The sequence below is a fragment of the Rhipicephalus microplus genome, chromosome 6 (genome assembly GCF_043290135.1).
Source record: "Rhipicephalus microplus isolate Deutch F79 chromosome 6, USDA_Rmic, whole genome shotgun sequence".
NCBI lineage: Eukaryota > Metazoa > Arthropoda > Arachnida > Ixodida > Ixodidae > Rhipicephalus > Rhipicephalus microplus.
In genome coordinates, this window is record NC_134705.1 from 138,053,573 (window position 1) to 138,197,751 (window position 144,179).

The following is a 144,179-nucleotide window of genomic DNA, read 5'->3' on the forward strand; positions in this document are numbered from 1 at the left end:
GCATGGAGCGGGCAGTTATGAAATTTCGCCCATACTTGTGCGGCCGCCAAATCTAGGTTATCTGTGACCACCATTCGCCGTGTTGGTTAACAAGTCCGAAATATTCTTCCATGAAATTGGCACGCTGGAGCCTCAGACTACAGGAATTTGATATAACGATGGTGTACAAGTCAGGTAAACGAAACACGGAAGCCAACTTCCTGTTTCGGTTGCCGATAAAATCGGCTGCTTCTCTTGATGAAGAGAGAGCCTTCCTCGGAACCCTCACGCGTCAACCATCGCAGATCACCAGCATGACGATCCTGAGCTACTTGCCTTGAATAATTATTTAGAAGCACGAAGCCAGAACGCGCCCAAAGCCTTTGGAAGAAGATTTTTGTCATTTTGTCTGCAAAACAATGTCCTTTACAAAATAAACTTGTCAGACATCCAACTAAATGCTTATCGTCTCTACCACTCTTCTTTCTGAGGTATTTAAAGCGTGCCACAACAAGGTCACATCTGGATATTTAGGCTACACGCTCACACTGGGAAGAGTTCGGGAGGGGCACTACTGGCCTAGGCTCATCACTGCTGTGAAACATCATGTTCAGACCTGCCTCGATTGCCAGCGGCACCAGTTATCTCTGACAAACCAGCCGGTTCGTTACACCCAATCCAGATCCCGCTAAAGCCATTTGACCAGATCGGAACAAGCTTTCTGAGTCTACTTCCTACCTCTAGTACTGGTAACCACTGGGTTATAGTGGCAACCAACTGACTACCTCACTTGCTACGCCAAGACAAAAGCCATTCAGAGAGGCACCGCAGCAGAGGTGGCCAGATTCATCATAGAGAACATTATGCTGAGACACGGTGTGCCATCTACCGTTATATCAGATCATGGAACTATATTCACGGCCTCGCTTTTAGATCATATGTTGGTGCTTAGCGGTACTACTCACCGTAAGTCGACAGCCTACCATCCACAAACCAACGGCTTGACTGAGCGGCTCAACAAAACTCTGGAAGACATGCTTTCACTGTGTGTGAACATCGAGCACAAAAATTGGGATGAGATTTTACCTTACATAACGTTTGCTTATAATGCTGCTAAACAAGAAACCACATGGATGACCCCATTCAGCCTTGTTCACGGACGAGAAGTAAGAACGATGTTATACGCAATGCTGCCTCACGAATGCAATGAGAACGAAACGAGTGTCGACCCGTTCACTCAAGGCGCAGAGGAAGCCGGGCAGCTCAAACGTCTGCGAATGTACCAGCAGCAAGAGTATGACACAGTCAGTCAGTCAGTCAGTCAGTGAACTTTATTTACAAATTGTCCTGAGGAGCCGATTCCCCTCAAGAGGGAGGGTCGGCTGCGGGTCGCACCCACGTGGGGACAGGAAGAGCGAGCCCCTCCGCCAAATTGCGGGCCCTCTGGGCAGCCTGGATTGGGACCTTTCGGTCCGAGCTGGTAATTGCCGTCCTCCAGGCAGCTTCTGTGCTGAGAGGCTCGCCATCGCGCAGCGCCGCGCATTGCCAGAGCATGTGGGGTAACGTGCAACGTCTCTCTTCGCAATGAGGGCATTGCGGCTTTATGCTGTCGATAAACTTGCTGTACACTAAAGGCGACGGGTAAGTACCCGTTTGCAGCATTCTTAAAGTGACTGACTGGGCCCTAGAGAGTTGCGGGTGCGGGAGCGGAAAGCTACGCCTGGCCAATTGATAATTTTTGCAAATTTCGTTAAAGGTGAGGAGCGAATCAAGCTGCCGGATGCCATCCCCAAAATTAGATGCCGATTGCCCGTCACGGTGGGACAGTTCGCGTGCTCGGGCATGGGCAAGCTCATTGGCATTGGGGATAACAGGGTGGACATCCTTGTCCATGTGGGTAGGAAACCAGGTGATGTGGCCGTCGATTTCCGTGCAATGTGGTCTTTTGGTAAGAAGATGGGCCGCCTGCTCACAGACTGACCCGGTCATGAACGCTCGTGCAGCAGCTCGAGAATCAGTGAAATGCGCGTGCGCATGGGAATCGCCACGGCCATTGCTATAGCAGCCTGCTCTGCCCTAGCCGGCGTGGTATCTCGAAGAGATGCTGCTGTGAGGATTTTACCGTGAAGGTCAGTGACCACAGCCACGAAATTGGATGTGCCGGGATACTGTGCTGCGTCAACGGACGCCACAAGTTCAGGGGTGGCAGCGGCGGAACTGAGGAGCGACCTAGCCCTAGCGGCCCGGCGGCCGACATTGTAGAGAGGGTGAACATTTCTAGGAATTTGTGAGACCGTAATCTGCTCCCTCAATTTGGGTGGAAGCTGTATCTTTTTGTCTGCTACCATAGTTGGTTCGCAGCCCAGAAACTCCAGGATGCGTCTCCCAGCTTTGGAAGAGGACAGTCGTGCAGCTTGTGCTGTTTGTTGCGCTTCTGCAATCTCACTAAATATATTATGCATACCAAGAGCCTTGAGCTTTTCCTCATTTGTGTTGTTTGGAAGGCCTAAGACCCTCTTAATGAACTTTAGAATAATCGCATCCAGTTTCCCTTGTTCTTTCCTTTCCCACCTATGCGCTGCGGCAATGTAATTATTGTGACTCATAAGAAAGGCATGCAAAAGCCTCATGAGGTTGGCCTCACAAAGCCCTCCACGCCTGTTAGACACCCGAAGTATAAGCTTGACCATGCCCTCCGCCTTTGCCGCAATACGAGTCAGAGTATGAGAGTTACTTCCGTGCTCCTCCAGGAACATGCCTATTATCCCAATTTTATCGACACGGGGGATGGCCTGCCCCGACCGTGTGTGAATTTTGATCCTGATCTCTTCCGGCGGAAATGGAATAGTGGTGAACTTGCGTTTCTCCGGCTGTGTGTACAGGAGGAGCTCCGACTTGGCAGTCGACAAGTGCAGCCCCGTGCTATCCAAAAACTCCTCCGTGCACCTGAGGGCCTGCTGGAGGGACTCCTCAACGTCTCCGTCCCTACCCCCAGTGCACCATATAGTAATATCGTCCGCATACAGCGCATGTCCGATGCGGTCGATAAGAGAGAGTTCGAGCGAGAGTTTCCTCATCTCGATATTAAAAATTAGCGGCGAAATGACCGATCCTTGAGGGGTTCCCCTAGGTCCAAGGTGAAATTCCTTGGAGCAGAGGTCCCCGAGCCGAATGGTGGCAACGCGATCCCTGAGAAAAGAGCGGACGAACCCGTAAAAGCGGGCCCCCAATCCCAACTCAGAGATCCAATCCAGTATGTGAGGATGTGAGATATTATCGAAAGCTTTCTCCAGATCGAGTGCAAGAATCCCTCGGACATCTCTGGTGTCTATGTCGAGAATTTGATGTTTAATCATTTTCATAACGTCCTGCGTAGAGAGCGCGGGACGAAAGCCAATGAGATTGAAAGGGAAGATCTCGTTTTGTTCAATGTGATGGGAGATTCGGTTAAGGATTGCATGTTCCGCGACCTTACACACGCAAGACGTGAGCGAGATCGGTCGGAGCGTGCCGAGCCCGAGAGGTTTACCAGGCTTGGGAATGAGGACGACAGAGGCCGTTCGCCACTCCTTCGGCACCTGCCCCGACTCCCAAACCCGGTTGACATCGTCAGTTAGTAGCTCAATGGATCTATCGTCCAGATTTTTAAGTAGCCTGTCAGTGATACCATCCGGCCCGGGAGCCGATTTTTCATTGAGATCAAAAAGGACCGCCCTGATCTCTGCCGTGTTGAAAGGGGAGTCCAGCTCCGCATCCTCCAGACCAGAGAAATCCGGGTAGTCTGCATCCGTGGTAGCCCCCAGGGGGAGGTACCTATCCGCCAGCTGTTGTAAGATTTGATCATTGGAGAGCCCAGCAGACCTCTCCTTGTGAATAAGCTGATCAACAGTGTGTTGTGTTTCTGATTAGCTTTAGTTTGCTTATCTCCCAGGAGGTGCTTGAGAATGTTCCATTTCGCCCCTGACCGCATCTGCCCATCGACAGCGTTACAGACTTCATCCCATTGTTGTATGGCCAGGGTTTGGCTGTACGATTCAATCTCCTGTTTGAGCAGAGCAATTTTCTTTCTGAGCCGCCTGTTGAGTCGCTGCGTACGCCATCTGTTAAGTAAGGAGTTTTTGGCTTCAAGGAGCCTCGCTAGGTGGCTGTCCATGCGTTCCGTTTTAAGATCCGTCTCCACCACCTTAGTGGCAGCTTTAACATCTGCCTTAAGACGCTCAAGTAGCTGGCCAAGGTCATCGTACTCTTTTTCATCGCTTTGTCTGAGTTCCCGAAAGGCATCCCAATCAACAATTTTGAAAACCCGCGGTGGCGGTGCTTTAACATCGAGGGAGATAGACGCGATGAAATGGTCGCTCCCCAAGTTCTCATGCAAGTTCTGCCAGAAAGGGCACTCGACGTTCCTGAGAAAAGCCAGGTTCGGCGTGGTGTCCCTTGCTACAGAATTGCCGAGACGTGTGGGAAAGTTGTGATCAGTAACTAGTAACATATTAAGATTGGTAGTATGCTGCAGAAGCGCCCGCCCCTTAGCCGTATTATTGATATAGCCCCATGTCTGATGTTGCGCATTGAAGTCGCCAGCAACTGTCAACGGAGCCGAGCCCGCGATTTTGGAGGCTTTGCAGAGAAGCGCATTAAAAGTCTCCCGAGTATCAGATGGTGAGCTATAAACGTTGAGAATGAATAGGTGCTCCTTAAGCCGAGAGTTTGGGATTAACTCAATGAGTATGTGTTCCACCTTTAGGTCTGGACGTACATCGCGAACCTCAAAGGAGAACTCTTTGGATATGAGGGTGGCGACCCCGCGTTTTCCTTCCCCCCAGCAGGCCACGGAGCGATAACCCCGGAGGGCCACCTCTCCATTAAGGGCCTCCTGGAGGAGTATTACGGCTGGCTTATTCTCCTGTGAGCTGACGAACTGCTGCAAGACTGCCTTCTTCCTGTGGAAGCTCGCGCAATTCCATTGCCAAATGACAAATGTTTTATTTAGCTTCGCCATGATTGCTACTTAGGTTTTGCTTCACCACCACCACCCTTGCAGAAAGGGACTGGATGGCAGAGCTGACACCAGCGATGGCCTCCTTAATTTCATGGACCACCCCCATAATTTCCTGTTTAAAGTCACTGAACTCCTTCTCTATATCTACCGGAGGGTCAGCGGCTTTTCGCTTACAGCCTCTAGGTTGTGCCTCGGCCTGCTGCACTTTCACCGCCCCTTCCGGCGTGCGTTCGCGCTGCCTATGCTCCTGAACTAATGCTTTAATCTCCTGAAGCTCACTCCTCAGTGTTGCATTCTCACGCTCTAGCTGCTGTATTCTAGCCGTAGCTTGTTCTGGCAACTGGCGCTGCACGATAGTGCGAGACTCACGTTTTGGGCCCACTCGTTCAGCCCAGGTAGGTTCCTGCTGAATCCGGGCACAGGAGGCAGACCTATCCCTCGAGCGAGAGCGGTGACCCGCACCCCGCCCAGGGTTATCAAGGCCACCCCCCTGGTTGAACCCAAGCCCGGGAGCTTGCTGTGGCACGAACTCCGCGCGCTGCTTGTTTGCTTTTCTCCGTCGTCGCCTTCTACGCCGAACGATGTAGGGAACCTGGTACCTGCTTTCGCAGGCCCGATCCGCCGTCGGATGCGCTCCTCCACAGATGGAGCACTTCGGCTGGCACGTATGATTCTCAAGGGGTGATGAGACCCCACAGTCCGGGCAGGTGATGACTGTAGGAGTGGGACAAACGTCCGAGCGATGTCCCAGCTTTCCGCAGGTTCGACAGGCGTCTATTTGTCGTCGGTAGAGCGTGCACCGGATCAGGTTCGTCCCACACATGACGTAGTTTGGAACTTTCATACCGTCAAAAAGGACGATCACCGTGGGCGTTTTCTTGATGCGCCGTACTCCAAGAACCTTCGGATTTCTTGCGTGCACGAAGAGCTCACCAAGCCGGTCATCAGAGAGCTCAGGGTCGATACCGCGAACAACTCCTCTGCACGTATCCCCGGGTGGCGTCACGCAAGTAGAGACTTCATGAAGCGTTTCTCCCACTCGAATTTGCTTCACTTTAGCGTAGGCTTCTGCGTTCCTAGCGTGTGGCGTGCTGATCACAAAAATGTTCTGCATTTCATTGGCACAAACAATATCTTCCTCAGCCTGCGGCGGGCCGAGACAAGCAGCCATCACCAAAGCATGGGTAACCTTGATTTCACTGACCTTGCGCACATCCATGCCTCCCTTGGGACGTACGACAACCCGGTAGTGATCCTTAGGCAATCGCGGCAGGCGCGACGCGGCGATGAGCTTGTTTATTGGCCCCTTCGGGTGCGCTGGACGGGCGGCACGATGACCGGCACTGGGGCCAGGGCTGTCGCCGGGCGTAAAATCCTGACGCTGCTTCTTCCGAGAGTGGGCAACAATCCATCCGGAGGCTTCATCCTCCTGCCTGGAGATTTCTTCGCCGAAGACCATCTCCTCGAGCGGCATCCTCGAAGCGTCTCGCTCGGCAGGCCGAGCTCAGTATGACACAGGGCGCTCTAATCTACGTCCTACACCTGTAACGTACGAAACTGGGGACAAGGTATGGGTGTGGACGGCTGTACGAAGACAGGGACTATCCGAAAAGGTGCTCAGGCGATACTTCGAACCTTATCGAGTGCTGCGACAACTAATCGACGTTACCTACGAGGTTGTCTTGGATAGGTCAGCCTGTGCAAGACGTCGCCAGCACCAACCTGAACTTGTGCACATAGTCCGCATTAAACCGTACGTCAGTGAATGACTCTATGAAGGACCATCGCTTGCACAAAATGGCTTTAGGCGTGAAACACTGGCTCGGGTATAGCATCTGGGCGATGCTATTTTAAGGGGAGGCAAATGCCACGCTCGAAATGGGAAGACAAAGACAAAGAAGACGATGTATGCGCCAACAGTCTCGTGAAAAGGGACACCGACCGAGGAAGACGACGTGTCTGCGTTTATGTTGTTGCTCTAGTCTGCTGCATAAAACAGGCCGTCAGTTCTTAGACTAAACGTCTCGGTGGTCTGCTTACGCTGAACCATGACAATATTTATCAAAGCCAGTCTTCATCGCCAACGAAAATGGCCATGTTACAATGGCACTTTATTTTGATTCTGCCTCGGGTTATATTTTTTGGTGAAAATAAAGCATGGTCTATTTTATAGTACACGCCAATCACTCCTACAATGATCCAGACATAATTTAACCGCTACCATCACATTCGATCACTGTCGAATGGCACTGATCAAGCAAAATCGCATTCCAAGGTGGCCGCGTAGCAGCGCTTGGTCTAAATGCAGGCTTTCTCGATTTTGATTTTTGATTACATCCAGTGTGACAGACTTGGTAGCACTGAATGGTTCCTAATGCGCACATAGAAGTCAACGTACCCCTAGCACCTAAAGCCTTCAAGTCACCAGCGTTCTTGTTTAGAAGCTCGGCTTGTACAACAATGTTCTGCTGCTTACAATCTATACTGTGCTTATTGGGGCTCATCATGGCAGTAGTGCTGAGATCTATTTAAGAAGACGTGCTACATATTAGTATATTGAAATAAAGGCATTTGTATTTTTATCACACTACACAGAAAAATAATGGAAATGAGGGACTGCAAAATACTATCTCAGCATAAATTTTCAGGCACTTCTTGTTACGTATGTATCCTCCTCTTTCCCCATTTAAACGCTGTGCGTACATGAGCACCTATGGCAAACACACGTGTAGATAGATATTAGTACACCGCAACGAAATCTGAGCAGTGAAATCCACGAACAGCTTATGTTTCGTCACAAAGCGAGCGCGTGGCGTGGACCGTGCCAATGCACGGCTAAAAGCGAGCGTATATGCTGCTGTTCCTTATTGGATTTATTATCTATGGTTGAACATATCCTCTGCATCAATTTGCTACAGTGAAATTAAGCACCCGCATGCATCTCATACGTACCATTGATTAATTCATTGATATGTAGGGTTTAACGTCCCAAATTCACCACGTGATTATGAGAGACGCCGTAGGCGAGGGCTCCGGGAATTTCGACCACCTGGGGCCCTTTACGTGCACCCAAATCTGAGCACACGGGCCTACAACATTTCCGCCTCCATAGGAAATGCAGCCGCCGCAGCCGGGATTCAAACCCGCGACCTGCGAGACAGCAGCCGAGTACCTTAGCCACCAGACCACCGCAGCAGGGGCTCATACGTACCAGTCTATGTTTCCGACGCAGGGGAAGGTGACTGGCTGAGACTCACCTTCCTGTACCGCTTCATCGGTGCTGCTATTGTCATCGGTTATCAGTCTTGCTGTGGCGACAGGCTAGAACATGCACAGATTCACAGCAAACTTGTTGCGACTTCCACAATTCGTCATACTAACAGCATCTATACCCGATTTCAACAGATAAACATGACATCGACTGCCGGCGAGTGCAGTCAGCTGAATTCACCGTTTCGGTCGTAATGCCATGGAGCGGCGACTAATCACAGGCGGCGGCGAGACTCGCGATGCCGGCTGAGGTGCCTGTTGCTAGTTTGTGGCAAAATGAAGTTATCTGCGTTGGGTTATGCAAATGTTTTATTATATATTACATATCATGACACCTTAACCTCGTTTATAGTTGAATAAGTGCTTTGGTGTCCCATCGAGGGACTCGTGCCAGTGTTGAACGTTGTCCTTCGTTGTATACGTCCAGTCAACCACAAGAAGTTTATGGACCACGCGAGTGCGCACAAAAGCCTCTTCGCGACACTTTCATTACGTGAGCGGTGATGGACAGCGCTGAAGCGGCTGTATCAGAGGCGAAAGCAACCAAACGGAAGACGTTTATTCAGGTAATGCTCGCGCATATAAAGGGGCAAATGGCTGATACGCATGCGCAGTTGCAGTTGCACATGACACGCTCGATACACCTTCATTTCTTTAGGGCAAGTTGTACTGCATAGAAACTGAAGACACTTGCTGAAAATTATCGTCGTAGTACAGCTGACGCGGCTGACGTCAATTGATTGATTGATTCGTGGGGTGTAACGTCCCAAAACCACCATACGATTATGAGAGACGCCGTAGTGGAGGGCTCCGGAAATTTCGACCACCTGGGGTTCTTTAACGTGCGCCCAAATCTGAGCACACGGGCCTACAACATTTCCGCTTCCATCGGAAATGCAGCCGCCGCAGCCGGGATTTGAACCCGCGACCGGCGGGTCAGCAGCCGAGTACCTTAGCCACTAGACCACCGCGGCGGGGCGACGCGGCTGACGTCTTGGACGTGCTGATCGCCTAGGAGCCAGCGCCGCCACTGTCGTGCTGGACGTGCCGCTTGTCTCCGGTGGCAGTGTATGAGCCGGACCGGCTGAGCACTGTGGCGAAAGCTCATTTTTCTCGGCTGCATCCTCGTTGTCCAAGTCATTACTTTCAGTAGTGCCAAGCAGGAAAGGCTCACGCGTCCTGAGCAGATGCTGCCTATTGCGCCGCAGCAGCTGGTTGTCTTTTGTGACTACTTAGTAGGGCCGCGGTGCTAGCTTGCCAACAACCTGGGCCCTTCGGGTTCACTGTTTGCCTCTAACCCGCACTACCTCTCCTTTCTTTAGTGGCGGCAAAGTTCTCTTCCGCGCGTCGGATGGGTTGCGCTTGAATACTGGGCAGCAGGGTTCTTGCGCGGTGTCTAGGAGGGGAGTGCGAAGTCTTCTTCCCTGCAGGAGTTCTTCTGGAGACCGATCATCTTCAAGAGGAGTGGTACGATAGGCCAGAAGACCCAACCAGAGGTGGTCTCGGGTTTCCGACATCTTTTTCACAATTCTTTTCACAATTTGCACCCCTTTCTTGGCAAGTCGATTGGAGCGGGGAAATCCGGGACTCGATGTTATATGGTTGAAATCGTACCAGGATGCGTAAAGAAAGAAGTCAGGAGAAGAAAACTGTGGCCCATTGTCAGTGCACACCTCTACTGGTATCCCATATCTCGCGAATATAGCGCTCAGTTTGGAAATGACTGTCCTTGCCGTGGTGTCACTCAACTTTTACACTTCTGAAAAATTCATCAGGGCATCAAACACGCTCAAATAAGAATTTCCCCCGTACTAGAAAAGGCCCAAGCCTACTCGGTACCACGCGTGAAGTGGCGTTGGTCTCTAAATGATTGGTTCACTCGGTTGCGCGTACGCGTGCTTCCGGCATGCGCTGAAGCTTCGTAACATATTGTCAATGTCTGTCACAGACTGCCATTTTTGCGACCCGGCGTCACGGCAATTAACGGGCGCCATACTACCCCGCTGACTGTGGGAACGGCGGGCGCATGAAAGAAAGCCGGGAAGAGCAGAACGGGGGGGGGGGGGTTCTTCTTCGAACGTCACCGCCGACGTTTGATCCTTTGTACCTACGACGGCGTCTGCAGGGTCGTGGAAGGCCGCGATGTACCCCGAACAAGGTTCAGACTAAGGGACGCACCGGCTGAGAGCCAAACAGTCTGACCGTTCCGACGGGAAAAACCCAACAGGTTGTCACTCTCGCTAAGGGCCCTCTCCTAATTAAAAAGGGGTGGGGTCAGTATATTTTTGGGGCGGAGTTTCCAACCATGAAACGCGCATGATTGGACTCATGTAGAGGTTTCTTGTGCCCAAGGAAGAGAGCGAGGGGACATGAGGGGAATTGAAGCGCAGGATTTTCCCTGCTAGGCAGACTAGTCGCTGACCATCATGGTTTAGAAACAGATCAACAAGTATCTCTTCTAGAAGTTTTTAGTGTGGCTCTGTATCGGTTGGCCACCTAAACTTAGCTATTCGTCTAGTGGTGACGCAATATTAACGCCTGCAACGTAGACATCGGGACTTCGCCTCGAGTTAGCTCAACCTGCCCGAGGTCACCTGCAAGCACTAGCCTCCCGGAGCCACCAGCGTTGCAACACCGCCGACAACAGAGTCGTGCCAGAACTCTCTTCGACTTCTCGCATCCGATCGTCGGGGACGCAACGCTGCCGGTCATCACATGTATGCCTTCACCTGTTTATATCTTCGAATTTTCTCCTCCGTGGTTCTATTGTTGTTAGTTTGTGAAGTTTGTAATAGCTCTCTCTCGTGAGCCGATTTATTGTTTTATATGTATTTTTGTTGTATCAAGTGTTGAGGTATTTTGTTAGTTGTATTGAAGTGTTGTACTAAATACGGTGTGCTGCAATATCAATAGAGTAAAGTTTGTTTGGTTTTCTCACGCCTCTGACCTCTTCATTGTCTCTGCTTGCGTACGGAACGAACTAACCTGCTGTCATTCCTGTCGCCGACTTCGCGCTGGTGACTCTAGAATGGCAGCTTTTAACAATGTCATAACTAAGTCCCGGCCAAAACACTAAGCTGCGTGCCCTTGCTTTGCTCTTGTTCAGGCCTAATTGCCCTTCATTAATGCGTTTAAGCAATTCTGGCCGCATGGATCTCGGCATTACTACTTTACATCCCTTCAGTATCACTCCCTGCACTTTAGACAATTCTGCATCCAACGGTTTCATCGGGCCTTCAAGGCTATTGCCTCCTTGTCCTCCGACGTAACGACTAACGGCTTGCAGTTCTTGATCTTTTGCAGACTCTACCACGAAGCGGTTGAGGGTTTTAGTGCTCACCAAATCCATCATAACAGCAACTGCGTGTACTTCAACGTCTTTTGTCGAGCCTGCGTATTCCTCGTTGCTTGGTCGTAACGATCTGGACAGCATGTCGGCAAGGACCAGCTGCTTCCCTGGAATGAATCGGAGTTCAAAGTCTATGTCAGCAAACGAAAGAAGAAGCGTCGAAATCGCGGTGGCATATCCCCGATACCCTTGAATGCGATGGCTAGAAGAGGCCGGTGATCTGCTTCCATAATTTTGCGGTCATACACAAAGTGACGAAATTTTTCGCATGCAAAGGTGATGGCCAGGGTTTCTTTTTTTTATTTGTGAATACATTTGTTCGGCGTGTGTCATGTTCGTAGGGAACGGCATTTTACTTAGGGACGCGCTCAGCGCCGCGTTCGGCCGGAAGCCGTCGCACGTGAGGACAACACCGACAAAGTCAATTTTGTTCTGCCGAAACTTGCACTTTGCAGCGTTAAACGTCAGGCCGGCCTCGCAGGCCCGTTGAAAAACATTCTGGAGGCGGGCATCATGCTCTTATGCTGTTGCTCCCCAGATTAGAATGTCGTCGATGTATACAGCTGTACCTGGGATACTGTCAAATAGCTCGCTCAGTGTTTTTGGAATACTTCTGGCGCGGACGCAATTGCGAACGAAAGCCTCAAAAATCTGTACCGGCCAAATGGTGTTCCGAACGTGCAGATCTTGGATGTGGCCTCATCAAGTGGAATCTGGTGAAAGCCCGAGTTCGCATGGAGGCGTGAAAAATACCTGGCACAGACTAGATCTGCTTCGATATCTTCAGGCCTAGGCATCTGGTAATGCTCGCTCTTTAAGCACTTGTTTATTACCCTAGGGCCCATGCACACACGCAGCCTTCCATCCTTTTTCCGAAGGAGAACATGGTGGCTTACCCAGTCTGTTGGTTTCTGGACTTTTTGTATGATTCCCGCTTGTTGTCATGCGCCGCAACTCTTCTCGCAGAGGCTCTCTTAGTGCCAGGGGTACTCGCCGCGCCGTTTGAACCACTGACGTGGCCCCTTCTTCCAACTGGATTTTGTACTTGCGAGCAACGCACCCAGTGCCGCGGAACAGCTACGGGAACTCTTTGAAAATATCGTCCACACCAGTGGTATCCACGACATCAACTGACCTGGACACTAGTCCAAGCGCCTCACCTGCTAGTAGTCCCAGTATGGCAGGGTTTCCTTTTTTGACAATGAAGAATTCAATGTTTCTTGATCGGTCACTTATGACAACCCGCAAATTAGCCACTCCGATGTGCTTGATAACGTGCGCGCTATAGGCGCGAAAGATCGAGGTGCTTGGGCTCAAGCTTGCTTTTTCTTTGCATCTTTGATAGATTGAAAAAGGCAACAAGTTCGCCTGAGAGCCTGTGTCCACTTTAAACAGAACAGCTTGACTGCCTACATGTGCCTCTATTAGCCATTCTGCCTTGCTCCTCATAGTATCGACACTCACGTCCAAGATACTCAAATCGTCTTCATATTCGCGCACATCGTGCACCTGAGGGCTTCGCTTGCAACACACCGCAAAATGGTTTGTTGTCTTACACAAAAAACACAGCTTTCCAAATGCTGGGCATTTCCCACGTTCGTACGCCCTGTTTCATCTGCTGCATTTGGACCCAGTTGAATAAGGCTGTCGTTTCATTGTCACAACTTGGCTTTCTGGCTGTGCCCATGCCTCATTTCGAAGGGCTGTAACTTCCGCGGCTTTACAAAGCTGTTCTGCCTTAAGCACTGTCAAATCCTTCTCACCAATATTTTTCTCTCGCATTTGGAGTTGTTGGTGCCAAAAACAATCTGGTCACGGATCATTGAGTCAACCTGTAGCCCAAAGTTGCATTTGCGGGCTTGCTTCCGCGAATCTCGCAAGAATAGCTCGAAGGGCTCTCCTTCACATCGAGTCCTTGACCGAAACAGGTATCGTTCATGCACCTCAATGTGCTGCTCTTGGCAGTACTCGTGGAATTTCTTGACAACTGTGGCATAGTCATCTCTGTCTTTGCTCTCCAGAAATGTAAAATTATTAAATACCTCTAGTGCGTCATTACTAGCAGCACTCAGCAGCAGAGCTGTCTTTGCGGCTTCTGACCTCGCTTCCTTTCGAGATTCTGTTGCCGTAAGAAACAAGTCAAACTTCTGTTTGAAACGGTCTCAGTTTTTTGAGATGTTGCCGGCTAGGAGCATGGGATCCGGAGGCTTCAGTAATTCCATCTCGTGGGCCCGTGTTGTGCAGACAAGTCAAGTTCCGCCCCCCACGAAGCGAGCCACTTCTGACACCATGTATCAGAGGCGAAGGCAACAAACGAAAGACGTTTATTCAGGTAATGCTCGCGCATATAAAGGGGCATCATGGCTGATACGCATGCGCAGTTGCAGTTGCACACGACACGCTCGATACAGCGGCCAAGCAGCATCCCTTCCAAATATTTGGCCTGTCTTGTTTGCTAACTAGGTACCATTAGGTTTTACAGCTCACTTTTTAACGCGATGCATTTCCGGCATCTTCGTTCGAGGCACGGCCGTGAATGTTTTTACCCTGCTATGAAAATATAAATATGACGGTCGTAATGCAGATAAAGCACTCGGCAGGAAAACTGTGAACTAACAATGCGCTAAGCGTCAGCTGAAAATTGAAATTCTAGCGAAAAACGAAACTAACAATAAAAGTCGTTTTCAGCCAATCACTGCTGTCTACGGTAGATGGCGCAGACAGGCAGTTTGGCACACACTTGCGTGGTCGGCAAATTTTTGTGGTTGACTGTACATCGCTTCAACTAAATGAACGAGTACAGCGGAGTGTTCCCACACTAACGCACCTAAGGCCATGAAGCGTTCTTTTTTTTTTCAAAGCCGGCTCGATGCACCTGAAAACAAAATTAAATAGACATCGAATAATCAAGAATAGAGAAAAATTAAAAGTGAACTAAATAGCGATTAATATTACAAATATGCAGAAAAGCGTTATGTCTAACCGATGTTCAGGTCACACAGCTAGAAAACAAAAACACACCCATTACCAAAGATTTTTTCATTGATTGATTGATTGATTGATTGATGGATGGATTGATTTATATGTGAGATTTACCACCCGAAAACCACCATATAATTATGAGAGACGCTATAGTGGAGGGCTCCGGAAATTGTGACCACCTGGGGTTCTTTAGTGTGCACCCAAAAACTTTTCAAACCTGTCCAGGATAAAAGACGTAATTCGAATTCAAAAAGTGTCAAATTGTCACTACTAGAGAACATCTGTTTTTTGCAGTACACTATAGCTTTCAGATACTGTGACAAGGAAAGAGACTGGTGGCGATGAGTCATTCACAGTGGAGGTCTTTCACATAAGGTACGGGGCGTCAAAAAAGCCTATGATACGGCGGTAAGGCTGAACCTAACTCTTAAACGTGGGAGCCACCTACGCGAAATTAAAAGTTGATCTTTATGACGTGAATAAAGTTGAGCATACCTTAATATAAAATATAAAAGAAATATAGCATATGAACAGTATAAATTCAAATGAATATTTTGCCAAAAAAACAATTCAAACACGTGCAGGCGTTACACGTATTTTGCATTAGTAACAGTCATAAACTTTGCTCGTTTTTTAACCGCGTTGAAACATGCACTTGCGTATTTACATAGTTCAATGCACATCATCATCACCGCCATTTTAAGAAAATTTTTATATACAGTGCAGAGCAGTGACCTCCTGTAGTGATCTCTAATTAGCACAGCAAATTTTATAGCACAGTGCTATTCCATCTTCTCTCTGTGAAGCTCCTAATTCCATCGCTTGATGTAACTATCAGTAGTGCAAGCTTTCTTTATGGAGGCAACGTTAGCGAGGTCATTTCATAGACGTTTCTTTGTTGGTGTGGGCGTCCTTGGTTGCGAGCAAATTGGCAGCTTTGTCTATTAGACAAATTTTAAAATAGGTGCAGATATAAAATACTTCGGATAAAGTGGAAATTGAAGCCAAGGTTTTTCCCGTGGCAAGAATATGTTGTACTACAAGGGCACGCCATATTTTTAGTAGCTTAGTTGGCAAGCTTCTAAAGCCTGCGCTTTGTCCGGTGCGATGTAGACAGCTGGCGTGTACGCCAGTGTTGCCGGTGTACACCTTTTAGTCACAGCTCAAGGCGGTCATTCCAAGAATGCTCACTAGATCACACGCCGCCAAATGGGGCTTTAGGGAGCTACGGCGCGCAGTGATGTTCCGTGCAAGGCATTTTCTCTTTATTGGGAAATTTTCGCCTCCCTTGTTGAGCCAAAGAGAAAAAGGGAATGCTCGTGATATTGCAGGGAATTTCAGGAATAGGTAAATTTTCCTGTAACGACTGATAAATAGTGGTCACAGTGCGCCTTAATCTGCTGTAATTGGTTCTGACGCATGCACCACGCAAGCATAGCCCTTGAAATTTGTTTCTGATATTTACGCGGAGCGATTCTAGTTCACTATTGGTGTGAAACTTGAAGCCCAATGTGCAGTGAACTGACAGTATATGAAGTAATAAAGCCATGCTTTTGTTGTGTGGCAGTGGAAAGCTATTCATGATCGAATATCTTGCTCGCCGCCACCGGGATTCGATTCCAAACGCAGCCGGGATCAAATCCCGGTGGCGGTGGCTGCACTTCCGATGGAGGCGGAAATGTTGTAGGCCCGTGTGCTCAAATTTGGGCGCACTTTAAAGAACCCCAGGTGGTAGAAATTTCCGGAGCTCTCGACTACGGTGTCTCTTATAATCATATGGTGGTTTTGGGACGTTTAACCCCACATATCAATCAATAGTGTTTTCAGTGCTGCTTAGCTAATTTTATAAACATTACGTGTGTACTTTATCAATACAGCCATAACGCCCGGTTAACGTCAATTGTAGTTAGTTGCCATGTGCTGAAACTGATTTAAGCAGCAGTGCCTTGGGCCAGCATGTTCGCGAGCATCAGAGCTTCATATCAACTTTTCACGTTTCTGAAACACATGTTCCAGTTGGCAACGTTTCGCAAGTGCAAACAAGTGGTTATATAAACATCTGCAACTCTTCAACTTATGTGTGTGCGTGCAACATTTGTACGTATATTTAGCGTCAATTCTTGACGTGTCGCTCAATAAAAAAATCTCAACACAGTGACCTTCCCTCCGCGTGCTTCGCATAACGTCGATTCCCAGGTACGTGAGATCTGCCGAATTTCAACTCCAGATAAAACACCATTACCATCTCCTGTGCTTATACTAAATGCAGTAACAAATACGTGCAAAGGCGATTCTTTATTGTGCAGCCACCTTATTTTAAACCTTTAGGCGCACTATAAATCACGCCTTGGCACTTTAGGCAGTTTAAAACTGCACACACCCTTCACTCGCGAATATGAATATTTTGAGAAAAGAATGTTACATGGGCATGGTCAAGGTGATCGGGCAAAAAAAGCGTACTCATTATTTCAACTTTGAGGAACATTGCATGAATCAGGCTTAGGAAGTGTTAAACTTCAGGTACCGTTATTCTGTAAATATATTGAGCAAATAAAGCGACGTGATAGTGACGGTGAAAAAGGTGGTACTCAGAATATTGAAACCATAACTTTTTTTAAGCGAACTTGTGGCCGCGAAACGAGATCTCAAATGAATACACGGTGTCATTGATAGCGGCGAAAAAAACGTCGGTAGTCTTAGGCTGTCGGTAATCAGTCCTGTGGCAACTAATGGCAGCATTGATTATTGACTTCAATCATTCGAGCCTCATCACTCGAGACTACGTTCGTTTCAGAATGAACACAACTGTTCGTATTTGCACACTAAAGCTTTTCAGAAGACTCCAAAATAATATTGAAGGTTCTTAGACAGCCAGGTGCGGCATGCCCAAGGCAGTGGTTATACGTGTATGGACCAGAAGAAGCGTGCGTGGCAGTAATTTGTGCCTTCACTAACAAATATATGTGATTCAATGTTTCATTCCCTGGGTCTTCGCACACCGATACATTCGTTAATAGCTGCACTAACTGCAGAAGAATTACGTACTATTCTTCCGACAATTTTGTGAAACATACGTGTATTGTCTTCTTTAGGAAAACGGATTGCCAAAACACCAGGGCACAGGAGGGCTCCTATATTATTTCATTTACCACTTATAGCTCCTTGCAATGACTACGTGCCTCTGATAGGGTTTTCGGTGCTATTGCATGTCGGAAAGTAGTCGTACCACCAAGCGAATTTTCGTAGCCATTTTGCTGTACTATACGAATGCAGAAAGTCTCACTTTAAAGCATGAAAGCTTCCCTATGCTAATTTTTTACAGTTACTGTATCGATTACACCAGAACTTATAAGCAGGGAAAATGCTCCGAAAAAATATACTCTTAGCAAACGCCACTGAGTCCGACATTAACGTATTGCTCAGCGTATGGTGAGTCACTGCAACATGATACGTCGATGTATGTCAAACTGGCTGAGCCCCTGCTCACCAAATGGAAACACTTCAATATTCGGAACGCTGCTATGGCGCCATAGTTGTGGCGTGCTTCTGCTGCCTCCGAAATGTGCCTCAGTGACATCTCCACTTGAGGAGACTGTGACATTCCTGAAGACTACAATAGTTTCACTGCAATGAGTGCAAAATTCAGTTCCAGACCATCTTTCGCCCAACCGGAGAAAGTAGCGCTGAACGATATTTTGGTAGCCGCTAGTTGAAAGAAAAGCGCCCACGCTTCATGGCTGAAAGCGGACTAAAGAGAACCACAATCTCCAGCTGGAAGCAGCATCATGTAAAAAAAAACAATATGAGTGAACTTTCGTAATATAAGCAACTTGCAGTTGTTTGCCCCAGACAAGTAAGACAAGTAGGGTTGCCTTGTTATTTTACCTCGGGGGTTGCTTCGGGAAAATTCAATGACTGCACTTCAGAAGAATTTCGTCAGTATTAACCAAAAAGCACGCAGAGTTTGGGATAATGCTCTCGCCTTCCTCTTGAACTGCAGTCTTGAAAAGCTCGCTCATACAAAAAAAACTCTCTAACAATTGTATCTTCAGCTCTTTTTTCAAACTAAAACACATAAGCCAGATGCTCCGTTTATGTTTATTGTTCCAGAAAAATATTTATGGCATTTCAACGCTTCTAGATTTTTCAAAACCAACTTATTATGTTGAAGGTACTGGATCGTGTCTGTGTACCAAGCTCCAATAATTTCGTCACCTTCTCACCAACTCCGAACTATAGTAATAGCATTATTTTATCATTGATGTACAGGACTGGTGTTATAGTATTGGGCATTGTGTCCACTGTGAACAATAGAACAGTGAATTACTAAGGAAAGCGACCAAATATAATTTATCAATAAATGTGGTCTATGAGGAGTAATGATCCCATGTTCCTACTTATGTAGGAGCGTAGGAACGTTCTTATATATGAACATGGAAACTGTGATACTTTGCAATCACATTGATCAGTTAACCAGGGAAATGATCAAAGCTTCGAAAAAGTCATTGCATTGTATCGGTACCTCTGAGCAATCGCGAAGTGTCTTTTTTGGTAGACCACCGGAAAGTCAATACTTTAAAGTCATTGCCACACGTCTTACCTATATGTATCCTTATTAAGCATGTTTTTCTTCTTAACTATCCTAGTTTCGAATGCAATGGTTCACCTGCCATCTCATTTCTTTTCTGCCTTGTATTTGTGCGTTGCTTCATACGCAAACACACACAGTCCACATCCCTCATAGGTGAATATTGAAATATGAAAACTAGTATTCCTGTCAACTTGAGTAGAGTTTCGGACCTTATTAAATATGACGTCATTTTTCAGATAATATTTTTATCTCCAAGGCGGAATCGCTCTATATGGCAAGAAAAGATGGCTGCGCCGTAATCATGGTTACACAAGCATAACCCGGTGAGTGACACATACTAATCTACGGAAAACATCTGCAAATGTTTGTTTTTTTCGCGAACACGATGGCACGAACTATTCTCACGAATCAAGCGTGAAGTGCCTCTGGAGAGCACTTGTTTTGTGGAAGGGTATTACGAAGTACAATGCGCCGCACCATTCTGGCGTTCTTTATGAAAAGTAGCTTACGTCCCTATGGCCGAACGAAGTCACGTGACTTATGCAAGTACGCTTCATTAAGCATCTGTACCTCACACAATATAAGCATATGAATCCCAGTTTTAAGTTGCAGTCTTTGATTTAGCCTCTTGAATAGTTTCACGATATCAATGGTGATCAGCATTCTCGTATCTTTGCAGGTCGAGAGCCGTATCATGAGATGCGTGTTTAAGAATCATTTTTGAAGCAACGCCCTAATTCGAAATGTGTAAGACAGTTTCAGAAGCATACACATAGGGGAAAAATTACATATGGACCGTTTTGCGACCACATCCTTCTCTATAAGTGAATTGCACAATACGCATCATTAAGCTGAGAGCTACCCCTCAAGTAAGTGCAATATCCTTTGTGGGGAAAAAAAGTGACACAGTACGATTTTTGTTCTTTCTCACATAGCAAGTGATGTACTCTAAAAAATGGAAGCTGTATTGCGTTTATTGCAGATATGCTTTCGCTCTTTGAAAATAAAATTGTACTTATCAACAAAACAAATCAAAAGCCATTATGTTGGCTTGAACACGTTTTCATGTACCGCGTTTTGTTTTTCTCTACATAAACACTCACATACGGTGGCATAAATTCTTACAAAGCTTCAAAACAACAATAAAAGCCTTGGAAGAAATAAATCGACAACTGAACAAGCGACAAATGAACGTCGTTTCATTGAATGCTTTGCTTTGTTACTGGAACACCGCATACAGGAATAACGTCACCTACAGGCTTGACGTTATTCACTCTACTTTCATCTACAATTTTCCTATTGACGTGAAAGTAAGCACGCCGCCCATTTCACAGCCATTGAAGATTCATTTAACCACGCATGGTCTTCACCCAGGAAGTATCAAGCAGAACAGCACCTTTTAAAACTCCTGATTTAGCTTAGTTTGGTTTTGTAACATCAGAAGTTAATACCCTTGATAGGCAGAGAGCAGGGAAAGCAGAGATTCGTTTCGAAATAGCGCAAAATATTGTCACGTGCATCCCGCGAGAAAGACGAAGGCGACCGTGCATACGCGCATTTACACGCTTTTATGCAGAACGCAACAACGAGAAAGACGAGGAACCTTCTGGCGCGCGGTAAATAAAGAGACCAAGCCTCGGATATGTCCTGGATAACATTCGGCCGATTTCGCTTACTTCAAACCTAGTTAAAATAATTGAAAGAATTCTTCATAGAAGGCTCAGTGAGTTCATCGCTAGTCAGGACATACTTTCACCAAGGCAAGTAGGATATAGACAGGGGTGCTCTATATGGTCGGCTCATGTTGATTTGGAAAGCCGAATTCGCCTTGCAAAAGTATCTGGTGAGCTTTCTGCATTAGTCACGTTATATATCGCAAAAGCCTACGATAGTGTAGAATACAGTACATTAATTTCAAGATTAGTGGACAGTGAGGTTCCCAAGTACATTATATCTTGGGTTCAGGAGTTTCTATTTGAGAGAAAATTCTTTTGTTGCCACGAGGGAATTACTTCTGCCTCATATAAGCAAACAAGAGGTGTTCCGCAAGGATCAGTCCTGTCAGCTCTTTTATTTAATATATTATTATCATCCATTTCCATTCATAAAAATGTTCCTCTTTGCGTCTACGCCGATGACATTGCTTTATTCTCGTCATCCCGAGATATCAATAGTTTGTATCAAACCTTACAGTCATATTTGAGTGAGCTTGAGGTATGGCTTGGCGAGCTGTCTTTTTCACTTAATGTTAGCAAATGTGCTCTGCTTGTATTCCCTCTATCCGTTCCCGTATTTCTTTCACTGCATTATCGAAATGATCCGATGCAACAAGTAACAGCGCTAAAATATCTTGTTATTGTTTACGTGTACAATAAAATTGGCAGCAACAAATAGAATCAAACACCCGTAAAGCAGAAAGCGCCGTAGGATTTCTCCGCCGGTTTTGCAATAAGAATTCTGGGATGCGCAGGGATACGTTACTTATGATATACAAACTTTACGTACGCCCAATTCTGGAGTTTGGCTGCGTTCTATTTTCTGGAAGTGCTGAGTGCAAATTAAGACCTCTTATATTGCTAGAAAGGCAAGCTCTGCGGCTGTCTCTCGGGCTACCTAGGTGTGTCGCGAATTGCGTGCTTTATTTGGAAGCTAGAATCATTCCACTTGATGCTAGATTTCGACAGCTTACTGTGCAAACATTTTTAAAACTTTACGATACGCCCATCTTCTGTTCACAGGCAGTTTTCATCAAACATCCAGTTTCTTTCTTTCAGCGCCCGTGGTTTCGTTATCAAAGACCCCAAGTCATTTTCGTCGAGTCTCTGTTATCAAATCTTCACGTTTCCCTCCGGCATTTAACTACCCGAACCCAATGCTTGGTGCCAGTTGACTTAATTTTCGATGATATTTTTCCAAAAAATGCCAAGTTACTTCCAAAGCATGTTCTGGAGGGCCTCCTTTAAGACCATCTCAGTCATTTTCCTAAATACGTAGTAATTTCGACGGACGCAACGCCAAATCTTCAGAAGGCTGGAATAGGTATTTTTTCTCATCAGCTTAATAGGTCTTTTGCGCTCCGATTGCCTGACTTCACACCAATGGATCTCGCAGAATACCTGGCTATTACATTGGCTCTTCGAAAACTAAAGTACCAGCAATCAAAGATATTATTATTTCGGATGCTTTGTCCGTATGTACACATCTAACGTCCACAAAGAAGTCTCCTCTTCTCAGGATATTTTCGTCTCTCGTACCGCATAGCCTATCAGAAGTTCGGTTTATTTGGGTCCCCGGGCATGCTGGAATTGAACTAAATGAAATTGCTGATTCGCTCGCTTCGGCATCTTTAAATTTCCCGGTGGTGCTAGTAGCTCCACAGTTTCCTTTTATTACTGCCGAACGATTCAAACGCCTGTTAATCTTAAAAATCAACGAAACGTCGCTTCTACAATCTGAAGAATTTCGGCACTTGCAATTCACATGGAACACCTCAAAATGCCTTTCCCGTCAATGTGAGGTGACCCTCACAAGCTTTCGGTGTAGAGTTCCTTTGTTAAATGTTTATCTCAACAAATCAGAATTTACATTAACTAACCTATGTGTAGTTTGCAATGAACCGGAAACAATTGAACACTTTCTTCTCACATGCCACCGCTTCGCCTCACTGCGCCGAATACCGTAGCTGTGGCATTGCACGTACGCGTCCGCTTCAGCTACGGGAGGTGCGGGGTTCGATCCCCAGTGCCGGCCGGCCACCCACCGGTAGCTAAACAGGGTACAGGCGGGCTTCGAGGGGCTGTGACGCGTCGCCCCAGTGGTGAAGCTTACTCTGCCTGGATACCCCCAACACGCTGCGTGGGGACCCTGGTACCATCACTGCGCCGAATAATTCTTGAAAGACCGATTGGTATGCTCGGATTGCCAGTCAATACATCCACCCTATTATCGTTTGGAGCCAGTCAGTTGGGTGGGGACCGCAGTGCTATTCTGTCAGCGCTACATAAATTCATTCAGGCAACCGGAAGGATACGCTGCTAGTGGTACTGCCAGGTATATCCGATGTTTTCTCCCCCTTCCTCATTCTTGTTAATTTGTTTTATATATTCTGGTTTATCACATTCTTCTGCAATTTCTTCACGTTTTTTCAAACGAACATAATTATTGTTCCTATCTAATTTCTCTTTATTTTTTAGCAAGCGTTGTAAAAAATGATCTCTTATGAGGTACAGTGTGGGCAATCCCCCATGTGGGTATGAGCCAAGATCTCCTAGGAGACAAGACAAGACAAGACCCGCTGCTGCTTTCTCAGCGTCTTCAAACACGACCTCTGTCCTCACGTCGCGACACTGGTGGATGAGCTGGGGCCTGCAACCTGATGCAGGAAAGCGTTGTTCGGGACCGTACACCCAGTCAGGAGCCTCATCATCTTGTTACGACTCCAGTACACCGATTCAGCCGACGCCTACTAGGCCTAAGTCCAGAACTCTTGACTGCATCTCCTCTTACCAACATGGCAGCCTCTTCAACGTATGCGAATCTTCCTCCAGCCCAGACGACTCATCCTTACCAGGTAACTTTTGAGACTCCTCGTGTTCCCGAAGTTTTCCATGGAGAACCGTATGAAGATGTCGAGGACTGACTCGACCAGTTCGAGCGAACCACTGTGATGAATCGTTGGAGCGTGCAATAGAAAGTTGGCCATGCTAACTTCGCAATGGAAAACAGCGCTCGCGCATGGTACGATAAAAGGGAGCCTACTTTCCAAACCTGGGACGATTTCCGCCAAAAGCTTCTCGAGACGTTCCTGGGTGTGGACCAACGGGATCTTGCACAACAGATGATTGAAGCTTGCATGCAAAAGCCGAACGAAAGCGTCTATATGTTCGCTGAGGATATGGCCGGTCTATTTCATCGTGCTTACCATGACATGTCTGAGGCGAGGAAAGTTCGTCACCTGATGCGGGGAGTTAATGAACCGCTTTTCGCCGGCCTTGTACGAAATCCGCCAACAGTAGATAAATTTATCAAAGAGGCAACAGTCATTGAGCGGGTACTCCGGCAACGATGCCGCCACTTTGACCGCCTGCCCGACCAAACGCCTGTTGGTGCCGCCGCTCTAAACGCTGCTGTTTCCGAAAGCTCTTTACGGCAAATGATTAGGGGAATTCTTTGGGAAGAGCTGCAGGCCCTCGTTCTTCCGTCTACTGAGCCTCCAGTTGCTTCTGTTGTGAAAATCGTGCGCCATAAACTACGGCGAACTTGTCCATCATCGGCGGCACCACCTGAACCACGTTCATTGACCTATGCTGATGCCGTTCGCCGTCATCCGCTTGCCCCACAAGAAACACCCTTTCAGCTACGGCCCGTTACCTTGCCTTGGTGGCAGCGGGAACCTGTGCGGTGATCACCAGTACGCCGGACCGACTTGTGGTGCACTGCCGACCGTCAACCTCTTTGTTCCGGCTGCGGCGAACCAGGCCACATCTCGTGCTACTTCCGTCATCGAAAAGTCCAGTTTGGAAATTTTTCTCGTCCTGCTTTGTTTTATTTTCAAGACCCTCATGACCATGGTGCTGATCACCTGCCGACCAACCAAGCGTCTTCACCAAGTCGTCGCTGGTGGTCTCCCTCACCTTCAAAACGTCACACTTCCCCTAATCGCCAAAGCTACGCTGACGCCGTCAGAAAGCGCTCGCCAAGCCTGTGCCAAGAAAACTAACTGCCGCGACCTCCGGGGGCAAGGTTGACAATTGCAGAGATGCCGAAAAGACCCCCTTGCCTCTACACAAAGACAACGTGACGACGGTGATGACGAAGACGACGACAATTACGAGTACTAATGCCGATGAATTTGTGCATGCCGACCTTAGCGTTATTATAGACGGACACTACGTAACAGCGCTGGTTGACACTGGTGCTGAGTTCTCTATTATGAGACAAGAGCTCGCCGACCGTCTTAAGAAGGTCAAAACGCCGTGGAGTGGGCCGAGCATAAGGAGTGCTGGTGGACAGCTAATGACGCCAACCAGTAAATTCACAGCTCGGCTCGTAATCGGTGAATCGAGCTTCGTCGCCACTTTTGTCATTTTACCGAACTGTTGTAAAGAGCTGATTTCAGGTATGGATTTTCTGCGAGAGTACGGTGCTGTCATCAACATTCCAGAACGCATCGTCACCTTTTCCGCCCATCCTTACGTCGACGCCACCACTGAAGACCAAACGCAACGTTCATGTGTAGCCGATGATGTGATGCTACTGCCGAGATCTTGCTGCCTTGTGTCGGTGTTATGTGAACGGCCGTGCCGTAATGAGGTGATAGCGGAGTCAATAGATACGCTATTGCTTACGCAAGGTGTTTCAATAGCGAGAGGCGTTCTGGCATTAACTGATGGGTGGGCAGAAGAGCTCCTCATTAACTTCAACAACGAGCATCGTCACATCCAGAAGGGCACCGCAATTGCCTACTATGACGACGTGGACCAAGCCGGAGATTGCTTCGCTTTGCAGCCGGACGACGCGACCGTCCCACCCTTGACATTTTTGTCAACATTTGCTCTACCCTGTCACCCTCGGATAAACAGCGCCTACTAGAGCTGATACACCAGTTCGAAAATTGTTTTTCACGCACGTCGAAAGTCAAGCAAACACCACTGACCCGGCACCGAATCATCGTTGAAGAAAATACAAGACTGATCCGACAAAACCCATACCATGTGGCTCCGAAATAACGCGGAAAGATCCAAAAGCAAGTTCAGAAGATGCTCCAAGATGACGTATTACAACCTTCCAAAAGTCCCTGGTCAGCCTTCATGGTATTAATTAAAAAAGAAAGACGGCAGCTTGCGTTTCCGTATAGATTAGCGCAAGTTAAACCAAGTCAAGAAGAAAGACGTCTACCCACTGCCACGCATAGATCTTGATCGGCTGCGGCATGCACGCTATTTCTCATCGATGGACCTGCGAAGTGGCTATTGGCAAATAGAGGTCGACGAGAGAGACCGTGAGAAAACTGCCTTCGTGACGCCCGACGGTCTTTATGAATTTATAGTGCTTCCATGCGGGTTATGCTCAGCGCCAGCTACTTTTCAGAGTTTAATAGACACTATGCTATCAGGACTAAAGTGGCAGACATACTTGATTTATCTAGACGACGTTACTGTCTTAGCTACATTTGAGGAAGACCTAAGTTGATTATTCGCAGTTCTGCAAGCTATACGTTCGGCTGGCCTGACTTTTAAACCAGAAAAGTGTCATTTCGGTTTTAGGAAACTTTGCTTCTTAAGCCACGTGGTCAGCCGCGAAGGTGTTCGACCTGACCCGGGCAAAATCGACGCTGTCGCAAAGTTTCCCGCACCGCATGACGAAAGAGCAGTGAGACGCTTCTTAGGCCTCTGCGCTTATTATCGACGATTCATCGCCAACTTTTCGTCTATCGCGGCGCCTTTGACGCGGCTCACACGAGAGGATTTCCCCTTTCTTTAGGGCGAAAAGGAACAAACTGCATTCAACGAATTACACCAAAGCCCCCAAACACCTCCGGTTCTTGCGCGTTTTGACCAGGAAGCGCAAACAGCACTTCACACTGACGCAAGCAATGTAGGCCTGGGCGCCGTACTGATACAATGGCAAGATAACTCCGAGAAAGTGATAGCCTATGCCAGCAGAGCTCTCTCTCGCACGAAAGAGAACTACTCGACTACCGAGAAAGACTACCTCGCCGTGGTCTGGGCGGTTCTCAAATTTCGACTGTATGTGTACGGCCGCTCATTCAAGGTCGTCAGCGACCACCACTCGCTTTGCTGGCTCACTAACTTGAATGACCCATCCGGCCGTTTAGCGCGCTGGAGCCTTCGGCTTCAAGAGTTTGATATGACCATAATTTATAAATCAGCGAAGAAGCACACCGACGCAGACTGTCTCTCGCGGTCCCCCGTCAAGCCTGCCGCTATTAATGACGAGTCTATGGACGCCGCATTCTTGGGAGTCATCAACGCGGCCACTATTTCACGAGAACAGCACAGTGACCCTGACCTGCTTCCGCTTATCGACTTCTAAGAAGGACGACGTGAAGACGTGCCGCGAGTTTTTGCGAGAAGAGTGTCATCTTTTTGTTTAAGGAACGACGTCCTATACAAGAAAAACTTTTCTCCCACTGGCAGCCCATACTTGCTCGTCGTACCTGCATCACTGCGAAAAAAATTCTGGAAGCCTGCCATGATGAAGTCACCTCCGGTCATCTCGGCTACACTCGAACATTGTCCCGTCTGCAAAACAGTTACTACTGGCCGAACCTACCTGCTGCTGTAAAACATCACGTCCTAACCTGTGCCGACTTTCAAAGATGCAAACCACCCCCCGACAGGCCGTCAGGCTTATTACATTCCATCCAAGTACCAGCAAAGCAGTTCGCCCGAATCGGAATGGATTTCCTGGGCTCATTCCCAACTTCTACCACAGGGAACAGATGGATAATTGTCGCCACCGATTACTTATCTCACTACGCAGAAACTTAAGCCATGCCGAGGACCACAGCAGCATAAGTGGCTCATTTCTTCATAGAAAACGTCGTCCTTTGGCACGGTGCTCCAACAGTTCTCATCACGGATAGAGGAACTGAGTTCATGGCACAACTTTTCGAGTCGGTTCTCGGGCTCAGTGGTACAGCTGACCGGAGAACAATAGCGTACCATTCACAAACGAACGGATTAACAGGTCGGCTTAATAAGGCCCTCGCAGACACGCTCTGCATGTATGTCGACACAGAACACAAGAACTGAGATGAAATCATGCCTTATGTGACCTTCGCCTATCATACCGCCCGACAGAAAACGACCGAAATGACGCCTTTTAGCTTAATACACGGGCGCGAAGTCACTACAACGTTGGACGCTATGCTGCCGCACGAGTGTGATGACACTCATGTTGACGCCGAAGAATTTGGTCAGCGCGTCGAAGAAGCCCGACAGCTAGCCCACGTGCGTATTTGTCACCAGCAACACAGAGATGCAAAACGGTCCGACCTACGACATAAATTGATAACCTACACACCAGGCGACAAGGTATCGGTCTGGATCCCAATACGTCGACGCGGACTTTCAGAAAAGCTATTACGACGATACTTCGGCCCATATCGAGTCACCCAACGATAGAACGATATCAACTACGAAGTTATTCCCGACGGCGATTGCAGTTCCAGCCACCGAAACCGCTCACCCAAGATCGTGCATGTAATCCGGATGAAACCCTACTTGTCCAGCTAACTCTCGTTTGTCCTGTAGGTGCCGGTACATATGTGCGTGTTTTTTAAATAGAGCGTTTTGGCTGCGCAATGAGACGATGTCATTTTTGGAGGGAGGCAAATGTCACGTGGGTCCCACGAGAAAGACGAAGACGACAGTGGATACGCGTATTTGCGCGCTTTTATGCAGAACGCAACAACAAGAAAGACGAGGAACTCTCTGGCGCGTGGTAAATAAAAAGAACGACCAGCTGTTGCTTTCTCAGCGTCTTCAAACACGACCTCTGTCTTCAATTTGTGACAATATAAAAGACACGGAAAGCATAACGAGACAAACACTGTTGTTTTTATTATTCTTATTACTATTTCACATGCCTGACGCAACCTTTTTACGGCATAGGCAAACGGCGATGAGTGAGATCTGAATTGCCAGATTAGTTAAGTCGAGATTACCACGCATAAGAGAGACTGCTCGAAAAGTAACGAAGTGTAGAAAAAGGGCCATTCTGGCTTCTTTTGTGCCCTTCGTTTTCGCGTCCCTTGAAAATGAACCCACAAGAACTTTTCAGAATGAACCCACAGGAACATTCCATGCGCGTAGTCGCACGGAGAGCATGAACAGCATAGATGATAGGCCCTATGCATCTGACCTGCAAAACACAATGTACCATTGTTCAACTGCAAGCCTTTTACCAAAACTGTATGGGTGTAACGCATCCTATTTTAGTATGCCATACTATATATTTTTAAGAGGTGCCTGCCAGTGGCTGCTGTGTTTTTATGTGCTCAAATACACATGGCTGAAAAGCGGTTTTGTTCAGGCTTTATCACTTTAGTATTGCTGACATTGGAGACTGGTTTACTTCAATGTGGAATGGGTAACTGTAGAAAACTGAATATCAAACAGGTAAACGTTTTATATATTCTTCTTTTTTGTGTGTGTAATCTGTTGTACGTGTACTTTATTATTTAGCTATATTTTGTTTTCAGCGAAATAGTTCTCGATACATCTAAAACGTTATTTCGAAAGGGGTTGCACAAACTTCTTTCTAAGTGATGAAAATGCATATTTCACACCGCGTTTGTTGGGAATACACTGCTGATGCGAATAATTTATTATATACAATACCTCTCCCAACGAGCGACCTTGTGCGAATTTGCGTTGTCAACGTCAATGTACTTTTAGCAGCCATTTCGTGCCAATAGTCGCATAAATGCTTCAGTCTATCTTTCAATTATCACTAGGCAGTTATATAACGAACAAGATGCTTCCAAAAACAAAACACCATTTTTGTAAATTGTTAGGCCCCACTACTTTGAATTAGTTCTTTCACTAACGAGCTTATTATCTACAGCTCAAGCATTCGAAATGGAATGTTTAAGGAGAAGGAGGAGGAAAAAACTTTAATGACGCCAAAAATGGGTGAGATAAGGGAAGGGGAGGGGGTCAAGGAAAAAGAAGACGATGAGCCCTCAGACCATTCTAGGTGGCCGAAAGTCCATGTGCTTCGGTGACACCTATGACCCAGCGTACGATCGGGAGTTTGTCATCCGGTCGTGAGCTGCGCAGAGCAGCCTCCCATTGCTCCTGTCGCTCTGCCCCAGCAAAGGGGGGATTCGGCTTGGTTGGGCAAGTTCTATATGTATAATGAAAGTCGGCTCGGGAAACATATAGACTGCTTTTTACTTCTCTGGAGGGGCCCAAAACATCATCCGCAATGCTTTCATCATGTAAAGTATGATATCCAGCTTATCAATAAAGGAAAACATTCACCATGGAGGAATGTTTTATTGCATGCGGGTTAAATTTCAATGAAGATGACACCAGGATAATGAGTGACGTTTTACTGCGTCAACGAGAGTTACGTTTTCGTATGAGTGGCATTTCCGGTTTGTGCACACCAATGGCAATATTCGTAAGATTTTGTTATCAGCGCTGAAGCTCTTGTTGGCATTATACAGTGAGCTCTCTATAGTGCAAACGTCCATCTAACCAATATTTCAGAATAACAAACATTTATGGATAATTCCCGGAGATTTTCTCATGTATACCATGCACAACTCTTTGAGTTAAAATAAATTCCTATTAAGGTATATTTCAGTTGAACAAACTTAAGCTGCCAACACTGGCCTATATTTTAGGCCAGATCAATGAAGTTTAGCGCTCCTCATCCCTAGTGTAGTTCATGTGTGCGGAGACTAAGTCAGCCGTTCATCGGCGGCGGTGCAACATCACTTGTGCAGCAGTGCCACTGTAGCAAAGTGGCCATGCGGGAGACGAAAACGAACCACCGAGTCAGTACTTGCGCTGAGTTCTCGTTTTTAGAAATTCTTTGCAATGTAGAAAGAAAAAAAAGCCACAGGTTTGCCGCAAAGGCAAAGCAATAAACGCCATAGCAACAAATTTTAAGGTCACCTGCTGAATGGCAAGCAGATAAAAACATGCCCCACGATTCTCCCGCACAAATGACGCACGAAACGTGCTACCAGGTACAGATGAATGCGAATAAGTGTTTCAGTTGTTACTTCACTGTGTCTGAAAAGCTCGCCCTTTCCGCAAGTGGACACTGTGCAACGATTGAAGTGATTTTTTTGCACCCGGTAACTACAACAGAATCGTCCCAACGAAAGCCCAACGCCTGCCAAAACGTTCGATCCTTCCCGCCACGAGATAAGCATGTGCGAGTGAGCGCCGCCCCCCTCCTCTGCATGGTTCATAGTACGCGTGGCAGATGAGAGTGCATGCCAACCCGTCATGATTAGACGTGTTGATGTGACGACGCGCGCTCATTGCGCCATTTTGGTAGAAATGCATCAAACCCCATAATTCCCCCCTCCCAATATGCCCGTCAACAGTGGTAAGTGGTAGATATAAATAGCTTGCTGTTCGAACGTTGAAGAAGGTGCTCCTCGCTGGCTCATAGAGTAGCGCCTCGTATCTCCGACTTAGAGGTCCCACGTTCGGTTCCGCGTGCTCGAGTCTTTTTTTTCGAATATTTTTTAGGGGCGAAGCTCCTCAAGGCGTGGGCTGTGCGTCCCGTCGTAATCGTATGTAGCCATGCACCTCTTGTTAGTTCTTGAACAGGCTGTTCGTCTGTCCTTGCATCCATCCGTTGATCCGTCCATGCTCCCACATCTGCGACCATCCATCCATCCATGCGTGCATCCATTCGTCTGTGCGTAATACATCCGTGCGTCCGTCCGCACTTTCTTCTGTCCAAGCGTCCGTCCGTGCGTCCATCTATGCGTTCGTGTATACATCCGTCCGTTCATGCGTCTGTCCTTCCGTCTGTCCATGTAGCCATTCGTCAGCTTCGCCCAACTCGTCATCATTTACCTCGTGTATATGCTGTGATTTTTCTTTCTTGCATTTTCATATATAGAGATACGTATACAAGCGGTGAGTGACAGCGACGCCGACGCTGACGGCAACATCGAGCCGCGAGCGTCCATATATTTGAATAAAAGCGAGGGTGTCAAAATTATAATATAAAGATGTATCGGTTTCTACAAGGCAGCCTTGTTCACTAAGCTGGACGGCCGAAGCCTCCATCTTAAATTCGCCATACTAATCACTTGAGGCATTTCGAATATGTAAGAGGTTTATTGCCGACGTTGTGGTTGAACGTGTTTTTGTTGTTGTTGTTAAACTTCTCACCCCGAAAATTTCAGACAACACACACAAGAGAGTAGGACGAACGCACATTTTCAACTAATTTATTACTACTAAAACGCATATATATACACGTTACAAAAAAGAAGATAAGATCACTTCCTTAAGCGAAAAACAGAAACAAACACATAAAACCAAAAAGCCACGAGGGACTGCAAGAAACCACGTGCTCACCTTGCACCCCCTACTGCCAATTTTAAACACGACAATTCTTTTTAAGATAAAGTATAGATGGTTTGCTGATGCAGCTGCCTCGAGTGATTGCTGCATCTTCGAATATAAGTCTTCCGCATTCTTTAAAGTGGGACGCGAGAACCCTTGCCTTTTTTGAACAATGGCTGGCACCCACACTCGAAACAAGTAGCGGCCAAAAAAGCGTCCCGTCCTGCACTTCTTACTTTCTGTAAATGTTCTTTAAGTCAAGCATTAAGGCACCTGTCTGACTGACTTACCTACTCTAGTCCACAAGGCAGAGGTAAACCATACACAATCCCTGTTGCACGCTCAACAATCATTTTGCGGTGCTTATTCGTTCACTCGCTCGCAGTGCTTTTGCGGGACTAGTGCGGACACATAACTGAGACAATTTATTCGGCGTGAAAAAAACCACCGACACACCCGCTATTTCGCCTATCTCGAGTTTATGTGAGATACATTGTAGATACGGTATCACCGCCACCTTTTCAGGAGTTGTTTCTGTTAAAGCGTCCCCATTGTTACCTGCCCTTGACTGTCTCCGGAGCTTCTCACAAATAGAAAATAGCTACAGACTGGGATAGCTCGCTGTCTCAAGGCGAAGAATATGCTTCTTGAAACTTCCCTGTATTAAGTGGAAGCAAGATTTCATTAAAGTGCTATGTACACATGCTTTTACAATTCCACGCTTTGCCAGTTTGCTTTGAAAAGACGTGTACAGCAAAGGGAGTTTCTTCCTCCGTGGATAGTTTGGATATATTGTCTGGAGAGTCAAAGATTTCAGGTAGTGATGTTTAATGTAGTTCTCTTCCCTAGCGACACCTGTAGCTTGATCCCAGTGGAGGCCGTGGTGTGTTTTTTTTGCGTGTGCTAGGGCACTGGAATTGAAATTTACTATTATTCACGTCATTTACGTGCTTTTTAGACGTCGCTCGAAATTTCCTCTTTCACTCACGTAGACGTAAGTGCCTTTAACGCAAAGAATTTTATATACAATGCCAGGAAACTTTTCTCTTTTGTTTTAGTTTCCTATTGACACACACAAGCTCGTGACATGGCTTGTGGCTGAGAATATGGACAACTTGCACATTATACTCACGCGGCACACGCGACAATGCTTCGCTGATGCCAGGAACGTATGGAATTCAGGCGCGACGCTGATCGAGGTAATCAGGTGGCTAATCCTAGCGCAGGGCTCGTTATTCGGATGAAGCAATAAAACTTCTGGGTTACCTGCACGCGCCGAGTTCCCATCGGATGCACGCTAAGTCGGAATCCAAGTCTGGCTTGCTGCAAATTCTTTGGGCCAGTTTTTTTAAAATGACACAAACCCTTTGTGCCTTACAGGGTTAACCGACATGAAATGAAGATAACTACTACTATGTATGTCCTTGTTATGAACTTTTAACGACAGCTGCTGTCGATGCCGCTGTACCACTACGTCAAGAAAAGGTAGACGTCCAGAACTCTTCCACGGTGAATCGGACAGCTTCCTCAATGCTATTCAAGTGGTTGGTGAATGTTGACAAGACGTTTATTTTATATTGTAGCGCCCTCGTTCGGGCGGCGCGCATACCGGAGAGCGCGTGATGGCGACAGAAGAAAATTAAGAAGGGGCTAGGCCGTGGCACGTGAAGCCACGGCTCACGTTCCTGGCTGGCATCGGTTATCGTTCAGGCGTGTCTTTCTTTCGCTCTTGTGGTATGAGCCTACAAGTGGTGACCTCGGACGAAGACAATGACTGACTCGAATGCACCCTCAACCGAACAAGCCTCACGTCCGCAGGACGTCTCGGCCGTGCAACTGCGTCTCCCATCTTTCTGGCCACAGGACCCGCAAGTTTGGTTTCATCAGGTCGAGGCGCAATTCTCCCTGTACCGCATCGCCTCAAAAACGACACGCTACTACCACGTAGCCTCCGTCCTTCCTCCTGATGTTGCCAGCGAGCTCTCCGACGTCCTCTACAACCCCTCGGATACTACGCCATATTAGCACCTTAAAGCCAAGGTGCTGGAACGATTCATGCCTTCGGAACGCGTCCGCCTACAGCAGCTCCTTGCAGAGGGGGACCTTGGCGACAGGTGCCCTTCCCAACTACTGCGCCGAATGCGACAGCTTCTTGGGAAACACGACGTCTCTGCCCACTCAGCGTTGCTTCGCGAGCTCTTCCTCCAACGCCTTTCTCAGCCAATCCGCCTCGTCCTCGCGGCGGCCGGCGACGTCAATCTCGACCGCCTGGCGGAGCTCGCCAATCAGGTTCATGAAGCGACCTCCCCATCTGTCAACGCTCTCTTACCACCAGCAGACACAGCGATTTCGCGCCTTGAGGCCCGCATCGACGAACTCGCCGCCTCCATTGCCGCACTGCGGAGCCCCCTGCAGAAGACTCGTTCGCCTCGTTCCGGTCGTCGAGCTCTTCCACGCACACGAGATGCTCGGAGTCCCAGCCCTCAACCCCTCTGCTGGTACCACCGGCGTTTCCGACACCGAGCCACGAAGTGTACACCCCCATGTTCGTGGCAGGGAAACGCCTGCCGGGATCACTGACGGCGGCGTCTGATCTCCCTTCTCGTCCCAGCCGCCTTTTCATGGTCACGGACCAGCTATCGGGCGCCAGGTTCCTTATAGATACGGGCGCGGAAATTAGCGTTGTGCCCCCGACTAAGGCTGATCGTTCAAAGTCACAGGGGCAAGTGCTTCGTGCTGCCAACGCCTCGTCTATAGCAACGTATGTGCTCCGATCTCTCACCCTCGACTTCGGCCTTCGCTGCATTTTCCGGTGGGTTTTCGTCATCGCAGACTTGGTTCAACCGATCATTGGCTCGGACTTCCTCTCATACTTCGATTTGGACGTCAGCGTGCGGTGGCGCCGCCTCATAGATAGTAAGACTCGTCTCTCCATCTCGGGAGTCCTGTCCGACATCGTTTCAATGGCCATCCGCATGCTGATATCTTCCTCACCGTTCGAAAAAATCTTGGCGAGTTTCCCGGAGTTAACTAAACCGTGCAACCTCACTCAGCCGCCTGAACATACGGTGACACACCACATCGTCACCCGGGGTCCACCGGCAGCCGCTCGACCACGCCGCCTGTTCGGAGACCGCCTAGCTATTGCTAAATGGGAGTTTGACCACATGCTGCAGCTCGGCATTATCCATCCGTCGTCAAGCGCTTGGGCTTCCCCGCTGCATTTGGTGTCAAAGCGTGATCCTGGTGACTGGCGTCCTTGTGGGGACTATCGAGCGTTGAACGCCAAGACTGTCCACGACAGCTATCCTCTACCTCACATCCAGGATTTTACATCTCGCCTCGACAGCTGCACAATTTTCAGCAAAGTGGACCTTGTTAAGGCGTACCACCAGATTCCTGTTGAGCCCGCCGACATACCTAAGACCACCATCACGACGCCCTTTGGGCTGTTTGAATACGTGCGGATGCCTTCTGGACTCCGCGATTCGGCTCAAACTTTCGAGCGGTTAATTTCTGAGGTCACACGGGGTCTTCCTACTGTGTTTGCGTACCTTGACGATGTCCTCATCGCCAGCCGCAGATCTGAAGATTATGAGCACCATCTACGCGCTCTGTTCCAACGTCTTCAGCAGTACGGCCTCGTTGTGAACGCCTCTAAGTGTACTTTCGGCGCATCTGAGCTCGAGTTCTTGGGCCATCACATATCATACAAAGGAATACGCCCTCTCTGGTCCCACGTTAAAGCAATTCAGGATTATCCTCAGCCTACAACACTGCGCCAATACGCCAATTCCTGGGGCTTGTGAATTTTTCCAGGCGCTTCATACCACACTGTGCCGAACTGCTACGACCGCTCACCGACCTCCTTCGGTCGACCGCCGGCCCATCCTCCGCCATTCCTTGGTCGTCAGAGGCCCAGGCCGCCTTTGCTGCTGCTAAGCAAGCGGTCGCTAACGCCGTGCTTCTCATTCATCCACGCAGCAACGCCCCTACTCGGTTGATGGTGGACGCATCCAGCGTGGCTGTCGGAGCCGTCTTACAGCAGTGCATTAACTCCGAGTGGAGACCCTTGTCGTTTTACTCTTGGAAGCTACTTCCTGCTGAGACCCGCTGCAGCGTCTTTGGCCGGGAATTACTAGCCATCTACGCTGCAATACAGCGCTTTCGGGATTTCCTGGAAGGATGCTCGTTTTACGTGCTGACTGACCATAAGCCACTGGCGTATGTTTTCCGCACTAACTCATCCAAGTACGTGCCCCGTGAACTCCGCCATCTGGCTTATATATCGGAGTTCACAACTGACATCCGCCACGTGAAAGGAGCTGACAACACCGCCGCAGATGCCCTTTCTCGTATAGCCGCGGTTGACTCTCCACCGCCAACCATCGACTGGGCCTCATTCTCCTCGGCACAGCAGGATGATAGAGAGCTTGCCGCTTTTCGGGTGAACCCCCGTTCTCTCCGACTACGCCTAATGCCTCATCCATTATCATCTGAGCGCTTGTGGTGCGATGTCTCAGCTGACCTTCCCCGCCCTTTCGTTCCCGCTTCATTACGACGCACCGTTTTCCACTCCTTACACGACATCTGTCACCCTGGCATTCGGGCTACTCAGCGTCTTCTCACCCAGCGCTATGTCTGGCCCGGAATCAACGGTGATGTGCGCGCTTGGACGCGCATGTGCCTGCCCTGCCAGATGACAAAGGTCTCCCGTCATACTAAGACGCCGCCCCAACCTTTCCTTCCACCCGGCCGTCGTTTCGACCATGTTCATCTAGACATTGTGGGCCCTCTACCAGTGTCTCAGGGGTACCGTTATATATTGACCATGGTCGATCGCTTCACACGCTGGCCAGAGGCTGTTCCAATTCAAGATAACACAGCCGAGACAGTTGCCCGCGTTTTCATTTCTACGTGGATATCCCGTTTTGGCTGTCCTGGCACCGTGACAACAGACCGTGGACGTCAGTTTGAGTTCTCGCTGTTTACTTGCCTTAATCACATCCTCGGAGCCAGACATTGCCGTACCACGGCTTATCAGCCCTGCGCCAACGGCATGGTGGAACGCCTTCACCGACAACTGAAGACCGCCTTGACTACCCGCCTCAATAGAGCCACCTGGGTTGATGCCTTGCCACTGGTGCTCTTGGGTTTACGAGCTGTCATCCGGGCAGACCTGCAGTGCTCAACAGCAGAGCTGGTGTATGGCACTTCTCTACGGCTTCCGGGAGACTTCTTCACGTCAACGAAGCTACCAGACCAGCCACAGCAATTCCTACAACGCCTCCTCGACTGCGTTCAAAACCTCCGGCCCACTCCACCCAGACCTTCCGAACACAAGACCATATTCATCCACCCTGATCTGGCCACTGCAACACATGTTTTCGTGCGCCACGACGCGGTCAGACCACCTTTGACACCAGCCTATGACGGACCATTCCGCGTCCTTCACCGCACCCCCAAAACGGCCACTCTACTTCAGAACGGCCGTGAAGAGACAGTCAGCTTGGACCGACTCAAGCCGGCGTACCTGGAGACCGCCCTAGAAAGCCTCTCATCTACGACTGATCTTCCGTTGGAATACCACAAATGGCATGTCACATTCCGACTTCCAGTCTACACGGGGGGCCCTGTAGCGCCCTCGTTCGGGCGGCGCGCAAACCGGAGAGCGCGCGATGGCGACAGAAGAAAATAAAAAAGGGGCTAGGCCGTGGCACGTGAAGCCACGACTCACGTTCCTGGCTGGCATCGGTTATCGTTCAGGCGTGTCTTTCTTTCGCTCCTGTGGTATAAGCCTACAATATGATTGAAAAGCAGTCATCATCGTATCGGAAGAATACTTTCCTAGGGTGGTCGAAGAATGCTAGAGCCCGGCTTTCTATTGACTCCATGCCAGGTTTGCCGCCTTTATGGATAACGAAGCGCACATAGGAGATTCATGCAGCTGTAGAGTGCTACAGGCACATAAGTAAAAAGGAAAACGACGTCTAATGGCACCATGATTTCATCGTCATCCACAGTGAAGTGGCGCATCTTGGTAATGAAGTCCTTCGAGGTGCAGATGAACGTGCTTCTTTGCAATGTTTGTCCGAAACCATAAGAAGAGTGCGAAGATGATGTAATGGCTGATGCAGGTTCAAATTTTGTATCACGAACCATGTCTTTAGGATATAATAAAGGTGTTGCCGAGTTGGTCGTACCACAGCAATGATCTGTGCCTGTATCTGTGCATACAAACATAGACTCTCTGGAAACTTGCAATTTTTGAACTTCTAGGCGCCAATTGAAATTAAAATTGAATTTAACACTTTTAACTTGCTATTTACTAAGTCCAATGCAATTCCATATTTAGTGAACTTTTAGTCAAGTGAACTGTGCTTTTTATGTCATTGGAAGTGGACTCACGTAAGAGTTGAGTGAATTTGTTTACAAAGGCGAAAGATTTATACGCCTAATCAACCGCAAAAATTTACAAACGTCCCACTGCAGCGTCGCCAGTTAGCAGCGTATACACTGTAGGTGCAAAAGAGCTATATTATGCACTTTCAGTTGACCATAATGCACATCTCTCATACCGTGTTCGCTTCTCTCACGACGTACAACTCAGTCGAGCCCCCTGAACTATCGCACTTGCGATATACGTTAGTGCGCTCGACTTAGTTGCACATAAACTGCATATGGGGTAGGCTAGTGGGCTCAATTCATGAGAGGACCAAACTATTGTATGATCAAATGAAATCAGTAAAAGGCTAAGAATATTACTCGCCATAAAACTTCTAGATATTTGAATGATTATATGATCAGTTTGCAGTGTCAATCACAAGTGTTTTATTAACTGGTGATGCATGTCTTCGCAACTTTTTAAGAATGCCTCTGTCTGATTAGGCCGACTTATGAGATGCCGAAGGAGGCCAGCATCCACTTCCTAGATCTACTGATTTTATTATCGCATGCTGTGGATCACTCATGCTGGCGTTACAAGCCCCTTTCACTGTTGGTTTATCCTTCTGACCCAGTGGGCCCTTAGCAACTTATTGAGAAGAGATGTGGCAAAGTCGTCTTTGTCGCACAATTTAAAGTCACACTACCTACACGTTTCGGAAGGTGGTCTCCTGATACACTCGAAATGCCTAAAAAGAGAAATGTACCCGCACCTTTTGCTCAGTTCGGTGGCTGAGGCAATGCACCGAAAATGTCAACGTAGGGGCAATGACGGCGACGATACAAGATCGATTGCTCATAAAGCGAGACAAAATAGTGGTCATACCATATATTCTCTCTGTATCCCGTTGCCTCAAGAAAATAGGACAATGTAATGTGCCTGAGAGTTTATTGGCGACGCCAGGTAGTAGGCAGGCAGCCGGTACGGATAGAAATACTCGAGCAGTCCAGCGTTCACAGCTCGTGCACACACTCGCGCTTCGCACTCAGAGATGGTCCCACTAGTTAGTGCCTTGCGATTTCTCTACTACAATACCCCGGTGACGAAGACGAGCCATCCTGGCGACTCAAGGTTACGAGAGAACAGGTAGGTCGAAGCAGGGCTTGAGGCGACTGACGTAGACCGTCTCATGACCAAGGCGGCACTTGTCCGTGGACAACTTGAGCCGTTCAATCACATAGGTGACAGAAGGGTACTGGTCCCACTAGTCAGTGCCTTGCGAATTTGCCACTACGAATGGATCAACAAGACAACGGTAAGAGAAGCCGACGAAAAAGAGGAGCGCATTCACCACAATAAATGGAAGCCATCTTAACCCCGCAGTGTCTTTGTTTTCTACATCACACGTGTAATGTCAAGTTGTCGAATTTGGCGAACAAAAGCTGTCCCGTAAAAAGACGAGGAAAACAAATTGTGTTGAAACACAGAACAATGTTGGTTGACCATGCGCGAAGTGCGGTGTTTCTACAGCCTTCCTTGGCTCGCGGGGAGAACTAGGTAGGCAAGATGGGCAGATGCCCAAACGACCACTTACACGAACGCTCCAATAACGTTCATAATGACAATGCTTGCCTCCCCATTGCACGTGTGGGTGCCCTCTACAGTTTGAAAGGACCACAGCTGTGGGTAAGATAAAAGGTGAGCAAGCGCGCATATTCAGTAAGGCTGTTCTGATGGCATGAGATAGAAGTGAATGTGTAAGCAAACTATTCGCGGTAGTATCTGACAGGAAGCTCTGCTTCTGAAGAAAAAGATGCCAGATCCCACGTACAGTGAGAGTCGATGACACATGTTGATATGTCACTTTAAAATGAGCACAACGTTGCGAGGTGGAGGTAAATGATGTTGTACATGACCTCCGTGTCATGATTATCACGCTTGGATGTGTCGTTTACCTTCGTCATCAATTCGCCGAACGTCATACCACATTTAGTGTATGTGAAGCGAGCGAAATGGCCGCGAGCACACTATGAGCGTGGTATGTTGTCATGTTCTTACATGACACGCGTGTAAAGACTATCATCTTCGCGCCAGTCATATATTTCGTCGTCCATTCACGTCACGCAACACGAAATTTGGTATATGTGGAGCTAGCAAAACGGCTGTGAGCGCATCATGGAAGGCCTAATATACTTCAATGTAGCGTTGCCACATGCGCACGCTGGGCACAGCGACGCTACGTTAGCAAAACGCGAGCACTCTAGAGTCCGACTCCAAACGCGACCAGCGTCCGTCGGCGCAACCCGACGGCAACCGGTGCGAATTGCGACATGCTGCATTTCGTACCGATGCGTTACGCAGGCAACACTGCGTCTCCCTCTTTTCATGACGGAGGGAAGTCGGACGCGCTGAAACACGCATGCGTCAAAGCAACGCAGCGCGGCTAGTGCCTGAGAGTATATGGCAGGACCAGCGCCTACCGTAGCAACGCCGGCATGACGCGTGGAAATGAACGCTGGTGAGCACGTGCACCACGTCATGTCGAAATCTATCGGTGCTTTGACTGTGGCATGAAGTCATGTTCTGAATTACACGCTTTGTATGATTATTATGTTTGCATCGGTCACATACCTTCGCAATCTATTGTCGTCACGTAATACCATGCGAAGCTAGCAAAACGGCCGCAAGCGCATCATGCGTGCGGCATGAACACGACACGCATGTTGTGATTGTTACATGACACGCATGTCGTGATTATCATGTTTGGATGTGTCATTTACCAATGTAGTCCGTTGGCGTTGCGTAATACCGACTTTGGTACATGTGAACCTAGTGAAATGGCTGCGAGCGCATCATGAGCGTAGCTTGAAGTCATGTTGTTACAAGACAAGTATCTTATGTTTATCATGATTGCACCAGTATAACCTTCATCCTCCATTCACGTCCCGTAATACCAAATTTCGTATAACTAAAGCTAGCGAAACAGCCGCCAGTGCATCATGAGCGTGGCATGTAGTCATGTTGTTACATGACACGCATCTCATGTGGTGGTCTAGTGGGTAAGGTACTCGGCTGCTGACCCGCAGGTCGCGGGTTTGAATCCCGGCTGCTGCGGCTGCATTTCCGATGGAGGCGGAAATGTTGTAGGCCCGTGTGCTCAGATTTGGGTGCACGTTAAAGAACCCCAGGTGGTCGAAATTTCCGGAGCGCTCCACTACGGCGTCTCTCATATACATATGGTTGTTTTGGGACGTTAAACCCCACATATCAATCAATCATAATTATCCTCTTTGCCTCAGTCACGTACGTTCGTAATCTATTCACGTACCGTATTACCAAGTTTCGTATATATAACGCTAGTGAAACGGCCGCAAGTGCATCATGAGCATGAAATGTAGTGATGTGGTTACATGACACGCATGTCATGATTATCATGTTTGGTTGTGTCATTTACCTTTGTCGCCCGTTCGCGTCGCGTAATACCGAGTTTGGTACATCATGAAGCTACCGAAACGGCCGTGAGCGCAACATGAAAGCAGAATGTAGTCATGTTACATGACACGCATCTCGTTTATCGCGTTTGCACCCATATCATACCTTCGTCATCCATTCATGTACTGTAATTCTAAATTTGGTATATGTGACTCTAGCGAAGTGGCCGCAAGCGCATCAAGAGCGCAGCATGTAGTGATGTTGTTACATCACACGTATGTCATGATTTTCATGTTAGGGTCTGTCGCTTGTGTTCTTCATGCAATCATGTCATACCGTACCAGTTTTGCAATATGTCGTGCGAACAAAATCACCGCAAGAGCGGCCAACCATAAAATGTAAATCATGACATTCATGACATACATGTCATTATTTACATGTTATGACTAGACAAATATGTTCTTCATACAGTCAAGTTGTGACATACCAAGTTTGATATCAATACCATTACCGGAACGGCTAGAAGAGCTAAACGTCGTAGGTGGCCAGATAGATAGATAGATAGATAGATAGATAGATAGATAGATAGATAGATAGATAGATAGATAGATAGATAGATAGATAGATAGATAGATAGATAGATAGATAGATAGATAGATAGATAGGTAGATAGATAGATAGATAGATAGATAGATAGATAGATAGATAGATAGATAGATAGATAGATAGATAGATAGATAGATAGATAGATAGATAGATAGATAGATAGATAGATAGATAGATAGATAGATAGATAGATAGATAGATAGATAGATAGATAGATAGATAGATATGCTCACGGTCACTGAAGTTCGCTAAGAAATGCTTCGCATTTATTACGGGATTTTTGCGAGGCTGACCACTATGGTTACTGCATTTTTTCGGGGGTTTCCTACCATTGCCTCACTTCTCTGTTGCATTTTTCCTGTCCTGCTTTCTTAATTATTCTCGCAAGTACGTGTAAGTTGTAAGTTGTCAACAAAAACTCATTTGGAAGTCAGTTTCCCTTTCGTGGCCGTGTTTCATCTATCTTAAGCAAGCACAAGCAAGTCAGCCAGTCAACTACTTTATTTTTTTACAACCATTTTTCACAATCGTGCAGCTGGTCTCAGCTTTCTATACAAGTGCTAATACCTGCTCATTAAATGACCCTTAACAACTCCACGATTGAACACGAGAGAAAAGGCTTCGTTGTCATCTTCAAGATTCTTCCTACAAACGATATGTCCTACTGGCGTCTTTTTATTCATAAAGCACGCACACAATCTCAAGACTGAGCGTTTGCTGCGTGAAGATTTCTCGCGTGCAGAGAGCTTTAGTGCCGGTACGTAAGCGCTTGGAGCCCCGCAGACTTGGGGGCACATGGCGCTGCGTACGCAACCAGAATGGCTTATAGCAGCGCGTACGCAAACGCGAGCCGCACGAAGGTCACACGCGCTCACAGCTTCGTAGCGTGTTATCATATATGAGTTGTTTCTTTTAATTTTAAAATTCGAGATATTGAACGAGGCATAGATAGCGACATGAGGTGACTTACTCTCAATAGAAGATTCTTGATTATTATGACTAAGTTATCAACCAGAGACAAATAAAATGTTTTTGTCGTATGGCCCGCTGTTGTGAGTGAAGTTGTGCCGCTGATGCATAGCAATTGAGACAGGCAGTAGTAGTCTGACAACGAAGCAACTATAATGTAACTCTGCGTAAATGACGTGCACAAATTGAACTTCTTAACTCAGCTGCGCGAAAAAAGTCAGTATCAAAAGTAAGACACGTGGACACAGCGCACAGTAATAGTTGAAAGTTTTTTGGAGAAAACAGACGCATATATATATATATATATATATATATATATATATATATATATATATATATATATATATATATATATATATATATATATATACATATATATATATATATAAATATATATATATATATATATATATATATATATATATATATATATATATATATATATATATATATATATAGCTTCACTGTAGTGAAGCCTTACACCACGCTGCTTTCGCAAAGGTGGCACATGGAGGCCGACCCAGCCATGATTATCGAGATTAGCGTCTTTGGGTTCGGAAGTCGAGTGGAGGACTCTGGACAGTCTCGGCTTGGCTCGTCGTGAACGTGGGTGCCGCCGCGGGTAACATGACCAACTGGGTCAACTATCTCCGCTAGAAGGTCAGTGATGGCACCCATGTTTACTGCCGTGCGAACGCACATCCACAGTGACTTGGCGACGCATATGTACTTAGGGCTTTGCGCATGCGCAGTGCCGCCGCCCCAACACCCTCGGTACGCGAGCCGCTTGTGTACCCAGCAATAAAACTCTCTGGTATGTCGATTTCCCCATAGCAATACCACAAAACGAAGTCAGACCAGTTGATCGGGCACAACAGTCATGCCAGGAAAAAGAAAATAGATGAGCAAATGCATGGAAAAGACGGTTGCATACAATTCCCAAGAGGTATTTTTCGCACGTAATCCAGTGCAGTGTAGGTCCACTATTCAGGTTACGTGAATGCCGTAATTTCATTTGTTGAGCCGATCTGGCATTACAAACTGCTACAAAAGCAAGAAAATGCAAAAAATATAGTAACACGCTTCTTTTTGTATTATAACATGCGGTCTAAGGCTACTTCAAGGACATAGCTTTTGAATGTTACGCAAATATTTGCTATTTAACTACACATTAAATTCATCCGTCCTGCCAGCTTATTGCTAATATTTCTATGAATTTGCTAATTAGAAATATTATACCTTCAATGTAATTTGCTTTGTTCTTGCAGTTTGTATTTACAACGCAGCGTATATGGACATACAACACGAGTACAAGCGACTACATTCTATGTAAGGTGGACCAAGCGAAATATTTTACTGACACGTCTATTTTCTTCACACGGACTTATTTTTATGATGAGCAACAGTAAGATATCTATATTACTCCCTGAAAACTCGCATTTAATTTATTACCATACATTTACAGTCATTGGATAGCGAAGAACCTCGAGGCATTATTTTCGAAGCAGCAGAAAGATGTCATGCGTGTGCGCAACAAAGGTAGGTTTAAAAATTCCTACTTTAGTAACGTAATCACAATGGCGACAATGAAACGGTGGAGAAGCCGCACACCTAAAACAACTAATTCGCTACAGTTTTTAAGCTCTACCATTTTTGTTTTTTGTGTGCATTTGAGGGTATGAGCAAAACTGTCACTAGCGCTTCACTAATGCTCTGAGCGGAAAATTTTCCACACCGACAGCCAGGCACTGGGACAGTGTTGCCAGGCTTTGACCATGATGCGCTAAATTATCTACATATTTGCGTCGGTGGAGACAGAAAAACATGATCAGGCAACTTTGTCATCCCTTTGACATGAAGCCACTTAACATCACATCGAGACATCACAGCCACTGTCGTTCGAGTATGCCGTGTCCAAACACTGTGAATATATACATTTGCAACTGCCGAGTTTCAACCCGGTCCTTGTAAAAAGAAATTGCAAAGTGTGGACGAAGAAGAGGCACTGAGCACGGCGCTAAGTAAACACTAAAATTACTCTGAGATGTTTGTCAGTGGCGGGGTTTGCGCCCTGTCTTCATTCTGTCATCTTGGCGCTGTTGTTCACTTGAAACCATGAACCAACCATCCCGATATTATACCTGACTTCTGAAATTTACACGGGCATTACACAAGAAACAGTTTGCATACGCCGCTGAGCTGTAGCGAAAGAGGGAAGAAAGAACCATGCTTGGCCTTCTGAGTATATTGGAGCAATGCAAGTAACCTGCTAGTGTTGGCCCCTGTGGCTGTTACTGGGTCGCAACACCCTTTCATTCTCTTCATTTTATAGCACAGTCTCACGGCCATTACCATATGATGCGCTACTTGCCTGGCCAAGGTAAACTTTCTGAGCAAGGTAATTAGTTATGGGGTCAGAAGCTTTAGTATCTGGCAGCACGAACATGTGATGTCACGACCGTGAGGCATTTTCGTCACGTGATCTACTTACCATAGCATTGGCGTGTGAGTCAGCGTGCACCAGATCTACGTCGGCGGCTACAAATTGTGGTTATGTTTCGGGTACCGTTTTGGTAGTAGAATGCTAAAGCTACAAGTACTCTTTGCGCAAGCGCTTCCACTGACATACTAGCGCTGGTCGATGTAGCACTCTAAGTAGCACATCTGCATCTGTTTATTTAGGTATCGCAGCTGCAAAATCTTGCAGCAAGCACATTACGCGTTGGCGAAGACATAAGTGGGCTTGAGCTACTGCGGTCGGCAGTTAATTAGGTCAACGTTGCTGTGGAAGGATGAAGAATGAACAACTACGACTTAGTGTGTTTGGTGATGGCAATGATTCGTTGCCACCACGATGATATTCTACAATGAACGACAAAACGCTGCAAAATTATGACTAAACTGCATGTGTTTATGTGTGATTGTATCAGATATTAAGAGTACTCGTTAATATGTGCGAGAAATTGGCAATATGGGCTTTTGAGTGAAGGCGACCATGAAAGTTGCTGCCAGTAATGCTGAAGTTTGGAGATGTAGTGGTGTGTTTTGCACGAGAAAATGTTTGCTCTCGCAATTTCCTTCATGAGACTTCACAGTGTCACTGTTTGCCGTTCTTAGATTCATGAGAAACACTCTTTATTTGAACGCGTTGATTGCCATATTGACGTAAGTTATCGCCACATTTGCGTAGGTTAGTCACCGTATTGACGGAGAAAGCCTGCCATATCTCCCACCCTGTACGCAGTTAGAAACCATGCTACGCGCAGAAAGGATTAATGTTAAGATATCCGTAGGTTCAGGGCGTCAGCTTCAATACGTCTGCTGAGAAGAAAACGATGACTTTCACTCTGGAGTCATTTCAGAAGAATGTGTAAGGGACCTTGAGAGTTATTGATTTCTCTTAGTCTTTGTATATTTAGTATATTCTTTATGATCAGCTTATTATTCCTAATGCACATCTCGTACTCACTGGAAGATAACTGGACCTTAGCGTCAAGGAAACATAAGTGTTGTATGAAGTATGAAGTAGTTCTGGTTACAAAGTGCTTTCATTAAGGCCGAACGCTGGCGTTGAGAATTCTGGACATAATTGTAGATTCCGTGATTGCCTAAGTAGTAGGTATAAGTGATTCAGAACATAGGCTATCGCCTCAATGACCATTCGAAATTACAAAGATATCATAAAAATACCTAAGCTTGAACTATATGTCTAATGTAGACAAATGCCTGTGTTACATATGTATTGAGGCAATCACTATTTAAGCTGGTTTCACCTGAATCAAACACTAGATTTGGTCGGATGTCGTTTTCCAGAAGGCACGTTTATTTCCAAGGAGAAGATGGTATATATGAACAAGCACTCCCTCTGCGCCGTAATACAGGTTTCGCAAGAACGATTCGGTGAGTAATAGGTATAGCGAAAACAACCAACTAATTATCCTCGCAAGCATGATTGCATGGACTATACGCCGGCGTATAAAATGTTTTCAAAAATATGTGCGTATTCCTACAGAGCATCTAGCGAAATTCGTCTGCTAATTGCAATGTGTAGTTTAGAAAATATCCGTTGTCATTAAAACACGTGACAGAAAGAAAAATCTGTTTGCTAGCATAAAATAAAATCACATCGGACACGATAAATAATAAATGCACATTTATATACAAAAACTAATCTCAGATTCATAAGTAACTTTATGGAGAGGGCCAAAGTACTTATGTACTGTGGGCGTTCAATAAATACAACCTCGCTCTTACTAAATGTTAATCTTCATGTGCTTTCTCTTCATCATCAATTTTGAGAACTCAACTGAATAGTGATCTCCCCCACAAGTGTGCTCGCAGCGCTATGTCATTGGTGTTTTAAAATGTTGCGCAATCTTTCGCGTCACAATACAAACAATTTGTTGCGCCTTTGCAGGTTGGCAACCCTACTTCGACTTGCGGCTTTGGGATGCGCTGGTGAAGCAAGGACCTCACCCTAAATGCGTGGAACAGTTCGCGAAGTATGCCCCTAGAGGAAAAGTTATATATGGGCCGCTGTGTAACAACATCCTGCATATTAAGTGATATATGCACTTTAGCTGTGGTCGAGTCATGAGGATAAGAAACATCGGCAAAAACAAGGTTCAGCATAGTAAAATTCAATTCAGCTGTGATATATCAGGCGTTTCTTTTTCTAAAAGAGCTAAATCCAGAAACGGAAACTAGGCTAAACTTCACTGGAACGTAAAGCATGCCTAAGTATTTTTGATTTCTGGAACAGTTACAATCGAAATAGGGCAATTTCTTATTGTAACAACAGCTCAAAAAGGCCGTTTTTAATCCAAAATGACCCAAGTACTGCAACTGTTTCAATCAAAGTGAGTCGCATTCATTAAACCAGCACTGCGCTAACAAACATAATCAGAACAACCAACAAAGTCCAACACAAAATGTTTCATTTGTGTATAAGTTGCTTTGTCATCACGTTAGCGTTCCACAATTAGGTTTTCCAGCCCTATTTGGCATTTAATGAAGAACAGAATGTTTAATGAAAAAACTCGATGGTAAAGAGTAAGAGGCTGACTTGCCTACTTCTTTTTGCATCTCAGTGATTTTTTTTTTCGACTTTAACGCAATATTATCTTGCCCTCGGTTCACTCCAACATAGTATACTTGTAATAAAATAGGAATAATATGAAGATGTTGGGTGCCGATCTTTTCCATAATAAAGAAGAAGTGGCCGGAAATGGCATGACATAAAACTAAGTGGAACCCTTTTCAAGGCCTTTAATAGATGCCAGGAACTAGAAAACACTACTGAAGGTCCAGAATGGTGCGCCTTTCGCCAGGAAGGACCACTCGCTCTTCAAGTCAAGTAATCGTCATTACGTGTCGAAGCACGGAAGCGGCGGCAACACAAGTATGATGTCCATTCTATCGCTAAATATTGCTATACCATGCATTCAAACCGTTTTGCACGTATTTTATAAGCTAATTGATGTCCAAATAAAATTTCTCAATATATATGAGCTAAATACAAAATTTACTCTACAATTTTGAGGGTATTTGGCTATGTATATTTTAGCCACATTTTAGATTTGTGGTACTTAATGGAGGGAACACACTGGCAAAACGTTGTTTGAGGAGGCCCACCCATGTTGTCACTAGAAAACAAGTGTGTTTTTCTCTGTTTTATCTAGAGTGCGTTTGGCTCTTTTAGAAAAAAAAGAACGCTTCGTATATAAAAATGCACGCTTGGTAATCACTCTAAACTTTCAGTAGGAAGGCACACTTTCTTTTTCTGAAAAAACTTATACTGGCTGCTTAATCATATAAAATTATAAAATTATGCACTAGCACGTTATTCATTTCTTTCCTCTTTCTCTCTTTTGGTCTGCGGAACGAATCCATAGCGTGTTCTTACCCAGTTTTATGAGTGTAGAATAAACGTGCGCACGGAATCTGAGTTGACCGAATGGTTCGTCCCAGCCCAGACCGTATAGGCTTGGCTAGAGTATGCCAAAGCTTTCTCATCTCGCGCCCTGGTCGCACTCGGGCTACTTACTTTTTTTCTCCGCCAGAATGGCAAGGTGCGAAGCGCAGAACAGACCCGAAATATCGAATTGGTGTGGGAATTCTTTTTCACCACGTAAAGCCTTCTCCGCGACTGTCACGCGTGATTTGCTTATGTTTTACTTTGATGTGTTGAAATAAAATTCAGTATAATGTAAAACAATATCTTAACTGGGTACGCAGAAAGCTGTCATAATGTCGGGCCAAACCGGGCAGGGCCCGAGTCTTTGTCCTTGTTGCTTCGGCCGGGCAGGGCGGGCTCAAAGCGCTTTCATGTCGGGTTCGGGCTGGTCTTAGACACCGTAAGTGGGTGCGGGCCGGGATCGGGCATGGAAATGAGGCCCGTGCACAGCGCTATCGTAAATCTCGCGATTTTCAGGAGTCTCGTTCACGCAAAAGTACTCATGTGGAGTTTGAAATGCCAGTGTGTTTGCCAGCCTCTATCAATATGCAGAAAAACATACCCCGAGGTAAATTGAGAGCACTACATAGTTCTGGAATCATAGCTATAGTATGTCAGTTACTTTTGTCAGAAATTCCCGTTTAAATAATTCGACACGAGCGCGAATTCTCTACGTTGTTCGCGCCTAATGTTTGGTATAAAAGAGAACAAATAAAAAATGACTCGCATCTTGCAAACTTTTTACTGAATTAGCTAATTTACAGATTATAAAATAAATAAAGCTTGCTTACCCTGATGGGTAAGCTCCATGAAAGGTCAAAAAAGGTTATAGGTCTTTGTAACCAATGGTACTGATGAAGCCTGTACAGGCTTTCCTCGGCGAAACCTTTTTACTCGTCTCTTTTTTCGACGCAATAAGAAAACACATAATATCAAATTAAAACGAAATGCGCGTGAATTTTTTATTACTGTTTGTTTCCATGAAAGCTGATCCGACAGCCGAGAGGTGCTTTATTGCGAAGACCAAAGAATGGAACACGCTTCAGCTTTACCTCCAGAAGTAGATCACGATAGCGTAATCGAGCCTTGTGCGCAAAGCCTTCTGAACTGCTAGCCTGTTATATTTCTCTGAGTATGCCTTCGTACAGAAGCGTGTTAATGTGCGCGTAACATTTGCCATTTCAAAGTGTCATTGAACGCATATCAAGCACAGTTGTGAAATGCCCGCAACGTTGTATACATTTCCTGTGGGAATCAGCGTAGGGCTCAATATGCGTTTGCACAACAACCGAACTTACGCAGCTGTTTACTGGTTCCACTGCTGATGATGATTAAGTATGTTTGAACAATCTCTATTGTGTGGGTCTCTAAAACACCTACTCGCTGCTGAAATCACACATGGTTTGGTGCCTGAAGCGATTCAACGCTTCTGCTGCGCAATATACGATGCGTCAAATACGATGCGTCAAATACGATATACGATGCGCAATATACGATGCGCAATATACGATGCGTCTTTGACCAAATGACAGTCATATAGCTTTTTTTTCTCCATGGTGTTGCAACGATTTTCATGGCTATGTGGCATGGCATCTGCTTGCCACGCATACGGCCTGGGTTCAATGCTTACTCAGACGCGGATCTTTCTCCGTTTTTTGGTTACGGAAAACTTGATTACTTTTCGCTCACATCAAATGATACCAACACCACCATTTCTGCAAAACGACCGCTTTGAATCACGCTCAACTTAAGCGAGGCAGCTAGCTCTAGTGATGCGAACACTGAACACCATACTGAGTAACATTACTCTCTTTCTCCTCCGCTTCACCCATCCTGTTTAGCCTTCATACTCCATTTGTCAGCCCTTGCTATACTATACTTTAGAAGGCTCCATGCTTTACCCTCTCCCTTCGACCTCACCGCCACCAACTTCGCCTACCACTCGCTATGCTATAATTCACATTGTTATGCTTGCACGCTCTTTTTACTGCTTTGTTAGCGTCCGCTTCGTCCCATTTATTTTTCTGTCGATAGTTGCTAACATCATGCTTAAAATTAATTCATTTTCAGAACGTTCGTGGATTATCGGTTAACACGGATATAAAATGTGTTGCATTAGGTGCTAGAATAGTTCACTTTCGTCTGTTTTAGAACAGTTACAGAGACAAGTTACAGGACCGTTACATTTGCTACTTTATAATTATTTCCCTGAATGCTTGAGGACGAATTGGGCCCAACATGACAAATCTGCATTTTTATTACAAAATCTTCTTAGATGGTTAGAGCACTGTTGCGAGTCAGAATAGCACGAAATATTAGCAGTGGAATTCACCTGTTTATTACAGCACAAATATCATGAAGGAAAAAGTTCAACGTCAGACATTACGCTTCTCTTCAAAGGCAACTCGGAAAATTGTCGAATAAATAATCATCTTCTAATTGATTGCATTATATTGGCTCTCATATATTTTCTAATACGCTTTTTCACCATTACTTTTTTCTTAGTGGCAATAGAAAAACCAAACCATTTACCGTTAGTTAAGCAGATTATCTCTTATTCCAGGTAAGTAAGACAAATCAGAAGCAAGATCAGATTCTATGGTAAAGATTAGGTTCAGCGTATTGGCCTTCTCATTTCCTACGCGGGTATTCTGAAGGACAACTCGCGGGGAAAAAAACAAAGAACAGAAGTTAGGCGATTCTTAACTTTGTGCGGAACATTATGGCAGGAATATCAAGAGTGAATGATACATTAGCATAAATAAAGTCATCCAGTATCGCTGACGAAGGATGATTAGTTCTAATTCAACTGAATAAATTGTCCAGGTTTATTTTGAGATACACAGCAAACACCTAAGATTTTTGTCCAGGTTTATTTTGAGATAGACAGCAAACACCTAAGATTTTCTTTGCTGTTGCACGAATACGATGAATACCAAGAGAGATTTTACGTTTGTCTCGACATAAATTTGCAATGACTTAAAATTTTTAGATATGGCTAGAAAACATTTCTCGTGACAGTAAAATCGAGCAAGGAGGTAAATCACAGAACGACACGAGTCATGAAACATGTCATCGTTTCGCGCACCATGTGCTCAGCCAAGTTTGTCGGCTCGATTATATCAGCGGCAGCAGCATCTAATAAAGAATGTAATCAATCACACTTGTTCATTATGCTCCTCAGTTATTGAGACCAAGGCCAACGCACTGGATGAAGTGACAATGCATCATGCCCACTAACCAAGCCCTATAATAAAGCGCGATTTCAAGCTCCAGCAAGGCTTAATAATAATTTAGCAGCTGGTGCTATACGTAAGCGACCACCATTGGCCGGGTGGGTGAAAACTTTCATGCAGTTGATATCGGCGTCGAACACATGGCCTGCCTTGTCTACAAGCATTTTATATATCTGAGTCCGAAATGGGGAGAAGGAAGCAGACTTCTAGCAAGTTCTCGTAGTTTTAACGCGGTCGCGTTAGAGAGTTTGTTTCGCAGAAATTCCGGCGTCGGCATCGTTGTTTGTTAGCGAAAAATCATCATCTGTGCATTAACAAAAAATCAAGAACGGTGCAAATAAAATAAATAATGATAAGAAATTCTCGAGGAGAGTGAGGACCGAACCAGGGTTGCTTATGTCCGAGTGGGGATCGAACCCGTGAAGTTTGCGTGGCACGCGGATTTTCTACCACACGGCCACGCCTCCGATTTTTTTTCTTTACACATGGAAGTATAGTGCAAACAAAGGTTGTCAGATATATGTATTCATTGACTGATTGATATGTGGGGTTTAACGTTCTGAAACCACCATATCAATATGAGAGACGCCGTATTCGAGGGCTCCGGAAGTTTCGACCAACTAGGGTTCTTTAACGTGCTCCCAAATCTGAGCACATGGGCCTACATTTTGGCCTCCATCTGAAATGCAGCTGCCGCAGCCGGGATTTGATCCCGCGACCTGTGGGTCAGCAGCGGAGTACCTTAGCCACTAGACCACCGTGGTGGGGCAGATATATGTCTACAATTAAACCGTTTAAAATTATACTCGCACGCACACGTGCGAAAGGCACAATTTCACGCAGTCCGAGAAACCTTGATTTGAACTGTGGGGTTTAACGTCCCAAAACCACGATATGATTATGAGAGACACCGTAGTGGAGGGCTCCGGAAATTTAGACAACCTGGTGCTCTTTGACGTGCACCCAAATCTGATCACACGGGCCTACAGCATTTTCGCCTGCATCGAAAATGCAGTCGCCGTAGTGGAGGGCTCCAGAAATTTCGACCACCTGAGGTTCTTTACCGTGCCCCGAAATTTGAGCACACGGGCCTACAACATTGCCGCCTCCATCATAAATGCAGCCGCCGCAGCCGGGATTCAAACCCGTGACCCGCGGGTCAGCAGCCGAGTACGTTAGCCACTAGATTACCGCGGCGGGTCTATTGTAAGAACGCTAGCAGAGCATGAAAGCAAGTGTAATTATTACTACAGATGCATAACAGCATGACGAAAATTTAACTGTTTGTATATTCAGCCCGAACTTTAATTCGTCCTATTCGCTCCGACAACCTGATTTCATACCTATTTTTGTGGCCGAATTTTTGGCAGTGCTAACCGCTTTACGCAAATTAAACGCGAAAATTTTATCGGCTATTATATTTACACAATCTATGCCTCTTTGTGATGCACTTTCTGTTGGTACTGAATCGCACATAATAAAAGCGTTTCGTGCATTATAGACCCCCCCCTCCCCATTTCATAAACGTTATATTAGTTTGGGTGCCGGGTTTTAAAGGGATGCTTTTAAATGAAAGGACGAATTCTTTAGCGAAATCATCAATAAGTAGGCCAATATGAAAATGTTTCCTGTCATCCGCTTATGTAACAGTTGCCTGATTTTGCAGGCGTACCATTATACAAAGCTCCACAGGTACATCACTGAATAATTCGACAGAATATCAGGACTTATTATATCTATGGTGCCGATCCTCTTGTGACACACGTAAACTAGAAGTCACAATTACGCGGCTACACTGTTGGGTTCTGAAACTAAATTTCTACCAACACAGGTCTGGTCGGGATTTTTCTCCAATGGGCCCTCTCTGTGGCGAGCCAGAAACTAGGGATAATAATTTTTTGACATGTAGGGGATTTAGTACAGCTCGTAGATCCAAGTTAGAATACGTTTTACATGCTATTGAAATGAATTTATCCATGCCCATGATTCTGTCCTTGCGAGCCTCTACTTCTGTGTTTGCCAGTACGAAAGTTAGCGAGGCCATACGGAATTATCTGAACGAAACCAAAAGACTAACAAACAAATCTTATTATTCTTCTGTGACGACATATGCGTAACTTCTCTGTTTTAAAATTAGGTTTTAATCTAGCTTACTATCTATTACTAATACAAAAACTTTATAACAGGTACAGATCAGTGTTCATCCGAATTTCGTTCTAAAGTTTGTAACGTTCTCATTTTTAGGTTCCTTTACTTTAAAATCAAATAATACTTTATAAGACCACTCAATGATTGGCTGATCCCCCACAGTGGGTATGAGCCAATAGTAAGGTCAACAAGAACTACAAGTACTTTTGGGTAACTCAATTCGACAGCCAGCTAAAACGGCTTCAATGTTTCTAAAAGTACTACGGAACGACTGCCTCGACATTTCCCACAGAATTTCTTCTCAAGAATATGTTATCCTGAACAATCGGCAATAACAATGTGAGGACGCTGAGCATTTTTTGAAGGATTCTGTGAACTGTTCTCCGCATTGAGATTTTCCCGGTGTTCGCTTTTTTTGTTTACAAATGGCATATTGTTATCTTCAGAACACCTGCTTAAGTTTTAGCACCAGTGTACGTAGAAAAAGAATGGTTCAGTCAGCAGCATGCGAGGGAAGCAGTTTTGTGCAGCGTTTCTGGTCACTGTCTACATCACAGCATTCGAATGTAAACTCGAAATTTTTGGACTCAAAAAATACAACATGGCAAAGGTAACGCATTTTTCGTCAAAACTTGTGGACTTTAGTTACAGGAGACGTTCATTAAATGCGCGCTTTTTATTGTGTATGCACAAAACAAGACGCACGCAATATAAACTAAGCGAATAAAATGTGAGCATTTCACTCATGTGAAGCGCAGCATTAGTTTCTGCTCCTACATCACACCAAGCAGTTTTGGATGAAACCGTTGCGAATGGTCTTTCTCCGGCGTTTTTGCTAGTTACCTTCATTTTTACTATTCTTGCCATAGGCAGCATCAGCAGCCCATGAGATTCACTCAGAGTCAGACACGTCAACGTTGCCCAAATTTATTGTGTGCCGTACTGCATCGCACAATATTAAACATAGCACATTTCATTCGGAGTTATTAAGCCACGCACGCCCCTGCTGGTTGGGCTCCGTAAACTTGATGCCTTATAATTTATTCAAGATCGCAAAGGCTCCAGTCTTTCTTAGTTAATGGGCACCTGGCTTTATTCTTCACTGACTGAGTATTGTTAGCGTATACAGCAATCGTAGCTGCACCACCTCCAAGGAGCATTTAGCATTCCATGGCACTGACGATGACATGCTGTCAGACTTCCTAGGCAAAAGTTTTATTGGCGTGTACAAAGTCAGGTATAGTTTGTATAATGTCAAGCACTATATTCTAATGACCAGTAATAAAATAAATACACGCCCTGGTTGTTGTTACTTATGGCCTTTTTGCTGTTCATGGTAGCCTCGTGCAGTAATGCGGCCAACGTTGCGAAACACCCATCAACTGAACAATACTGCTGCCCCTTTTTCATCGAGGAGAGGGAAATATAGTATGCGGAAAGGCAGGAAGTTTAACCGAAATTTCGGTTTGCTAGGCCTTCACTGGGCAAGAGGAAAAGGAGACAGCGAAGTAAGGAAGAGAGGATGAGCGAGAGATGGGGAAGCGGAAACGCACACACACTAGAATGTTACAATCGTTCGACGATGTGGGTCGCTCGCAGAAACGTCTAGAACGCCTTTGTCGCCTTTAAGCGTGAAGCTCGACCTTTGCGTCATGCTGTTGCGGTAATGAGAAGTTGATGAAGACTAATTTGGCACCCCTAAGTGTTCTGCTCATACTGTATACCCTCCTGTACACTGTGTGTATATATAACCACAGCTAATAGCTCCAGGCGTGTGTTTTTCTGTTAATGTCAATATCATTAACTGCAGTCTGCTGAAATACAGCCCTACACTCACTATGTGAGTGTGTTGCTGAAGCTTATGGACAGATGACTACAATGCACAGTTCACTATATAACAAAGTACATTCACTCATAGTGTTGGCGAACGGGGCCCGAAATAACCAGACATAGTCATAAGGCCAACGCCTGTCGGAATACCGCCTCCAACCGGTAACTCTGCCTCTAGCTTTCGATCACACGACTCTTATGTTTCCATTCACAAAACACCAAAATTTATGTATGAAGAATAAACGCTGTGGCATTAGCAGTTCTTGTTTAGATAAAGAGCTAACAGGAAGAATGAAGAAGAAAAATAGGAAAAGCGAAAGTAAACTTGGCAACAGAACTGTGCAAATATTTTTGGTCTATCGAAAAAAAAATGGACAAATCATTATCGTTATCTTGATGTGTATGAATACAAGCACTTAAACATTTCACCCATATATATTTTTATGGTGTATATCCTGATATTGAACATTTTAGGCTTATACCTCGTTCGTATATTCAGCACACCCTGATTGAATACCAGACGCCACACGTGCAAAATAAATATAGTAGGACGTTCGAGCTCATGACAAGTAAAACGAAAAAAAAGTTAACTTAGGTCTTCATTGATTTAGCGAAATTGTCTGAGCGTCCTTATTTTGCTCTCTGCAGTTGTCCTTGACTTACGTCCATTTTCACATGTCCTGCCTCTCTCTAGTTCACAATGAACCTAAAGTGTTCGACGATAGTCTCTTTCAGACACCACGCACTTCCCTCAGCGTTATGGCCTTGTTGAAAGCATTCTAAAAACGCTCCTCTCAGAACGTAGTTCAGTTGTCGTTACAGCCATAGTGTCCTCTCTTGTCTCAAATTGCGTTCTCCAAAATCACGTCTTGGTTTTCGGAAACAGCAAAAAGTTGCATGGCCCATATCAGGAGAGTAACGAGCTTGTTGAGCAATAGCAGCTTGGTTTTTTTCCCTCCCCCAAAAAAATGTCTATATATCAAGAACGAATATACAGAATGTACAAGAGCATTCTTGTAAAAGATGCGCCGATTTCTTGTTGACCCCAGCTCCGCTCTTTTGTGCTGCACAGCAACCACAACTCCATTTTTTTGCGCCGCAAAGCATCATGCAAGTGATAGAGGACATCCCTATAGTACTTTTCGCGAGTGTTTGATGCTGCGGAGCGTACTCCAAGTGTACCCCTCTGCGGGAATCAAAGAAATCAGCGAGCGTAACTTTGACGTTTCTGCGCGCTTTGCGGGCCTTTTTTGGTCTTGTTAACGTGAATGCTGCCTTTACAACGACTGCGATTTGGTTTCCTGCTTGTACACGTGTTCCCGAGACTCGTCACTAGTAATCATGAAGGCGGGGTTTCTCTTCGCGGAATCCAGCATATCCTGCAAAACATCAACACGAAGTTGCTTTTAGGCGAACGTGAGCAGCTTCAACCCAAGTTTTCCCACAACTGTAGTCATGACTAAATCTTGTGTTATAATAATATCCGCAGAAAAAGTGCTAATGCCCACCCATTCCGCAGTTACTCTGATATTCTCACGGTGATCTTTCATTCATGACCACCGCGTTCACATCCCCAATAATCTGGTTATCTAGGCATGTTGGTGACCGGCCAGAGTGTGCCTCGCTCTCCGGCGATGTGCGGCTGTCTTTAAAGCAGTCGTACCACTCCTTAATTTGTGTGCCGATCTTACCTTCGTCAAAGAAAGCAGTCTGAAGCTTCTGAATTGTTTCCACCTGGCTGTCACCCACTTTCTGGCAAACCTTTATGCATTGGCGCTGCTCCAGTTGCCCCAATATTTTCCTCGAAATAAACAAAAATGACAAGAGCACTGCTAATATATCTCACTAAAACGACACGTCTTAGCTGCTGACGATAGCATCGGGTGAGCAAAATTCTCACATGCACACGAAGGTTCAAGATCACTTGATGCAAGCGCGCTTCTGTCATATCCGTTAGGTGTTCGGAAGGACAGATGATGAGGTGGCATACTTTGTAAGTTAACATGCTTCGTAAGCAGTTACTACCACAACAGTGGGACGTAGGTTTCATGGTGATACATACTACTGCAAGGCACTCGTTCCCCGTAATAAATTAGTTATATTAGCTAGAACGAGGGTATGAATGGCAAAGGTGATCACTCGCTCCGTGCATTCCTGATGTTGGACAATGACGGCTCAAAAACCTGTGGTATTGTCTTCAGTGTGAACCTCAGTCGCGGCGCTAACTTCAGTGAATGCGGTATCCCAAAGTAACTTATTCATTCGTTTGCCCTGCATGACAGCTCGCGCTAGCCACAGCTCACGAACTGGTGGCAATGTACTCGGCTTCCGTTCTAATAAGCAGATAATTATATCGCAATTAGATTAGTAATATTTGTAAACTCGCTTTCAGAAGAAGCGAACAGTTTACCTTTGTTGCTTGTTTTTTTTTTTGCTTCCCAGCTAAATCTGTATGTTATGGTGTAATGTGGGCCCAGGATCCGGAATAAATCAACCGGAAGTCAGGTGACTCTGTACACACAACACAGACTTTAACACAACCGATAACTCTTACAATTCACACACAACACACTATAGCGTTCCTTATTTACATGCCAAACGTCCTACGCGTCTCGGCACACGAACTGTCCTACTCACCGTTATGACTGTTGCCGCGGCGGCGAGGTCGGTCGTAACCGGTGTTCCTTGTGCAGTCACGCTGCCTTGACCGTGGTGAGGTGGTGGTGGTGGTGATGGTGGTGCTGCAGGCCGGTAGATCACCATGCCACTGCAGTGCAGGTTAATGGCCCATCGCCAACATGAGCCGCAGCCACCTCGTGCCACCACTCGGGTCCCAGGACCTCAGGCCACGAACAGACTATGCTGCCGGTCCCCGTGTCAGCGCCGGCCACAGGGCGGGAAGCCAGCTCACCAGGTCCGCAAGGCTGCCGGACACCTGGTTGAGTGACGCAGCCCGAAGCAGGAAGCCAGCTCACCAGGTCCGCAAGGGTGCCGGACGCCTGGTCAAGCGATGTCGCGACCCGAACCGCCGACCAGCAGCTGCCGTTCCAACTGTGTCACGCTCCAACTGCCCGAGCCGCACGCCCCGCTCGCGCTTCCTTTTCCTCGTCTTCGCCTCCAAGCCGTACCGCAGAGCAGAACTGCCGTTCCCTCTTCGCCCCGTCACGGGCCACACAATCCACATCTTCACACTGTGTTTACTTACAGTTTTTACATGTTTGTGTTACAATGAACACAAGCCTAATATATCTAAACCCTTTCCATGTTTCACAGTCATGCAAGTACGACTATGAGAAAATTACCTTGTGATAATATACATCGGTAATACACAGTAATATTCATCTTCCAGTTCGCGTGGGCCGCGTCCATTAGTGTAAAATATACGCTTGCTTTCATGTCTTGCTAGCTCATACATGACAACTCGTTGCTTCTGCAATTTATTGATTTAACATGCATATCATACAGTGACTATTATAGACCGGATTATAGGCAAAGGGTTATTTTATTCCTTGCGTTCCTATTGTGTGGTTTGATTTAAGAGCATGAATTTGAGGTTAAGAAAGGCTTTCGTAGCATTTCTGTTCTGCCTATAAATACTTAAAGAAAGATACGTAGGAGCTTGTTTATTCGATGGTAGGCAATTAACTCACCATACCGAATATTAGAACAAGGCACCGTGTCCCACACACCCTGCGGGAAAAAAAGTATGGCTATGTTGAATCATTGGCCTCTTCGTACCATATAAACTAAAACAGTTATTCTTGCTTTTTGAGATGTAGACAAAGGTCCGGCGCGTATTTCTTCGAGAATTTCAATTTTGGTTAAAATTTATTGTGCCCTTATTTGCGATTTTGGGAGCCTTAAACTCTATATTTCCTGCCTACTTTTGGTGCCTCAAAGCCAATTTTAGTGCCTATAAATCTGGCCTCAAGTGGCTATATGCAGTGTTATTTTTTTTCAGTTTTTACAGACCAAGCTTCCAATATGGACGTTCTACACAACCAGTGGCGGCAACGCTGAATGTGAGGTGGAAGTCGTACAAACAATTACCCAGAAATCAGCTGCCTTGATGCGATATTTCTACGACGGTTCAAAAAAGTAACACAATGTTCAAGTTTTAGTGGGCATAAAAAAAAGTTTTAAAATGATCTTTTTTTTTACTACAGGGTGGCAAGCCCTCAGCTGGGCACGTTCGATCAACGTCATAAAGACTACATGACCGTTCGAACACCAGGTACATAAATGCACGCAATGGTTTCTTTGAGGTCTTCATAAACAAATAAACTCAGAGACATAGGCGGGTGCACGGGAGGGGGGGGCTGAGAGAGGGTGCAAAGCCACCCTTACACTCATACACTAACATAAGGGGGAGAGTGGCGGTGCAGCAATCTTTCATCCCCCTCCCCCAATGTAGGCGAAACATGCGCACACCTATGCTTAGCGGTATCTCTGATTAGTAATAACAAATCGGGTCTCATAAAATATATTTTTGCTTAGCAGCTAAACAGGAAGTAGGCGATTACTGCCACAATTTATTTTTTGTGATGTTCCTCATTATTTATGCAGCACCATCCATGAGAAAAGATAGTAAAATTTTCATTGTGTAGACATTTTTGAAATATTTCACGGGTGGTGTGAAAGCGAGCACTCACTTTTAAGAATTACGCAGATAAAATCTAACATTACGAGTATTTCTCACTGTCGTTTTTGCGTAAGTCTTCACAAAACTCTGCCGATGTTTCAGCAGTTTACTATACCTTTTTTCCTGTCGGTTCCTGGCGTTTGGTGTCGCAATTGCTTTGACACTGAGATGCCTGCCAAACTCTTGAGCATCTTGCAGTGCTCTGTCCCGCATCTGCTACGCCGCAGGCTTTGCTGATTAAGGAATATAAATTCCTAGGACTTACACGCACGACCCTAGACGACTACCTCTCTCCGAGTGGTTGTGCTTCCCGACGCGACAGGTCCACCGATCTATCCTTCTATTTATGAACAAAACAAACCCGGCCACCCATCTATAAATGCTTTTTTTTATATTTTCATTCATTTTTTTTACTTATACTTGTCTAAGTCTTCGTCATTTTTTTTTACTTCTCTTTATTTTTTCCTCTTTCTTTCTTCTTATCTTTGTTTCCTCTACTTCTTCCCTCCTCCTAAAAAAATTACCAGGCGTTGTGCCCTTCCAGGTGACAGTTTTCAGCTTGCTCTCTCCCTCTTTCTTTTCTTTACTTGTGTATCGGTGTGTGCAAATTAAATAAATAAAGAAAGAAAGAAATTTCATTTTATTTTGAGTAGCAATGTACGTGACACATTGCTGCGCCCTACCTTTTTTGTTTAATGACGAGCTAGCAGTAAATATGGATGGTGGTGCATAGATTGTAGAATATTTGCCTTTTTTGTACTTCTTTGCTTGTATACTCAACACCGGGTAAGGTGCGCGTAATAACATTTTTTTTATCCCGATTAGCGGGCTCCGATTTCCCCCGCGGAAATAAACTACCGGGACGCGCTCGGCTACCGCGTTTCACGTAAGCTTCAATATTCTCTCTACAAGGTCACGAAGGCGGAGTCACTATTGTTGGAGATATTATATTGTGTCGATTGTCAAAAAACTAACAAACAAATAGTGTTGGATTTTTTATATAACCCAGTGCTTAAACTACGAATGAAATTTCAGCGGCTAGAAAAGATATTTTTCAGTTTCATGGTATGCTAGAGGGCCGCGTAATTGTCACTTACATGGCCTTGGCAAACCCAGGGACAACGATCAATAAAACAATTGAATCTTTGATGGTTGCGCATGGTTTCTTTGCAAGTATTTGTCTGCGCTGCATCAAGGGGGCAATGGCTTCAAACTTTTTTTTCTCTCTCGATAGATCTTCGAAATGTACAAGCTAAAGCGCATAGTTTAACAGCCTATGGATAGAAGGTACAAAAAGCACAATTATTCAAATATTTTCTGAGTCTTTGAGTACAAAGCGAAATAATCAAAGATTTCCTATTTTAGTTAGGTAATATCACATCCTGTGTGATAGGTTTCTTTGAGACACGGGAGCTACAAGCTTTAAATTACGTCCTTAAACTTTATTATAGTGTCTTGAGTGACAGCTGGCATGACACTCGTCCCAACATTGCATGTTTTTTTCAAGAAAGAGCTAACGCGGTATTTATAGTAGCACAAATTATGACAGACGCAATCTATACCACCAGGGAAAGCAGGATCTTATTTGAAAGAACAGAATTTTTAACTGAGCTTTTCTGGCACCTTAGGTGGTTATTATTTGCAAGAAAGGATTGTCTACGCCAAGCACGATTACTCCTGTGCAGTTATTGAAGTCACGATGAAGTTATGCGGTGAGTTCCAAAGCAATGCTGCTTTCTGTATTTATTAAAATGTTTGCAGGGCATTGGTTTCTCATGAAGATTTCTCCTGAATTAAGCAGGTTTCAGCAAATAACCAGGGGTTCATTTAATTAGCGAATATATCACTGCTGTGAAGGTTAAAAAATCCCAGCATATCCACGGAGTGAATGATGATGAGTGGGGTGAAGCATCCGTCATTTCATTCACGCTTTCGTCCGTTCGTTCGTTCTTGCTTCCGTCCGTCCATCCGAGCATCCGTTCGTGCATTCATCCGTCCACCCGTACGTCCGTCTGTGCGTCCGTCTCTGCGTTCGCCTGTTTGTCTTCGCCCATCCCTCCGTGCGTTTATCTATGTATACATCCGTCCACCCGTACATCCGTCTGTGAGTCCGTCTCTGCGTTCGTCTATCTGTCTGTTCGTCCATCCGTCTGTGCGTCAGTTCGTCTATCCGTCCATGCGTCCGTCTATGCGTTCGTCCGTCCATTCGTGCGTCAAACAGACAGATGATGCACGGACACAGCCAGTGGATGATTCACGGTTTGCCGATAATACCCTCCGAAGCTTCGCCCCACTCATCATCAGTCATTCCGTGGATATGCTGTGAGGTGATTACTACACACATGCACACATACAGGAGACGACCAACCCACTCCTTAGGGAGCTTCACTCATAATATACCAACAACTTCTATAAGCAGATCACTGTTATAGCTGGGGCACAGCTGCCGCGCACCTTTTCATTTGCTGTTTACTCTTTCCAACCAGAGTCCGAAAGTTTAGTCTGATTGTGTTACTGTGCACATGGTATCATTACTTGAGGGTATCGGAACTTACCTACAAGACGTGGTTCTTGTTGCAGAAAGGAAAGCAGAAAGCAAGTGTGAGGGGGCAGTCAGTCCCCAATGACATGTCCAGTTAGTTACCCTGAGTGGGAGAAAGAGAAAAGCTGTGTGAAAGAATGACAGACAGAGGATGAACAGGAAGTAGGAAATACAGTGAGTAGATGCGTATATGTCGGTGGCGCTCAACAAAAGCCACAGAACGTGCACGTAGGCAACTGGTTTTTTAAATACACAGTAGCGCTCCAATTGCCGTCTGAGCCAACAAGCCAAAGCGCTAGTGCTCAAGCAACTTTTGCATGAAGCACAGCTCACCACCCAATAGTCGTAACACATCAGAATCTTTTTTTCTTTTTCGGAGCAAAGAGCGGGGTAGCCGCATATAAAGAATAACCGAAGTTGCAAACCTAACGCGCTTAAGGAACATGACAATCTACGCATCATGCAATTGTGCAAGCTACGCCGCTGAGTTAACTCTTGATGTCAAACGCTTGCCACAATGGAGCGCCCAACAAGCTCCATGGTGGCCAGTACAAGGTCATTGTAATAATTGCCGGAGCGCATTCACTAGGGCGAACGCCCAACTTCGGCGGCAGTTTCTGCAGCGGCACGATGGCTTCAGCTGTGAAGTCGTTGACCCCCTGTGGTTTGAGAACAGCCACAGTGATTAACGAATTGTGAATTTCATTTAGCCGCTCATTACGCTCATGCAAGACTGTGGTCATGAAAGGCACAATGTGCGGCATGTGAAATTAACACTGATGTAAACCCGAACCAAACTTGTGTCAAACATTAATACACATATAACCAATATTTGTGAAAAGCTTCAGTGCAGCGTCGGACTGAGCTCACTGCTAAACATCGTTAACGACCGGTTAACCTGTGCTTTGGCGGTGATTTCCTTGATAACCGACATCTGACTACCAGCCCAAGCAGCTTTGCAGTTATACATGCTAGAGGTGTATAGTGAAAAAGTCTACAGGTGGCACAGCATGGAATAGCGCCAGCCCACAGCGCACAAAAAGATCGCGCACAATGTCGCGTAGTTTAGCCGAGGCACGAAATGGCATGAGCGAAAAAAGAAAACATGAGCATGACAAGACATCTGCACGTTTCCATGGGCAACAGCAAGGAGCCCCAGTCGTCGTGGAGAAAAATTGGTGGAGAATGTAGAGAACGTGAAAGGTCCAAGGAGCAGGAGAGGAAGTGGCAGGGCCGTGGCGAGAACGATTAGTAGGAGTACCACATCCAGATCAAAAGGTTTTTACGAGCTAGCAGACTGTCTTTGGAAAGCCCGGTGCTTGTCACAATGATACCGTTGTTGTGCGAAGGAACGTTTTTTTTTTTTAAATGCAAGAGTGATGAACTTTCTGGATGCAAATGTTAACATACTTTTTATGGGGGGAATAGTGCAAGCTGTTTGCGAGCCTTCTACAAAAATTTGGCAGATGCCACGTATTATTGTATTCCATATTATGCGAATCGTGTGGAGCGACAACGTATACATGCGTTGAATAGTATCCTTGCTTTATATAACCTGTTGAATACGGTTGCACTTTGGCACTAACAGCAACAGGGTACTACCAACATGGGAAGCGGTAAGCTGACAAAACGTGCTTCTGCTTGCTACCATGGTATCCCTATAAAATACTATGTACACCATCCTCAGTCTAAGACGCTTAGATACAATTGACTTTAACCTCTCGTGACACCTGTAACACAGTGGCACACGGGTAATGTTCCTGTAAATAGAGGGTCAGCCCTGCAACCGTAATTCCCGTTTCACATACATTACGCCTGTATAGGGCCTTTTTGAAAAGCAGTTTCGAGACCTGGCGTTTCTTTGTGATAGAATACTTCCATGGCGTATGCGATGAAATTTTCACGTTATTAATGTCATGACCAGTCAAACAAGTGTGTCAGACCCTCTTATCCTCCCATACCAGTTTTGTTCTGCTCCTAGTTAAGGAGATGATCACCAAAGTACCAAGACGTAAGCGGCTAGAAAGACTGGGGGATACGTAGGTAGAAATGCTTGATTGATATGTGGGGTTTCACGTCCCAAAACCACTATACACAGTAAATATTTTACACCCAAAAAGGTTTAAAAAGGGTGCTTTTACGAGAAAGCACCCATTGCAACACTCTTCAACATTCATAAATGGTCGATTGAAAAAAAAGCACCCATTTGTTTGGGTGCTTGCCTCGATAGCACCCTAAAATAGGCTCTAAGGGCGCTTTTGTGCCTGAGAAGGATGTAGGTGACGATTCATCAGATGGAATATGCAGCATAAGAACACTTAATTATAATATTGGGGATTTTACGTCTCAAGAACCTCAATATGATTATGAGGGTCGTCGTAGTGGAAAGCTCTAGAGATTTTGATCATTTGGTGTTCTTTAAAGGGCACTGATATCGCACAGTGCACAGGCTTCTACCTTTCCACCTCCATCTGAATTCGACTGCCACGGCCGGCATCGAACCCGCGACCTTCGGATTGGCGGCCGAGCAGCGTAGCTACTGCACAAATATGCGGACCTTGCGTTAAATGACGGCCTAGACTTAGAATGTGTGAAGGTGCTCTCCGAATACAGCAGAATGCCAGCTGAAGCAAATCGCGTTTCATCTATAAGGCAATTCACTGCAATCCACGTTACGAAAGCTCACCTTAGCGTTGGTTATAAGCTACATGTTTGCTGTGGATTATATACAGCAACATAATGTTCGCCCGAGTTGGGTGTGTGTGCGTGAGCCTGCGCATGTGCGCCTGTGAATGCGCCTGTGAATAAGTATGCGTGTGTATCAGCCCGTGCACCCTCGAATTTCGTGTGTGTGTGCGGGGGGGGGGGGGGGGGCACTGCTTCTTAGTGTTTAAAGTCCCACACCTGTTCAGACTGGGAGTCTATATGGGAGGTGGCTTAAGAAATGGCGGTGGTCAACGCACTGTACACGGACTATTCAGTAAATGGAAAACAGCTGCACATTTTCCTACCTCATCATTGCTTACGAACTTGCTGTGGTAGCTGATTAGGTCCGCTGAGCCGCTCCTACGCTCGAAAACGTGGGTTATGACAAATTCACATGGAAAGCTGTCCCTGCACTTATGCACAAGCATCGTTTATATTAACAACGTTTAACAAGAACGTGCCCTGCCTTTGCTACAGGTGCTTAGCTAGCTCATTGGGCAACCATATGGAATTATGTGCTGATCATGTGGTCAGCAAAAAGTTTATTATAACAACCTCGGCACGTTTCGTGTTGTGTAACAAGCCTTCTAAACATCCGCGACTGTGGATTAATTTGTTCCAGCTTCGACTACGCATTCAGTGTTTGCAGCACCATACGCGGAATTGCCAGACACACACAATGCGAAAAAAATTCCTCTGGAAAAAGGTGTAGCGATGCTCTCCCGCTAATGCCACCGAGGACGAAATAATTATTGTTTCTGGCCATTCCATGGTGCACTTTATTTTCCGCAAGTTTTGCTTCACTATTTTGCGCCCACTGCAATAGCACTCTGTCAAAATACTCAAAGAACCCGAGGCTGGTAAATAACCTGCCTCGCTGTGCGACTGGCTGGAAGGAGAGTTGCCATTTACAAGGAGTCATTCCGCGTCGAACGGCCGTCCACCGTATGCGCCATAGTGTTTGCCTTTCGGCGCCGTCTTGGCGGGTTTCCCGCTCCTACCCCCCCCCCCCCGCTCACCCCAGCCAGCGTTGCCTCCCCCCTACCGGCGGTGTAGATAAGCGAATAGTTGCGTCACCGAACACCTGCGTCGACAGCCGCGACGCCGCCGCCAGTGCCTCCTCCTGCTCTCTCTCAACGTTGCTCTCTCCGTCTCTCTGTCTCATCGTCTTTCAAATGCATTGCGTTGGTCTGGGGTCTTGGTCGCTGTGTGAGTTCGAGCGAACAGGCGCATCTTCAATGGTGGTCACGCATGACACCGTGTTCGAAGTGACGCTCGGATTAAGGAATGTTCATGGAGTGGCAGACGCGGACAACGTGGGCCTGTTAACGGTGAGTGTACTGTTTTCGTAGGTAGTAATCATACAGCAATCAAAAAAAAAATCCGCGTGTTGATGGAACTGCATTAGGAGGCCTGGGGTGCGGCCTCACCGGCAAACACCGCCGAGAACGCACTCCCTCACCAGAGAAGGATTGGCCACCCTGGTGCAGTATCTGGCCACTACCTCCCACATGCTTACGTCAAATAACTCACGGCCCTCAGTCCCCAGCAGCTGCGAAGCAACTGACCACGGTGGCGGTCAGATCTGCAACGCAGCAGAGGGTGCTAAGAATCTCTGGATCCGGACAGGCCGCCATTGGAACCTGAACTTGGCAACGTTTAACGCTAGAACCTTATCTAGTGAGGGAAGTCTAGCTGTACTATTCGAGGAGCTAGAGGGTGTTAAATGGGATATAATAGGGCTCAGTGAGGTTAGGAGGACAGATGAGGCCTATACGGTGCTACAGAATGGGCACGTCCTTTGCTACAGGGGCTTGGCAAACAGAAGAGAACTGGAAGTGGGGTTCCTAATTCACAGAAACATAGCTGGCAACATAGAGGAATACTATAGCATTAATGAAAGGGTGGCAGGTATCGTAATTAAACTGAATAAAAGATACAAAATGAAGGTAGTACAGGCTTACGCGCCTACATCCAGCCATGATGACGCTTCAGTTGAAAGCTTCTATGAAGACGTGGAATCGGCAATGAGTAAGGTAAAAACACAGTATACTATGGTGATGGACGACTTTAATGCAAAGGTAGGGAAGAAGCAGGCTGGAGACCAGGCAGTAGGAGATTATGGCATCGGTACTAGAAACGCCAGAGGAGAGCTACTAGTAGAATTCGCAGAACGCAATAATTTACGGATTTTGAATACCTTCTACCGAAAACGAGAAAACCGCAAGTGGACATGGAGGAGCCCTAATGGCGAAAATAAGAACGAAATAGACTTTATAATGAGTGCACACCCTGGAATCGTTAAGGATGTGGAAGTGATTGGCAACGTGCGATGCAGTGACCATAGAATGGTACGGTCTCGAATTCGCCTAGACTTGAAGAAGGAACGACAGAAACTGATACGCAAGAAGCCAATCAATCAGCTAGCACTGAGAGGGAAAGTACAGGAATTCAGAGTGTCGCTGCAGAACAGGTATTCGGCTCTTAGTGAGGAAACCAACCTTAGCGTAGATACAATGAATGATAATCTGACGAGTATCATTACGGAGTGTGCAGTGGAAGTTGGAGGCCGGGTAGTTAGACAGGACACTGGCGAGCTTTCCCAAGAAACGAAGAACCTAATTAAGAAGCGTCAAATCATGAAAGTGTCAAGTACAACAGACAAAATAGAACTGGCAGAGCTTTCGAAGTTGATTAATAGACGTAAGGTATGCGATGTAAGAAGGTATAACATGGAGAGAATTGAACACGCTCTGAAAAACGGAGGAAGTGTCAAAGCATTGAAGAGGAAACTTGGGATAGGCAAAAGTCGGATGTATGCACTAAGGGACAAAGAAGGCAAAATAACTACCAATATGGATAGGATAGTTAAAATAGCGGAGGAGTTTTACAGAGATCTGTACAGTAGCCGAGACAACCACGACCTTAATACTATAAGAACTAGCAGTAACCCAGATTACACCCCACCAGTAATGATAGAAGAAGTCAGAAAAGCTTTGGAGAGCATGCAAAGGGGCAAAGCTGCTGGTGAGGATCAGGTAACATCAGATTTGCTGAAAGATTGAGGACAGATTGTGTTAGAAAAACTAGCCACCCTATTTACGAGGTGTCTCCTGACGGGAAGAGTACCAGAGTCTTGGAAGAACGCTAACATCATCCTAATACATAAGAAAGGAGATGACAAGGACTTGAAGAATTACAGGCCGATCAGCTTGCTCTCTGTAGTATACAAGCTATTTACAAAAGTAATTGCTAACAGAGTAAAGAAAACATTAGAATTCAATCAACCAAAGGAACAAGCAGGATTTCGAACAGGCTACTCAACAATTGACCAAATTCATACTATCAATCAGGTAATAGAGAAATGCTCAGAGTATAACCAACCACTATACATAGCCTTCATAGATTACGAGAAGGCGTTTGATTCAGTAGAAATATCAGCCGTCATGCAAACACTGCGGAATCAAGGCGTAGATGAAGTATATATAAACATTCTGGAAGAAATCTACAGGGGATCGACTGCTACCATAGTGCTTCATAAAGAAAGCAACAGAATACCAATGAAGAAGGGTGTAAGGCAGGGGGACACAATTTCCCCAATGCTATTTACCGCGTGCTTACACGAGGTTTTCAGAAGCCTAGAATGGGAGCAGTTAGGGATAAGAGTCAATGGAGAATACCTTAGTAACCTGCGCTTCGCCGATGACATTGCATTGCTGAGTAACTCGGGGGACGAATTGCAACTCATGATTACGGAGTTAGACAAGGAGAGCAGAAAGGTGGGTCTTAAAATTAATCTGCAGAAAACGAAAGTAATGTACAACAACCTCGGCAAGGAGCAGCGCTTCGAGATAGGTAATAGTGCACTTGAAGTTGTAAAAGACTATGTCTACTTAGGGCAGGTAATAACCGCAGAGCCAAACCACGAGATTGAAGTAACTAGAAGAATAAGAATGGGGTGGAGCACATTCGGCAAGCACTCTCAAATTATGACAGGTAGATTGCCACTATCCCTCAAGAGGAAGGTATATAACAGCTGTATCTTGCCGGTACTTAGCTACGGAGCAGAAACCTGGAGACTTACAAAGAGGGTTCAGCTTAAATTGAGGACGACGCAGCGAGCAATGGAAAGAAAAATGGTAGGTGTAACCTTAAGAGACAAGAAGAGGGCAGAGTGGATTAGGGAACAAACGGGGGTTAAGGATATCATAGCTGAAATCAAGATGAAGAAATGGACATGGGCAGGGCATGTAGCGCGTAGACAGGATAACCGCTGGTCATTAAGGGTAACTGACTGGATTCCCAGAGAAGGGAAGCGGGTTAGGGGGAGACAGAAGGTTAGGTGGGCAGATGAGATTAAGAAGTTTGCGGGTATAAATTGGCAGCAGCAAGCACAGGACCGGGTTAACTGGCGGAACATGGGAGAGGCCTTTGTCCTGCAGTGGACGTAGTCAGGCTGATGATGATGATGATGATGATGATGATGAATCATACAGCGCTAGCTGGGCGTCTGCAGCAGCTCTGCCGAAGTAGGTTGCCAGCCATTTACAACAGCATGCGTTCGCGGGCCTGTTGCAGATGCCCGATTGAACGTGTGACTTAACGAGTTCACACTGCTATGCGCGATGTTGTGTAGGTGCCTGCATCACTCATACAGTGAGTGATGTGATCACTTAACAAGGGCGGCATCAGTTGCTGATCGCACATTGTCTCTATACTGCACAAAGTGATTGATATTGCTTTAAGATGTGCTTTGTGCTACATCGTAATAACATTTCTATTAATACTCAAAAGTGCAAAGTGCTTCTGTAGGTGTAAGCGTAAAAAAAGAAAGAAAAAGAAAAAATTATGTACAGAGGCGCACTGTACGAAATGCCTTTTTTTTGCTTACAAATGATATAGTTGAAGGTGCTGATATGCCGCGATGCTCACAGCACGTGCGCCTCGGTCTTTTAAGTAATTTGGGACAAGTGTCACCAGCAACAGGGAAAGATCTAGCAGACTTCCAAAGGCGCGTTGTTGTGGCCATCGCCGTGCGTTGTTTTCCCTCGTTTCTGTTTGTTGTTTTCGTGTTTTGCTTTTATCTGCGATAACGTTCAGCGTTATAACAGAATCGAGAGAGTATACGTGACTGTGGGAGCTTTGTGCGGTAGCTCTAGCATAAGCCATGGCTGCTGCAACGTAGACGGCGTCCGCGCGCGTTGGTGTCTTTCGAGCGCTCCTACTTGCTTTATTGTGTTTAACTGAGTATTTAGGCACGGGTTACGTTTGTAAATCTCGTGGTCAATAATCGCTAATAGCGTGCCCCTGATTGCCATCAGAGGATGGGCTTGGTTGTCGAAATATGCCAGACGCTTTTTCTGAAAGCAAGGTTTGAACAAAATTTTTTTAAAGAAATACTTTCATACATGCTAGGCAGTGCCTATTGCAGGCCCGCCACTCTTTTAAAAACTGGACGAGATATCACATCTTTTATCAAATTACAATGAATTAAGATGATTGAATTATAGATGACGAATTTCTGTGCTCGATTAGGTGCACAAAACACATGTTCGCCGCCCTACGTCTAGAAAGCAGGCAAATAGGAAGCACAGCGTCAAATTTCGATTAGATTCCATTGACGGAGCGTCTTGTGAGGGTAGAAAGAACGAGAAAATTGTTCATTTTTGATGCCCCTATAGAGGCAGTCAGAATTGCTCTGATTGGTGACTTGTAACAATTCCTCAGATTGTTAGCGGCGTGATTAAAGTCAGTAACTCTTTTACTTTCTTTTTGCAGACCTCTTCGCTAGTGCCACGCCCAAGATCATTTGTTCTCATGTAAAAGAGAAAGCAGAGATGTCTTCACTGTTTGTACATGAAGAGGTAAGTTTCTTGTGCGTTTTGATTAATGCTACATGTTCTGAACGTTGTACTTTAAGAATTGTTTTTCACACTGGCTCACTACCCTAGAAGGAATTTGATTCTTAGGTGAGGTCAGGCTTTCGTAAGTGCCATTCTTAAACTGTAGTCTTACACTTCACCTCATTTCGGGAATTTGCTGTATGCTGGAAATCTCCTATCTTTATCATACGAAATTATTGTAATGTATGGATTGTATGGTTCGAGTTCAGTGTAATGTCAATTACACGCCATTTCAAAGGATACACACTACAGATTCTTTATATATGGTGCTGCCAGAACAGCACGAACATCATTTTATGAGAAGTAATATTTGCTCTTATTACAGGATGAGAGGGTGCCGCTGACGTCCTGCGTAGTCTACCCCGGCCCCAGCCTAGAGCAAGCCTACTTCCTGAACCTCCACATGGATAACCGAAAAATCTTCCGTGTGAGTAATGACGAAGAAGGAGTGACAACACTGATGAGTTGATTTTTTTTATTTTCAACATTGTCTACGGCCGCAAGGCCTTTGAGAACCACCGTGATTGAGGGGCTTTTTCTCGGCTTGAGTTTGGAGTTTATCAAAGAAGTTGTTCAGGCAGTACGACGCTGAAAATTTTAGTGTCACAATGCCTGAACAAATTTTTTAAGTGTGGTCATGGTAGATGAACAAATATTGTTATTTGTATAAGTTATTTTGGTTAAATATAGATGGACCATTCCATGTCAAACGTCCCAGCCACTTTGGCGACCATCTGAATTGTATTTGAAAAAAAATGTGCTGACTTACTGCATTGAAAACAGTGAACTGCTAGAATATTTCAGCCAGAAAAAAAGTTTTGTTCATGTGGCTGGCTTATAACTTCCTGGCATAATGCCGTCTGTGTGCTGTTTGTGGAAAATTTCGTTTTAAAACTACCGCTTATTTTTTCTAAAGCAAATTCGGTCTACCTGTTAAGTAAATTTGCGCAGGGGCGCCTGCGCAAGTAGGCGTTTGGTGTGTAGCGACACCATCAACCCGAGCTAACGGGGGAGTTTCGACTCCCTCCCACGCCTAGCCGTGCGTGGCTTTGCCGTGTCCGAGGAAAAGGGGATCCTGGGGGTTGAGCCGACGCTGGGTGATTGGACCGTTAAGGCCCCCCGGCAGAGGCAACACACCCCTTTGGCCCCGGCTTCACGTAGACGGCACCCCTGAGCTGACCCATCCAGGGGAATCGGCAGTCGCCTTTTCCTATCTCTCTCTCCCTACATCTTCGTCTTTATCTCTTACTATTTATCTGTCCTGTCTTCTACTCTCTTCCGTTTACTTCCAAACTTCCTATCGGCTAGGGTTAACCCGGTGCAAATAGCCTACCTTGGTCTAGGCGCATTGGGTTATAGTGGCGTTGTACGGCTGGCGTCTGCAGGTTTCAGCATTTGTAACCTTGTAGCGTCCCCTCGTTGGGCTCCGTGGTGGGTGGCCGCCAACGCTGCTGAACAACAATAAGGAAGACATGCATGGAGCATTCCCACTACTGTCTGATCGTACCGGCTTAAAGCCAGTACGCACCGATGATCTCACCAGAGAAGGATTGGCCACCCTGGTGCAGTATCTGGCCACCCCCTCCCGTTGGCATTCGTCAATTAACTCACGGCCCTCAGTCCCCACCAGCTGCGGAGCAACTGACCACGGCGGCGGTCAGATCTGCAAAGCAGCAGAGGGTGCTAGGAATCTCTGGATACGGACAGGCCACCATTGGAACTTGAACTTAGCAACGTTTAACGTTAGAACGTTATCTAGTGAGGGAAGTCTAGCTTTATTATTCGAGGAGCTAGAAGGCATTAAATGGGATATCATAGGGCTGAGTGAGGTTAGGAGGACAGATGAGGCCTATACTGTGCTACAGAATGGGCACGTCATTTGCTATCGGGGCTTGGCAGACAGAAGAGAACTGGGAGTAGGGTTCCTAATTCACAGAAACATAGCTGGCGACATAGAGGATTACTATAGCATTAATGAAAGGGTGGTAGGCATTGTAATTAAACTGAATAAAAGATACAAAATGAAGGTAGTACAGGCTTACGCACCTACATCCAGCCATCATGACGCTTCAGTTGAAAGCTTCTATGAAGACGGGGAATCGGCAATGAGTAAGGTGAAAACACAGTATACTATAGTAATGGGCGACTTTAATGCAAAGGTAGGGAAGAAGCAGGCTGGAGACCAGGCAGTAGGAGATTATGGCATCGGCACTAGAAACGCCAGAGGACAGCTACTAGTAGAATTCGCAGAACGCAATAATCTGCGTATTTTGAATACCTTTTACCGAAAACGAGAAAACCGCAAGTAGACATGGAGGAGCCCTAATGGCGTAAATAAGAACGAAATAGACTTTATAATGACTGCACACCCAGGAATCGTGCAGGATGGGGAAGTGGTTGGCAAGGTAAGATGCAGTGACCATAGAATGGTACGGGCTCGAATCCGCCTAGACTTGAAGAAAGAACGACAGAAACTGATACGCAAGAAGCAAATCAATGAGCTAGCACTGAGAGGGAAAGTACAGGAATTCAGAGTGTCACTGCAGAACAGTTACTCTGCTCTTAGCGAGGAAACCAACCTTAGCGTAGATACAATGAATGATAATCTGACGAGTATCATCACGGAGTGTGAAGTGGAAGTTGGAGGCAGGGTAGCTAGACAGGACACCGGCAAGCTTTCCCAGGAAACGAAGAACCTAATTAAGAAGCGTCAAATCATGAAAGTGTCAAGTACAACAGACGAAATAGAACTGGCAGAGCTTTCGAAGTTGATTAATAGACGTAAAGTATGCGATGTAAGAAGGTATAACATGGAGAGAATTGAGCACGCTCTGAAAAACGGAGGAAGCGACAAAGCAGTGAAGAGGAAACTTGGGATAGGCAAAAGGCGGATGTATGCACTAAGGGACAAAGAAGGCAAATTAACCACCAATATGGACAGGATAGTTAAAATAGCGGAGGAGTTTTACAGAGATCTGTACAGTAGCCGAGACAACCACGACCTTAATACTATAAGAACTAGCAGTAACCCAGATTACACCCCACCAGTAATGATAGAAGAAGTCAGAAAAGCTTTGGAGAGCATGCAAAGGGGCAAAGCTGCTGGTGAGGATCAGGTAACATCAGATTTGCTGAAAGATTGAGGACAGATTGTGTTAGAAAAACTAGCCACCCTATTTACGAGGTGTCTCCTGACGGGAAGAGTACCAGAGTCTTGGAAGAACGCTAACATCATCCTAATACATAAGAAAGGAGATGACAAGGACTTGAAGAATTACAGGCCGATCAGCTTGCTCTCTGTAGTATACAAGCTATTTACAAAGGTAATTGCTAACAGAGTAAAGAAAACATTAGAATTCAATCAACCAAAGGAACAAGCAGGATTTCGAACAGGCTACTCAACAATTGACCAAATTCATACTATCAATCAGGTAATAGAGAAATGCTCAGAGTATAACCAACCACTATACATAGCCTTCATAGATTACGAGAAGGCGTTTGATTCAGTAGAAATATCAGCCGTCATGCAAACACTGCGGAATCAAGGCGTAGATGAAGTATATATAAACATTCTGGAAGAAATCTACAGGGGATCAACTGCTACCATAGTGCTTCATAAAGAAAGCAACAGAATACCAATGAAGAAGGGTGTAAGGCAGGGGGACACAATTTCCCCAATGCTATTTACCGCGTGCTTACACGAGGTTTTCAGAAGCCTAGAATGGGAGCAGTTAGGGATAAGAGTCAATGGAGAATACCTTAGTAACCTGCGCTTCGCCGATGACATTGCATTGCTGAGTAACTCGGGGGACGAATTGCAACTCATGATTACGGAGTTAGACAAGGAGAGCAGAAAGGTGGGTCTTAAAATTAATCTGCAGAAAACGAAAGTAATGTACAACAACCTCGGCAAGGAGCAGCGCTTCGAGATAGGTAATAGTGCACTTGAAGTTGTAAAAGACTATGTCTACTTAGGGCAGGTAATAACCGCAGAGCCAAACCACGAGATTGAAGTAACTAGAAGAATAAGAATGGGGTGGAGCACATTCGGCAAGCACTCTCAAATTATGACAGGTAGATTGCCACTATCCCTCAAAAGGAAGGTATATAACAGCTGTATCTTGCCGGTACTTAGCTACGGAGCAGAAACCTGGAGACTTACAAAGAGGGTTCAGCTTAAATTGAGGACGACGCAGCGAGCAATGGAAAGAAAAATGGTAGGTGTAACCTTAAGAGACAAGAAGAGGGCAGAGTAGATTAGGGAACAAACGGGGGTTAAGGATATCATAGCTGAAATCAAGATGAAGAAATGGACATGGGCAGGGCATGTAGCGCGTAGACAGGATAACCGCTGGTCATTAAGGGTAACTGACTGGATTCCCAGAGAAGGGAAGCGGGTTAGGGGGAGACAGAAGGTTAGGTGGGCAGATGAGATTAAGAAGTTTGCGGGTATAAATTGGCAGCAGCAAGCACAGGACCGGGTTAACTGGCGGAACATGGGAGAGGCCTTTGTCCTGCAGTGGACGTAGACAGGCTGATGATGATGATGATGATGTTAAGTAAATGTGCTTCTGTAAGGTATTTGAAGCTCAATAATAATAGTGCAATTTTTCTGCCACATTTGCTTCCAAGAATAAAGCCAAAATATGTTATGTTTGCATTTTTTATTGCAATATTGCACTTTGTATGAATAACTGAGCAGTGAATACTTACTGCACAGAAGGTATATTTTGATGAAAAAATATCTTTAGACCTCTCAAGCGGCTGAAATATACGATAAAATATCACAAATTCCACAAATTCGCGATTTTTGTCCGTATTGAGATGCAATTTGCTCCATGTTGTGATACAATGAAAACTCATCAATATACCTAAATTGTAAGAAAATGAAATTCTTTCTGTAATAAAATTCTTATCGCAAAAAGAACAGGAAAGAGCGCTGTCAACTGAATTTTATTGAAGGTGCTACGAGCGTTTATATGCTGAGCACAACACCAGGGCTCATCTGCAACAACACATGTGTGACCATGACAAAATAATTTTAATCGAGAAAAGAATGCTATTTTTCGGAAAAGATAAGTGAAGGTGTACTGATGCATTGATCCTTGGCCTTCCTGATAAAGAGTTCTAAAATCTCTCATTTTTTCTGCTTGCTTTTTTTCAAAAACCGTGTTTTATGAAACCTAGAACTAACATTCTTTACGGTGTCCGGCCATGAGACTACTATAGCCCTTCTTAACATTTGAAGCATGCTGTCTTGCTTGATCATTGAAGCATTGCCCAGTTTGTCCTATGTTTACTTTTCCACGTGTTAGTGGTATCTCATACACATTATATTGGCATTCAGTAAACCTATTCTAGTGACGAATGGTGCAAGATTGACTATTCCTGTTGCTGTAAGTACATGCACTTTTGAAAGCATGAAATGGATGGAAAACAACAATGTCATGTCTGCTGGCTCTTTTCCTAAAATTGTGAGACACCTTATGTACGTAGTACCGTGTGACATGCAGAGGTGATTGGTCATTCTCTTTTTCTTTTGGTCTTGTTTCCTTTAACTTTACTTTCTGCAGGAGGGTTTCGCAAACAAGTGTGATGATGCTGTTGGGGTATAGGCTGGTGCTATCAGCCCAGGAGTGCTAAGAATGTTCTGCCTTTTGATAGTGGGCATTCAAAATTAGTAGAAAGAGAAATTGATAATACATGTATTCAGGCCACCCTTCAGAAGTCGTGTTAGCACAAGGGTGAGGTCAAGCTTAAAAACCAGATTAAAAGACTAAAAGATGCTGGGTATCCCAAAAGAATCATCACACCCGTTTGCAAAACCCTCCTGCAGAAATTAAAGTTAAAGAAGGCAGGACCAACAAAAAACAATGGCCAAAACCTTTCATTGTTATACCACATCACGTGTCTCACAAGTAAAAAAATAGCCAGCAGATATGATATTAGCGTGTTGTTTTCCACCCCTTGCAAGCTTTCAAAAGTGTGTGTACTAAACAGCAACAGGAATTGTCAATCTTGCCTCATTCGTCACGAGAAACGGTTTACTTAATGCCAATTTAACGTTTGTAGAAGTATTTTTTATCAGGTGAACCAATGATCAGTGCATCACTACACGTTCACTTATCCTTTCCGAGAGGGAGTATTCTTTTCACAGTTAAGATTATTTTGTAGTGCTCACACGTGTCGTCGCGCAAGAACACGGTTCTTGTACTCCGTATAAAAGCGCTGGTAGCACATTCATTAAATTCTGTTGACAGTCGGTGCTCTTTCCTGTCCTTTCTGTCTCTTCCTAAAGTTGTCACGCTGTGACTAGCACACAACCACTATGAACCAACTCTCCCAAATTAAGCTCTTGTTACGTAACACGTAGACCGAGTTTCGTATGTAAAGAAGGAGCGGTGCTTTTAAAATAAAATTTTTCACATATAACACCTAGACGGCATTCCAGGAAGTTCAGAAGGCAGCCACGTGACCAAATATTTCTCCTCTCCTAAATATTCCAGAAGTTCACTATTTTCAATGCAGCACGAGTTTTTCAAATACATTTGAGATGGTTGCCAAAATGGCTGCGACATTTGGCATAAAGTGACCCAGCTGTGTCAGCCATAATTATGCATTACCTCTTTTGTTTTTTGTGTGTCCTGACTCAGTTTTGTATTCGTTTTTAGCTTATTGTGTTCGTTTTTAGCTTATTGCGTTTCTGATCATTGTATTGGTTTCTTAAGTATTCACTAAAGTTATATTGGCGAAAACCCATATATGTTTGCATGTACATCATTTCTCATAACCAGTTGTTATACATCCAGGAATACAAAGCTTAAACCACTGTGATTGTATACATTTGAAAACACTATCCACATATATTTTTGTGTGCATCACTTCTTGGGAACGATTGTGTACATGAAGGCGTATATAATGAAATCATGGTGATTCTATATATTTCAAAGAATCATAAGTATATATTTGCCTGTATTTCATTCCCATTAACCGATTGTGTACATGAAGGAGTATTAAACTGAAAACCACTGGGATTGTAGATACATGAAAGAATTATAGGGATATATCAGCGTGTATTTCATTTGTAGTCTCTATGTACTTGAAGCAGTATACTAAACTGAAACCAGTGCAATTGTATGTTGCAAAAAATTGTCAATAAAGTGAAACTGAAAAAAATATAATAAACATTTGAGGTGTTGCATGTGTAGTGTACGTATACGTGAACGTATATCTAGTGAAAAAGTTGTGTGACAGAAAAAAAGTTTATGTTTTATTTGCCTATAAATAAACGCAATATGCAAGGGCAGCAAGGCTTCATTTTCTGTAACGCGCATTATGCATGTACTGTGAAGTATATATAGATCCAGCACAAGTTCATAGACGATTGTACGCGTCTATGAACTTGTGCTGGAATTTTTACTGTGCACGATTATGGGAGACGCCGTAGTGGAGGGCTCCGGAAATTTAGACCACGTGGGGTTCTTTAACGTGCACCTAAATCTGAGCCCACGGGCCTACAACATTTCCGCCTCCTTCGGAAATGCAGCTGCCGCCGCCGCCGGGATTTGAACCCACGCCCTCCGGGTCAGCAGCCGAGTACCTTAGCCACTAGACCACCGCGGCGGGGCGTAGGTAGAAATGCTCAAAGTACCTGCACTCCGCTAGGAAACGCATTACATTTAAAGATAAATATACCGCAACAGTGAAACAATAAACGCGATAGCTGAAAGTTGTACTTCTATACAAAGCAAGGACACAGTCTAACTCTTCTAGATTCAATCTACCATGACTCTACAAAACTCAGTGGGAAAGTAGTGGTTTTTGTGGAGTCTTTCCTCTTCACACGAAACGGAGGGAACACAGCAGTAAGAGATATGCATGCGAGACGTTTCGTCACAGCTGTCGATACAGCGCGTCCCAACGCTTGCATCTTTACGATCCAAGTGCGCTGTTGCTGCAATAAATGGGTAGGCAGGTGTTAGGGCCTCACCTTCCTTAGACAAGAAGAGCTTCTCTAAGGCAGGTGAGGCCCTAACAAGAAGAACGCTTATGGCCGCATCATTGGGAGTGTATGTCCCTTCTTGTCGTGTTTTTCGCCTTTCGTTCCGACCGAAGAGAGACCAAGAAACGCTACTACATAGACCGCCGCTGGGTGTTGCTTACACGCGACAATAATTATGCATGATGGGACAAGAGCGAAATCCTAACTGCAACTTGTGTAACACGCCAAAAACTATTAATCACATCCGGTGTGTGTACCCTTTATACGCAGTTGAAAGACAATCTTTGAAGTGTCTTACATATGACCTAGACAGCCAACTCTTTTCGGAGAAGAAACTTTTGGGTGCTTGGGAACGTGTGGATCATGCTCAACGCAGTTTAAAGGGCCCGCTCGCATTTCTAAGCAAGACAGGTTTAGATTCCCGTCTTCAGAGAATCTGATAATGTAGAGACTTCTGTGCGTGTACGCCATCGAACGAGACATTGTGTGCAGTGACTCATTCTGCTATACCACAATCACCCCTCATCATACTGTCCTCTTTCTTTCCTTTTTCTCCTTACCCCCGTGTGGAGTAGCAGGCCAGAAACCCGCTCTAAAGGCCGACGTCTCCTCCTCCTTCTCTATAAACACCTTATTCTTATTATCATTTTTTTATTAGGAAGGCTTTTACTGACTTTTACTCTCGCACACCTCCATGTTCGTAATGTCTTCCTCAGATGTCTTTCAAATGCGAAATGAATACTTTCTTTTCTAGGTCACAAACACATATATGACCTCCTCGTTTCGAACTCGTCAATAAAAACTGGTCCTCACCACAAGTGTATCAAGCAATACCGAAAACGAGAAAGCAAGGGAAGAAGGGTGTACCATCCGTATTGCCAAGACATACTTAAAAACCGTGGTTCCTTTCAGAATCAGTCAACCAAAGTAGAAAGGTGCCTCCGCTAGCTTATGTATGCACTTAATATTTGCTGTTAAGAGATGTGGCACAGAAACATTGCAACTGATGACACTGATATGCAGAACTTACTTGTACAATATGTGTCATATTCAATATTCACGCTCAATATACGTAATAAGCTAAGTAGAACATGACGGTAAACATAATGTCGCAGTCTGGCTTTGCCGAAATTCAGTTATAGGGGTAGTTATTTACTGTACATGCTGATTAGACACAATAATATTGTTAGAATCAAATAGCCGTTCCTGTGAACGCCACAGCGTTAAACCCATCTACTAACTAGAAATACTGTTTTAGTGCGCTTGGTTGCCATCAAAAAATTATATCTTTCGCGTACAAAATGGTGACAGCCAGATTCGAAGAGTCGGTAGTTCTACTCAGATCGACAAATTAATGCTCACTGTCTTTCCTTAGATGCATGCAGTGTCCCACAGATTAAAAAAGGAGCCGGGCAGGGCGCGAATTTCAGTTGTCTTTTCAACTGCAAAAAAAAATAACTAAAAGCCTTTGCAGATGCTTAATCGATGTAAACCGTCCAAGAAAGGATGCAAAAATAAATACCGGAAGCCTGTCACTACTTGCATCAAGGGAGTAGTTTATCACAACCCTTCAAGCTGCAGCCGCTCCTACCTAAGACAAACTGTATGCTCGCTGCCTTAGTGATAGCCTCAGAGGTCATGCCAGAACTTTCTGGCAAAAGCAAGGCAGCAACTTGGTGCTACGTTGCAGATTGCGTAATTGCGCACCGCACTTCACTCACGTCTCCGTCGTAAGAAAGCATTCAGACGGACGCACGAGCAAGATCATTGAAGCATAATTCACTATGATCAAGCGTGGCCGTTCTTGCGCTAGCTCGCCGTCCATTCAGCTAATCCATGTTTATCACGCGCCTTGATACATCTTTTTCTGCCTGTATATTACATGTTCGCGCAATAAAGCCCTGTTTGAAGTCATGGCGTGTTTTGTGGAGTCTCATTTTGTGCCGCTGTTTTTGCGCTGTTTGGAAAAACTATCTATACTTGTCATGAATCACATAGATTCACATGCCATGGCCTTGGTGCTCTTGCGCCCGCTCCATTAAGTCTATATATATCGAAATTAGTATGGCGTCACAAAAGTGTATGATAATTTTAAGGGACAGGTCCGAGCAATCAAATCATGACGCGCATGTTCTGCATGGTATAATTTACATAAGATGTTGTAGAGGCGTTTGCGGACGTTTAATTCAATTAGAATGAGTTTAATGCATAATTGATTGATTGATTGATTGATTGATTGATTGATTGATCGATTGATTGATTGATTGATTGATTGGTAAATGTATGCATGTGCCGGGTTTGATGCCCCAAAACCATCATATCATTATAGGACATGCTGTAATGGAGGGCTCTGGAAATTTCGACCATTTGGGTGGCCTCAACGTGCACCCAAATCTGTGCACACGGGCCTACAGCGTTGCCTCCCCCGAAAATGCAGCTGCCACTACCGGGACTTGATCCCGCGACCTGTGGGTCAGCAGCCGAGTACACTAGCAAATAGACCAGCCAGGTGGTGCATGTTACATTCAGATCATGAATAAGAAAAGCGGACTAAATCGGAGTTAGTGCAAACGTGTTTTGAGAAAAAAATGAAAATAATGAAAACACACCACATCTGGTTGTCGAGGTTCCTGAGCTATAACATTAGCTTCTCTCTTCTTCCCGAGGTCCAATTTCGGCCTGTTACAGCAAGAGACGCGCACAAACACTGCAGGTAAACTGGGTAAATGATCCTGCATACCAGGAGGTCTAATACATACCAAATGTATGTCTAATATACCGCTTGCATTTTACCACACCATCACCTTAGTACTGACCATGAGATAGAAAAAGCGACAGTATTGTAAACATAACTGCAAAATATGTCAGCCAAGCTATTCAAGTACAAGCTCGCAGTCCACTTTAGAGCACATGTCACCAGTGCGGCAAAGTGCGACCCTTGTGTGTATTTTTTTTTCGCAGTAACACACTGATTCATGGCATGCTTTTTGCCCGCTGCGAAGTTGGATGCTGACTGCATCAACAACGCTTCAGTTTGAGTAGTTAAATTGGCACACATCTGATGTTTACACACGATGCGCGTGCGTAGCGTGGACCGCGCCAATACGCGGCTAAAAGCGAGTGCCGATGCTGCTATTCCTTATCACATTTAGTATCAATGTTTGAACGCATCATACGTATCATTTGTGTCAGCTTGCTACAGTGAAATTAGGCAGTGATATGCATCTCATACGCACCAGTCTATGTTTCCCACGCAGCGGAAGGTGGCCGGCTGGGAATCACTTTCCGGCGCCGTATTATCGGTGCTGCCATCATATTCGGTTGTCGCTCTTGCAGTGGTGACCGGCTCTAATACGCACGGTCATACAGCCAACTCGTCGTGACTTCCACAGTAACTGCAATCACCCGATTTCAACAGATAACCATGGCTTCGACTGCCGGTGAGTGCAGTCTGCTGACCTCACTGTTCCGAACGTGGCGTCATGGAGCTGCGACCAATCACATGCGCCGGTGAAACTCGCGATGCCGGGTGAGGCGCCTGTTGCTAGTTTTCGGCAAAATAAACTCATCTGATTTTGGTTGTGCAAATTTTCGTCTGCATACTCGAGTTCGCCGCACGATATTACGTATCATGGCACCACAACTTTGTTTTATTTTAAAAAGTGCTTTAGTATTCCTCTAAGGAACTCGTGCTAGTGTTGAACGCCGTTCTTCGGTGTACCTACAGTTAACCACAAGAAGTTTACGGACCACGTGAGCGCGTGGACAACAGCCTCTTCGAGACACTTCGCTACATCAGCGGTGATCGACAGCACCGCCGCGCCTACGCAACATTTCTTCCCCCCCCCCCCTTAATGTTTGGTCTGCATTATTTTTCTGACTGCGTACAAAAAATTTTCACAATTCACTTTTTAACGCGATGCGTTTTTTTTTTGCATCTGCGTTCGAGGCACCCTGTGAATGTTTTGACCCTGCTATGAAGAGAGAAATGTGACAGTTGTACTGCAGATAAGCGCTCCGCTGGAACACGGCGAACTAACAATGCGCTACGTGGCAGTAGAAAATTGAAAGGCTAGTGAAAAAAAAAAATAAAGCCATTTCTAGCCTAGCACAGCAGTCGACGGTAGATGGCGCGGACAGGCAGTTTGGCATGCGCTCATGTGGTCGTCAAACTTTTGTGGTTGACTGTACATTGCTGTAACCAAGTGAACGAGTACATTGAAGTGTTCCAGCCCTAATTCACCTAAGGCCACACAGTGCTCTTTTTTTTCAAAGCTGTCTTGATGCCCCTAAACGCAACAGTACAAAGATATCAAATAACCAAGAATAGAAAAAAATGAAGAGTAAATAAAATAGCAATTATTACTTCAAATACGCCAAAAAAGCGTTATGTCTAACTACGGGTCACTTCGCACAGCTAGAAAAGAAAAAGATACACAATTACAAAGGATTTTCCAAATCTATTCAGAACAAAAGGTGTAATGCAAATTCAAAAAATTGTAAAATCATCACTACTATACAACATGTGCTTTAGCAGTGCACTATAGCTTTTATTATCTGTGACAAGGAAACAGACTGGTGACGAAGAGTCATTCACAGTGGGGGTCTTTCACATAAGGTACTGGGTGCCAAGAAAGCCTATGATACGGTGGTAAGGCTGAACCTAACTCCCCAAACGTAGGAGCCACCTAAGTGAAACTAAAGGTTGATCTTCCGGACGTGAATAAAGTTGAACATGCCATAATATACAATAGAATATAAAAATAGCATATAAAATGAATAAATGCAAATGAATATTTCACCAAAAATTATCCAGTTAAAACACGGGCAGGCTGCACTCCCGTTTTGCATTAGTAGCAGTCATAGATAGACTTCGCTCATTTTTTAAACGTGTCGAAACATGTACTTGCGTATTTGCATAATCCAATGCACATTGTCATCACCACCATTCTAAGAGAGAGTTCATGTCCAGTGCAGGGCAGCGAATTCTCCCAGTGATCTCGAATTAGCACCGCCATTTTTCGACCACAGTGCTATTGTATCTTCACCCTGCGAAGCTTTTAATTCCATCGCTTGATGAAGCTAGCAGTTGTGCAAGGCTTCTTTTAGAGAGGCAACGTCAGCGAGCTCATTTCATAGACGTTTCTTTATTGGTGTTGACGTCGTTGTTTCTGGCAGCTGCAAATGGCAGCTTTGTCCATGAGACAAACTTAAGATCCATGCAATTATATAAAACTTCAGTTCAAGTGTAAATCGAAGCCAAGGATTTTAGGTGTTCTACCATATTGCTAGAACGCCAGGTATTTCTGGAGCTTGGTCGGCAAGCTTCTAATGCCGGCACCTTGTCCGGTGGCAATGTAGGCCACCACTGGCGTGTACGCCAGTGTTGCCGGTGTGCGCTTATCAGTGGCCGCTCAAGGCGGTAATTCCAACAATGCTCACTAGATTGCAGGGCCGTTCCATGCGCTGACCGCACAGCCGCAACACACGTGCCGGCACATCTGCCGCACACCAGCAGAGAGTGAAAGAGCGTCGCCAATAGGCTTATTTCTCCCCGGCTTGCGTGCGGCAGGGGTCCCGACACCTGCGTTTTCCACTGGTATTGTTTGTATGAACAGGTGAGAAGCTGCCGCGCGCTTATGAAATGTGCGGCAGTTCCAATGCCAGATCTCCAGATGGTTTACTTGTGTTCGTCTATTACGTGGTAGATTAGCCATGATGGATAGCGGTGGTTTCCGCGACGTCTGCCTGTTTCGACCGGCGGCTTACCGGCGAACCTGGGCTAGAATTCGTGCGTTTGCTCACGTTACTTTTAACTCTAGTGACAAATTCATAGACATAAACTTTAAGATTATTAAATTTAGAATGCATCTGCTGGTGAAAAGCTTGCATGCTTTTAAGTTGCTGCATAGTTTGAGGGAGGGTACATTCAGGTGACCCGGAGGACATTTCATTTTGGCCCGAAACGTGGCCAGCCGCGTGATGAGAGACCACGTGTAGGGTCTGTTTGTGGCGAGCTTGGAGGGACACCAACCCTTTGTTAATTTCCGCCAGACTCTTGCGAAGGAGTTTGTTCTTGGCTATAATTTGCCTGTATTCTGGATTGTTAGTGAGTAAAGCAAAGGGAGACTTGACGTTTGCTCGCCTTACCTCCTTTAGACGAGGCGACGTGGGTTGGCCTGGAGCATTCGCTTTGCGGCTTCGGAAATAGTGGGATCTGGCGTGTTGTTGCGGCTTAAAAGGGCGTTTTTTCTGGGTCCTTGTTCGGGACCTGGACTGGGACCTCGACCGGGATCTTGACCGGAACTGCGACTGGGAAATCAACTGTGACTTTGTCTGGGATGTTGTCTGGGATATTTCCTGTGACTGTCTGGGGTCTATGCATGTAAGACTTTCACGCCTTGTGTGCGCACCCGGAGATTTGCCTTGAGCTCATCGGATGGGGTGTGTGGCTAAAGTGCATCTATCACGCCTTGGGTGGCTCTCTCGCCGGCCACCACATAGGACTTGACTGCATCTAGCCGTCCAATTAGCATCAAACTAGCGGTGTGACTCACTTTCTCGGCAACCTCTTGGTGTGGCATAGAGACTATGAAGATGTTCAAGCCAGGCTTGATGCGAAGCGAAAATTGCTCACCTGTAATCAAGCCTTTGCGTGCGGCTATCACCGCGTCGGCGAGCATCGGGCTTGTGAGACTTCTTTCTGTAAGGCCCTGGTGTGGCCTGACTATGACCTTAAAACCATAATTTAGAAGAGGTGAAAGTCTGTGATACTTCGGCTGCCTGCGTGGACGTTCCTGGGTCCACGCTTCAGCGGGTTGCAGCTGGCTAGCAACGCCGCCTTAGTACAACGTCTTTTGCTTGCTCTCGCGAGTCTGTGCCTTCCGCTGACGCAGTGTCAGCGCTACCAGCCAGTCTCCATTTAGCTCCCGCTGCCTCGGACTGCCGGCGTCTGATGTATTCGAGTCTTGCAAAGCCGCAAGATCATGCGCGTCTGCCTCTCGAAAGCCCATCCCATCCATGTACTCGCAGCCCGCATCTAGAGCTGACGGGGTGGAGGCAGCCATCGGCCGCTCAGGCCCCGTCGAGACGCTATAGGATTCGCTGGTGCCTTCTCGCCGTTATAGGCTTCACACTTAACCTGGAAAGACCAGGGTCGTAATGATGAGAAAAAGCAGGTTCTCACCGACAAGAGTGGTATTCAAAGGTGTTGAAAAAGCTTAGGATTTACGTCGCAGCCAAGAAAAGTCCGCCACACACGGAAAACTGACCAAAAAACTGAAAGTTGCCGAGCTTCATATGAGCGCGTCGGCACTCTTCGGGGCCCCTAGCAGCGTTGTCGGCAAACATGAGGGGTGAAGGAATCGGGCAGATAATTACATGCATAGGGAATCGAGAAGGGACTCAAGGTTAAATAGAATAGAATGGGGCTCAGATATTGAAGGTCGAATGGAAAAACACAATACCGAAAGACGGACGAGGCCCAAGACGGATAACGATTAGTCTAATAAAAAAGTAAAGGAGTCGTAGGTAGATTATTAGCCTTAAAGGGTGGCAGAAACGTGGGCACTTAAAATGAATGTCTTGGTTGCGTTGAATAAAACGGATCAGCCCCTACAAAACAGGGTTACGAAATGGCCAGGACTTGCCTTCCGACAATATGTAATGGCGAAATATACAATCCCATAGATCTGGACCCCAATGTTCACATTTGCTTATCATATATCCCGAGGGTCCATGTAACCACTACATTGGGGGGAGTTACAATTGATGAGAAACTACTTTTCCATTACGACTTGAAAAATACGTAGATGACACACAAACATAAACTGCAAACATTTCGAACCATCCATTAACAATTGATTTTACCCTTACTTCTACCCACATGCCACTTCAGGGTTGTGTCCAACAAAAATTGTTGTCAAAAACATGAGACATAAAGAATGGAAAATGCGACTAGCACAAGTTAGCATACAAAGAAAGCATGGTAATGCAATGTAGCACGCAGGAAATCCTCATTTTATTTATTGCATCCTTAAAGGCCCGAGGGCATTACATAAGGGTATGCGGTATGCAAAAATAAAGGTACTGAACTAAACTAAAGATATGGAAGCTACTCACTCTTACACTTCTAAATCCTACATTTTTCGTTAGCTCACAAATGTGTCGCAATTGCGCATATTTACAATATCACTTGGTATTTGTGTTAATATTCTCACAAGTTAGGCCCTACCTTGCGGAATATCAACTTTAGTTAACCATCGTACGATACTATGCGTAAAGGTCTTCACGGTGAATAGTCACCATTATTAAGACAAAAAACATAATCTCTTTCAGCGAAGCCTACCTTACTGTGAGCTCAGAATTCGGGATTAATTTGTTTTAGAAAGACCTCAAGAGGAGGGCATACGGAAACTCTTGAAGCACACTCGTAGAGACAAGGTTATTTGTGCACCGATGTGCAACAACTATCTACACGTAGGGTCAAAATTTCAAGATGTAAAATTGTGTGTTCATGTCAAAAACAGACAAAAGTTGACGACTGGTGCTTTTGCAACTGGTGAGAGATGCTATCATTAGCGGTGCGATGTCAGACATGAAGCCGCAGAAAGCTCATCCTCACCAGATGCGATCACGTGTGGCGCAAGTCTTATGTACAGGGTAGAGCTATGAATCATATCCATGAGGATAGGAAATGAGAGTAGTCAATAAACATTCGATAATAGATTTCAAAGTCCATCCAACAAAATGGAGTGACTTCGTCATATCTGCAAGTTTCTCAAATTAAAAGGGAATTTATTCGAGTCTTCTGAATGTTATATTGTAACGTAACGGCATCCAAAAGCTACCGATGCGATTGTGCTTTAAAGATACGCACTTCGGCGCATGTGATAACTGCGAGTATGTGGCCGTCGCAACGCGTCACATGTCGCCCAAGTACAAAGCGCTCTTAATGTGATCTTGCTACACTGCTGTCCTTTACTGTTAATCTCATCAGCGGAGCCTGTTTATTCATATTTTTTCTTTCACGCTTCAAAAAGGCGGGAATAAATGGAAGAAGTGCAAAAGAGCGGTGAGCTTTAGCCAAGATGGCAATGAATCATAGTCGCTCCATGACCAAGAACAGTTTCATTCTTGAAGTGGCATATTGATGAAAGGCGTTGTTTGGAAGACTTGCACCGCACTGTGCACGGTGGGAGCACAATTGATATGGTGCAACAACATTAGCCAACACTCGTTCAATCCCACACATGCCGCGTTTTTTCTACTACTCTATACTAATTTAGTCATTTTTATGCTCTTACGCGCAGAAGCCACAAGATTAACACGAGCGCACAGATTTTTTCTGTTTTTGTGGGTAAAAGGATAGGATTTGTACACCGTGTTACATCCCCGGGGAGCAAAAAGTCTTTCAAGTGTTGGAAATAAACTCAGCAGACCAACCAGTACAGTTCCTCCTAAGGTGTTTGGTGACTACAGAATGACTGAAACTTGCTGCTCTATTTAACTGTTAGGTGTACCACAGTGGGAAATACAATACAGAAGTAAAACACACCCAAAAGCACGCATGCCATATTTTAGAAAAGTCACAGCTCTGCCGCAAAGGCAAAGCAATGAACGCGATAGCAACAAATTGGAAGGTCACGATTAGAATTGCAAGCAGATCGAAACGTACCTCACGTTTCTCACGCACAGATGACACGCGAAACGTGCTCGCAGGTACAGATTGCACGCAAATAAGCGTCTCAGTTGTTACTTCGTTTTGTCTGAAAAGCGCCACCTTTTCGCATACGGAGGCTGTGCGACGATTGCAGGGATTTTTGTGCGCTCCGTAACTACAACAGAACGTTTCGGTGCAAGCCGAATGCCAGCCAAGATGTATGATCCTCCCAACCGGGACATAAGGGTGCATGAGAGATAATCCCCTAACCTCATTTCCGCTGGGAAAAGTACGCGTGGTAGACGACGGCCGCTGCGCGCATTGCGCCATCTTGCTGATAATGCTGAAAACACCATAGCCCTCCTCCCCACTTGATGCCAGCCAACAGCGGTAAGTGGTACATATAGATAGCTTGACGTTTAACTTAAAAGGAGGTATCTTTTGTTAGCTCAGTCGTTAACGCCTCGCATTCACGACGCGGTGGTCCCACATTCAATTCCGCACGCCAGTCTTCTTTTTTCTGGATTTTTTTCTTTCCCGCGTTTTCATATATATAGATACGTATACATATACGGTGCATGACGCCGACGCCAGCGGCGAAATCCAGCCGAGAGTGCTCTTTAATTGTTATCACAATAAAAATAACAGAAACGTTTAGTGACGTGGTGACCGAAACACAATTTCGCATTGCCCACCTGCGAGATTCATTCTACAGTTGTATTCTAATACGAGTAGTTCTTTCTCAAAGGAAGCTGCACTCTCACGTTTCATGTTAGCTTGTGCTCTCACAGTTGCTAAAACAATAAGCATGCTTCAAGAGCGGCTTTATACAACCGTCCTGGTTTTCTCTTCCATGATACTGGTGAACGCTGTATTCGCACGTGGTGTTAGTAAGCGTAGGCCGGATATCAGAGAGGTAAACATTTCACGACATGCCCTCCCAATTTTTTTCTGGAATGCCGAAAGTGCTGTATTATGTTCTCACCAAAGCACTTTTCAATAATGTAGGCTTGTATGATGTGCAAAATAGAACAGACTGTTCCGAAGTGAAGAAACAATATATCGCTACAGTTGTCGAATTTCTTGGACAGTTCTTTTCACCACAACGTCATATATCATAAAGGGGAAGCCTTCTTGTTTTGTGAATGTCACTCTAATGTAGTTCTAACGCCCTGTAAATCATAAAGTAATATAGTAGTAATTATACTGTACCTCCAAGGAGCAATGTGACTTTGCTACGTGACAGTCACAGCGTACATATGAGCAGCAAAGGTCGATGCACTTCGAAAGCGAGTAATGTGTTGGATTAATATTTCCCGCAATACGATGGTGTATTTTTGAAATGATGATGATTTCTTGTATGGTTGAAAGAATTATAACAAAAAGATCGAGTAACTCGAGAAATACTGGAAAAAAGTAGAAACTACCCAGTAAGCCTTTTTTTACACAATAGAGCGCGCTGTAACATTGCTCCTAACAAACTAAGGCCTCTTTTAGCTTCTCTATAGCAATATTTACAGTAATCTAAACGTAGCCATAACCATTTCGTAGCAAGCCCCGCCGTGGTGGTCTAGTGGCTAAGGTGCTCGGCTGCTGACCCGCAGGTCGCGGGTTCGAATCCCGGCTGCGGCGGCTGCATTTCCGATGAAGGCGGAAATGTCGTAGGCCCGTGTGCTCAGATTTGGGCTCACGTTAAAGAACCCCAGGTGGTCGAAATTTCCGGAGTTCTCCACTACGGCGTCTCTCATAATCATATGGTGGTTTTGGGACGTTAAACCCCACAAATCAATCAATCAATCAATCAACCATTTCGTAGCAGACATAATGTGCGAAAAGCGATAAATAACGTATCTACAATCCTTGATGAAAAAAAAAATCATGCTGTCTTCACGGAGTGAAGGATGATATAGGAGCTTGCTCAGGATTGATCAGGTGAAATCGTGAATTCTCCATACAAACTGCCTACCATAATGTAAAGACGTAAGACGTTGTTCAAGAGGTGATTGTGTATGCGCCTATATATATACAGAAGATTTAATAATTTCAACATCTATGCAGGCATATAAAACGATTATGTTACTGATTACAGAGATGGGGAGCGAGTTTTCCTTTTAGAATTGCAATATTGTGGTCTGTAGCGAGCAGGTCATGGGTTAGAGGTTGCTTTTGAAAGTTGGAGAAGGCAATGCCGATACAGGTTCCGAGTCGATGTTCTCCTGCCGCAGCTTGCGTACCGCCTCTTCTTCGCAGGCTCTGACTTCGGGGTGTGCCTGTCGACGAGACTTCTTCTCCAGCGCAGAGTGCAAATAATGCCTGACAGATTTGTAGTGGGCACCTCACTTATCAGCACAATGACGAATGGCATAGGGGCATAGTGAGTGTCTCTCTACTTGGTGAAAGTTACGGTGCGCCATAATGGGGACATTGCACAGCCTCTAGTGCACACACCGAGGAACATGACCTGAACATAAGAAGCTTGGAGAGCGAGCTCCTTAGATGTACTCTGTACTCTGTCTCTGTGCTTATCGACAGATAACGGCTTGCCATAACAGCTGAAATTAGGTGAGATGGAGACGAAAAATAGGAATAGAATGACTCTTACATTCACGTTAACGTTGAAGAACGATAAGTGTTGCAAACTTGTCTCCAATCTCTCATGACCGCATGCTTTCGCGCCTATTTGAATGTAAACATTCGAAGGATGTACGGATGTCTGCTTGGTTAGGATAGTAAACTGAGAAACTGTTTTAACTCCAACCAAAATTAGGTACGTCAAAATTTGTCAGCCCGACGCTTCGGAAACGACTGGGTTCGTTCCTCAGGGGTGACTGCAGCGATGTTGCAGCGGCGTTTTCAAGGCACTCGCGGGATGGTTAATGATCCCCCCCTCTCCCGTTTTGCCGTGGAGTGTAGTCCATGTGCATACACCGGGGAAGGGTTCCGAGAGAACAGTTGATGTTTTGAACCGTTCGCTGTACATGCCACGACTGCAGTAGTAGCCTTCTCCTCCAGGTACATGATTTAACTTCGCGAAAAACGGAAAAAAGAGTTCTTTTCTCTCCTTTCTTGATTTCATTTGTTTTTTTTTTTGCATAGTTATATTATGGCTCAGTACCGACTCGCCCAACCTGCCATTGTTGTTCTCCAGGTGGTCTCGCTTTCAAGGATGGTCGTTGCGTTGAAATTTATCTGGTGGTCAAACGTCTTATAATGCTGAGCGACGGCGCTGCGCTGTTTGTTCAGCTTCCGGGCGTCGTTGGCGTGTTGTTTGAGTCGTTCTAGTAGGTTTTCCGTCTCGCCGATATACAAAGAAGGGCACTGGGCCCACGGGAGTCGGTAAACGACACCGGAAGTCCCGTCCGTTGTTGGCTGGTCCTTCGGGCGGGGGAGAAGGCAGCTCAGCGTGAACGAAGGCACACGCACAACTGAGTATGCGTTATATCTACACAGCGCACTCGCTCGAAAGATTACGAACGATGTACTCCCATTCTGTTGTATTGAAGAATGCATTCATAATGTGTTTCTTTTGCGGCTCTAAGCTTAGATTTATTCAAAACAGCAGGTCTTATTTATGACATTTTTTTATTTTTTGCAGTTTCTGTGCACAAGAGAACGTATATGTACTTACAAAACAAGCACAAGCGAGTATGTTCAATGTAAAGTAGACCGAGTGACGAGTATCAGTCAGGCATCCATTATCTTCAGGCGGTATTACTTCTATGATGAACAACAGTAAGGTATCTCCACTACTCTTTAAAAAATTAACATCTTTACTTGCTAGCATTACTTACCATCATCATCATTAATTGCAAACCACTCTACACTGGCACGATTAATATTGCTTCATCAACGAATTCTTGACAAACTAAGCATTTCCCGTTCTAAGTACATCTCTATTGCAGACAGAAGAATAACTAACTAGACTAAAACATTCATATACAATAAATGAACACCGCTTTTATACCAATTCTTTTAAACACTCCTTCCGCCCGCTATAGCCATAAGGCCGCGGAACAACTTACCTTCCACTAGTACCAATACCTACTTTGTAACCACTTTTTAATCACTACTTAAAAAATACGTAGATGACACAATAACATAGCTACGTTTCGCACCATCCATTAACTATGGATTTTACCCTTACTTCTACCCTCATGCCACTAACTACCTTTGAAAAGTATGCGTTCTCGGTACTTCTTTTGTTAAGCTTATGCACGTGTGACTGATTGTATGACCTAATCGTACCTATATTAATATTTTATGATGCGTCTGTGTGTTAAAGTTAAATTTCACTGTTTTATATAGATCTTCTGCATATGTGAATTTATATTATTACGTTGTCATTAGCAAAAGTGCTCTTGTTATTTTGCATGAACTATTCCTTTTATACTTCTTAAAACTGTTATACTTACAAGTTGTGCCCTTCCTGCAATAATCCCTTAGGAATTGGCAGTATGTACTAACTAAATAAGTAAATAAAGAAGTAAATAAATAAATGAATAAATAAACTTTATAACATCACACTTATAGCCACTGGACCAAAAAGAAACTCCAGGGAATATTTTCGGCGGAGCAATGCGACGTAATGCAAGTCCGAAACCTAGGTATGTAGAGGACGCTGCAGTTTTTTATGCAATTCTCAGATATCCGTGTGGCCACAGTGGAAGAATCGTAGACTGCAAACTATAGCTTTCCTTCAGTAGGTGCTTTAGTTGATAATTTCCTTTTCTTTTTTTAAAGACCTAGTAACGTTTACTCGTGAACAACAACCCTGCGTTAAATTTTTATTTACGCTCTGAGTTTCTTCAATATTTTGTGTTTTGAATGCAAAGCATTTCTTAGCAAACTTCAGCGCCTTTGAGCATATCTGTCTATATATCTATCTATCCAGCCGCTTACGTGTAGGTGCTGTCGTGATCACCCCCTTAATTTGGGGTGAGTCAAAATTAGAATGGGGGGGGGTAAAATCGTTTGACACATATGACACGCTGGTCAAGGCAATAATATTGTCACAATCCCGTCACGTACATCGCCAAACACTTCCCGCCAGACAGTGACACATACCCAATGGCGGATATGTACCGCTTGTATGCTGGTGTCACAAAACGAGCGCGCAAAAAGGGCGCGCCGCCAAATCCTCGCGACAAAGCGCCGGAGAGACGCCTCAAGGTCAATGATGAAAAAAAGAAAACAAGCATCCAAAGACTCTCCGGGCGCGCCTTTCTCTCCCTCGAAAGCGTAGGTTCGCCGACGAATCTCCTCACTTCGGCGGCCGAGCAATCCCTGGAAAGTTCTCGATGGAAATGGGCGTGGTGATGCAGGGTTGCGTCATCTTTCGCGGACGGCCCTCGTACCGTCTCGCGCTTTCCCCAGCCTTCACTGCGTATCGCGCTGACGAAATGATGAGAACTTTCTGGAATCTCGCGCGGAAGGTATTTAATCGAGCAGCAGAGATGGGAGATCAGGAGAAGAAGGAAGTTAGCGCCAGTGTGCGTGGGGTTATTCCGCCGCGTCTGTCGGTGAAGGTTTTGTCCTTAGTGACAAAGCAGGAGAAGACGAAAGTATGCGCCAGAGTGCGTAGGGTGTTCCGCCTTGTGGGCGAAGCCTTTTGTCTTTCGTGACAAAGGAGGAGAAGAAGAGGATTTCCACCTGAGGGGTGAATACTCGAGCTACAGGCAAGAGTGTGTGTCTACCGCTATCGAGCGAAGACGCGTGGCAACAGCTGCGTGTGTGAAACCGACGTGTTTCCGGCGAAGAAGTTCGGAGCCTGGAGAGCGGCCAATTGAAGAAGTGAGGTTTCCTAGAAGAGAAACTTCGGGGGCTGCGGAACGACAACAACGCTCGACTTTGAGCGATTCTCGGAAGAGTATCATCCAGACTTTTGTTCCAAGAACTGTAGACTGAATAAGTTTTCTAACTCTTTAGTCTTTAAGTGCCTTGGTTGTTCGATGCATGTGACTGCATTGTAGTGCGTATTGTTGTCTGTGTCCGTTGTTTGGAGTGTGGCTGATTGTACTGCGTAGTACGTTGTTTGATTGGTATCATATCATATTCAACTATTGTTGAGTGTGCATGCTTGTGTATCGTTTTGATCTGCCATAATTGAGAATATAATTTTGTTTTGTTTATCAACTCTCGGCTTTGACTTGTTCTTTGGGCCACAGCTGGCGTCCGCTGGCGCGCCAAATAGGACCACTTTTAAATTGTCCACGCTTTCGTGGTGCGGTTCGGGGGGCCGATACTTCGGCCCTTGGAATTAGCCCGGCAATCGCCTCCCTAATTAACGGGACCCATGACAGCTGGAATGTGCCACAGGTGATTGACAATTAGTATCTACCACGGAACGATCAGAACACACATGGGCAGTTCTAACGCGCGAGCGTTATGAAATACCCGACGTCGGTAGTGCCGACCTGACTAATGCGAAGAATATAGGTGTGGGTCCCAGCTGGAATCGAACCCAAGCATTCTGCATGGCAATGAAGAGTTTTACCACAGAGCTACGTCAGGTCTCGGCACCGCTTTTGAAATAGACAATAATATTTGTGAAACTTCAATAGTAGTTTCAGTGCTGCCTACCCAATTTTATGAACATTACATATGTACTCTATCGGTACGGCCGTAACTTCAGGTTAACGTCAACTGTGGTTAGTTCCCATGCGCTGAAGCTTATTTATGTAGCAGTGTTTTGGGCCAGCATGTTCACGAGCATCAGATCTTCACATCAGCTTCTGGCGTTTCTCTAATACACATGTTCCAGTTGGCAACGTTGCGCAAGTGCAAACAAGTGGTTATATAAACATCTGCAACTCTTTAACATATGTCTGTGCGTGCAACATTTGCACGTATATTTAGCGTAATTTCTTGACGTGTCGCTCAATCAAAAAATTGCAACACAGTCACCTTCCCTCCGCATGCTTCACATAACGTCGATTCACAGATGCGGTACATGGAATCTGCCTAATTTTCTCACGTAGCGAGATAAAACACCATTATCGTCTGCAGTGCTTATAATAAATGCAGTAACAGATACGTGCAAAAGCGATCCTTTATTGTGCGGCCACCTTATTTTCCACGTTTAGGTGCACTACAAATCACGCTTCTGCAGTTTAAAACTGTAAGTGTCCTTCACTTGTGAATATGAATATCTTGAAAAAATAATGTTACCTAGGCGAGGTGAAGGTAATCGGACGAAAAAAGGCGTACTGACTATCTGGACTTTGAAGAACATTGCATGAATCAGGATTAGGAAGTTTAAAACTGCAGGTACCGTACTTTTGTAGATATTTTGCGCAAATAATATGACGTGGTCGTGACGGTGAAGAAGGTGGTACTCAAAGTATTGAAAACGTAACGTTTTTTCGGGGCAAACTTGTGCCCACGACAGGAGATGTCAAATGAATACACGGTGTACGTTGATAGCGGCGAAAATGGCGTCGGTTGTCACAGGCTGTCGGTAATGGGACCAGTGGCAAGTAATGACGGCATTTATTCGAGCCTTATCACTCGAGACTACGTTCGTTTCAGAAAGAACACCACTGTTCGTACTTGCAGACTAATGCATATCAGAAAGTTCCAAAATAATATTGAAGGTTCTTAGACATTCAGGTGCGGCATGTGCAAGGCAGTAGTTATGCGTGTATGCACCAAAAAAGCGTGCGTGGCAGTAATTTGTGTCTTCACTAACAAACATAGTTGATTCAATGTTTCATTTCCTGGGTCTTAACACATTGATACACTCGTTAACAGCTGCACTAATTGCAAAAGATTTACGTACTATTCTTCAGACAATTTCGTGAAACATGCGTGCATTGTCTTCTTTAAGAAAAAGGATTGCCAAAACACCGGGGCACAGGAGGGCTCATATAATATTTCATTTACAATTTATAGCTCCATGCAATGACTAGCTGCCTGTGATAGGGGTTTCGGTGCTTTTGCATGTCGGACAGTACTCGTACCACCAAGCACATTTTCGCAGACATGTCGCTGTACTATACGAATGCAAATAATCTCACTTTTAAACATGGATGCTTCCCTAGGCTAAATTTTTACAGTTACTATGCTGACTCCCCTAAAATTTATAAGCAGGGAAAATGCTTCAAAAACAATGTTTAGCCAGCGCCACTGAGTCCGACATTTACGTATTGCTCAGTATATGGTGAGTCACTGCAACATGATACGTCGATGTATGTCAAAATGGCCGAGCCCCTGCTTACCAAATGGAAACACTTCAATATAGGGAACGTTGCTATGGCACCAGAGTTGTGGCGCTCCTTTGCTGCCTCTGGAATGCGCCTCTGTGACATCTCAACTTAAGAAGACTGTGAAATTCCTGAAAACTTCAAGAGTATCACTGCAATGAGTAGAAAGTTCGGTTCCAGACCATCTTTCGCCCCGCCGGAAAAAGTAGCGCTGAACAATATTTCTGCCAGTCACGGGTTGGAAGAAGAGCGCCCACGCTTCATGGCTGAAAACAGACTAAAGAGGACGAAAATCTTTAGCGGGAAGAAGCATCATGTAAAAAAAAATAAATGAAGTTTGGTAATAAAAATAACTTGCAGTTGCTTGCCTCAAACAAGCAGGGTTGCCTTGTTATTTTACTTCAGGGGTTACTTCAGGAAAATTAAATGACTGCACTTAGGAAAAGTTTTGTTAGTATTGACAAAAAAAAAACAAGCGAAGTTCAGGACGATGCTCTCGCCTTACTCTTTAACCACAGTCTTGAGAAGCTCACTCATACAATAAAGCTTTCTTACAATTGTATCTTGAGCTGTTTTTTGAAAATAAAATACATAAGCCAGCTGCTCTGTTTAGGTCTATTCTGCCGGAAAAAGATTTATGGCATCTTTACGCTTCTAGATTTTTTCAAAATCAACTTATTAGCTTGAAGGTATTGGATCCTGTTTGTGTACCAAGTTCCGATAATTTCGTCACCTTCTTACCAACTCCAAACTATGGTAATAGCATTATTTTATCATTGATGTCCAGGACTGGTGTTATCGCATTGGGCATTGTGTCTAATGTGAACTGTAGCACAGTGAATTGATAAGCATAGTGACCAAATAGAATTTAATAATAAATGTGGCCTATGAGGAGTAACTGTCCCATGTTCCTACTTATGTAGGAGCAAAAACGTTCTTATATATGAATATGGGAACTGTAATATTTTGCAATCGCATTGGTCAGTTGGCTAGGGAAATTATAGAGGTTTCCATGTCACTGAAAAAAAAGTCATTGGATTGTATTGGTAGCTCTGAGCAATCGTGAAATGTCTTCTTTGGTGAATCACCGGAAAGTCATAAATTTATTGTCATTGCCACACGTCGTACCTATATGTAGGTTTACTAAGCGCGTTTTTTTTATTTACCCATTGTAGATTCAAGTGCAATGGTTCGCCTGCCATCTCAATTTTTTTCTGCCTTCTCTTTGTGCGTTGCTTCATACGTAAACATACACAGTTCTATCCCCCATAGGTGAATGTTCTACTTTATTGAAATATGAAAACTAGTATTCCTGTAAATTTAGGTAGAGTTTCTGACCTTATTGATTACGACGTAATTTTGCAGATAATATTTTTCTCTCCATGGAGAAATTGCTTTACATGACAAGAAAATATGGCTGCGCTGTAATCATGGTTACGCAAGCACAATATGGTGAGTGACGCATGCTACTCTACGAAAAACATGTGCCAACATTTTTTTTTTTTTGCGAACACAATGGCAGGAACTATTCTCACGAATCGAGCATGTGGTGCCTTTTGGAGAGGGTTTGTTTTGTGGAAGGTTACTACAATTTACAATGCGCCGCACCATTCTGGCGGCCTTTATGAAAAGTACCTTACGTTTCTATGGCCTCACGAGGTCACGTGACATATGCAAGTATGCTGCAATAACTATCTACACCTCACATAATACAAGTATATAAATCCTAGTTTTAAAGTTCAGTGTTCAGTTCAGCTCCGTGATTTGTTTCACGGTGGCAATGATGATAAGCATTCTGGTTTCTCTTTGCAGGTCGAGAGCCGTATTATGAGTTGCGAGTTTGGGAATCATTCTTGAAGCAACGCCCTAATCTGAAATGTGTGAGAGAGTTTCAGAAGCACGCACATAAGGGGCAAACTATATATGAACCGTTTTGCCACCACATCCTTCTCATTAGGTGAATTGCACAATACGCATCCTAAAGCTGAGAACACCCTTTAAATAAGTGCAATATCTTTTATGGGGAAATTGACACAGTGCAATTTTAGTTCTTCCTCACATAGCAAATGATGTACTCTAAAAAAATTGAAGCTATATTGCGCTTAGCGCAGATACGCTTTTGCTCTTTCAAAATAAAATTGTTTGTATCAACAAGATAAATGATAAGCCAGCATGTCGGCTTGAACACGTTTCCATGTACCACGTTTTGTTTTTCTCTATATAAACACGTACAGTGGCATAAATTCCTACAAAGCCTCAGAACAATATTAAAAGCCTTAGAAAAATTAAAGAGGCAACTGAACAAACTACAAATGAACGTTGTTTCCTTTAATGTTTAGCTCGGTTCCTGGAACATCGCATAGGGGAATAACGTCACCTACAGGCTTTACGTTACTCAAACTACTTTCATCTACATTTTTTGTATTGTCATGAAACTGAGCACGCAGCCCATTTCACAGCCATTGACGATTCATTGAACCACGTACGGTCTTCATCCAGGAAGTATCAAGCAGAACTGCACCTCTTAAAGCTCCTGATTTAGCTTAGTTTGGATTTGTAGCATCAGAAGTTAACACCCTTGAAAGGTAGAAAGCAGGGAAAGCAGAGATTCATTTTGAAACAGCGCAAAGTATAAAAGACACCAAAAGCAAAACGAGACAAACACTGTTTTTTATTATTCTTATTACTATTTGGCATGTCAGGACGCAACCATTTCACGGCATAGGCAAACGGCAATGAGCGAGGTCCGAATTGCCAGATTAGTTAGGTAGATATAACTACGCATAAGAGAGACCACTGTACAAGTAGAAAAGTGTAGAAGAAGGGCCACTAGGGCTTCTTTTGTGTCCGTCGTTTTCGCGCTCCTTCAAAATGAACCCACACAAACTTTTCGAAAAACACAGTTGTCTTTCCGAAATACACAAACAGAACGCGCGTAGTCTCACGGAGAGATTGAACAGCATGATAAAAGGTCCTATGCATCTGACATGCAAAACACAATGTACCATTGTTCACCTGCAAGCCTTTTACCCCAACTGTATAGGTATAACGTATTCTATTTTAATATGCCAGACTATATTTTTTAGAAAGAGGCACCAGCCAGTGACTGGTTTGTTTTTATTCGCTCAAATACACATGGCTGAAAAGGAGCTTTCTTTAAGCTTCCTTATTTTAGTTTTGCTGACATTGGAGACTGGTTTACTTGCATGCGGAATAGGTAAATGCTGGAAACTGGATATCAGACAGGTAAACGTTTCATATATCCTTATTTTTTGCATGTGCAAATTGTTGTACGTATACTTTTATATTCCTGCTATACATTTGAACGAATTTGGTATTGATAGATCTAAAAACAATGTTTCGGACAGAGTTGCAGAAACATCTTGAAAGTGATGAAAATACGTATTTCATTCCGGGCTTGTTGCAAAAATACTGCTGTTGAGAATAATTTATTTTATAATATACCTCTCCTAACGAGCGACCGAAAGCGAAGTTGTGTTGACAACGTCAATTTAAATTTAGCAGGAATTTCGGGCGAATTGTCGCAGAATTGCTGTAGTCCATTTTTTAACTATCATGAAGAAACTATATAATGGACAAGATACTTCCAAAAAACAGAACGCCTTTTTTGTAAATCGTGATTCCCCACAGTGTCGAATAAGCTTTTTGTTTTTACTGGCGAGCTTGTTATCTACAGCTCAAGCACTCGAAATGAAATGTGTGACGGAACATGCAGACTACTTTTTACTTTTTTGGAGAGGCATAAAAAGTCTCCTTTAATGCCTTCATCAAGTGAAGTACCATAACTAGCCTATAATAAACGAGATTTCATCATCATGTAGGTATATTTTATTGCACGGGTGTTAAATTTTATTAGAAATTACACAAAGTTACAAATTGACGTTTTACTGCCGTGAACAAGAGTTCCATTTTCGTATGAGTGGCATTTCCCTTTTGTGCACACCAATGACAATATTCGTATGATTTTGTTATCAGTGCTGAAGCATTTGTTGGCGTTGTATAGAGAGCTCTCTGTGGCGCAAACGTCAGTGTAATATTTCGGTATAACAAACTTTAATACAAAATCCTTGGTGATTTTCTTTTGTATTCTATGCAAAACTCTTTTAGTTAAAATGAATTCATAATAAAGCATATTTCAGTTGAACTGTTGTTTAGGCTAAATCAATGAAGTTTAGCGCTCCTCATCCCTGGTATAGTCCAGGTGTTCTAACCACAAGTGACTTGTTCATCGGTGGCGGGGAAACATCGCTTGTGCAGCAGTGCCACCATAGCAAAGTGGCCAAGCGGGAGACGAAAATGTACCACCGAATCATTACTTGCCCAGAGTTTCCATGTTTAGAAGTGCTTTGAAATGTAGAAAAAAGCCACACCTTTGCCGTAAAGGCGTAGCAATGAACGCTAAAGCAAAAAATTGGACGGTCACGCGCCGAATGGCAAGAAGATCAAAACATGCCCCGCGTTTCTCACGCACAAATGACGCACGAAACGTTCTCCCAGGTAGAGATGAACGCAAATAGGCGTTTCAGTTGTTACTTCACTGTATCAGAAAAACGCGCTCTTTTCGCTAACGGAGACTGTGCAACGATTGAAGTTAACTTTGTGCGCCCGGTAACTATACCAGCATTGTTCCGAGGAAAACCCGATCCTCCCCGCCGGGAGATAAGCGCGCGCGAGTAAGCGTCGTCCCCATCCTCTGCGTAGGGCAAAGTAAGCGTGGGAGATGAGAGTACGCCCCGCCCCGTCGTGATTAGTCGTGATGATCTGGCGAGGCGCGCTCATTGCGCCATCTTGCTGTAAATGGTGCAAACATGGCAATTCCCTCCCTCCCCGATATGTCCGTCAACAGTGGTAAGTGGCAGATATAAATAGCTTGCTATTTATATCTACCACTTAGCACTTAACACCTAATATAAATAGCCAGCGAGCTGCTGGCTTAGTGGTTGGCGCCTCGTATCCGCAACTCAGAGGCCCCAGCTTCGATTCGGCGTTGTGGCGTCTTTTTCTCGATTGTTTTTCTTTCTCGTGTTTACGTATATATAGGAATACATACATATACGGTGAATGACGACGACGCTGACACCGGCAGCAAAAACCAGCCGAGAGTGTCGATATTATTGAATAAAAGGCAGGACGTCGACCAAGAGGTTGTCAAAATATAATAAAAAGACGTATTGGTTTCCACAAGGAAGCCTTGTTCTTAAGCTGGAAAGCCGAAGCCTGCAGTTTAAATGCGCCATAATAATCGCCTGAGGCTTGCATACGTAAGAGGTAGATTGCCGACGTTGTGGTTGTGTTTTCTGCTGCTGGGATTGTCAAAGATTCACGTAGTGCTGTTTCATTCAGTTCTCTTCCCTGGCAACACCTGTTGCTTGATCTTAGTCGAGGCCGTGGTGCGTTTTTTTTCTGCGTGTGCGAGGGCACTGCAAATAACTTTTTTTTTCAATTTTCACTTCATTGAAGTGCTTCTTTTGACGTCGCTTGAAATTTTCGCTTTCACCCACGTAGACCTAAGTGCAGTTAGCACAAGGAATCGTATATACAATGTCAGGAAACGTTTCCTTTTTTTAATTTTTTCTTAACGCTGACAAGCTCGTGACATAGCTTATGGCTCGAGATGTGGGTGATTTGCACAATATATCCACGCAGAACACGTGCCAGTTCTTCGCTCATGCCGGCAACGTACGGAATGGAGGCGCGACGCTGGTTGAGGGAATTACGTGGCTCAGTCGGGTGCACGGCTCGTTTCTCGGACGAAACAATAAAACTTTTGGGGTACGCACACGCAGGGTGTTCGCGTCGGATGACCGCGAAGTCTGAATCTAAGTAAGTCTTCTGGCTTGCTAATATTTTAGGCCCTTTTTTATTAAAGAATATGCCACAGACCGTTCGTGCCTTACGGGTTTAATCAATGCGAAATAAAGATAAGCACTACTATGTACGTCCTTGTTATGGACTTTTAACGACAGACGCTGTCGGTGCCGCTGTATCACTACATCCATAAAAAATAGACGTCCAGTGCTCTTCTCTTCCACGGTGAATTTGACAGCTTTCTCAATGCTATTCAAGTGTTTCGTGAACTTGAACAGGCGTTCATTTTACATGATGCAAGAGCAGTCATCATCGTATCGGAAGAATACTTTCCGAGGAGGGTCGAAGGATGCCAGAGACCGGCTTTCCATTGACTCCATAGCCTGTTTGACCGCCTTTATGGAGATCGAAGCGCGCATAGTTGATCCATGCAGCTGCTTGTGAATGACACCATGGAAAATAAAGCAGGTATTCCTTAAACAGAAATCAAGCAGTCTTTTACGAAATCCTGAATATAAAACACGGTACGTTCACCAAGCTTCTGAGCAGCTTCACAATGGCTCACAGCAAGTGCCACAGGAACAAAGGTAAAACGGAAAATGAGGTCGAATGGCACCATGACTTCATCGTCACCCACCGTGAGATAGCCCACCTTGGCAATGAAGTTCTGCGAGACATGGATGAACGTGCTTCTTTGCAATGTTCGTCTGAAACAGTAGGAAGAAGAATGCGACGAAAATGTTGCAATTGGTGGTGCACGTTGAAATTCTGTATCACAAGCCATGGCTGTAGGATATATTAAAAGGTGTCCAGACTTCGTGTCACAGCAATGATCTGCGCCAGAAGCAGTGCACACAAAGGTAGACTCTCTGGGCAACTGTGCATTTTTTGCACTTGAAAGCGCCAATTCAAATAAGAATTACAGAAATATTTTCAAAACAAATTATCTTTCACACTCTCAACCTGCTATCTACTGAGTGCAATTCAGTTCTATATTTAGTGAATTTTCAAATAAATGAACTATAATATAGGTTACTGGTAGTTCACTCGCGTGAAGGTTCACGGAGTTCACTCATCAGGGCGGAAGCTTTATACGCTCATCAGCCACGAAAATTTGCCGGCATCCCATGGCAGCATCGCCAATCAGCAGCGTATACGCTGAAGATGCGAAAGAGCATCATTATGCACTTTCAGTTGAATACCACGCACATCCCTCACCCCGTGTGTGATTCTCTGACGACGTGCCACTCAGTCGAGCCCCCTGACCTGTCGCATTTGCGGTACGTTAGTGGGCTCGACTAAGTTTTACGTTTACTGTCTATGTGGTCGGTTAGTGGGTTCAATTCATGAGATCATCAAACCATCAGATGATCTAAGAAAATGACTGAAGGGCTTAAGAAACTATTCGTCATAAGAACTTGTTTATATTTGGATGATTATCTGTTCAGTTTGCAGTGTCAATGGCAAGTGTTTTATTGCCTGCTTATGAATGTCTTTGTAACTCTTCATGAGTGTCTCTCCGATTGGGCTGACTTAAGAGATGCCGAAGGAGGCATCTCGCACGCAGTGTACCACTCAGGCTGGAGTTACGAGCCGCCTTCGCAGTAGGCTATCCTTCCGTCTTCGTCGGCCTTTAGCAAGTTATTAAAGATAGCTATCACAAAGTCATCGTCGTCGAACAATTTCAAGTCGTCCTACCTACACGCTTCGGAAGCTCCTCTCCTGATACACTCGAAATGCCTAAAAAGAGAAATGTACCCGCACCTTTTGCTCATTTTAGTGGCTGAGGCAATGAACCGAAAATGTCTACGTAAGAATGATGCCGGCGACAATGCAAGATTGATTGCTCATAAAGTGAAACAAAGTAGTAGTGATGCCATATGTGCTCTCTGTAACCCGTTTCCTCAAGAAGATAGGACAACGTATGTAATGGATCAACAAGGCCACGGTAGGAGAAGCCGATGAAGAACAGGTGAGCGTTCATCATGTCTCTGTGCTCCGTCACACGTAATAATGTCAATTTTTTCTCAATATCCCCCACAAGTTGTTGAAGTTGGCGAATAAAAATTGTCCCGTAAGGAGACGAGGAAAACAGTGTGTGGTCAAACACAGAACACTGTTTGCTGACTGTGTGCGAGGCGCGGTGTTTATACAGTATCTCTTGTCTCGCGGGGACGATTAGGTAGGCAGGCCGGACAAATGCCTAAACGACCGCTCACATGAATGATTCAATAAAATTTGTAATGACAATGATTGCGTCCCGGCATTGCACATGACCACGTGTGGATGTCCTCCACAGTTTTAAAGGACCGCAGCTGGATGTAAGATAAATGATGAGCAAGCGTGCATATTCAATAAGGCTACGTGCTCAGGTGGCGCGAGATAGCAGTGGATAAGTAAGCAAGCTATTGGTGGAAGTATCTGACAAAAAGCTCTGCTGCTTAGAATACATCATTTCACGGAGCTGGCCAGTGTGGTTAGTGCTTTTTTGGTGGTTTCCTATCACTGCGTGCATCACTTGCCTGTTGTTTTTTCCTCATCATTTTTCCATCACTTTCCTGTCCTGTTTTTTTTATTGTTCACGCAAGTACATATAAAATGTATGTTGTCAATAAATATTCCTTTGGAGGTCAGTACTTGTCATATGTTTCAATTTCATGGCCTTGTTTTTGTCTGTGTATCTTAGGGATGCACAAGCAAGTCGCCCAGTTAACTACTTTATTTCTTTACAGCCATTTTTTACTTTCGTGCAGGTGCAGGTTCAGGTGCAAATGAGTTGCACGAAAAAAAATTGAAGTTCAAAAGGAAGACACCTGGATACAGCGCACACCAACAACCAAAAGTTTATTGGAGAAAACAGCCAGATATATGCGGTTACGGGAACAGGACTTGTAGTCATCGTAGTCAAGTAAAGCATCACTGTGGTGAAACCTTACGCCAAGCTGCTTTGGCAGAGGTGGCATCATGGAGGGCGACCGAGCCATCCTTTTCGAGAGCTGGCGCCTTTGTGCTCGGGAGTCGACTGGGTGGCTCTGGCTTGTCTCGGCTTGACTCACCGTGAACGTGGGTGACGTCGAGCGTAAAATGATCCGCTGGGTCAGCTATCTCCGTTGGGAGGCTAGTGCATGGTGGCAGCAACGTTTGTTGTCGCGTCAAGGCATAACCACAGCGACTCGGTGACGCATATGTACTTGGGGCTTTGCGCATGCGCAATACCACCGGCCTAATGTCCTCGGTTCATGAGCCACTTGGATACCAAGCAAGAAAACTTTCTGTTATGACACTTACCCCATAAATACCACCAACAGAAGCCAAATCAGTGGATTAGGCAATTCAGTCATGAGAGAAAAATAAAACAGACAGGCGAATGCATAGAAATAACGGTAGCACACCATTCGAAATAGATATTTCTAGCAAGGAAACCAGCGCAGAGTACGTGCAATATTGAGATCACGTGAATGCCGTATTGTCATTCGTTGGCCGTTGTGGCAATACGAACTGCAGCGAAAGCAAGGGATTGCAAACAATCAATAAAATGCTCATTTTCATTTTATAACATGCTGTCCAAGGGTACTTCCAGGGCATAGCTTCTGAATGTTACTCAACTATTTATAATATAACGAATTCCATTCATCCCTATTTCCAGCAATAAATAATTGAGCTGCACTCCGTTATTACATGGGCCTCTTTTTGATTTCTTTATGTATTTGCTAATTAGTAACATACATTCACTGTAATTTGCTTTGTTCTTGCAGTTTGTATGTACAACGCAACGTATATGGACATACAACACGAGTGCAAGTGAATACATTCGATGTAAGATGGACCAAGCGAAGAATTTTACTCACACATCTATTTTCTTCAGACGGACGTACTTTTTTGATGAGCAACAGTAAGGTATATATATCACTTTCTAAAAAACCCGCACTTATTTTATTACTTTACATTCACAGCCGATGGAGAGCCAGGAACCTCGAGGGATTATTTTCAAAGCAGCAGAAAGATGTCATGCACGTCCGCAACCAAGGTACGCTGAAAAACTCTTACTTTAGTAACGTATTCCCAATTACGACAATGAAAAGGTGAGAGAACCGCGCACTTCAAGCAACTTGTTCCCTGCCATTTCTCAGCCCTACCGTTTTTGTTTTGATTTTGCGTGCATTGCAGGGTATAGGCAAAGCTTCCACTTGCGCTTCACTAATCCTCTGAGCGGAAAGCTTTTCCACACCGACAACTGGGCACTAGGGCACAATTGCCAGGCATTGGCCAGGTTGTGCTAAATTAGCTACATGTTTGCGTTGGTGGTTGCAGAAAAAGTTGTCCTGGCCACTTTGTCACCCCTTTGACATGAAGCCACTTAGCAGTACACCGAGATGTCACAACCACTGTCGTTCGAGTATGCTGTGTCCAAACACTGTGATCAATGGACATTTGCAGCTGCTGAAATTCGACTTGGCCCATGTAGAAACGCATTGCAAAGAGAGGGCGAAGAAAAGGCCCCAAGCAAGGCACTAAGCGACATCAAAAATGCCTCTCAGTTGTTTGTCAGTGCCGGGGTTCACGTCCTGCATTCATCCCGTCGTCTTGGCGCTGTTTGTCTACTAGAAACCATGAGCCAACAATCGCGAAACCGTGCCAGACTTGTGGACTTTACATGAGCATTACACACAACAAAAATTGGGCACCCTTAAGCTTCGTCTTTCGGAGTTGAACGCGATAGCGAAATCCGGCCCCTAGTGCGTCCTCAACCGTCAAGTGCGTTCTTATTGGTATGTTTTGTGACACACACACGCACACACAAACGCACACAAACGCGCGCGACGTACCTATACCAGTGCAATGACTGTGCATTGTGGCCACTTTACTCTGCTAGAACGGCGCTCTGCTGTAGTCGAGACACGTTTTAGACAATGTCTCCCAGATGACACACACACACACACACACACACACACAAACGCGCGCGCGGGCAAGGGCGACGTATATATAATAATGCAATGATTGTGCAGTGTGCCCACTTCCCTCTGCTACAACGGCGCTCTTCTGTAGTCAACACAGGTTTTTCACAATGCCTCCGAGACGGCACACAGACACAAACACACACACGCACGCACACGTGCTTGCTCAACTGGTACATACAGGTTTTTTATCTAAAGCAAGAGCCGCATGGACTCCAAGATGCACGCTGAGCGTTCGCCATCTTGGAGGCCATAAAGACTCTCATAATACCTCACAGATGGCAGCAGATTATCTAGCGTTTGCTTTTTGCTTGATCAATGCCTCTGGAAAGGCATAATATGTTTTCTGCTGGATGGACGTAGTTGTCCATTTTCAAAGCTGTTTGAAAGTTCCTGTGTGTTTTCAGCGGTGGTGGCTGCACTATCCCGGCCGTTTTAGACGTAGTTTGGTGGCCTCTCAAATGCGCCTACAAATCACCGGATGGACTCGTTTTTGTCATGACACCTGTCGAACAAAATGCGTTACGGAGACTCCTTCAACTACATGGTATTTATGTAGTTTTTATTCCGAAGCAGCTGCAAGTAACATCATGGCTTTGTGGTAGGACACCTGCTTGCCACGCGAACGCCCCGGTTTGATCCTCAATAGGACCGAAACCTTTAGACTTTGCTTTGTTTGCTTCTTCCTCAACTTTTCGCTCACCAACAACCCACGGTGCCGATGCTGACAGCAGAATTTCTGCGACACGAGCTCTCTAACGTTAAAATTGGGAGATGCCACATACAGTGGGAATCGATATGTGAATCACGAATGAGGAAGGTTTATATGTCACTATAAAATCTTAATACCATTACGAGGTGACGTAAATTATGCCGTACATGACTTCCATGACAAGATTATTATGTTTGTGCCATGCATTTGAGTGTCTTGTCCAGCAACGTCACGTAGCACCAAATTTGGTATATCTGATGCTAGCGAAACAGCCGCAAGCACGCTATTAATGTAGCATGTAGTCAAGTTTTGCATGACACGCATGTCAAGATTATCAAGTTTGGACGTGTCATTTACCTTCATCGTCTATTCACGTTATGTAATACCTAATTTTGTATATGAGAAGCTTGCGAAACCACCGTGAGAGCATCATGAGCGGGGTATATTGTCATGTTTTTACGTGACACGCATGTCATATTTTAGTGTTTGCACCAATCATACACTTCGGTAAACATTCACGTCGCGTAATACCAAATTTGATACATGTGAAGCCAGCGAAACAGCCGTGAGTGGATCATGAGCATGCTGTGTTGTCATGTTCTTGCGTGACACGCATCATGTTTGTTCAAGTCATATACCTTGGTTACAATTCACTTACCGTTATACCAAATTTGGTATATGTGAAGTTAGCAAAGAGAGTGCGAGCGCACCATGAACGTGGCGCGTAGTCATCACTTACATGACATGCATTTCATAATTTCTACGATACGGTCTGTAATAAAGTTCGCTATGCAGTCATGACATACCACACCAGTTTTGCGTTGTCTCATGTGAACAAAACCACTGCAAGAGCAGCAATATCATGAAATATATAGCATGATATTCCTGACATACATGTCATGATTTTCATGTTGTGACTAGTCACTTACGCTCGTTATACACTCGTGTCATGTCATACCAATTTTCATATAGATAGGCCAGGAGATTTAGAACTCGTAGACAGACAGACAGACAGACAGACAGACAGACAGACAGACAGACAGACAGACAGACAGACAGACAGACAGACAGACAGACAGACAGACAGACAGACAGACAGACAGACAGACAGATAGATAGATAGATAGATAGATAGATAGATAGATAGATAGATAGATAGATAGATAGATAGATAGATAGATAGATAGATAGATAGATAGATAGATAGATAGATAGATAGATAGATAGATAGATAGATAGATAGATAGATAGATAGATAGATAGATAGATAGATAGATAGATAGATAGATAGATAGATAGATAGATAGATAGATAGATAGATAGATAGATAGATAGATAGATAGATAGATAGAAAGAAAGAAAGAAAGTCGCCGAAATTCACTAAGAAATGCTTCATATTTAAAATCATTTTGCATACGTCGCTGAGATGTAGCGAAAGGACGGAGCAAAATTACCATTCTTGTCCTCTTGAGTATTTTCAACAAATGCAAGAAACCTGCTCGTGTTTGCCCCAGTGGCTGTTGCTTGGGCTCGACACCCCTTCATTTTCTTCATTCTATAACACAGTCCCATAACTGTCTACCATATAGCGTGCTAACTGCCTTGCGAAGGTAAACTTTCTGAACAGAGCACTTAGTTCTATGGTCAGAAACTAGCTTCCGGCGGCAGACACATGTGATGTCACGACCGTGAGGCATTTTCGTCACACGATCCACCTACCATAGCATTGGTGTGTGAGTCGGCGTGCACAAGGACTACGTCAGCGCCTTGAAGGGGTAGTGATGTTTTGGGTACCGTATTGGTGGCAGAACGCAGAAGCAACAAGTACTCCTTGCGCAAGCGCTTCCGCTAATATGTTAGCTCCTGTCGATGTAGCACTCAACGTGACATATCGAGATCTGTTAGCTAAAGTATCGCAGCGCCGAAATCTTGCAGCAAGTACATTACGCATCGTCGAAGAAATACGTGGGCTTGAGTCATCATGGTCAGCAGGTAATTAACTCAAGGCGGCTGTAGAAGGATGAATAATAAACAACCACGGCTTAGTGTCTTCGATGATGCGAATGATTTGTTGCCACCACGATGTTATTCAACGACGAGCGACGAAACGCCGCAAAATGGTGACAAAACTGCTGGTTCTCATGTTGTTTGTATCACATAATATGAGTGCGCATTATAGTATGCGAGAAAATGGTGATATGTGCTTTTGAGTGAAAGCGAAGACAGAAGCAGCTGCCAGTGGCGCTGAAGTTTGGAGAGGTGGTGGTGTGTTCTTCACTGGAAAACATTTACTCTCGCAGTTTATTTCATGGGACATCGCAGCAACCTTGTCTGCCATTCTTAGTTTTTTGTGCTGAGGCCCGGAGTGCTTGCTTCCCTGTTCAGATCTGCTAAATGTCTTGACAACTCGCAAAACTCATCTAGGAGGCTTTAGAGCATCTTGCGTCGCTTCTTGATATTGAAAGAACCTGACCTTGTGGCACCCTCTCAGGACATTGAGGTTATTCATACAAAGATCGACAAATGAGATTTTGAAGAGCCAGGCGACATTCTCGTTTTGTTCTTCTAAGTGCCCTCCTTTTTCAAATTGAGGTGCACAGCGAAGTTGGAGAAGACATCTGCGAGCAAGATGCGAAGTAGTAAAATGAGGCTGAAGTGACACGTGGCAGAAAAGCACGTGTTCGAGCCATAAGAGATGTTATTGCTGCAGGTGTTGTGCCTCATGGTAGCCCCAATGCAGCTGTGAACTACAGCATTGTCGACTCCATGCACCAGTTCTAGGGTCGAAAATGTGTGGCGACACTAGAACTAGTGTCGTCCAGTGAAACAGTGTCGCCCAGTGACTCCTGGCGAATCTTGACTGACTCAATGTCTTTATTCAATATTCGGACTAAACTTTTGTACACTAACTGTCCCTGATAAAACTGGTTAACGTATTTTGAGAAGGCCTGCGATTGCATTCACAAAGCAAATGAGGAAGTTATAAATTGATTACCTACTTTGTCTATGAGAACGAGAACGTTTGAGAACTTATTTTATATGGCTCTGCCAGTATTGATGAACTTTGGCGGCTGTTCAAAGCAGGTGTATGCACTTCTTCAGGCAATACCTTCTACAGACGCAAAAGAACACTAAATTACAACCCATTCACTACACGCAATGTTATTGAGATCAAGTGCAGAATAAAAGCAATAAAGAAATAGATTAGATGATGCCCAGTTCCATACTTCTGCTGAAAATGAATTCGGTAAAAGGGCTGCTAAAAGAAGAAACAAAGATAGCGAGATACCAATTCTATGGTATAACGCTTAGCAAACTTATGAAGCATTCAACTCCGAAACTCTGGCGTTATATTAAACGCATACAACCTCCTGTAAAGCCGTTGCCGCCTAAGAGAGAAACAAACAAGCAGAAGCGTTTGACATTTTTCATATTGTTTAATCTCCTGACATTGGCATAACTCAAGCCCACCTGCGACAAAATTTCCAGCGAAATGAGGCACTATGTGCATCACTTTTTACCGAAACAGGCATGCTCTTTTAAAATTATATGATAATAAATTCAACGGCCTGAACCGCTTCATGAAGCGGTACCTCGAGCCTGTAAGAAATGCTTATGCCTTCTCTACAACCATAAGTTTCCGATCATTGCTCGCCACCTAAATTTACCAGTATAAAAGTTATTGCAAATGTTGTGATGCTTCTTTACAATCAAATCACAGACTCAATTTCTTTCACTTGTACGTCTTGCGGAACTTTGAAGCATATTGTCACGTCACTCCGGGGGTGTCGACAAGGTTTATTGACGTCTGGGAAACGGGGCTCTAACCAAGCGCGTTGGTTGGGCTTGTTTGCCAGAGCCGGGGCCCACGTGCACTTCTTTTCTCTGTGGTGTGTGCCTTCACCTTGGCATACGACCCACTACTAGAAGTAGGTGCAATACAATACTGAAACTCGTTACCTAGTTAGTTGAAACGAACATGGCTCTATATTCCTATCAAAATGGCTTCAGAGCTAGTCTGTCTAGTGTTCAACAACTTGGTGCAATTCGGCATTATTTCACAAAACAAATTAATGACAAGACAGATGTAGATAAAATCTTCCCATACTTTTGAAATGCCTGCCATGCGAAATGTTAGTAAAATTTAAATATATAATAAAGTATGGCCTGTTTTTCGCTGGATTAATTTTATATGTTTGACGGACCTTCACCAGTTTGTTCAGCTAGGAAGTGGCGTTTGCAGAAGAATGCCAGAAGAATGCCAGAAGAATGCGGCTTCTTTCTGGAATAACTCAGGCTTGCACTTTGACCGTTACTTAGCTCCTCCTAAAAGGCATAACTCGTCAGGTTAGGTTATTCGCAGATTACTACGTCTCGTATAGAAAAATACGGATACGGAAATACCAAATTAGTCCTAATAAGGATTTTCATTTGTTGGCATAGTGTTGTGAGAGCTGGTAAATGGTCATCTATTTTGACAAAAACAACAGTTGCGATAATATTTATACAAAAAAACAATCACTTTTCTGCATGGCTATGATAATGTCATTTTTAACACGATCACACTTTATAAAAAAATTGGTGTCGTGATAATATGAGATTCAGAAAGATGGGTGCACATAGAACATGTTGTAATCAAAGTGACTAGAAAAATAATGTTTTCAAAGTGGGCGCTGCGGTGCTGGTTTGTGGCTCCTGCCTAAACGTCACGGCGTATGTCACGCCACAGTGTTATTCGAAATGTAATGCTCAGGGTACGTTTGCGCACAATGTCTTATTCAACCCACCTTACAGCCATCGAGTCAGCGTCGTAACACTATCACTGTATATCCCCTTTCACAGCGTGGGGAGTAGGCAAAGTCTGTTCTGTTTTAAATTACGTATTTTCGTTTGCCCGACAGTACCTTTCATTCATGATAAACTTTTTTGTTGAAAGTTTTGATCGCCATATTGACGCAGAAAGCCTGCAATATTTCCAACCCTGTACGCAGTTCATGTGCAGAAAAGATTAAGGTCAAGAACACTGTCGAAAGGGTGCATCGCGTTCAGTACATCTCCTGAGAAGAAAACGATGACTTTCGATGTCGAGTCAATTTAGTAGATTGTGTAAGGGACCTTGTGAGATTTTGCTTTCGCTTAGTTCTTGTATTTTTTGTAGTTTCTCTAATATCGGCCTACTATACCTGGTTGACCTCTTTAACTCACTAGAAGCTAGCCAGACCATAACGTCAAGGAAACATAAATGTAGGATGAAGTAGTTGTTTTTTTTTTACCTCAAGGGGCTTCAAATAAGGCAGAACATTGGCGTCGACAATTCTGGATGCGATTGTAGGTTCCGCAGTTGCTTAAAGAGTAGTTATGATTGACTCAGAACATAGACAATAGCCTCAATTGGCGTTCGAAGTGACAAAGATTTTATTGAGATTACCTAAGCTAGACCAAATGTATACAACTGTCTATGTTTCATAACTTAGGCCAATCACCATTTCAGCGCATTTCACCTGAATCAAAGACTGTATTTGGTCGGATGTTATTTTTCAGGAGGCATGTTTATTACCAAGGAGAAGGTGCTATATATCCACATGCGCTACCGGTGCGCCGTAATGAAAGTCTCGCAAGAACAATTCGGTAAGTAATGAGTCTAAGGAAAACAAACTACTATTTTTTATCACGTGGGTGATTGCATGGGCTGTACGAAGGAGTATATAATGTTTTCAGAAAATATGTGCGTATTCTAACGGAGAATCCAGCATAATTATCGTGATTTTCACAGTGAACAGTTTCAAATATCGATATCACTAAAGCACGTCATAGAAACAAAATTCTGTTAGCTATCATAACATATATTCAGAGAGGACGTGATAAAGAATAAGTGCACTATACACAAGATTGGCCCCCACCTTTCTAAGCACCTTTATGAAGAGGATCAAAACAATTATGTACTGCGGGCGTTCACTAAATACAGCCTCGTTCTTACAAAATGTTCATCTTCATGTGTTTCCTCTTCAGCATCGATCGTGTTAAATCGGCTGAATAGTGACCAGTGCCGCAGGTGTGCTCACTGCGCCATTTTTTGGTACCTCATAAATGTTGCGCTATCTGTTACGTCAATAATGAAAACCCTTTGCTGTGCCTTTGCAGGTTGGGAACCCTACTTCGACTTGCGGCTTTGGGATGCGTGGGTAAAGCAAGGACCTCACCCTAAATGCGTGCAACAGTTCGCGAAGCATGCACCTAGAGGAAAGGTTATATATGGGCCGCTGTGTGACAATATCCTTCATATTAAGTGATATGCACTAAAGTTGTTGTTGAGTCATTAGGGTAACAAGGATCATCGGCGAAAATAAAGTTCAGCATAGTGAAATTTGAATCGGCTGTGATATATAAAGAAATGCACGCTATAATGAATGCGCTCTAAACTTTCTGTAGGCTAGCGTATTTCTTTCTTCGAGAACTTGCACTGGCTTCTTGATCATATAAAACTATGGGCTCAAGTACGTCGTTTATTTCATTGCTAGCTTTTTCTTGCTCTTTGCAGAAAGAATCTGTAGCGCCTTCTTGTGCACTTCAATGATTGTAGATTAGACGTGTGCACTAGCTCTGAGTAGCCCAGAATGCTCAACTCCAGGCCCAGCCCGTGGGTGAGGCTAGGGTGGACCGATGCCTCTTCATCTCGTCCCCAGGCTGGGCTTGAGCTACCTTGTTTTTTTTTATCCGCTGGACCATGCAAGGTGGAAGATCCGAATCAAGCCCCAACGTAAACACGCAATTTTTTTGTTCGCCCCGTAAAGCCTTCTTCGCGACTGTCATGCGTCGTTTGCTTACGTTTCACTTTGATATGTTGAATAAATTGGCACTATATTGTAAAATGATATCCTCGATGACTACGTAGAAAGTCGTCATATTCTCGGGCTGGGCCAGGCAGGATCCAGATCTTTGTGGGTATTTTTTTTTACTTTTTGCTAGGACCAGACAGGATGGGCTCACAGCACTTCAGCCTTGGCCTCGGGCGGGCCTACGACGCAGTCAGCGGGCACAGGCCGAGCGCGGGCACGGAAATCTGGCTCATGCATAGCTCTACCGTAGGTTTCTCCATTTTCAGCTGTCTCTTTCACGCAAAAAAGTACATGTAGAGTTACAACTTCATATATATTTGTCAGCCTCTTCCCAAAAGCAAGCAAACGTACCTAGATAAAGAAACATACAGTACTACATATTGCCGTCATTAAAACTCAGCCGCTTGTGTCAGAAATGCCCGCTAAAGTAATTCAAAAGAATCTTCGGTTATACACGTTGTTCGGGCCTAAAAAAAAGGAAGAAGCACGCGGTGAATTGTAGCTTGTAAACGTTATACGACCGTAGCTATTCTACACCGCAATGAAACAAACCAACTCTGCTTGCCCCGAGGGGCAAGGTTAAAAAAATATGACACAAAAAGCCATCGGCCATTGCAACAAAAGGTACTGACGAAACCTGTCCTGGCTTTCCGCGGCGAAAACGTCTTACTTAACTCATTGGTCGTGGATTCCATGACCAAAGAGTTTAGACCAAAGAGTTTTCATAGTTTGTCAGACTGTCCGGCACCCCACGGGTGGGCCATACTCGGCGTGCTGGGACGCAACCCCACGCGGTCATCGGTTCTGATGCTGTTAAGCAGCCCAACGAAGTAAAGTCCAAGATTTTCATACAGCGTATGTCACGCAATGTGCGTCCAACCTACAACGCAGCATGAAGATGAGCAAGAGGTAAAACTCTGCTCACCAGTGTCCGCTTGGACCAGGAACAAGCCTGATTTTTGGATGCTGAATCGTACGCTCAAAAAGAAGCGTTCTCGTCAGCGGTTGTTGACTGTGATTCTGAAGTAATGAGCTTCACTGCCGATAACGCTTCTAGCACCAGCGTTGCAGAGCAGGTTGCCATTGCTTTTGCATTGACGGATGGTGTCCACAACGCAATTTATTCAGATTCCAAGGCTGCTATCAAGGCATTTCAAATGGGTATAGTGGCTCCCCGGGTCCTACAAATTCTTAAAAAAGCCAAATGCCTAAAAAATCACTCATTAGTTTGGCTTAGTGCACACCTTGAACCGATCGAGGATGCTTCAATCCATTCGAACGAGGAGGCGCATTCGGCTGCTCGAGGTTCGATTGAAGGAGTGCCGGGTAGTGCGTCATTTTCTGGGCGATGCGAGCCTCTCTAACCGTACAAGATATGTAAGCACCGTTATCTCTGAAGAAGAGTGCTCCCCTGCCACACTCCTAGCTGTGCAGGGCCCAAGCTGTTACTCTCCGACTGATCCAAACAAGAACCTACCTGAGGCCTGCAGCACTGCACACGATATACTCCGAAGTATTCTCAAGCCCGGATCATACCTTGTGTGGCGGTTATGCGAACATCGAACATGTCCTGTGGGGCTGTGGCTTTACCGGTCCCCCTTTCTAAGAGAAAATGAACAAGTGATTAAATCCCAGGAGCTCAACTCTCTAATCCTGGCCGTCCAGAGGGCCCACGCGAGGGCGTTCAGGTTTAACCTGAGCGTCTCCGAATGAGCCCAGCCAGGTTACGATGAGTAAGCTCACATCTTATGTGGACCTAATAAAGTTATTTCACTCACTTAACTCTTAGGTGGACGCAATGAGCGAACACATGCTGTCGAATTAAAACATTTTGCGTGAGTTATTTATCGCTTTTTGTTTTCTTCTCTCAAAGAAAGTCAATCCTAAAGTCGAGAAGTGCTTTATTGCGAAGACGAAAATTCGTAGAACACTTCAGCTTTACTCAAAAGAAAATAATGATAACGTAATCGGGCCTCGTGTGAATCACCTTCTAAACTGCTGGCCCGTTTAGGCTCTTCATGCATGTCTCAACTGTGTTGTAAGATAATCATTACTGTGCACGTAACGTTGGCCATTTCAAAGTGTTGAATGCCTCATGAAAGCACAGTTCTGAAATACCCGCTACGTCATAATTATTTTCTACGGTAATAAGCAAAGGGCTCACTAGGAGTTCGTAGGGCAGCACACGAACCTACGCAGCTGTTCACTAGTTTTGCTTCCGTTGGTGGTATTTTAAATTAAATTAAACTCAAGTTTTTATTTGCACTCGTAAAACACAGAAATATCAATTAATACCATTTGTGCGGTGTTTGTTATCGTTACGCTGGTATACTGAAGGACAAGTTGGGCAAGTTGGACATAATAAATATGTCTGACTGTTTTGCAATGTGTGAGCCTTTTCAAACACCCACTCGTTCTTCCATTCAAATATTTCTTCATCTCTGGCACGATTGTATAATTCCACCACGCAATATATGACGCGTTAAAGAAACTCGTTCTACTAGATCACATTCCTAGTCTTTTTTCCCTAGTAGTGTCAACAATTCTCGTGGCTTTGGTATAACACCTGTTTGCCAGGCAGACGGCCTGGGTTTCATCCTTGCTCGGACCCATTATTTTTTTATATTCGTGTTATTTTTTGAATCTCAACTTTTTGGTCACGAACAAGATGATGACATCTCACTCACATCAATGGACACCAACCCCGCCATTAAAATTTCAGAGAAACGAGCTTTTAACGCAACCACTTCAAAAGAAGTTAGGCCAACCAGTGCTAGTGGTGCGAACACTGAACAAAGAAGCTGGTGGCATTACCATCCTCCTTCTCCTCACCCTTCCTGTCATGCATTGATTCTTAGATATGGCTAGTAAAAACCCTACCCCGTGATTGTCAACGCGATCACGGCAGTAAATATCAAAACAGCATGAGTCGTGAAATATATCGTCGTCGCACGCAGGAGGGTAAGCAAATTTCAAGCTATGATGTCAGCGCATGCTATTAAGGAATGTAAACTATCGCGAATTGTCCATTATGCTTCTAGCGTTTGACAGCAAAACAGACGCGCTGTGATGAACATACAATACATAACGCCCTCTTATAAGCTCATAAGCATGATGAAGCAGGATGCTTAGTTCCAGCAACACTTAAGGATGTAGCAGCCGATGCTTTATATAAGGCTGTCACAGGTCCCGTCAAGTAGGGAGGCGATCGCCGGGCTAATTCCAAGGGCTGAAGTATCGGCCCCCCGAACCGCACCACGAAAGCGTGGACAATTTTGAAGTGGTTCTTTTAGGCGCGCCAGCGGACGCCGGCTGTGGCCCAAAGAACAAGTCAGAGCCGAAAGTTGATAAACAAAACAAAATTATATTGTCCATAAAGGCCGATCAAAAACAATACACCAGTATGCACATTCCACAATAGTTGAATACAATATGTCACCAATCAAACAACGTACTACACAGTACAATCAGCCACGCTCGAAACAACGGACACAGACAACAATACGCACTACAATGCAGTCGCATGCATTGAACAACCAAGACACTTAAAGACTAAAGAGTTAGAAAACTTATTCAGCCCAAATTTCTTGGAACAAAAGTCTGAATGATACTCTTCCGAGAATCACTCACTCAAAGTCCAGCGTTGTTGTCGTTCCGCTGCCCCCGAAGTTTCTCTTCCAGGAAACCTCACGTCTTCACTTGGCCGCTCTCCAAGCTTCAAACTTCTTCGCCGGAAACACGTCGGCATCACACTCGCAGCTGTTGCCACGCCTCTTCGCTCGCTAGCGGTAGACACACACTCTTGCCTGTAGCTCGGGTCGTAACCCCTCATGTGGATATCCTCTTCTTCTCCTCCTTTGTCACGGCAGACAAAAGGCTTCGCCCACAAGGTGGTACACCCTACGCTCTCTGGCGCATACTTTCTTCTTCTCCTGCTTTGCCACTAAGGACAAAACCTTCACCGACAGACGCGGCGAGATACCCTACGAACTCTGGCGTTAACTTCCTTCTGCTGATCTCCCATCTCGGCTGCTCGATTAAATACCTTCCGCGCGAGATTCCAGAAAGTTCTCATCATTTCGTCGGCGCGATACGCAGCGAAGGCTGGGGAAAGGGCGAGACTGTTCGAAGGCCATCCGCGACGGATGATGCAACCCGGCATCACCACGCCCCTTTCCATCGAAAATCTTCTAGGGCCTGCTCGGCCACCGATGTGGGGTGAGGAGGTTCGTCGGCGAACCTACGCTGCCGAGGGGAGAGGGACGCGTGCCCTGGGAGTCTTTGGATGCTTGTTTTCTTTTTTTTATCGTTGACCTCGCGGTGTCACTCCGGCGTTTCGTCGCGAGAATTTGGCAGCGCGCCCTTTTTTGAGCGCTCATTTTGTGACACTGCCCCCCACTTTAGGAATATTATCTCATAATATTCAAAACCACAAAAACGAGCGCGAACAGTCCCCACACTCTCAAAGACTGTAACATAGTCCGTCACTCATGACACGTCACATTCGCACTAGACCACTCCATACAATTGTACATTGATATTCAATCTCACAACACATGAAATATAACCACAGGTACATGAGTACAACACTCCATCACATATTTCAAACAATACAAATGTACAAAGTTCTCTCATTACAACAATTGTACCATACTATAAATCCCATCATTGTAACAAAAATTTTGATTCACTCGGCATACAGTTGTGACACAGGTTAACAAGAACATTAACACAACACATTGAGGCTCAACACAGACAAACGCATTCCGATTTGACCTCAGCACCTATCCTGAGTACTTCCAGCTGCTCTTCCACCCCTTTTTGTGGTGCTCGCTCGACCTCTTCTTGTTTTTCCTCGTTCTTTTTCGGCGAGCCCTTTCCAACGACGATATCTGAGGCGGCGTCTCAGCCATCGTTGTCACTTCCGACACCATTAACGGGTCATAACGTTCAACGGGTCCTGTCTGTTTATTTACCAGCTTTATGTCACGGCATTTGGCCTGGCTGGCCGACTCCGTCACCTTCACACTGTCGGTCGGTTGAGGTCGAGCCGACGTAAGTCCGGCTGCCCAGCACGTGAACTCATTCAATACGATCATGTTCTCATTCGCTGCCTCTTGCGCCTAGGCTTCACCTTGGGCTCGAGTGAAATCATTCACGGGATTTTTCTTCGCTGTATCTCGCGGTCCCTGTGTCGGCGGAGGCTTCATCTTCGGGTCTTCCCCCAAACATTCTGGATCATTCGGCCCTCGCGCCCCGTCGATGTTTCCGATGACGAGGTCGTACAGGGGGGTCGTTATGCATAGAGCGGTAACCTTCCGCTGAAGTACGGGGTTTCGACCTCAATTTCTGCTTCGGGAAGCATCCGAACCGTACTGTCAATTAGGCAAACCGGTTTCGTTTTGCCTGTTAACTCACTTTCCCGCACCAAATTTTTTCGCACGATAGCAGTGGAGCTACCGGTATCTCTTAACACCGTAGCCTTTTTGCCCGCAACTTTTCCAGGCAGCGTTGGCATTTCCTTCGTAACACCGGTTGGCTGTTTTGTCATTACAGCACCCACAATAGGAAGTTTCTCCCCATTTTTCAACTCTACAAATCCATCGGTGACGTCATCAACGGTTTTTGGTGCCACTTGAGCACAGGATACCTGGTGAGTTCGACTCGCACTGTTACGACATGCGTCGGCCTTGTGCCCAGTCTGACCACATTTGAAACATTTTAACATTTTAACACGGTAGGGCTCGTGAAGTTAGTTCGACAGTATTTAGCGCGGTGACCCACTCGGTTACACAGAAAACATCGCGGAATGCTCTCCGGTGCACGCTTCTTTTCTTCGGGAGCCGATTTCTTCGAATCTTCAGGACACTCCTTTTTGACCTTGGCCAAATTAGTGCCACATTGCGCTTCCAAGAATTGATCAGCTAATTCAAGCATGTCTTCAAGTGACTTAGCTCTCCTCTCTTTCAAGTACAGCGACAGGCTTGGGTGGCAACTAGTAAGAAATTGTTCTCTAGTTAGGAGCTCTCTAAGTTCATCGTACTCCTTCGCTGTCCCTGAAAGTTCAATTCATCTGTAGAAATAATGGCAAAGTCGGGCGGCATACTGCATAGCCGTCTCATTATCAGCTGGCTTTCCTGTCCGAAATCTGTCCTGGAAACCTTCCACAGTAAATCTAAATCGTTTCAGCAAAGCAGCTTTCACCTTTGCATAGTTGGCTGCATCGGTCGGCGTCAGCCTACCGTACACACTGAGCGCTTCACCACTCAAGCAAGTACTCAAAGCAGTTGCCCATTGATGTTCTGGCCAATTCTGGCTCCTTGCAATCGTCTCAAATTGCTGAAGGTACGCGTCAAGGTCGTCCTTCCTTTCATCAAACGCTACGAGCAGCTTGCTTGGGTTCAAGCGGAAGCAATGATCTTCCCGTTCACTGCTTTCAACTCTAGCTTGGACCGGAGTTTCACTTCGCTGTTGCAAACGCAGCCGCTAGAGTTCCATCTCGTGCTGCCGCTGCCGTTCCCTTTCAGCCATCTCCGCTTCTCTTTCTTCTCTCGCCCTTTCGGCTGCCAACTTTTCTCTCTCCAACTCCAACTTCAACTGCTGCTCTCTTTCTTCTTTCAGCTGTCGCTCCTTTGCCTCTCGTTCTTCTTTCGCCCTTTCAGCTGCCAACCTCTATCTCTCCACCGCGTCTTTCTCCTTCTGGCTTACCCACTTCCGTAGTTCGGCGCCAGAAAGACCCATCTTCTCACCAAGAGCAATTAAATTTTCGAGATCCATGGTGTCTCGCAAATAAAGTCTTGCCACGTGTAAAAAGAATCTGCCTAAATCAGTCTATCAGAACACTCCCCTGCACTCGTTAACGAGAACCCTGAACAACACACAAAATCTTTCCGATAGCACTATCAACAACTCAAGGATTTTCTCACTACTCTGGATACACTGTGCACCAAAAGGTCCTAGTCGCGAACGCCAGGTTAATTGTCACAGGTCCCGTTAATCAGGGAGGCGATTGCCGGGCTAATTCTAAGGGCCGAAGTATCGGCCCCCCGAACCGCACCACGAAAACGTGGACAATTTACAAATGGTTCTTTCTGGCGCGCCAGCAGACGCCGGCTGTGGCCCAAAGAACAAGTCAGAGCCGAGAGTTGATAAAGAAAACAGAATTATATTCTCAATAATGGCAGATCAAAAACAATACACCAGTATGCACACTCCACAATAGCTGAATACAATATGTCACCAATCAAACAACGTACTACACAGTACAATCAGCTACACTCGAAACAACGGACACAGACAACAATATGCACTACAATGCCATCGGATGCATTGAACAACCAAGACACTTAAAAACTAAAGAGTTAGAAAACTTATTCAGCCCAAAGTTCTTGGAACCAAAGTCTGAATGATACTCTTCTGAGAATCACTCACTCAAAGTCCAGCGCAGTTGTCGTTCCACTGCCCCCGAAGTTTCTCTTCCAGGAAACCTCTGTCGTTCCGCTGCCCCCGGAGTTTCTCTTCCAGGAAACCTCACGTCTTCACTTGGCCGCTCTCCAAGCTTCAAACTTCTTCGCCGGAAACACGTCAGCTTTACACTCGCAGCTGTTGCCACGCGTCTTCGCTCGCTAGCGGTAGACACACACTCTTGCCTCTAGCTCGAGTCGTCACCCCTCAGGTGGAAATCCTTTTCTTCTCCTGCTTTGTCACGGTAGACAAAAGGTTTCGCCCACAAGGCGGTACACCCTACGCTCTCTGGCGCATACTTTCTTCTTCTCCTGCTTTGCCACTAAGGACAAAACCTTCACCGACAGACGCGGCGGGATACCCTACGCACTCTGGCGTTAACTTCCTTCTTCTGCTGATCTCCCATCTCGGCTGCTCGATTAAATACCTTCCGCGCGAGATTCCAGAAAGTTCTCATCATTTCGTCGGCGCGACCCGCAGCGAAGGCTGGGGAAATGGCGAGACGATTCGAAGGCCGTCCGCAACGAATGATGCAACCCGGCATCACCACGCCCCTTTCCATCGAAAATCTTCTAGGGCCTGCTCGGCCGCCGATGTGCGGTGAGGAGGTTCGTCGGCGAACCTACGCTGCCGAGGGGAGAGGAACGCGTGCCCGAGAAGTCTTTGGATGCTTGTTTTCTTTTTTTTATCGTTGACCTCGCGGCGTCACTCCGGCATTTCGTCGCGAGAATTTGGCGGCGCGCCCTTTTTTGAGTGCTCGTTTTGTGACAAAGGCATCGATCGATATATGGTGTTTAACTTTCCAAAACCATGATATGATTATGAAAGATTCTGTAGTGGAGGGATCCGGAAATTTTGACTACCTGGGGTTCTTATTCAGCCAAATACCTCAAAAGACATTAATGACCCAAATCTGAGCACACGGGCGTACAGCGATTTCTGAAAATCACTGAAGAAATAGATTTCGTATTTTTAAGAATTTTAGCATTGATTTCGTCCACACCTGCTGAGGAAGACAGTTTCAATTTTTTGATAACACACAATACACGCGATGAAATAAATGTGATAGGCGACATAAAAGACTGGATACAATTCGGTAACACAGGAAACGGTATGTGGGTTTCGTTGGTAAAAACAGATGAAAAGGCAGCATTGAAAAGTTCAACGACATCAGTGGTACTCATATCATCACCAGCTTCATTTTTCAATGTAACCGTGTGGGATTCCTGGGGGTTAATGATTTTCCAAAATTTCCTGGGATTATTGGTTAGAATATTGGGTAAATCTGTGTGAAAAAACGAGTGTTTTGCGCTACGTATGGTGAGGAAATACGCTTTTTCGGCCGCGTAGTATTTATCCCAGTTCTGAGCTATAGGTTTTATCTTGGCAGCCCGAAATAATCGTTTCTTCTTAATACATAGTTTTTTCAGGGTTTTTGTGAACCATGGTTTCTGACAAGATCCGCGAAATGTGGTTTTCGGTATGTACTTAGTTGCCAGTTCCCATATTTTGTTTTCAAAAATTGTCCAGTTGTCCTTTACTGATCTGTTCCAAAAGTCTGCTTCGAAGTCCGGAAAAAAATTTTGAAGTTCGTTATTTATTGCCTCGTAGTTTCCTTTATCATACAGGCTGATAGTTTCAGGATGAGGCTTGCGGGACAAGTGGTCGAAATTCAAGACTGAGTGTATTACTTTGTGATCGCTGATTTCACGAAGGTATGTAAGTGACGATAAACTTTCGGGATGCGTTGTTAGAATCAAGTCTAGTATATTGGCTGAGTTGTTTGTCACGCGGGTTGGCTCCGATACCAGCTGGGTGAGAATAAAGTTTAAGTAGATGTTTACAAATTCTTTTGTTTCAACACTGCTCCCTGCCAAAGCGACTTGGTCTTTCCAGTCAATATCGGGATAGTTAAAATCGCCAAAAAGTAGGACATGCGCGTTGGGTTGTTTAACCGTGAGGTAGTTCAGTATGTTGTTGAATTTCTCGGGAAAGTCTGGACTGCTTTGTGGTGGACGATAGCACACTCCAAGCAGCAGAGTTACTGGCGTAGAACGAATACTAAGCCATAATATTTCAATGTCAGATGTAATGTCGACAACTGAGCACGATAGCGACTTGCTAGGGGCGATTAAAACACCTCCCCCTCGAGCGCCTTTGCGGTCGTTCCGAAAAACGTAAAATTCGGGAGATCAGCCAGAATTTCATTGTCCGTAACGTCACTTGACAGCCACGTTTCGGTGAGGATGAGTATATTGCTGTCGGATGACAAAACAAGATTAGATAATTGCTCGCGCTTAGAAAGAAAACTACGGGCGTTAGTGTAGATTACGGAGGTGGAAATATTTGGTCGTTATCGATTGCATGGGCAGTGTGACGGTGGGCGTTGCTTTTGGGATTGCTACGCCATTTCTTTGGTGGATTGTGACATTTCATCGAAGACGTAGCGCTTGGAGCCAAGAAACAACGTTTTGTAGGGGCATTAAAAAGTGACGGATTTGCTCCTAGCGAAGGCAATGAGCTGTTTCCGTGCATTTTGGACGAAACGAGAGAAATCCTGACCTATTGCGTAAGTTGTGCCTTTCAATTTTTTGCCGTTAGAAAGAATCGTTTCTTTAGTTTTAAACGATGTGAATTTTACGATGACCGGGCGGTGCTGGCCCGGCTTGGGACGACCGAGCCGGTGTGCCCTTCCAACTTCTTTCGTGTCAATTTTGACGTTTAAGTGTTTGCTGCAGAGGCTCAAAATTAGTTCTTCGGACTCAGAGAAAGTTTCAGAGTGGTTAGTATCTGGGAGACCATAGAATATTAGGTGGTTCCGTAGCGAGCGGTTTTCCGCATCGTCAAACCTGGCCTCCAAGGTTTGAATGTGACGAGCTGTAGTGCCTGCACTGGTCTCTAGCGCCGTTATTTGTGTTTGAACGGTTGAGAGGCTTTGGTAGTGTTTTTCCAGCTGCGTTATTCTATTACTTAGGTCACTGATAGTTTTTTTTGTAGTATTCAATTGTGTTTTTAGGTCTTGCACCTCGGAAAGAAGCTTAGCCTGCCCAGAAATTTTTTTTAGTTCATCGAGAATGACAGCACTATCGTTAGGGGGCCCTGGATTGCTCTCAATGTCCCCGGACAGCAACAGCAATAAACAATATATGATATCAATGCATTCGAAGGCCATGCATACACAACACTGTGGGCTCTGCAGCGGTACCAGACAGTAATTGCTTGATTTTTGGAGAATAGCGAGCTTTGTCTACTAACCTGCATGGCGAACAGGAGCGGGTTACAAGACTGTTTCGTGGCGCAGCCACCGAGCCCACAGAGTGGCGCGCCGGGATGCTGCTGCTTTATAGCTGTTGCTGATGTCGAAGAAGATGAACTTTGTGATGTCCGCAGGATCCATACTTCCTCGGGTGGTGGCGCCGCTTGACAGGCCAGAATGTTGGGGTTGGAGGCGCATTGGGTACTCGTACCCGCGCTGGTGTCGAGCCACAGAGGCTCGCGGGCTGCTGGTCCATCAGTCGCGGCACCGAGGGAAGCCGAGGAGAGTAGACGGATGACGAGCGTAGCATACACCTGCATGGCGAACAGGAGCGGGTTACAGGACTGTTTCGTGGCGCAGCCACCGAGCCCACAGAGCGGCGCGCCAGGATGCTGCCGCTTTATAGCTGTTGCTGATGTCGATGAAGATAAACTTTGTGATGTCTGCAGGATCCGTACTTCCTCGGGTGGGGGCGCCGCTTGACAGGCCAGAATGTTGGGGTTGGAGGCGCATTGGGTACTCGTACCCGCGCTGGTGTCGAGCCACAGAGGCTCGCGGGCTGCTGGTCCGTCAGTCGCGGCACCGAGGGAAGCCGAGGAGAGTAGATGGATGACGAGTGCAGCATACACCTGCATGGCGAACAGGAGCGGGTTACAGGACTGTTTCGTGGCGCAGCCACCGAGCCCACAGAGCGGCGCGCCGGGATGCTGCCGCTTTATAGCTGTTGCTGATGTCGATGAAGATGAACTTTGTGATGTCTGCAGGATCCATACTTCCTCGGGTGGGGGCGCCACTTGACAGGCCAGCATGTTGGGGTTGGAGGCACATTGGGTACTCGTACCCTCGCTGGTGTCGAGCCACAGAGGCTCACGGGCTGCTGGTGCGTCAGTCGCGGCACCGAGGGAAGCCGAGGAGAGTAGATGGATGACGAGCGCAGCATACACCTGCATGGCGAACAGGAGCGGGTTACAGGACTGTTTCGTGGCGCAGCCACCGAGCCTACAGAGCAGCGCGCCGGGATGCTGCCGCTTTATAGCTGTTGCTGATGTCGATGAAGATGACCTTTGTGATGTCTGCAGGATCCATAGTTCCTCGGGTGGGGGCGCCGCTTGACAGGCCAGAATGTTGGAGTTGGAGGCGCATTAGGTACTCGTACCCACGCTGGTGTCGAGCCACAGAGGCTCGCGGGCTGCTGGTCCGTCAGTCGCGGCACCGAGGGAAGCCGAGGAGAGTAGATGGATGACGAGCGCAGCATACACCTGCACGGCGAACAGGAGCGGGTTACAGGACTGTTTCGTGGCGCAGCCACCGAGCCCACCACATTGTTATTGACGCTGACAGGCTCGTGACATAGCGTGTGGCTGAGAATATGGACAACTTGCACATTATATACACGCGGGACACGCGACAATGCTTCGCTGATGCCGGGAACGTATGGAATTCAGGCGCGACGCTGATCGAGGTAATCAGGTGGCTAATCCTGGCGCAGGGCTCGTTATTCGGATGAAGCAATAAAACTTCTGGGTTACCTGCACGCGCCGAGTTCCCGTCGGATGCACGCTAAGTCGGAATCAAAGTCTGGCTTGCTGCAAATTCTTTGGGCCATTTTTTTTAAATGACACAAACCCTTTGTGCCTTACAGGGTTAACCCACATGAAATGAAGATAACCACTACTTTGTATGTCCTTGTTATGAACTTTTAACGACAGACGCTGTCGATGCCGCTGTACCACTACGTCAAGAAAAGGTAGACGTCCAGAACTCTTCCACGGTGAATTGGACAGCTTCCTCAATGCTATTCAAGTGGTTGGTGAATGTGGACAAGACGTTTATTTTATATGATTGAAAAGCAGTCATCATCGTATCGGAAGATTACTTTCCTAGGATGGTCGAAGAATGCTAGAGCCCGGCTTTCTATTGACTCCATGCCAGGTTTGCCGCCTTTAAGGAGAACAAAGTGCACATAGGAGATTCATGCAGCTGCTAGAGTGCTACAAGCCCATAAGTAAAAAGGAAAACGACGTCTACTGGCACCATGATTTCATCGTCATCCACAGTAAAGTGGCGCATCTTGGTAATGAAGTCCTGCAAGTTGATTATGAACGTGCTTCTTTGCAATGTTTGTCCGAAACCATAAGAAGAGTGCGAAGATAATGTTGTAATGGCTGATGCAGGTTCAAATTTTGTATCGCGAACAATGGCTTTAGGATATAATAAAGGTGTTGCAGAGTTGATCATGTCACAGCAATGATCTGTGCCAGTAGCTGTGCATACAAACATAGATTCTCTGGAAACTTGCAATTTTTGAACTTCAAGGCTCCAACTAAAATGAAAATTGAATTTCACACTTTTAACTTGCTATTTACTAAGTGCAATGCAATTCCGTATTTAGTGAACTTTCAGTCAAGTCAACTGTGCTTTTTATGTCATTGGAAGTGGACTCACGTAAGAGTTGAGTGAATGTGTTTACTAAGGCGAAAGATTTATACGCCTCATCACCGCGAAACTTTACAGACGTCCCACTGCAGCGTCGCCAGTCAGCAGCGTATATACTGTAGGTGCAAACGAGCATTAATATGCACTTTCAGTTGACCATCATGCACATCTCTTTTACAGTGTTCGCTTCTCTCATGACGTACAATTCAGTCGAGCCCCCTGAGCTATCGCACTTGCGATATACGTTAGTGCGCTCGACTTAGTTGCAGGTAAACTGCATATGTGGTAGGCTATAACTGAATGCAGGAACAGCGCAACCTAGAAGTGGTTACTTCGTAACTACGGAATCGAAAAAAAAACAAGGACAGAGAAGAGCGCTGAAAAGAGCGCTGAAGTGGGTTCAATTTATGAGAGGACCAAATTATTATATCGTCAAACGAAATCGGTGAAAGGCTAAGAAAATTACTCGCCATAAGAACTTCTAGATATTTGGATGATTATCTGATCAGTTTGTAGTGTCAATCACAAGTGTTTTATTAACCGGTGATGCATGTCTTCGTAACTTGTCACGAATGCCTCTGTCCGATTATAACCGACTTACGAGATGCCGAAGGATGCCAGCATCCACTTCCTAGATCTACTGATTTTATCACATGTAATGAATCACTCATGCATGCGTTACAAGCCCCCTTCGCTCTTGGTTTATCCTTCTGACCTAGTGGGCCCTCAGCAACTTATTCAGAACAGATGTGACAAAGTCGTCTTTGTCGCACCATTTAAAGCTCACTACCTACACGTTTCGGAAGGTGGTCTCCTGATACACTCGAAATGGCTAAAGAGAGAAATGTACCCGTACCTCTTGCTCATTTTGGTGGCTCAGGCAATGCACCGAAAATGCCAACGTACGGGCCATGAGAGCGACAATGCACGACCGATTGCTCGTAAAGCGAGACAAACTAGTGGTCGTACCATATATGCTCTCTGTATCCCTTTGTCTCAAGAAAATATGACAATGTAATGTGTAAGGAAGTTTATTAGTGACGCCAGGTAGTAGGCAGGCAGCCGGTACAGACAGAAATTCTCGAGCAGTCCAGCGTTCACAGCTCGTGCACACACTCGCGGCCGACGAAGAAGAGGAGTGCGTTCACCACAATAAATGAAACCATCTTAACCCCGAAGTGTCTTTGTTTTCTACATCACACGTGTAATGTCAAGTTGTCGAATTTGGCGAATAAAAGCTGTCCCGTAAGGAGACGAGGAAAACAAATTGTGTTGAAACACAGAACAATGTTTGCTGACTGTGAGCGAAGTGCGGTGTTCATACAGCCTTCCTTGGCTCACGGGGAGAACTAGGTAGGCAAGATGAGCAGATGCCTAAACGACCACTTACACGAACGCTCCAATAACGTTCATAATGACAATGCTTGCATCCCGGCATTGCACGTGTGGGTGCCCTCCCAGTTTGAAAGGACCGACTGTGGGTGAGATAAAAGGTGAGCAAGCGCGCATATTCAGTAAGGCTGTTCAGATGGCGTGAGATAGAAGTGAATGTGTAAGCAAACCATTCGTGGTAGTATATGACAGGAAGCTCTGCTTCTTAAGAAAAAAATGCCAGATCCCACGTACAGTGAGAATCGATGACAAATGTTGATATGTCACTTTAAAATGAGCACAACGTTACAAGGTGGAGGTAAATGATGTCGTACATGACCTCCGTGTCATGATAATCACGCTTGGATGTGTCTTTTTTCTTCGTCATCTATTCACCGAACGTCATACCACATTTAGTGTATGTGAAGTGAGCGAAACGGCCGCGAGCACACTATGAGCGTGGTATGTTGTCATGTTCTTACATGACACGTGTGTCAAGACTATCATATTTGCGCCAGTCATATATTTCGTCGTCCATTCACGTCACGCAACACCAAATTTGGTATATGTGGAGCTAGCAAAACGGCCGTGAGCGCATCATGGAAGGCCCTATATACTTCCATGTAGCATTGACACACGCGCACGCTGGGCACAGCGATGCTACGTTAGCAAAATGCGAGCACTCTAGAGTCCGACTCCAAACGCGACCAGCGTCCGTCGGCGCAACCCGACGGGAACCGGTGCGAATTGCGACATGCTGCATTTCGCACCGATGCGTTACGCAGGCAACACTGCGTCGCCCTCTTTTCATGACGGAGGGAAGTCGGACGCGCTGAAACACGCATGCGTCAAAGCAACGCAGCGCGGCTAGTGCCTGAGAGTATATGGCAGGACCAGCGCCTGCCGTAGCAACGCCGGCATGACGCGTCGAAATGAATGCCGGTGAGCACGTGCACCGCGTCATGTCGAAATGTATTGGCGCCTTGACTGTGACATCAAGTCATGTTCTGAATGACACGCTTTTCATGATTATTTTGTTTGCATTAGTCAGATGCCTTCGCAATCCATTGTCGTCACGTAATACCATGCGAAGCTAGTGAAACGGCCGCAAGCACATCATGCGTGCGGCATGTAGTCAGGTTGTTACACGACACGCATATCGTGATTATCATGTTTAGATGTATCATTTACCAATATAGTCCATTCGCGTCGCGTAATACCGAGTTTGGTACATGTGAAGCTAGGGAAACAGCCGCGAAAGCATCATGAGCGTTGCTTGAAGTCATGTTGTTACAAGACACGTATCACATGTTTATCGTGTTTGCACCAGTATGATAGCTTCGTCCTCCATTCACGTCCCGTAACACCAAATTTAGTATGACTGAAGCTAGCGAAACGGCTGCCAGTGAATCGTGAGTGTGGCATGTAGTCATGATGTTACACGACACGCATCTCATGATTTACATGTTTCCACCAGTCACATACGTTCGTCATCTATTCACGTACCGTATTACCAAGTTTGGTATATGTAACACTAGCGAAACGGCCGCAAGTGCATCTTGAGCATGGCATGTAGTCATGTTGTTGCATGACACGCATGTCGTGATTATCATGTTTGGATGTGTCTTTGGCCTTTGTCGCCCATTCGCGTCGCGTAATACCGAGTTTCGTACATGTGAAGCTAGTGAAACGGCCGCGAGTGCATCATGAGTGTAGAATGTAGTCATGTTGTTACATGACACGCATCTCATGTTTATCGCGTTTGCACCAGTATCATACCTTCATCATCCATTGATGTACTGTAAATCTAAATTTGGTATATGTGACGCTAGCGAAGCGGCCGCGAGCGCATCATGAGCACAGCATGTAGTCATGTTTTTACATCACAAGCATGTCATGATTTTCATGTTAAGGTTGTCGCTTGTGTTTTCCATGCAATCATGTCATACCATACCATTTGTGCAACATGTCGTTCGAACAAAATCACCACAAGAGCTGCGAACCATGAAATGTAAATCATGACATTCATGACATAGATGTCATGATTTTCATGTTATGACTAGACAAATATGTTCTTCATACAGTCAAGTTGTGACATACCAAGTTGGATATTTATACCATTATCGGGACGGCCAGAAGAGCTATAATTTGTAGGCAGCAAGATAGATAGATAGATAGATAGATAGATAGATAGATAGATAGATAGATAGATAGATAGATAGATAGATAGATAGATAGATAGATAGATAGATAGATAGATAGATAGATAGATAGATAGATAGATAGATAGATAGATAGATAGATAGATAGATAGATAGATAGATAGATAGATAGATAGATAGATAGATAGATAGATAGATAGATAGATAGATAGATAGATAGATAGATAGATAGATAGATAGATAGATAGATAGATAGATAGATAGATAGATAGATAGATAGATAGATAGATAGATAGATAGATAGATAGATGCGCTCCAGGTCACCGAAGTTCGCTAAGAAATGCTTCACATTTATTACGGGATTTTGCGAGGCTTACCAATATGGTTAATACTTTTTTTTCGGGGGTTCTCTACCATTGCCTCACTTCTGTGTTGCTTTCTCCTGTCCTGCTTTCTTAATTCTTCACGCAAGTACGTGCAAGTTGTAAGTTGTCAATAAAAATTCATTTGGGAGTCAGCCCTTGTCCTATTTTTTCCTTCCATGGCCGTGTTTCATCTATCAGAAGCAAGCGCAAACAAGTCGCCCAGTCAAGTAATTATTTCTTTACAACCATTTGTCACATTCTTGCAGGTGACTTCAGCTTTCTAGTGCTAATAACTGCTCCTTAATTGACCCTCAACAACTCCATGATTGAACACAAGAGGAAAGGCTTCGTTGTCATCTTCAAGATTCTTCCTACGAACGATAGGTCCTACTAGCGTTTTCTTTATACATAAATCGCGCACACAATTTCAGCACTGAGCATTTACTGCATGAGGAGTTCTCGCGTGTGGAGAGCTTTAGTGCTGGTAAGTGGGTGCTTGGGGCCCCGGGAGCTTGGGGGCACACGACGCTGCGTACGCAACCGGAATGGCTTATAGCAGCGCTTACGCAAACGCGAGCCGCACGATGGATGGATGGATGGATGGATGGATGGATGGATGGATGGATGGATGGATGGATGGATGGATGGATGGATGGATGGATGGATGGATGGATGGATGGATGGATGGATGGATGGATGGATGGATGGATGGATGGATGGATGGATGGATGGATGGATGGATGGATGGATGGATGGATGGATGGATGGATGGATGGATGGATGGATGGATGGATGGATGGATGGATGGATGGATGGATGGATGGATGGATGGATGGATGGATGGATGGATGGATGGATGGATGGATGGATGGATGGATGGATGGATGGATGGATGGATGGATGGATGGATGGATGGATGGATGGATGGATGGATGGATGGATGGATGGATGGATGGATGGATGGATGGATGGATGGATGGATGGATGGATGGATGGATGGATGGATATGGCTGTACCCTTTATATCGGGTGGTGGCTAGCGCCACCAAGCCGTAATACTTCATGAACCAAAAACTATATTTTTTTCCTTAAAAGGTGAGTTTGAGGATTCGTATTTTGCAGTGAAGAGTTTAATTTTCACTCGTGCCTTGACTTTAGCCACCAATCACATAACCTCCTTCTAGTTAAGTCTACCCGCTTAAAGTCTATTTTGCCCTCCCGGTCCCTAAACCCCAGTGCTTTGAAAAACTCTGCGCCATCATCCTGAACTATAGCATGAAGCCCTTTACAGAACATTATCAAGTGTTCGGCAGTTTCTTCTTCTTCTCCACACGCACTGCATACTGTGTCTACCTTTTTGTATTTGGCCCGATATATCTTGGTTCGCAGTACACCCGTCCTGGCCTCAAACAGTAGAGAACTACCCCGAGTATTATCATAGATCCTTTCCTTGGCAATTTTCTGCTTAAAAGTTTGATAGATCTCTAGTGCTGACTTCTTAATCATGCCCATTTTCCACATGTCAGTCTCCGTTTCCTTCACTTTGTTCTTAACCGATGATTCTTTTTGGATTGGCCACCTGCTGTTTTCTAAGTATTTACCAGTCAACTTCCTGGTTCGCTTCCTCCTGTTTGTATCGACATTCTTTATGTACAAGTAGCTGAAAACCTTCCTAGCCCAACGCTTCTCCCCCATTTCTCTCAATCGCTTCTGAAATTTTATCTTGCTGCTAGCTTCCCTGCCTTCAAATGATGTCCATCCCATATCACCTTGTACTCCCTGATTTGGTGTATTCCCGTGAGCTCCTAAAGCAAGCCTACCTATTCCACGTTGCTTAACTTCTAATCTTGCTTGAACTTCTGATCTCATGCACAAGACCGTATTGCCGAACGTCAGCCCAGGAACCATGACCCCTTTCCATATTCCTCTCACAACATCATACCTATTGTAATTTCACAGTGCCCTATTTTTTATCACTGCTGCATTCCTGTTACCTTTAGTCGTCACGTATATTTCGTGTTCTCTCAGGTACTCGGCCCCATTGCTTATCCATACGCCCAGATATTTGTATTTATCTGTTATCTCTAGCGTGACCTCCTGTATTCTAAGCTCACTACCTTCGTTGTCATTGAAAATCATGACTGCTGATTTTTCCTTACTGAATCGAAAATGTAACCTATCTCCCTCATTACCGCAGATGTCCATCAATCTCTGCAAATCAATCTTACTTGTTGTTGGCCATTAGCACTGTATCATCTGCGTACATTAATGCTGGTAGTGCGTGATCAATAATTTTTCCTTGTTTGACTAAAGAGAGGTTGAAGCCCAGTCCACTTCCCTCTAATTTTGCCTTTAATCCTTGTAGGTACATCATGAATAATAAGGGTGACAGGGGGCACCCCTGCCTAAGCCCCCGTTTTACCTCTGCCGGCTTGGATACCTGTTTTTCCCACTTTATAACTACCTTGTTACCTTTATAGATACCCTTTAAAAGATTAGTGACTACATGTTCCACGCCTAGTTTGTCCAGTATTCTCCCCAATTTCTCTTGAACCACGCTATCGTACGCTCCCTTGATATCCGAAAATGCTAGCCACAGGAGCCTGTTTTCCTTTTCTGCTATTTCGATGCACTGCGTCAGTGAGAACAGATTGTCTTCCAACCTCCTGTGTTTCCGAAACCTATTCTGCAGTTCCCCCAGCACCCCCTCATCCTCTATCCATGCCTGCAGTCTTTCCTTTATAACCTGCATCGCCAGCCTGTAGACCACGGATGTCACTGTTATAGGACGATAGTTGTTTATGTCAGATTTGTCCCCCTTTCCTGTATAGATCATGCTCATCCTGCTAACTTTCCATCCATCGGGAACTTCACCACCGATTATTATTTTGCTCACTGCCTCTCTCAAAGCCTGCTTAGACTTCGGACTTAATGTCTTTATCAGCCTAATTGGAATGCCTTCTGGGCCTGTTGATGTACTACTAGCAACCCTTTTCTCAGCCCTTTCCCACTCTCGTTGTGAAAACGGAGCCATTGCACCACTTGATTCGTCCTTGTCTATTGTGGTGCATAAAGTACTTCTTAGTTGAAATTTTTCTGTCACCCTTGTTTTTATATATTCAATAGTTTCGTCACCTTCTAGCCTAGCACCTTGGGCTGTAGTTATAAAACTCTGCTCTGGGCTCGTCTCATTTCTTAGGGAGTTTAGATGGTTCCAAAATTTCGCAGCTGCCTTCCTATCTTTTTTATGTACTTCTGCCAGCCATTGAGCTCCCTTTCTTCTATTCTTTTCATTGATCAGAAGGGATGCATCCCTTCTACAGCTTAGAAAGGTTTCCCATTTTCTTTCAACATCATCTGTCGGTTCACCCCGCTGCTTAGCATGTCTGTGTTTTCTAGAGGCTTCCTGACGTTTTGCTATGGCTCTCTTAACTTCCTCATCCCACCAACTCTTGGGTTTGTGTCTTCTTTTCCGGGGTGACTTGTCACGCGTCTTAGCAAGCTCTAGCTCAAAGAGTCTAATTAGATTCGTGTATGTCCACACTGTCTTATTATCCTCCGTGATTACTTTCTCAATTTGTTTAGTGGCTATTTCAATTTGCCTTTCTGGATAAAAATTGTCCTCTAGTTGCTTATTTTGTCTTCTTCCCACTATCACTGCTCTTCCAAAACTTAGCTTGATACGTTTGTGATCACTACCCAGACTTCTGGAGCCACCTTCATCTATGTGCATTCCCCTGAGCTTATCATACATCCTATGTGACATCAGTGCATAATCTATCGTCGTCTGCAGCCTTCCTACCTCCCATGTTATTTGCCCTTCACACTTCTCGGCACTGTTGCATATGATCAAATCGAGCTTTTCACACATATCCACGATCATTTTGCCTGTTGGGTCGGTATACTCATCTATATCTTTTATGTGCGCATTCATGTCTCCTATAGTATAATTATCTCGCACTCTCTTCCTAACTCCTGAATGTCTTTTGATATACACTCTACCATTGCCTGGTTTTCCTCTCTGGCCTTTGCTCCCGTCCACAAGTACACGAAACCAAGGAGTGTCATTTGACCTGCCACTTTCCCCTTTTAGCCATAAATGTTCCTTGCACTCCTGCTTGACCTTTGCCAGTCTGTACTTTTATGAATGAATGCCCCAATACCACCCCCCTTTCTGATGCCCTCTGTTCTATTACAATATTCCCACGCGTAGTCCGGATTGTTCGGAGGTTGTTCCATGTCCCTGAGATGTGTTTCGACAAAAGCGTATACCATCGGCCTCTCTTCCCTTAGCTGTTCTTCTATCTCTTCCCACTTCAGCCTGTTCCTACCACCCTGCATGTTAATATACCCTATGTCTGAATTGGCTCGGTGCTCGTGCCTACGTCTAATTTCACATGTGCTCGCAGCGCCGTTGCGTGTTGTCATATATGAATTGTTTCTTTTATTTTTACAATACGAAATATTGAACAGGGCATAGATAGTGACATGAAGCGATTTACTCTCAATAGAAGATTCTTGATTAATGTGACTTAGTTATCAACCAGAGACAAATAAAATGTTTTTGTCGGAGGGGCCGCAGTTGTGACTGAAGCTGGTGCTGCTGATGCTTATCAATCCAGACAGGCGGTAGTAGTCTGATAACAACGTAACTATAATGTAACTCTGCGTAAATAACGTACACAAATAGAACTTCTTAACTGAACTGCGCGAAAAAATTGAAGTATAAAAAGGAAGACACCTGGACACAGCGCACAGTAACAGCTGAAAGTTTTTTGGAGATAATAGACGTATATATGTATATATATATATATGTGTATATATATATATATATATATATATATATATATATATATATATATATATATATATATATATATATATATATTATTGTAAAGGCGTTTATTAGCCGGAAACCAACAAGCATACAAAATGGCGAAAGTCACGGCCAAGCACGGACTCTCAGCGCCAGCAGTGCCCTTGTTGGGTGGCCCCACAAGGAGGTACTCAAGAGTTTGACACATTTCAGAGTTCTTCGCTACAATTACCCCGCGGTCAAAGAGGAAGCCGCCTGGCGACCTAACAGCTTGTTACAATGACCAGGACATAATAAGCCTTCAGACGCTCCACGTTGACAATGTCGCGCCCACGGCGGCGCATGTCCGAAGATTGTTCAACGGATTCGATCAGATAGTTGACGGGAGAGGTGCGCTCGATGACACGGTAGGGGCCTTCGTATTTTGGAAGTAGTTTGGAAGAGAGGCCAGCTACAGAGGTAGGGATCGAGAGCCATACAAGCGCACCAGGAAGGAACGTGGGCTCGGAAGTGGCGGAGCCATCACGAATACTCTTCTGCCGCTCTTGCTCATGTGACGTAAAAATCTTGGCAAGCTCTCGTCACTCTTCGGCAAGCCTGGCTGTCTCAGAAGTGGGTGCACACTATGATGAATCCGGCGTATATGGGTGTATCGTGTCCATAGTGTGCGACGGGTGCCTTCCGTACAGCAAGTAGAAAGGTGCAAAAGCAGTCGTGCTCTGAGTGGCGGTGTTTTAGGCGTAGGTGACGAAGGGCAGTATTTTGTCTCAATTCGTGTGGTTGGCAGCGACGTACATCGAGAGCATGTCACCGATCGTGCGGTTAAAGCGCTCGGTGAGGCCATTAGTCTGCGGGTGGTAAGCAGTAGTTTTGCGGTGGACAGAATGGCACTCCGTCAGAATGGCTTCGACGACTACCGACAAGAAGACACGGCCTCGATCAGTGAGAAGCTCTTGGGCTGGTCCATGGCGCAGTATGAAACGATGCAATAGAAAGGACGCAACATCGCGCGCAGTAGCCACAGGGAGAGCGACGGTTTCGGCGTATCGCGTTAAATAGTCTACGGCAACACGTCGTAGGAGACGCCCATGGACTGTCCGAGGGCCGAATAACATCGCGTTGGGGCATATCGTCAACCTGATCGTTAATTACCCGACGTTCAGCAGGCGACACGCGATATGGACGTTGCCGTAAAGGTAGATGGGCACCAGTGTCGATGCGATGCATTACAACGGACGTGCGACCCAGAGAACTTCGCCCGACATCGAAAGAAGAATGATATTCTTGCAACAAGTCCAGAAAAAATAGCCCAGGGGTTACCAGCCGACGTCAGAGGAAGTAGTCCATACAAATCAATACCTACACGCCCAAAAGGACGGTCACGGTTGCAGACCGGCGTGTGACATGTGTGCTGACGGTTTGTGGCATTGGAAAGTGAGGCAAAAGTGAAAGAACTGCTGCACGTAGCGGTACATCCCATGCCAGAAGTAGCGTTGTCGAACGCGGTGGTAAGTTTTTGATACCCCAGAGTGCGCACATTGCGGATCAGAATGGAAAGATTCACATATCTTCAAACGCAGACTGCGGGGTATGACGAGTAACCACTGCCGGCCATCGTAGTCATAATTGTGTCGGTGTAGGAGGCCGTCACGGATGCTGAAAAGGTGAGCTCCACGACGAAAGACACACGTGGATGGTGTTGCGGACAAATCAGAGAGCAAGTCGATCAACAGGGGGATCCAATTTTCCTTTCGCTGTTCGGTAGCGAGGATGTCAACATCGATGACAGATACCGCAATCGGGGTTACTGAGCAGGGCACGTCGACTTGAGGTAGAGGGGAGCGTGACAGGGCATCGGCGTCAGCCTGCTGGCGTCCGTTGCGGTACAGCACACGGATGTCGTAGTCTTGTAAGCGAAGAGCTCAACGGGCGAGACGGCCTGAGGAATCCTTCACTGATGAAAGCCAGCATAGTGCATGATGGTCGGTGACGACATCGATTGGGCGATTATACAAATAAGGTCAAAACTTTGTAAGGGCCCAGACGATCGCCAGGCACTCTTTCTCTGTGACGGTGTAGTTTGTCTCGGCTCTCGTGAGCGTGCGGCTTGCATATGCTACGACATATTCAGGGAATCCGGGTTTGCGCTGTGCCAGGACAGCGCCGAGGCCTACACCGCTGGCATTCGTGTGCACCTCCGTTGGGGCTGTAGGGTCGTAGTGACGTAGAATGAAAGGCGACGTCAACTGGCGGAACTTCGCGAACGCGTCGTCGCACTCGGATTACCACGAATAGAGGGGCTTGTTACTTCCAAGGAGCTTCGTCAGCGGTGATATGATCGTGGCAAATTTTCGTATGAAGCGTCAGAAGTATGAGCACAGGCCCTCCAAACTACGCAGTTCCTTGACAAATGCAGGTTCGGGGAATTCGGCCACGGCCCGAAGCTTGGCAGGATCAAAAAGAACGCCGTCTTTAGACACGACGTACCCCAGGATAGTGAGTTGCCGTGCTGCAAAGCGGCACTTTTTCAGATTTATCTGTAGGCCAGCATTGCTCACACGTGTGAAAACTTCTATCAGACGTTGGAGATGCGTGGAGAAATCCGGAGCGAAGACAATGACAACGTCGAGGTAACACAAGCACGTGTACCATTTCAAGTTGCGCAGAACGGTGTCCATCATGCGCTCAAAGGTTGCAGGTGCATTACATAGACCAAATGGCGTGACGTTCAACTCGTACAAGCCGTCTGGCGTAAGGCGGTCTTTGGTCGAGCGTCGTCAGCCACGGGTACTTGCCAGTACCCCGACCGCAGATCGAGAAAAGAAAAAAAAATCGGCTCCATAAAGGCCGTCAATCGCATCATCGATGCGTGGCAGTAGATAAACATCCTTGCGAGTGATCCTATTGGGCCAACTGTAGTCCACACAGAACCGCACAGAACCGTCTTTCTTCGCAACAAGAACAACAGGAGGTGCCCATGGACTGTCCGAAGGCCCAATAACCTCGCGTTGGAGCATATAGTCCACCTGATCATTAATTACCCGACGTTCAGCAGATGACACGCGATATGGACGTTGCCGTAAAGGTGGATGGGCACCAGTGTCGATGCGATGCGTAACAATGGATGTGCGACCGAGAGAACTTCGCCCGACATCGAAAGAATAACGATATTCTTGCAACAAGTCCAGAAGTTGCGAACGCTGTACCCCCGTAAGGTTGTCAGCGATGAAGGGGCCAAATACATCAGCAGATGACGCATCAGAGGTGGAAACAGCATTGATGGTACGCGACCTGGGACAGTGCGTGCCATCGAGTACGTCCAGGACTTGTGCGTCATCGACTGGTTCCACTCTGCCGAGACCTTCCCCTTGAAGCAAGGTAACAGTGTACGGGAATGGGTTGGTTACAAAAATAGCAGCGTTGCCCTGGTTGACCTGCACGGTCGAAAAAGGTACTAGCAACCCTTTCCTGCTACAAGCGCGGTTGGATGGCGAAACGAGTGCAATTCTGTCGGAGAGACCGGCGCAGTAGACAGACACAGCTGTCGTCGAGTTTGGAGGCACTGTTGTACCGTCTTTCGTTAGAATCTTGCTCAGAGTCGAGGGACCGTCTTCTGGCGTCAAATGCGAAAAGGTTTAGAGTTCAATTTCGGTGGCGGCAAAATGAATGACGGCGTCATGGCGGGAGAGAAAGTCCCATTCCAGGATGACGTCATGAGAGCATGCCGGAATGATGATGAACTGGGCGACATACAGAACGTCCTGAATGACAACGCGAACTGTGCACCCTGCTGTAGGATGAATACGATGCAAACTTGCAGTACCGAGGAACAACCCAGACAGTGGCATCGTCACTTTTCGAAGTAAGCGGCAGAGTTTTTCGTCCATAACTGATACGGCAGCTCAAGTGTCACTAAGAGCCGATGCACAAACACCGTCCACAAGCACGTAAATGACATTTGAGTGGCTGCTCTGAGGGCTTTCAAATTGCAATATCGTCGCAGTCCTTGCCTCGGGGACTGCGAAGACTAGTTTTCCCGCTCATGAGCAGCCGCACTTGGCCGCATGGTGGACAGGGAACGACGTCGTGGAGACGGCAATCTTCGAGATGGACCTGGGCGAGACCGAGGTGGCATAGACGGTGGTTCTTCGTAATAAGGACGGCTGAGTTGGCCAGCAACAGGTGAAAAAATCGGAGCCGGCTGTACGCGATGGCAATAACGGGCTACGTGACCGGCGTAACCGCAGGCAAAGCAGATGGGCCAGTTGTCGGGTGTGCGCCATCTGTCCCCCGGGGTAGATCTCACCCTTGTCGCAAGGGCCGATCGACGGAACGGTGGCTGCATGGTGGACTGAAGCTTAGGCTGGGGGGTTACGTCAACATACGTAGTTGGCATACCCGCTGCAAATGACGGAGGTCGAGCGGCAGCTTCGGCGTAGGCCAGAGGGGCGGGTGCTGCAACGACTTTGGGCGGCCTGGCGACCATTTGCGCGTAACTCAGGGTCGCAGGAGCCGGAGGCAGTGTGGGGTGGTACGCAGGCATTACCTCCGCTATTTCCTGTTCAGTCGCTCGGCGGGTGGGAGGGAGAAGGGTAGTAGCCAATTGTTGAACAGCCGGTTGGTGGGCAAAGGGCAGGAGCGAGAACTGACGCGCGATTTCCTCACGGATGAAGGACTTTAGATCTGCCATCAACGCCACGTGGTCACAACTGGCCTGCAAGCCAGCAAGCGTTGCAGCTCGTGGTGGGGAGCATCGGGTCATCGAACGCTGCCGGCGGAGCTCCTCGTAGCCCTGGCCCAGTGTGATGACCTCAGCCACTGTGCCGGGGTTTTCGGCGAGCAGCATCGTGAAGGCATCATCGTCAATGTCTTTCATGATGTTTCGGATCTTGTCAAACTTAGACATGGTGTGATTGGATTTGTTGCATAGGTCCAGGACATCTTCAATATAGCTGGTGAATGACTCACCAGCCTCCTGAGCACGTTCACGTAAGCGCTGCTCGGCTTGCAGCTTGCGGACAGCAGGGCGGCCGAAGACGTTGATGATTGCGGTCTTGAAATCAGACCAGGTGGCAAAATTGGGCGCGTGGTTGTTGTACTACAAACTGGCCACACCCGCAATGTAGAACACCAAGTTGGTCAGCTTGCCGTCCTCGTCCCATTTGTTGGAGACGCTCACGCGCTCGTAAATGGCGATCCAGTGCTCCACGTCAGTGCCATCAGCGCCAGTGAATGTGGGTGGATCGCGGATCCTGGGGACACCGGGACAAGGGGGTGGCATTGGAGGAGGCGTTTGCTGAGAGGCGTCGTCGGACATGGTAGATGGTAGAATACGTGATCGTAGCTCCAAGGGCATCGAAGGAGATCGCAGCACTCTCCACCAATTTGTTAAGGCGTTTATTAGCCGGGAACCAGCGAGCATACAAAATGGCGACAGTCACGGCCAAGCACGGACTCTCAGCGCAAGCGGCACCCTTGTTGGGTAGCCCCACTAAGAGTTCCTCAAGAGTTCGACC

At 45.5% G+C, this 144,179-nt stretch overlaps 1 protein-coding gene across 2 annotated transcripts; it reads left to right on the top strand.

Annotated features, from left to right (window-relative positions):
• Nucleotides 1-55,471: 55,471 nt before the first annotated feature.
• Nucleotides 55,472-116,328, top strand: LOC119167322 (uncharacterized). 2 transcript variants are annotated; one of them, XM_075866683.1, is made up of 10 exons: nt 55,472-55,585; nt 60,767-60,903; nt 60,972-61,039; nt 63,076-63,159; nt 99,828-99,914; nt 100,275-100,419; nt 108,047-108,188; nt 108,245-108,318; nt 115,500-115,586; nt 116,100-116,328. In XM_075866683.1, exons 1-10 carry the CDS (start codon nt 55,481-55,483, stop codon nt 116,161-116,163), a joined length of 993 nt encoding a protein of 330 aa, XP_075722798.1. In that variant the 5' UTR covers nt 55,472-55,480; the 3' UTR covers nt 116,164-116,328. The 2 variants fall into 2 exon arrangements, with proteins under 2 accessions (XP_075722798.1, XP_075722799.1); XM_075866684.1 differs by having other exon boundaries at nt 108,047-108,183.
• The last annotated feature ends 27,851 nt before the right edge of the window (nt 116,329-144,179 follow it).

Coding starts and splice junctions, on each gene's coding strand:
- LOC119167322 (XM_075866683.1), top strand. CDS start 55,481: ATGCGAGGGAAGCAGTTTTGTGCAGCGTTTCTGGTCACTGTCTACATC. Junction 99,915..100,274: donor GGTTACGCAAGCACAATATG/GTGAGTGACGCA, acceptor TTCTCTTTGCAG/GTCGAGAGCCGTATTATGAG. Junction 108,319..115,499: donor CATGCACGTCCGCAACCAAG/GTACGCTGAAAA, acceptor GTTATTTTTCAG/GAGGCATGTTTATTACCAAG.